Consider the following 141894-nt stretch of genomic DNA (forward strand, 5'->3'; position numbering starts at 1 on the left):
ATAGTTGCTTGCAGCTGATGAACACTTTTATTTTCATTTTCGAAAAAGGAAATTGCGTTTTTTAACCTTTCTTCCAATTTACCTCTCAAAGCAAAAGAGCATTTGCAGAGCCGAAATGAAGCATGCTGCCTTTTCTATATGTTCCAGGTTCTTCTCCTTGTTAGAAAAGTACAGGTTTCACCACATTCCCTTTTCTCCCCCTCAGACTAATCCCTCTGTAAATAATGGTCCTGGAAGACAGCACAGCCACCACTCAAAGCTCTAGGTCAGAGCAGCCTACTTGTGTCATTTGGGGTAAGAAGTTTTGCTTCTCCGTGCGCACTAAGAAGCCTTTGCTCAACGGCTGGTGAGGGCTTTCTGACATCTCCTTTATTTCGCACAGGATGTCGGCTAGATGGTAAGAACCCGAGCTACACATTTGATATTCCAGAAGAGGAGGCATATGAGCAGCAGCTGTCCCTGAGGACAGTAAGTAACTTGCTAGCCTTGTCGGGGAAGGATATTTAACAGTTGGCTGGCCATGGTATGTAGCATTTGGTTCACATCTGGTGTATGAGAAGGTTGGACTTTGGGTGTATATAGAGCAGGTAAGCGGGGGGAGCCTCTTCAGCCTGAAGGTCACATCCCTTTGAGCGCAGCCTTTCATGGGTCACAGGCTAGAGGCAAAGGTGAGTGGAGCTATGAACACAACTCTTCCATTTGTTCAACACACTACATTCCAGAAGTTAGAGGTTTCTACCCACACACCTGTCTTCATTTAGGCAAGCAAGAAGCACTGCATTCCCCCTACTCTTCGGTCCTCCCCAATATCAAGAATAAGAGACATGACAACCAATATTTGGGTGAAATCATGCCACAGCTTCAATGACAACAGATGTAAGAGGTTTGGCATAGGTATTAGGTAGATTCCCATGCCTTCCGGCCCACCAGAAATGAGGGAGTCCCTGACTTACATCAAGGGGTAACTCTGCCACTGGGATTGTACCTGGGGAGTGCTGTGGCCCCTTGCCCCCACCTGGGTATCCAGACAGAAGCATCTCCCCTGGATCCTTTTTAATGGGGTGCTACATTCCAGAAAAGTCAGAGGTGTCTACCCACACCCATGTCTCCATCTAAGCAAGCAAGAGGCATTATCATTATTCAAGGATACATTCTACATAAGGAAGGCACAGAGCAGGGCCAGTAAATGTGTGGCCTGCAGAGAGCCTTGAGGGCCAAAGACACCTTTGGCCCCTGAGGTTGCCTGTTCTTGGTACAGAGTACCTGTCCCAATTTGGTTTCCTCCAGGAGTTATTGGACCACAATCCGTATCATCCCTGATCACTTATGGCTCATAACTAGAGGAACACAGGTTCCTCACCCATGACCAAGCCAAAAGACCCTGGTCCCTCCACCCAGTTTATTCAGCAAAGTACAGTTTCTGCAGCCAAGTCAAACCAAAATGAACTGTAATGTTACATGACCTCTGTTCACATGTGCCTCATATCTCACGTGCCAGGGCATGGTTGAGTTCAGTGTCTGGAGGGCCACAGGTTCCCTATATTTGGCCTAGGCCTTGAAGTGGTGTGGAACTTCACATTGCAGTGGGAAAGAGATAATCCAGTTCAGTATCTCACTTTGCTTGTTTCTTATTTGCAGTCCATTTGATGGCAAGAATCTGATTGCAGTCTACATTATAGCTAAAATAAAAACACTGTACTTGGGGTTGACTCATGGGAGAACTATCATGGTGTTATGCCAAAGATACAAGACTACTTTCAGGAATAGTGGTCTTACTACAATTTCTTTGAGGTCTTGATGGCTTTGATTTCTGCCAAAAGGTCTGCCTAGGGGAAAATGCAAGGGATGAACTCAATATGGTGGAGATCTTGCCCCCCAAAGATAGCAAGCCATCTACTGCAGTGCATATAGCAACCTTGAAACTTTCTGTGCTTCCAATGGTGAGTACTTCCTTTGCCATTTGTTTATTCATTTGTTTAGAAGTGTTGATTACCTCTGCCAAAATAATTTCCAGACAGCTCAAATGTATTGCCTGAACCTCCCAAAGATCTGACTGGGGAGGCCATCAACTAGAGGACTGATCTAGCATAGATCACAATAGGTTTTTTGTTGCCAATCTATCAAAATGGAATAGCTGATGATGTCAATGTTATGATATGTGTAGTGGTGAGTTTCTCAAAATATGAACTTGTGTACCCTCCAGGCTTCCTTAATGGGACTTGACCTGGCTCTTCCTGTCACATTCAGGCTAAAATCAGGCTCTGGGCCAGTCTACCTTGCTGGACAATATTTATCAGGTAACGTCTACTGGGGCGGGAAATCCTTCTCAGCTCAAGGACTGAATTCCTTTCCAGGGCCCCCATGTCAAGGGTGGGCGAGGCCAGAGAGAAAAGTAAACATGACTCATGGGCTGGAGTTTGGTAAATGTATCGCAGGGGAGTGCCGAAATACGTAGTCTGGTAAGACAGCTGGTTGAAATAATAAATAAACTTAAGTTTATTAGTCGTGGCAAAGAAAGCCATTCTGAGTATAGGTTTTACACGTGGCCAAGATAGAGCCAAAAAACTAATGGTAGCCCATGCTAACTCATACTGACTAAACAGGAGAAGAATCCGGAAAGGAATAAAGCCAGAAAGGAAGTGAACTAGCTTACCAACGAGTATTTACTAAGAGAGAAGAAATTGGTGAGGAGGAAGAACAGGTTGGCCCTCTGTCTGTCCCTCCTGACTGGTTCAGATAACTCATTGCAAGCATTGTTGCTTTAATCCTAACCTCTTGTCATAGAGACTGCATTCCAGCTATGCAAAAAATTGGAGGTTTCTACTCATGAATACATGCCCTTCTCATTTTATCTAGGCAAACAAGAGGCATTATCTTGCTTCAGAGATGCAATTCCAGCCAGGCACCCTTTAGACCCCCTCCTGTGGTCTAAAGCATGTGATTGTGAAGGGAAGATGCAAAGTTGATTTTGAGATGCACCAAGTACGCTGTCTGACAAAGGCTCTCCTGAAATCTATTTTTCATGTAACTTGGGGTGGATACATGCCTTGATATTTCCTTATCCTGTATCCTGTTTCCCCATAGGCATCTGAATTTGAGTTTATGTATGTCATCCATGAGCCCAGGTGGGCTAAATCCTGTTGACAGGCTAGTGTTTCTCCCCTTGCAATCGCACCCCCCCCCCGTACATCTTTATTGCTGCCTCATTCATGCATGCATGTGTTTGGGCATATCAAAATACTGCTATAGCTTAAGTGCTGCCTGAAACCTGGTGCTTTCGAAAACGCTGCTGCTTGCATTACCAGAATAATCATCACGAGTAACCCTTTCTCCCATATAATCCTGGGGATCATAGCTTCAGGGTATCAAGTGCTCCATTTGCGCCAGTCATCGTCCAGGATTTCCTGTGGCCATCATTTTAGATAAGGAAAACAGACATAAATTACATCTACAAAATTTAACGCGGCATCTAGTTTTGCCCAGCCACTCTGGGTGGCTTCCAACAAAATATTAAAATACAATAGTCTGTTAAACATTAAAATCTTCCCTAAACAGGGCTGCCTTCACATTTCTTCTAAAAGTCTGGTAGTTGTTTTTCTCTTTGACATCTGGTGGGAGGGCGTTCCACAGGGTGGGTGCCACTACCAAGAAGGCCCTCTGCCTGGTTCCCTGTAACTTCGCTTCTTGCAGTGAGGAAACCACCAGAAGGCCCTCGGTGCTAGACCTCAGTGTCCGGGTGGATAGATGGGGGTGGAGACGCTCCTTCAAGTGTACTGGACCGAGGCCGTTTAGGGCTTTAATGGTCAGCACCAACACTTTGAATTGTGCTTGGAAACGTACTGGGTGTGAGCAGTAAACCTGGCCGTTTACCTGTGGCTTGATTAATCATGGTAACTTTTCATACACCACCTCCTACATGATCATGAGCCAGCTCTCCTCTTGCAGTTGGACCCCCTTTGGACGAGGATGAAGATCAGGAAGAGTCCTCTAATGAAGAAGAGGAGATGGAGGCTTCTTCCAAGGAAAACCTGTCAACGAAGACAGATGAGATGGAGGCTTCTCCTGTAAAACCTGTCAAAGCCCAATCTAGCAAGCAGGCAGGCACATCCAAGGAAGAGGCACCACAACCTGTTCAGGAGGACTCTCAGGTAACCCTACACTCATGTATTTAGAGAATCTTCACCTGATGTTATTTTCCGTACGCTCTGGCTTTCGTCATGGTGTTCCATTGTGCTAGAAGCAATTTAGTCATGGTGGCCACATGACCCGGAAAGCTGTCTATGGACAAACACTAAACTTATCCACCCTGGGGTCCTTTATCTTTTCCCTTTTTACCTATCCATGTAAATAATTTGTTTACCCCTTAATCCCAGTCATCTCTAAGCAGTGTACAAGAAATCTAAAGGTAAAAATCTGTTAAATCCAACTTCAGTTAAGATGTCTGCTGAAATTTGTTTTTAAAATTCCTTCAGTGGGCACTGGAAAAATAAAACACGACTGGTATAGAGAAGTTATTTCCCCACTTGGGTTTAGAGATTTTTCCCTTCCTAAAAATTGGTCATAGAAAGCTAGCCTCTATGACTATACTGAAGTATTTTAGAATTTATTTTTTCATGTAGAGTAATGACGCTCCCTTGTTGCATTTCAGACTTGCAACACCCTTGGTCTAAACCAGGCTAGATGATCAGGCTAGATGAACAGAAAACCTATACAGTGGTACCTCGGGTTAAGAACTTAATTCGTTCCAGAAGTCCGTTCTTAACCTGAAACTGTTCTTAACCTGAAGACCACTTTAGCTAATGGGGCCTCTTGCTGCCACTGCGCTGCAGGAGTACGATTTCTGTTCTCACTCTGAAGCAAAGTTCTTAAACCAAGGTACTATTTCTGGGTTAGCGGAGTCTGTAACCTGAAGCGTATGTAACCTGAAACATTTGTAACCCGAGATACCACTTTAAAAAGTTTGGGTGGGTTTGGCAGTGGCTAGAGCAGATCCAAGACTGTTGCCCCAAAGGTACTTCAGTATACAAAAGCATCACTCTAAGACTTCCTTCAGTGTTCGAAGTGACCCTCTCGCTTTATTGGTGCTCCTAAAAATATTGCCCTCCTTCTTTGCATCTTGATCTTCATGAAAGTGCTGTTTAAACTTTCTTCTACAGGGGAGAAGAGGAAGCAGAGGAGGGAAGGCTGCAAACAAGGGACAACTGCGATTATAAGTTCTGATGGAAGGTAAGGTAGAAATGACATAAGAACATATACCGAGGTCAGAGCATTGGGCTATCTAGCCTAGCACTGACTGGCAGGAACTCTCCATGGTGCTGAACAGGAATCTTTCTTAGCCCAACCTGGAAATACTGGAGATGGAAGTTGGGACCTTATGCACGGTTCAGCAAAAGCTCCACCAGTGAGCTACAGCCCTCCCTCAATGTTGTTGACCTTCTTGATGATGGTTGAGAGAAGAAATAAATTCATGATATAATGCACAAACCCAGGTCTTCCTTTCCTACACAAGACAAACTAGAATGTGGCTACAGGACTTCCCTAAGGTGGATAGCAACATTTGTTAATACACAAGTGACCCATTTCTCCTGGCCTTGTGGAAATAGGTTCCTGCCCCTATCTGGTCTTCGATGGCTGTATACATAAGAAGATCCTTTTGGATCAGGCCAGTTGCCCATCTAGTCCAGCAACCTGATCTTGAGTCCAGCAACCATCTGTGACCAACCTGCAAGCAGGACCTAAGCAGAAGAGCACTCTCTCCTTGTGGATTGCCAGCAATTGGTATTCTGGAGCATTACTGATCCTAGCCATGGAGCAGAACCATAATGGAGGGCAGAGCTATCAATCGCTACTTGCCATGATAGCTGTGCTCTGTCTCTATGGTTGGGGGCAGAAAGGCCCCTGAGTACCACTTGCTGGAAACCACAGGAGGGGGACTGCTTTTGAGCTCAGCTTCCGCTTGCAGGTTTCCTGTAGCCACCTGGTGTTGGCCACTGTGAGAACTAGATTCTGAATTAGATGAGCCATTAGGCTGGCTGATCAGGCTGTTCTTAGGTTCAGCTATAGGACTCCAGATTCTTTTTGCTCTGTTGCACGTGAGTGAAAGCAAAAGGGTTTCAAGGAATGGTTATTGTTATTGTTTAATTATTAAATGTCTATACTGCTCTTCATCCAAGGATTGTAGAGTGGTTTGCAATATAAAAACATTAAAATGCGTAACACAGTAACAACAACAACAACAACAAAAAAATACCACCATAGTTTGCTGAATTGACCAAAGGCTCAGAAGAAGAGAAATGGTGGGGCTTTTTTGGTATCTTCTCAGGCAATTATGCAGCATTTACAATCAATCAATGAATGAATCTGAATTGTGGTCAAAGATCAGACAGCAGCAGCAGTCACAAATATAGGCACTTTTCCCTTGAAGGAGGAGCTGATTCTGGAAGACCCTCTGGTGTTTGGAACCTTGACGGATGCTTTAGGGACTCCCTCCCAGGCACAAGGACCAGTGTTTAGCCCAATGTAGATCACAAGGTTCTGTAGAGTATCCTCTATCCATAAATACATGTGACCATGTTCTAGAAAATCCTAACACTTCCTTTTTCCTTTTTCCAGGAACCGAAAGAAGAGTTGGGTCTATTTAGCGCAGCTCAGAAGAAATAAAATGTGCATAATGTATTATTCCTGAGTCTGAATCCATCCTTTTTTCTTAATCCGACTGGAATTTAGGCAAGACTGACCCTCAACAATGGCAATTCCTGTGGCAACTGAAAAGAACAGGTCCTACTAGGATGCTGGCTTTTAGCAAGCATTATTTATTTTTTCCTAACAGTGTTGAAGTTTGGAAAAGGAGGACTGATGGTTCAGTCCCCTTTTAAGTAACAGAATAGCCAAAACATGAATAAGCTTTGTGACTTGCCTTTTTAGAGAAATATGGAAACACTTGCAGGAATACCAGGGGTGGCCTGTGACGTTTTGGTGCCTGAGGCAAAATGCCCCACAGCTGCAATGTAGGGGAGCATGGGGATGTACAAGGGCTTCTGTTTCAGGAATAAGCCCTTGCAGAGCCCCACCAGTGGGGTGGGGGGTAGGGAGAGATTTGACAAGGGCATCTCTTTGAGGAAAAGCCCTTTCGAAGTCTTGCTGCCAGGTGGGGGGGCAGGAGACTTGAGACTTTGCAGGTCTTGCACTGGAGCTCTTGCTGTGAGTAATGAGGAAGAGGCTGGAGGTGATCTGAGTTCACCAACTGGTTTCAGAATGGGAGTACAACAATAAAACAAGTGGATAAACTAAAAACCATAAATACTTTTTTAAAATAATAATTTTATTTATACCCCGTCCATCTGGCTGGGTTTCTCCAGCCATTCTGAGCAGCTTCCAATGTAAAAAAAAAAGTCAAACATTAAAAACTTCCTGCTAGAGGGCTGCCTTCAGATGTCTTCTAAAAGTTATATAGTTGTTTATCTCATTGACATCTGATGGGAGGACGTTCCACAGGGCGGGCGCTACTGCCCAGAAGATCCTCTAGTTTCCTGTAACTTCACTTCTTGCAGTGAGGGAACTGCCAGAAGGCCCTTGGAGCTGGACCTCAGTGTCGGGGCTGAATGATGGGGGTGGAGATGCTCCTTCAGGTATAATGGGCCGTTTAGGTATAAAGGCTGTTTAGGGCTTTAAAGGTCAGCACCAACATTTTGAATTGTGCTTTGGAACTTACTGGGAACCAGTGTAGATTTATTTAGCACCGGTGTTATATGAACCCGGCTGCCACTCCCAGTCACCAGACCTCCTTAAAATGCATGAAATTAGGTAAAGGTAAAGGGACCCCTGACCACTAGGTCCAGTCGTGGCCAACTCTGGGGTTGCGGTGCTCATCTTTCTTTATTGGCCGAGGGAGCTGGCGTACAGCTTCCGGGTCATGTGGCCAGCATGACTAAGCTGCTTCTGGTGAACCAGAGCAGTGCACGGAAGCACTGATTACCTTCCCACCAGAGCGGTACCTATTTATCTACTTGCACTTTGACGTGCTTTTCAACTGCTAGGTTGGCAGGAGCAGGGACCGAGCAATGGGAGCTCACCCCGTCACGGGGATTCAAACCGCTGACCAGCAAGTTTCTGATCAGCAAGTCCTAGGGTCTGTGGTTTAACCCACAGCGCCACCCGCATCCCAAAACGCATGAAATTGGCTAATGATAAAAACAGGTTCAAACTGTGTGGCTTTCTCCAGTTTTCACCCTCTCTTGCCAAGGTCTGGGCCAAGAGGTGCATCTTCACAAACAGATGAAAAGTGCCATGTTGGGGGTAGATGCACCTCTGGAGCGAAGTTATTCTAGAGATGAGATACTGTGGCAAAGGCCTTACATGGGGAGCCCCACTCCCCAATCTCTACCTAGTGATGGAACCACAGGTTGGGGGACTCTATGGCAGATCTTAACACATGAGCAAGGTGATATGGGAGAAAATATTTTAACTATTCTGCTGGAATTGGCCTTTTCACTGCTTGAAAAACAAAACACCACACCCACATTTTGATACCGCTGTCATTTTCAGGCATGACCTTCTGACAGGCCTACTTTTTTGTTGAGAGCCTGGCTATTGAAGACAGCACACCCTGTTATAGCTTTACCACCCAATAGTGGTTATGTTACATATAAAAAGTCTGTTGGGAAAATAGCAAAGCACCCTAAAAATCAACTATGGCAGAACCCAAAAATATTTGTCCTTATAGGTGGAAAAGTGGATTTAAAATAATTTCTCGTGGAATCTATTTTCTCAAATGATTGCTTTCCTGGCAACTTATAATCTAAACCAGGTAAGGTGAACCTTTGGCCCTCCAGATGCTCCTGGACTAAAATTCCCATCAACCCCAGCAAGCATGGCCAGTGGGCAGGGATGATGGGAGTTGTGATATAGCAACCTTTGAAGGACAAAATGTTCCCCACAACTGACTAATTTTTTTCATAAAGTGGGTGGAAATTGTCAGCTTTAAAAACAAAAATGTACTGTGGTTTGGAATTGTTATGGTTTAGCATTTTTCATACCAGAAGTGGAAAACAAGCAGGGTGGATATCTTTAACGTTTGCTGTTTATTTGATGCACTGGCAAACTTAAATTTTATATTCTCCATAAACTGCTTATAGGCTTTCTTTGCAGTTGAGCAGTAAACAAATTCTGCTCAATAAATCAAATGATTGTGTATGTCAAAGTTTTTGGTAATGAGGCAGCTGAAGGCGGAAGCCGGATCTTGATTGTCCTTTGGAAAATAGGGTTCAGGAGAAGTGTTAAATCCCTTTGCCATTCCTTACAACAGACCTGAATCTCCATCTCCTTTTCTTCCTTGGTTTAGCTAGTATTTGCCAAATTTTTAAAAGATGAGAGAACTTATCAGGGATCATGGCCTCTAGTTTGGTCTTGCGATTGGGAGGTATTGATGGAAAAGAGGCCTGTAGAAGCTTCCAACCCTCAAAACTTCATTCAGAAAGCAGATGCTTTGGTGCTACTCAACACCACTTAGAGATTGCAGAAACTTCTATTAGAGCAGCATTTGAAAGTCTGGGTGATGGTATTCTCTGCTGGCTTTTCTTGAACATTAACACATTGGGTGCTGCAACCCTTCTTGGAAAAGAGAAGAGTATTTCCTGTAGAAGAAGATTGATTAGTGGGACCATGACATCTATGGATAATAATAAACCAAGCTAGTGCCTCTCTCATTTTTGTACCATTGTTTCAGGCTTGGAGAGTTGGTAAGGTTGCCACTTTTATCAGCCTGTGCTCCTGAACAACATGGGATGCAAGCATTAGCAGGTGACCATTCTCATCTTCATGTGCAAGACAGAGTGGGTGATTAACCAACGTGAATAGAGGAGGCTGCTATTTTTACTTCTGAGCAGACAGCAGCCCTGATTAGGAGAGAGGACATCCTGTCTTCAGAGGACTGCACCACATCACCCCTTAATCCCTGCATTTAAGTTACTGAACATGCTTGATGCATGCTACCTATAAATTGTAACTTCTTGGACTGAGAAGCCCAGTCCATTATGTCCTTGACTGCAACTGCCCATGATTGCAAGAGCGCACAGCAATGCCCCAAAGCACACTTCCACCACATATTGTACACAAGTGAACCACTGTGACATGTCTGACCATTCATTCAAAGTGACTGTATTGACCTGGGGAAAGGCTGCAGCTCAGTGGTAGAGCTGCCATGTTGCATGCATAAATCACATGTTCAATTCCTGGCATCTCTGAGTAGGATGGAATGAGACTTTTGGCTGAAAGGTTGGAAAGCTACTGCCAGTCAGTGCAGGTGATAATAATAATAATAATAATAATAATAATAATAATAATAATAATAATAAAATTTTATTTATATCCCGCCCTCCCCAGCCAAACCTGGGCTCAGAGTGGCTAACAACAGTAAAAATAACACGGTTTACATAAAATCACAATCAATTAATTGAAATACATTCTAAAATCAATTCAGAGTCAAATTAATGGCAACCATTGGGCTACAGTTCTATGAGGATTACAGAAGGAGGGGGTCAGACTGTGCCTTGGCCAAAGGCTTGGTGGAACAGCTCTGTCTTGAAGGCCCTGCGGAAAGATGTCAAGTTCCGCAGGGCCCTAGTCTCTTGTGACAGAGCGTTCCACCAGATCAGGGCCACGGCCGAAAAAGCCCTGGCTCTGGTTGAGGCCAGCCTAACCTCCCTGTGGCCCAGGATCTCCAAGATCTTTTTATTTGAAGACCGTAAGGTCCTCCATGGGACATACCAGGAGACTGAGCCAGCTGGACCAATAGTTTGATTCAGCATAAAGCAGTTTCCAATTTGGTAACTATTTGAAGATCTAAATGGCTGCTCCAGAGGGTAGGACCCAAACCAAATGGATTCAAATGTCAAGTAAGAAGATTCTGACTTAACAATAGGAAGAACTTTCTGATGCTAAGGACTGTCTGACAGTGGAATGAACTCCCTTGGATGGTGGTGTACCCTCAATCACTGGAGGTTTTTAAACTGACATTGGGGTGGCCATCTGGGATTCTTCAGCTGTGATGCCTGCATTGCAGGGGTTGGGCTAGATGTCTCTTGGGGTCCCACCTCTACAATGTGGGTCTATGATTCTGTGGTCTATGATTCAGAGTCTATGATTCTGTGGTCCTGCCATTACATACCAAAGTAGACGGTCTGTTTGTAGCAAGACTTCCCCACGTGCAATCTGCAAGGACGTTTCCGCTCAAGGCAGATACCTTTCGGATGCTGAAAATAACAGTGAGCACATCTGATGCTGACAACTAGAGAAAAGCAAAGACGATGAGATCAACAGGTGAAAGGTGCAAAATTCACCCAGCCTGTTAACAATCCATCAGAGCCAATTCACTCCTTGCTTTTCAAAATGTTTGCTTGCAGTGTCAGCTCATTCTTGGTAAGCCACAAAGAAAGAAAGATGGAAGAGTTAATGTGCAAAGGGAACTCACTAACCTCCAAACGCTTATCAAAGTACCTTGGGGAGAGAACTGGCAGAGGAGTACAGAATCTCTGTCTAGGACACCTTTCCTCCTTTCTCTGCAGCTGTGTTCTCTACCTCCTGCTCTATATGGGGGGAATTGACTACACTCCCTATAGACACAGGGTGCAGGAGAGGGGAAACTTCCTGTCTTGATGCTAAACCTGCAGGGCCCTTTGATAATTTTCTCCAGATCATAGAAGCATAAAAGGTGGTCCTGACTGGGTGGCTGTTTAAGCAGTTTACTTCATTATTTCATTCTCCTCTACAGGACAGTTGTACATTTAGCAGGTGAACACACAACAGCCTTGCTGGTTAAAAGGAGACTACCTACCTACCTACCTACCTACCTACCTACTTAACCAGTCAGCTATATTGATCTTTGCACACACACTCAGATTCAATTGGCCCTAGACTTTGGGGAATGTATGTACATTAGCGACAATATCATGCAAAAGTTTGTATGCGTACATTGAGATACATGCAGGCTAACATTCTGTAAACTTTCACAATGGCTTTTTGACAACAGCAGCAACCATCACAGACTGATGCAGAAATATAGAGAACTGAATTTAAGACTAGAAAAAAAATCAGAAACTTACCCACCAGAGACTTACCTATCTCAACAGACAGCAGCAGCCAGAACCCAAGATACAGAAGGCTATTCATGTTCTGTTTTCTACCTTCGTCAACACTATGTGCAAGGAGGGTGCAGCTGGAATCTGAATTTATCTCCACCTCTGATGATCAGATGTGAGGTGAGCCTGTGATTCGTTTCTGGAGGACACACCTTTTAGTTTTGCTTGAATGAAAAACCCCAGATGCATCCTTGTGATCAGAACGTTTTATCCTTTTGAGTCATTAGGTGCAGGCATGAAGGGGGAAGGGGTTGGAGTTGCTCTGCCCAGTCCCAGTCTCTGCATATTCGACTGATTGAATGTACAGAGATTATGTGGCACCTACAAGTGGTATTAGGTATTAGGGACGTGGGTGGCGCTGTGGGTTAAACCACAGAGCCTAGGACTTGCCGATCAGAAGGTCGGTGGTTCGAATCCCTGTGATGGGGTGAGCTCCCGTTGCTCGGTCCCTGCTCCTGCCAACCTAGCAGTTCAAAAGCACGTCAAAGTTCAAGTAGATAAATAGGTACCACTCCGGCGGGAAGGTAAACGGCGTTTCTGTGCGCTGCTCTGGTTCGCCAGAAGCGGCTTAGTCATGCTGGCCACACGACCCGGAAGCTGCATGCCAGCTCCCTCAGCCAATAAAGCGAGATGAGTGCCGCAACCCCAGAGTCGGCCACGACTGGACCTAACGGTCAGGGGTCCCTTTACCTTTACAAGTGGTATTACACGTGATCTTAGCTAAAACCCCAAGAAGCAATACAAGAGTGTAGGTTCCCTCGAAGTCTTTGTATGATGTATGAGTCATGGTGCCCATGCAATTTATACTGAGCACAGACCATCAGATGGGTAGGTGAGCAACAGGAGAAGGGACATGGATTGTGATTTTCATTCTATCCTATCTAGGCTTAGTGGAGGATTTTGGCGCAAACCTTTCTTGTTCATATCCTGGATATTAAAAGAATGTTTCATCAATTCATTGCTCCCCCCCATTTTTTTTACTGCTTCCATCCACCACCCAGATTTTGATTGTGCAGAGAACTCAGGTGTATGTTGTGATATCCCAATGCTGAATGTTTATGAACCCGTCTGGGTGTATTTTTTATTGTGCTTCAATGATGGTATCAGGTTGGTTATACATCTCACTTTCAATACTCTTTGTGGCTGTAGTTTTGGGGTGGCCCCACTGTTTCATTTCCAATCAGTTCCTATCTTATAAGCTTGTGCTGAAATTCCATAACTTTTTATACCACAAAAGTTCTGGTTTATTTCCCCCACACAGAACCACACACTTTTGTTGTACTATAAGCCCTCTGAGCAGCAGTAATGTGGCAAGATCAGGGAAGCATCACAGGACAAAGCAGAATAAATCTACCACTGTTGTACTATTATTGTGTCAATAACACGTTGCAGAATACATCCTCAATAAAACACCTGCCTGGAGGGACCCCATGTCTGTCTGGAAAAACTGGACCTGTAGAAACTCCCAACTTAATGAACATTAAAGCTCCTAACACCTTATTTTCCTATTGCATTTGATAGCCACCAGGACCACAAATGTTTCATTCTTTCTCTCATTTGTTGGTTGCCCCTGGAAACCCTCAAGGACAAAGCATGGGACGGGGTGGCACTGTGGATGGGATGGGGTGGCACTGTGGGTTAAACCACAGAGCCTAGGACTTGCCAATCAGAAGGTCGGCGGTTTGAATCCCCGTGACGGGGTGAGCTCCCATTGCTCGATCCCTGCTCCTGCCAACCTAGCAGTTTGAAAGCATGTCAAAGTGCAAGTAGATAAATAGGTACCGCTTCGGTGGGAAGGTAAATGGTGTTTCCGTGTGCTGCTCTGGTTCGCCAGAAGCGGCTTAGTCATGCTGGCCACATGACCCGGAAGCTGTACACCGGCTCCCTCGGCCAATAAAGCAAGATGAGCGCCGTAACCCCAGAGTCGGTCACGACTGGGCATTATGGTCAGGGGTCCCTTTACCTTTACAGTGCAAAGCAACTGAAATCATAACCCATTGTGGTTGATAACTCGCTGGTTTACATGGCTTTGACTGGAGACTAGACAAATTCATGGTGCTTAGATCTATCATTTGCTATTAATGGTTTGTTGTTGTTTTTTAGTTGTTTAGCGTGTCCAACTCTTCGTGACCCCATGGACCAGAGCACGCCAGGCACTCCTGTCTTCCACTGCCTCCCGCAGTCTGGTCAAACTCCTGTTGGTAGCTTCGAGAACACTGTCCAACCATCTCGTCCTCTGTCGTCCCCTTCTCCTTGTGCCCTCCATCTTTCCCAACATCAGGGTCTTTTCCAGAGAGTCTTCTCTTCTCATGAGGTGGCCAAAGTATTGGAGCCTCAGCTTCAGGATCTGTCCTTCCAGTTAGCACTCAGGGCTGATTTCCTTCAGAATGGAGAGGTTTGATCTTCTTGCAGTCCATGGGACTCTCAAGAGTCTCCTCCAGCACCATTAATTAATGGTTTAGGGATTATCAATGGCTTTAATCTATTCACAATGAAATGGATCAGGTTCTGGAGCTCCTCTCATAGACTATAGGAGTGTTAAAGGTAATCCATATCTATTGCAAGTCCCTTGGTTTATTAACCAACTTGGACACAGTAGGCGGATTGAGATGGATTTGTTCCAAGCATTGATGTTCTTTTTTGATGTACCATCTGTTGGTACAGCTGGAAACTCAGAATGGTTTTTTTCACCCTGAGATGATCTAACAGGTATCCCTACATTCCTTTCTGCTGCAGTATGAAGATGTGCTTCTTGCTGGGTGGGAGAATCAATGGGGGAAATGTGATGCAGTGCCTACCCAATGCTCACACATAAGTATCAAACCACCTTAGCTGTAGGCATTCATTAAAATGTCAGATTGACATCTCTCAGGGTTGAATGATAACTCAGTAACTCATTAACTTAGATGGCTTTATACAGCTTCAAAGGGGGATCAGAGAAATTTATGGAGGAGTGGCCTATCCATGGTTGTTAGTCGTGGCAGCTAAAGAAGACCTCCAGGTTCAGAGACAGTATGGAGCCCAGAGATGACCCAAGACATTTTGCTACCTGAGGAAAAGAACAAGGTGATACCCCATTCCAGGGATGGGGAACCACTGTCAACCCAGAGGCCACATTCCCTTCTTCCAAACACTGAAAATTCACCAGCATTTCAGTTTGGATTTATTCTGCCCCCTCACCATCTGCCAGCTAAGGCAGCCTTCTCAGAGTGCCCAACGGTAGGGTCAGCCTTGATGGTGACCATGGAAAGTTATTGCCAGGCAATGTATGCAATACAAAGCTAGATGCAGGGATGAGTAATCAGACTGTTTCTGGTCCATGCTACTTATAAATTATTTCAGCACCATTTCCACATTAATCTGCAATTGAAATAAACTGACAAAAATTTGCTTTGGAAGCTAGACATAGGAGAGAAATTAAAGGACCGCCCAGACCCTACAACCATCATCTGAGGCCCTTTCTCATGTGCTGCCTCCAAGAGAGGTCCAGAGGGTAGTGACATGAGAGAAGGCCTTTTCCGCAGCAGCTCCCTGTTTGTGGCCATCTAAGTTGGTGACCATTTTTGCATTATGTGAGAGAGACTTTCATACATTGAACTATGCACTGTGTGAAGAAGGACCTTTTCCCTGCCCCAAATCTTCCAAAATTCAGCATCATTGGATTGCCCCGGTTTTAGAATTATGAGATAGGGAAAAATTGTTTCCCCAGCATCATGTAATTTAAATATTTCCTTAAAGTGGGTGGAAATAGGCACTTTTGATAGCCTGAGCATTTATTTTTAAAACATGAACTATGGTTGGAAATAGTTACAATTTTGTATTTTTGGATACTAAGGGCATGAAAAAAACAAACATTCGATCTCATCTAGCCTGGCCTTAAGAAGAAGAGGTATCTGTAGAAAGGAGACCTGCAGTAGCTTCCAGCCCTTGAAATTTCACCCAGAAAACAGAATCTATGATGCTCTCCACTGACACTGAAACACCACTACCGTGCCTTAGTGGTTACAGAAATTTCGATCAGAGCAGCAAGTATAGACTTCACTCACTGTCTTAGGCTTCTTTGGTGTCAATACATTTATGCAAGCTGAAGAACAGCCCTTGATGGTATGGAGAGGAGTCCGTCCTGTAAAGGAAGAAATATAAGGGTGTATCCAGGTACTGGCAAACTCCTTCCCCTTCCTTCTGATCAAATGCTTTGATGTCAATCACACATCTACAAGTGAATTCTTCTACATAACATAGGATTATACCATAGATATTGCCATCATTGTACCATTGTTTCAGAGGCAAAAACCTGGTAGTAGGGTTGCCAACGTTGAGTATCCTCTGTTTCTCTGCCTTTAAGAATCTCATGGTCTGCAGGCATTCAGCTGATCATATACCTATTTTTATTTAATTTTATATATCACCTTGAGATATGTGTGGAAAGTGATTGGTTAATTAATTAACCAATCATCATTCTCATATCTGCGCAGTGAAACATTTCGTCTATAAATTTCTGCAGAGCAGAGTGCTGCTAAGACAACATGAGCAGATAAGACTCGTTGTTTTTTTAATGAGTGGTTGGCAACCCTGATTGGTAGGATTGGCCTACTGTTATCAGGAACTGCATCACAGCAGCCCACCTTGTTACCACTCTTCTTTGCCCTATAAACTCCCCACCCTCTAGTCACTTGTCTTGGAAAACATGGACAACAGGTTGCATTTAATGAGAGAGTGAACAAGAACAGTGTACACTGTGAAGTTGATCATTTTCACCACTCCCTAAGGTCCCACTCCTTTACTTATTGCTCCACTCAGCAGTCTAGGCGCCACCCCCAGGTGCTTGGCTCTGCATGGATTCTTGAATATGGATTTCTATTGCAGGTTGGAGTTCCAAGAGAATCTCAGCTCTGAGTCTCCCTCATTTCCTCAACATGCCCCAGAACAGAGCCAGAAACTCTGCTAGCCTGAGAGCTTGAGTTAATTCTATTAAAAGTCATGGAAGAGAACCAAAGATAAAAATGAAAAACAATCACCCCCCAACCCAACACACATTTCTTCTCACCTGACTTAAGAAATAGTGGTAGCTCCACCATGACTCTCCACCTCCCTCCCACACCCTGTAGGATTGCTTTGTAGAATGCACTGGATTACTCAATGGCACTCCATAAAATCCATTTCCACTTACCTGTGTCCAAATGTGATCATTCTTGGAGCTTTGTCCATTAATTGCTGTAGAAGTTGGTTGTGATTGCCTTGTGATGATGTGGAGAAAACCCATTTATATGCTCCGAGAAAGGCTTCTTTCTTGGTTATTTATTTACAATAGCATTGGGTATACCACCAATTAACGCAATAGGGTATGGTGGCGTACATGCAATAAAATAAAACACCATAAAAACCATAGAAAATAATTATTTAAAAGACTGGTTGAAAAAAAGAAAAAGTTAAACAGTCGCATTGGCCTGTCTGCATAAAAAGGTCTTCAAGAGACACTGGAAAATCAAGAGCTAGGGCAAGGGACCAGTGACACTAAATGCCTGGCTTCTAGTGGAGGCCAGCTGGGCCTCTGTAACATGGGGACAAATACCAGTGCTCCTTCCGATGATCTGAGTAATCAAGCTGCAAGGGCTTACGTGGTCCTGGGCTATATTACAGGATCTGAGTCGTGAGTAACCATAATCACTTACCAAAATAAACTATCTGCTTGTAGCATGACTCCCCTGAGTGCAGTCTGCACGGACGTCTCCATTTCTCGCACCCTTTACCTGGGAGCTGATATGCACACTGGGAGCACTTGATGCCAGCAACTAGGGGAAGAGGAACCAGGAAGTGAACGATGAACTTTGAAAGAGAATCGGCTGCTAAACTGATCTGGTCCCAGAGGACAAGAGGGCACTGTTCCTTTTCTACCTGCTTGCCTGTGGTGGGTGCTACTCTGTTACGTGTGGGTTGTAAAACAGGCTTAACATACAAAAAGAATCCGCTTGAAGGGATGGGGTAGAGATGCAGTTCAGTTCGCATTTAAAGGCCCCAAAATGGCAGTGGTGTGAGGCAGGCAGCATGAGCAGGGGTTGGAGGGAGGTCTAGGGGGAAGGGATGTGGTTTGGCCAAGACGTAAGGGGAATTTGGCAAGGATCATGGGAAGGGTGGGGGGTTGGTGAGTGGTGAGGTTGCAGAAGTGGGAGTGGAAAGAGGGGTGGCCAAGCAAAGAGGTTGGGTGAGATGCAAAGGGAAGGTGGTTGACAAGGGTGTATGGCAGAGTGTGGAGTTAAGCAGGGTCAGTGAATGAAGCAAAGAAGGTGCAGAGCCCCTAACATACCTGAAATTTCACTTTTTCATTGGTGAAAATCCAGTCTACACCTCTCCCTATTTACTTCCAAATTTGCATCCAATAAAATCAACTGGTTTTGCCTCTATTTTTGCCTCCATGAAAAAGTCAAATTAAATAATTGACTATACCAGGCCTTGGAATCAGAAACGAACCCCGTGCTCACTTGATCACACATCCACAAGAGAAGCTTCACAGTTGTGGCACGGAAATTTAATATACATTAGTCATCTTTAATGCTATAACCATTTGAAGGTAATTCAGCAGTAACCCAGAACTATGGTAGCAACAAAATGATTACATGAGCAGAGGATGACCCATTTTCTTGATATGCCATTTTGAACATGCTCCCTCAGCTGCAACTGGTGCAAAGCTTATTCGAGCTCCTGTAACAACGTTGGAATCAGGTATACGCTGATGGAGAAATGGGTGACAGAGAACTGAATTTAATACTGGGGTGGGGAAGAAATGGAGAGAAACCGAAATTGACATGTTGGCCCGTCAGAGACTTACCCAACTCAATGGATAGCAACACCCAGAACACGATATTCAGAAGCCTATTCATGTTGCCCCTTCTGCCTTCACGTCAGCACTGCGTGTGAGGAGAGTACAACTTGAATTTATCTCCACCTCTGAGGATCAGGTGTGAGGTGAGCCTGTGATTGGTCTACAGAGGACATACCTTTTAGTTTTGCTTGGATGAAAAGCTATGAGCATATCATTGTGATCAGCTGATGCAGAACATCTAATCCCTTTGAGTCATTTGGCGCATGCATGAAGGGGGAAGGAATTGAGGTTGCTCCTGTTCTGCTCAGTCCCAGCCTCTGCACATTCAACTGATTGTCTGTACAGAGATTATGTGCCACCTACAAGTGATATTGCACGTGATCTTAGGCAAAACACGGCAGAATTCTTTGTATGCTGTACGAGTCTTGTTGCCCATGCAATTTCTGCTGTGCACAGAGCACTTAGCTATATTTGTGGGATATTCTTTCTGTGTGAGAGAGAATCGTTTGTCCCAGAAACAGAGAAGAACAGAAAAGAAGTTTCAAGAGGCAGCAGAAGGCTGAGATTGTTTTGTCTATGCAAGGACATTTTCTGTGGGAACTGTTCTTTGGACATGTGTAGTGTGACAGGAAGTAATGATAGCAATGGTTCCATGTAACTTGTGAGTCTCTTGCTTGCACCTTGTGGTGAGAGAAGCAGAGACAGAGAGTCTTGGACTCTTGTTGGACTCTAAGCATGCCTTGACCACGGCAGTGGTCAATGTCTGTATATAGTTGCTACCAATATGCATTTATACCTGTCAAGTAAACCTCTATACTTGACTGAATCTTTATGGTGTCCATGAGTGTTTATTGCCTACTGTGTGTACCTTCAACCCCAAAGATGCTTCCAAGGAAGGAGAGCCAGTGTGGTGTAGTGGTTAAGAGCGGTAGTCTCGTAATATGGGGAACCGGGTTCACATCTCCGCTCCTCCACATGCAGCTGCTGGGTGACTTTGGGCCAGTCACACTTCTCTGAAGTCTCTCAGCCTCACTCACCTCACAGAGTGTTTGTTGTGGGGGAGGAAGGGAAAGGAGAATGTTAGCCGCTTTGAGACTCCTTTGAGTCTCCTTCGGGTAGTGATAAAGCGGGATATCAAATCCAAACTCTTCAAGGAAGGAGCTGCGTTGAGATGTAACTCCGCTGAGTATAGATACTGCCACACATGGGCAGCGAAAGTGATGCTGGACCCAATCCTTCTAAATCATTCATCAGAGGTTGATGGATTGATCCAACAATATTGGCATTATTTCCTTTTCCTTTTTTAAAATATTTTTTATTAGTTTTCAGTTACAATAATCCAGTAAAAGCCTCGTTATAACAATGGCAAATTATAATACCATTAATAATGCCAATCATTCAAAAGCCAAATTATACAATTTAGGTGGCCCCTCTGTGTGCTAGAATGGATGGTTTGATGATTTACTTTATTTCTGCAATCTTATAAATTTCCATTTCACTTCAGTCAGAATAACAAGCCCTTATATCCAACTGCAATTTTAACGACTTCCATTCGCATTAACACATTAATTTATTTATTGTCCTACAGGTGAAGCATTCAAACTCTCTCTTTGTTCTTCTTATGTGTGGCAATTATTCTGTCCATGATGTTTCTTCCTGTCCTTGTAATATATTATGTCTATCTTTTGCTGTTCTCCCTAATAGACATTATTTTCAGCTCTCCTACCCCACTTTCTCCTTTCCCCTTGATGATCAGGCCAGGTGAAGGCAGACACACACACACACACACACACACACACACACACACACAGTTATGCCTCTCCCTGCCATTTTCTTTCTCCCATGCACACAGACAGCATGTACACTCTTCCATCTTTCCCTCTCTTTCATGTGCAAGCATTGATATTATATGGAGTGCATTCTGCTAGCCCCTTATTTGGGTGGGCGGCATTGCAACCTGGTTCTGTTCCCCCATCACAATCTCCTCCACTACACCTCAACAATCAGGACAGCCAAGTAAACACACAGACCAAAAATACATACAGTGGTACCTCGGGTTAAGTACTTAATTCGTTCTGGAGGTCCGTTCTTAACCTGAAACTGTTCTTAACCTGAAGCACCACTTTAGCTAACGGGGCCTCCTGCTGCCGCCGCACCACCGGAGCACGATTTCTGTTCTCATCCTGAAGCAAAGTTCTTAACCCGAGGTACTATTTCTGGGTTAGCAGAGTCTATAACCTGAAGCGTATGTAACCCGAGGTACCACTGTACTTCTCTCTCTCTCTCTCTCTCTCTCTCTCGCACACACACACACACACCCTCCATTTCTCTCTCTTGCACACATTCAAGCGACACCATACTGTCCTTCCGGTTCAACATTTTTGACGCCCTCCTTTTCCTTATCCTCCTTTTGTTTTGGTCAAGATAAAAGTTAGCCTGCAAAACATAAAGCTGTGGGCTCTTACCTGGTGTGTAGGTAAACAGAGTGTTTTGGTCTTAGATGGGACTCTGATCAGAATTAATAAGCCACTGTCTGTGTTTGTGTGTTCTTGAACACAAGCTCAGATCCTCCCAGGCCTGTCCTTTTAGTGACTCCCACAGAACAAAAGCAATGAAGATTATACAAAAACTCACACTCTTTCAACCTCATCCTCGGTGTTACACAGTGGCGTAGCGTGGGTTGTCAGCACCCGGGGCAAGGCAAGTAATTTGCGCCCCCTAACCCGTGGATTTGCGCCCCCTAACCCATGGATTTGCCCTAACCCCAGATGTTGCGCCCGGTGCGGCCCGCCCCCTCTGCACCCCCCACGCTACGCCACTGGTGTTACACCACAGATGAAACTCACATCCTCTTACTATTTATGTATATGAAAACAGCAGCTAGGATATCACATGCACAGAAATGGAAAGAAGAGAAGGTTCCAATGAAGGAGGAGTGGCTTCAATGGACTATGCAGAAATGGCATAGATGGAGAGATGTGATGAAAATGAGAAACGAAAATTGACAGATCCATGAAAAGCAGACCACTGCCTCCACCAAGCACAATTCATTGCCTGCTAGTTCCAAAACACTGGCAGGTTTTGTGCCAAAAAAATTAGTTGCAGAAACCATTCCTTTCATTCTACATCCTGAATACAGTTGTCGCTTCAGCTCCTTTCCACAATGATTTGTTTTAGAAAGAGAAAATGCCTCTGTGCGAAACCACATCACACAACAACTGCACAAAGGAGTGAGAAGTTTTCAAGGGCCCATGGGTGTGTGTGTGTGTGTGTGTGTGTGTGTGTAATGTCCAATGCACTCATGTGTTTCAAACAATGTTCTTCAAGGAAATAAGAATTCTATATGTTGTATACAACTCACTTCTACTCAGAGTAGACCCACTGAAATTAACAGACCTAAGTTTGTCATGTTTCTTACTTTCAGTGGCTCTGAGTAGGACTAGCATTGGACACATCCCGTAATATTTTAATAATGTTAAAAACAAAGTCAGTGGACGGGAAATTTATGGAAGCTCATCTCCGTCATGGTTGTTCTGGAAAGAGAGAGGCATGATAGGCAAGGAAGGTCTGCACACCAGGTATTTTCTAATTAGGATGTTTCAACCTTGGTACCTGAAATGATGCCCTCCAGATGTTGCTGGAGTTCAGTCCCCATCAGCTCCAGTCAGTATAGTCAATGGTTGGGGATGATGAGAACTTGAACATTTGAAGGGCACTGTAGTGACTACTGTTTTTAGCTGCTAATTTCAAAAGCTAGTGATGGGCGGCCTGCCCCTTGGGTGCCAAGTTGTAAGTAAGCCCATCAAAGTTACTAGCCTGAATCAATCAACCACTAGGGGTCTAGAGGAGTGAAGAGTTGCGTCCCTCCTGGAGCAGCCCACTCATTCACTTGCATGGAACCCCATGCACTCCCCTAAAAGCCAACCCTTCTCACCTACATCTACTTAAATATACCAATCCCAGATCATTACACTGTGCTGTTAACTGCACAGTTGCAGGGGTCAGTTGAAAAGTTGGCAGCCCTTCCAAAAAACAAGAGCCATTTGTTTCAGAGACTAACCATTCCTGTTGCCCCTCCTTTGATCTTTAGAAAGGGATTGTTGTACCTGTGTTAATGTTTAATGGATCTTTGTACACTGCTCCAGGTCAGCCCTTCATAAGCATCCTGGCTAAATATCCGGAACAAACCTGGTGCGAGAGTTGCAATTCACAGCATGAACAAGCTTTTGTCACTCGGTTTGTGGATCCTGCTTGCCTTTGCAATGGGTAGGTTTCTAAACAGGCACCACTAGCAACTTCAGAGTCCTTAGCTGACCATATTCTTTATGCTTGTACTTGTGTGGAAGGTATGATTCCTGTTTTTAACTGATGGGGTTGTTTTGGGTTGAGCTGCTGAACATACAACTTGCTGGAGATTGGAAAACAGAGGTGAGTAGTTCTAATGCATGCAAGGAACTGAGCTCATCCTGGACCCACAAGCCAGCTTTAGTTTTTGCTGATCACCCCATAGCAAGGAACTATCTGCTTTGCGAAAGCACACCAAAAGCATAGCAGTTTCCAGAGGGCGTGCTATGTTAGCCTGTTGCAACAAAAACAGGCTTGTGGCACCTTCATGACATATTGACTTATTTTGGCACCAGGTTCTGCAGAACTGTGTCCACTCAATCAGATGGATGGAAAATTATTATCTGCACGGGAGGAAAATAATGTTAGCAATAAGGTCAGAGGGAAATTTTAAAAAATGCAGTTCAGTATAATTGTATTAAAGTCTCAGTTTAATCAAAGGTGGGTTGCAGCAGCACTTCCACCATAAAATATATATTGGATAGAATATTGGTCTTCAAATGCATGTTTGCATTCAAGGTTGGTCCTGGGAGGTGCTATTTTTCTAGAAAAAGAGGTGCTGGAGCTCACCAGTAACTTCTCCCTTATTTTCTGAGAAGTGCTGGAGCTGAGCTCTGACTGGAAAAATAATAATCTTGTCCTGGGCAAGAAAAGGTCAAAAACTGCTTAGAAAGGTGATACTATGCTTGATCAGCCAATGGACCTATTTCCTATAAGGCAGCTTACTAGACTCCTATCAAACTAAATGAGGAATTGTTGGGCTTTGCTGGATTAGGGGACCCCAGAGTTGGGCACCCTGTGACCCTCCACATGACTCCCATCAGCCTCAGCCAGCAGGGCCAGTGATCATGCATGATGGGAGTTTGAGATCAGCAGTATCTTAAGGGCCGCAAGGTCTCAATTCCTGGGGTAGAAAGCTTCTGTTGGACAAGGCACTGATCCTAACTTTCTTTTATACCAAAGACTAAAATCAAAGTGTCGGGGACAGTAGACCTGCTTCAGGAGAGTTAACTGTCCAAGCTGCCCTTCAGGCTACAGAGCCTTTGGCCCACTGGCCCACCAAGTTTTCCAGTTTGTCATGTGAGACCATTTTTGTGAAAACCACACCCATCTGTCTGTCAGGTGGTGTCATTCCATTGGGTGAGGTTTGATGGGGGTAGTCAATTCTTGCAGAAAGCAGGACTCAAAGTAGGAGATTTAGGTGTAGTAAGTTCCACAGTGCCACTGCTGTCTAACTTTGAGGTTGTCCATCTACTGCACTCTCTGACCACTCACCTGTAAATCTCCTGGTGTCATGATGACATGGGTGGTCCCACCACCTGTAAAAGTTGGTCCATGGAGGTGGTGTTGGAGATAAAGAACTGACCCACCGAGCCAAAAAGCCTCCCCTCCCTTTGCTTTAAGAGCTGCAGGCAATGAAGAAATCAGCAACTGTTCAAAGCATGTCTGCACATTTTCAAATGATGCCCACACATCATGACCGCTGTTGATTACAGTTTCATTTGTAAACTGATGGGTCATCAGGCAAACTTATGCCATGCTGTTTCCCAACTCTGTATTTATCTACCCTCCTCTCCAGTCAACAGCCTCAAATGCTACACCTGTTTGTTTGAACTTAAGAATGGGACCTGTCCTTCACCAAAGCCTCCCTGTATAGCGCAATCTAGGGAGTCCTGCTTCCGGCAGAAGCTCTTTACAGGTAAGGTGTGTGATTCTTGGTCCTAATGGGGCTTGCTTTGGGTCTGTGTATCTATTTATTTCTACTGCCCAGAAAGGAATTCTTAAAAGGATAGTGAATAAATGTGCCCCTTGGCATGCACACCCTCAATACCAAGGATGGGGAATCTGTTGTCCTCCAGACATTGTTGGACTCCAACTCCCATCACCCCCAGCCAGCATGGCCAGTGCTCAGGCATGATGGAAGATGTAGTCCAGAAGCATCTGGGCAGCAACAGGTTCCCATTCCTGCTGCAGAGACTAGAGTGGGCCAGTATTTTTTAGTCATGTCCACAACAGGTCTTCTACTTTCAACAACCACTGCTGCCCATGGTTGCCATGAGAACGTAAGAAGATCCTGCTGGATCAGGCCGTTGGCTCATCTTGCTTGGCCAAGCAGATGCCTGTAGGAAACCCACAAGCAGGACCTCAGCAGAAGAGCACTCTGCCCTACATGGTTCCCAAGAATCGACATTCAGAAGAGAAGCATGGTTGTCTCCAACCTTGGCAAAGCCATCAGGGATAGTAGCCACTGATAGCCTTCCCTTCCATGAATTTGTCCAGTTCTCTGTTAAAGCCATCCAAGTTGGTGACCATCACTGCCTCCTGTGGGACATTGTTCCACAGTTCACCTATGCGCTGTGTGGAGAAGTGCATTATTTTATCTGTCCTGTATCTTCCGGCTTCATTAGATGTCCATGAATTCTAATGTAATGAGAGAGGGAGACAAGAGGCTGCCATGGTGAGACAGGTGGGATGGTAGGTGAGGCCTGGAGCCTGGGCAAGGGCACAAAGCTCTCTGAGGCGGACTGACCAACGGAGGGATGGAGGCCGGTGGGCAGGCAGGTGAGTGAGTAGGTGCCAATCTGGCACCCGTCAGCCAGGCAGCCAAGCCACTTGCTTGTGTGTCTGGCTAGGCAGTGCTGTGCTCCTGTGGGTGCACATGCAGCCACCCCACCTCTCCCAGCCAACTTTGCTCTCTGAGCCTGGAGAGCCAAAGGGAAAGAAATTGACCCCCCCCCCAGGTTCAGGGGCAGTCTACCTCTGATTTTTGAGGGTGTTGAATTTTGTCATTTACCTTGGGTGGCAAAATGTATTAGGCTGGTCCTGTCCCAGATGTTCAGTTGGACATATAAGCAGGCAACTAATAGGAACTAGATAGGAAGTCTGCCTTCTTACAGGGGGCTCACTGATTTTTCTCTTCCTTTCCAGAATCTGTTCTCCTTTACACTACAGCAGGCTGTGCCTATGACTGCAGGGATGTAAATGGAGGAAGGCACATTCATCACGTCAACAAATGCTGCACTACAGAAATGTGCAACACTCCCTAGGCTTGGGATGTGTATGAATGGGCTCCATGCATCTTCTGCCTGATTTGAAGCAAAAGATTCTTTATTGATTTCATGCTATTGCCACCTGTTTTTCCTGGAAACCTCTCTTATTTCAAATATATTGAAAAAAAACCCCAACATTTAATTACCGAAAGTGAAGAAATTTTTGCTCTAAAATTTAAACGAACTAGGGCAGTGATGGTGGAAATTCCTGGACAGAATTCTCTCCATTCAAAGCCAATAGCAACATTTTCATTTAGGGTTGAAAAACACTGGAGTTTAACTGATGGATCTATTGAAACCTTACTCAATTGGCTGAAAAAGAATATCTGAATAATTTGGAATTCTTTTCTTTGTAAAAAAGTTAATTAGTTTTAATGGATTGTATTCAACTATTAAGGAACAGAATTCATGCTCAGTCAATGAAGCTTTCCTTCCCACATTACAACCCCAAAACTATTTTAAATAAAAACTCTTATTAAACCAAACAAAATGTTACAAAAAAGTTGTGAATTTGCCCAATTTCCCCACCAGGTTAGAAAGTAAAAATGCAAGAGTGGGGGCTGAGGGGGAAGGGAAGTCTAGGATTATGCAAGCCACCTTTGTCTGCTTCTGCTAAAATGGAGTGTGGGATCAGGCAACAATGTAGACAGAATGACCCTAGATGGACCAATGGTCTGACTCTGTATGAGGCAGCTTCCTCTCACAGTGGCTTTAATGAGATGAATCGTGGTATTTATAATGGCTGCATATTTCGCATAGACAGAGCCAGTCCTTTAATTTGGTCCTTTGCATCGACCACTAATAAAATGTTCAATAACAACAATGGGTGTCTGGCTGATTCCTTCAGTGGGTTTTAAGGTTTTCATGTAAGCTGGTCATGTATTTCAATGGAAAAGTGGAAAGCTTTAAAAACAGACAAATAAATATCAAATCAGCAGCTACTGTGAAATTAGAAGTGTGTATCTTCTTCAGTTGGTAGAGCATGAGACTCTTAATCTCACAGTCAAGGGTTCGAGTCCTGTGTTGGGCAAAAAGATTCCTGCATTGCAAGGGGTTGGACCAGATGACTTTCACAGTGACTTCCAACTCTATGATTCTGTGATTCTTTTTTTTAAATTATTTTTTAGGTAGGCTGCACAGCCAGCCCAAGAAATCTTGATGTCTGGTGCAAAGTACAAGGTGGTGCTGTTTGTTTGTTTGTTTGTTTGTTTGTTTGTTTGTTTGTTGCATTTAGAATCATAGAGTTGGGAGGGACCACAAGGATCATCTAGCCAAACACCTTGTGTTGCAGGAATCTTTTTGTCCAAAGTGGGGCATTTGTATCCCACCTTGCCCCCCCAAGGAGCTCAATGTAATGTACACCATTCTTCCCATCCTCAATTATTCCCCACAACACTGTGAGGTTTGTTAGACAGAGAGGTAGTGACTGGTCCAAGGTCATCTAGGGAGCTTCATGGTCTAGTGAGGATTTGAAGCCTGGTCTCCAAAGTTCTAGCTCAATGTTCTAACCACTACACTGCACGGGCTCTCATTCCATGTAAAATGTTCGAACTGTCTGAAATTTGCATCAGCTCCAGGGACTCAAATGTATACCAGAACTTTCAGCATGCACAGTAAAATTGGATTCCAAGGCTTTGTCTCCCTAGTGCAACAAGGCTTTTTTAAAAAATAAAAAACCCAGAATTTCTGCAGTTGGGAAAGCTACAGGGAAGCACATTAAAAAATCTGGGATGAATGAATAGTTAGGGAAGACATATCAACACCACACAAGCAAATCTGGATGAAGAGAGGGCGAATTAACTGAGGTAATTCCCCAAACACTTGATGATAGCACCAGGGGGAAAGCATCCCATTTTGCCATTTGAGACAAAATAGAAAGTGCTGCCAAGGTTTGCAAATCAGTCCATGAGCCTAAAAAGGTTGGCACCCCTTGATGTATTGTAACCCAGCAGTTTCTTGTTCCAACCTAATTGCAGACTGTAGCCCTGTGGTGTAGATGGTAGCTTATCATACCTGCAAGTCAAGTTTATGTTTACCCCTTGTGCTGGTCCTGCCTAGATGGCTCATAACACAAACTGGGAAGAACCTGAAGTTAATTTGGACATCCATTGTGTCTGGTTCCTGCCTGGCCATTTACACAGCACACAGACTTATTTCTTGGGATAATTATGGTCTTCAGCTCTAATTCCAGCTCTAAAAACAGACTATGCAAGAACATTAAGACCACAAGGGTGTGCATATGTCAGGGCTGGGTAACCTTCCAAAGACCGCATGTTAGTGGTGGGCAAGGCCAGAGACAAAAGTTGATGAAGCAACAAATGTCAATGTTACTTTTGCATGGTAGGCAAGTTTCTGCAAAGAATCACACACCCTTCACTTTCCTCATCCAGGACATGCAAGAGGCACTATTAGAGTTGAAGGACACATTCTACCCAGACAGAAACTGTCATGGAGCTCTACTCAAATTGATCCAGAGAAGTACTCCAATGTATAGTTAGCAGAGTAAAAACTTAAACATGTTTCAGGATTCCCCCCAAATAGGTAATGAAATACAATTGTATTTCATCCAGCAACTGAAGGCAAATGAGCATAATAGTCACAAATCCAATACATTCAGGATTGGCCCTGTCCATAAGAAATCCAGTTGCAGCAGACTTAAACTTACAATAACTTGTAAGAAGACTAAAACTTAACACTAAGCATACTATATACAGAATACCACACCAGAAGGAAAGAGAGATAGAAAGAGAGTGAAACTCAGGCTCCTTCTGGCCTTACTATTATAGTCAGTGTGACCTTGACAGAAAGAGATAACTGAACCAGTTTAAGCCAGCTGTACTCAGCTTCTCTGAAGGAATAACCCAAACATCATGAACCTTCTGCTAGAAGCTTCCAGAACCCTCTTGAATTAATTAGAATAGGAAAGATCTCTACACATCACATCAATACTATCTGCACCAAGAAATGCAAACTGACGAAAACACCTGGGTCCAGGGAGGAGGGTTGAGTGGGTGTGTAGCCCAGGGTTTCCCACCTCTGAGATAAGCACTGAAGGTACTCTCACACTGAATTCACAATCTTCACATCTTGACCCATCACCTGCCTGGGTCATTTGGGAATCAATCTATGCCTCCCACTGGCTACCCTGAGACCACAGTTTCTTCTATATTTAGACTAATTGATGGAAATGGCACCTAATGGTCCAGCATTTGGCAACAGAACACTCAAATGGGCAAAGGACATCCAGTTCCTAGGCTGTACTTTGCTGCTAAGACTGTAATCAACCACCGTAGCAGGTGGGAAATGTAACACAAGGTTCCTCCAGAAGCAGCCTATCGTCTCCATGAGAGTTTAAATCCATTATCCTGAGTGACGTTTTGTTGTTCCTTTACCAGCTCCACTGAGGAGACCTTGTTGTTCTGCTGGGTTGTCAAGAATGGCAAGAAAGCCCAAGATGATTAACTTGGTTGTGCTTCTCTGCATTTTAGCTCTGCTCTTTTGTGAGTAAAACAGATGGGGTGTTGTCAGTCTCGGGTGTGGAGATAATTCCATTGCTTTATGTTACACCATTTGCAACCATTAAGTCTCTTCCATTCTATCTTGGTATGAATTTTGTGCATTTCCCATACACATGTGCTTTATGTCCTATAAGTGTTTGTTGTTGTTATTAGCAAAGCGGGACCATAAATGTTAACATTTTTTGAAATGGCATGAGCCTCTGTAAACAAGGCTTCAAGTGATTTTGATGAAGTCAGTTTATGCACATTATTGATAAGGGGTGTTTGGGACAACTTTCAGCAAACACTACTGGGACACCTTTAACAACATGAAAGGTTACACCAGCACAATGCTATGAAAACAGGATGCTGGACTAGATAGGCCTACAGAGCTCTTCCTATGTTCTTATGTCATGTTCTCTGCATAATTCTTGTTCAAAATGAATTCTAGTTTATTTTCCATATAAATGTTTTCTTAAACTATTCCTGCGATTGCACACTGTAGATCAGTAATGATGACCAACAGCTGCAACAACAAAATGGTCTTGTATATATTAGCAGTAAATGCTTACTGGACCTCAGATCATTCTGTAACTTTATCTTGTATTAGTTTTGATGCACGTGAAGCTATTTAGAATTAGGGTGGGTTGTGATGCAATTTCATGCTAAATTACTTCCCCTTTTCAAGCAGCTGAAGCTATCAAATGCAAGGTGTGCAAATTCCAATATCCTGGTTTTATCTGTTTCAAAGGAAGTGATGTATGCACAGCCTTAAGTTGCAAAACAACCTATATCAAAGAAGGTATGTTTGCCTTGAAATTAACTCTTATGTGTTAATTTAAGTGGGATGGAGTGGCCATATTAGTTTCATGGCATCTGGGTCATTGAGCCTGTTGCTTACTGGAAAGGAGAGGGGTGAGGAGGTGGTTGTGCTGCAAAAGCACTGGGAGAGCAGTTCCAGAACTCCTGGTGGTGCCTTTGCACCAAGCCAATCTCCTTGCCCTTCTCCCTTCTGGTAAACAACAGCGATCCAACTGCTGGGAAGCAAATGTAGCAGTTCCCTTGAGCTACTTCTCTACATGTCTCATCTCACTGGCTTATTTTCTGTCTTTTAGTGCTTTATGCTAGACTAGGGCTCATCCAGGGACGCAGGTGGCGCTGTGGTCTAAACCACTGAGCTTTGGGCTTGCCGATCAAAAGGTTGGTGGTTCGAATCCCTGCGACGGGGTGAGCTCCCATTGCTCAGTCCCAGCTCCTGCCAACCTAGCAGTTCGAAAGCACGCCAAAAAGTGCAAGTAGATGAATAGGTACCGCTCCGGAGGGAAGGTAAACGGCGTCTCCGTGCACTGCTCTGGTGTCAGTGTTTTGTTGTTCCAGAAGTGGCTCAGTCATGCTGGCCACATGACCCGGAAAAACTGCGGAGCAGACAAACACTGGCTCCCTCGGCCTGTAAAGCGAGATGAGCAACCCCAGAGTTGTTCGTGACTGGCCTTAACTGTCAGGGGTCCCTTTACCTTTAGGGCTCATCCAGACTTCCTTTGGTGGGGCATTTCTAGGCACAAGTTCAAGCTTTAAAGCTCCGCATCTGAGTAGGTTTTTTGTTTTGGTCCCGGTGCTTTGCCCAGGAAAACCCACGTTTTACCACTGAATCAGAGCAAACAGTGATCAGGTTTTCCACGGATAGCTTCATTAACTACGAACTCCCAAATCTGGAATCCCCTTGGAACTGGTGCCAAAGTTTTGCAAGCATTTTGCAGTGAAGGCCCCACATTTGCAGCACCCCACAAATGGAGTAATTGATACATCAAAGCGGGGCTCATAATTAATGCCCCAAACCCAACGTTGTCCGAATCACTCCAAACAGATGCCAAACTTTGGCAAAAAGTTTTGCAGCATTGGTCAGCGAAAACCCTGTGTTTTGCAGCGCCCCAAAAATGGAGCAGTAGGCATTCAAACCCAGGGGTCACGGGGTCACCAAAATCCCAGCATTGTCCAATTCACTTCAAAGTGGCGCCAAACTTTGGCAAAAAGTTTTGCAGCGTTTTGCAGTGAAAACCCTGCATTTTGCAGTGCTGCACAAAGACCAAGGGAGGGAGCAGAGCAGGAGTCCCTGCCATGATGCTGATGCCCATGTTGCCACTGACCTCTGGCCCTTCCCTGCCTTGGAAGGAGTTGGGCACAGTGAGGGGGGTGGGGTGAATGTGGGGCCCAATGTTTTGTTCAAGTTGGCACTACTGGCTAGAAGGAAATTGGATTCCCTCTGCATGTTTGTGTGTGTGTGGGAGGGTAGCTGCCGTGACTTCTCTTTGAATGTGGTTTCACCAATTATGCCAGCCTTTCTCAAGCTTGGGTCCCCAGATGTTGTTGAACTACAACTCCCATCATCCCTAGCTAGCAAGGCCAGAGCTCAGGGATGATGGGAGTTGTAGTCCAACGACATCTGGGGACCCAAGGTTGAGAAACACTGACTTATGCATTTGTTTTTATTCCTCTGCAGTTGAACGGATGCTTTACGTGGAAAAAGGATGCACCACTATACCACCTGACAGGTGTCATTATACCACCGGGAATCTTACCCACAGCCTCATGACAGTCTGCTGTAAAGGAAAAGATTATTGCAATGCCTGAGCATTTCCTAGAGGAGCATGACCCTCTAGGCTGAGCTTCTTTATGGCAGCCATACTTCTGAGACCATTTCAGCTGTGCTTTAAAAGGCTTTGCCATGTAAAATTGTCTTCCGAAATATCACCCTTTTCCTGAAAGAGGGATAATGTGGTTTGTCACCCATGGATCCTTCTCCTTAGTGTTTCTTTTCCTTTTCCTTTTCCTTCCTTTTTGGCGGGAGTGAGGTATCAGAATTCAAATCTTGATAAAAGTGCTCAGAGTGCCAGCACAAAAGGGCTACCATGGCGGGGGGCAAAAAAAGAGGTCACGGTATTCCATATAATTGAGTACTATCACGCCAAAACAAAACAAAATCCTGCCTCTTCCAGTTGCCCAGAGAGCCACGTTTTAGACATTTTCCAAAAAAAAGAAAAGAAAAAGATTGCCCAGGATTTTAACTGATTTTATATTTACTGCTTTTTAAATTTTTACTGTTGCTACAACAACTGTTTTTGTTTTTCACGCTTTTGATCTGTTTTATATTTGTTTTATAGTTCTCTTTCTTGAAAATCTCTATTTTCAAATTCTACATTAATAAAATTATATGTTTTTTTGTTTTTTAAATGAATCAAAACGCATGATGGTTCAACTGCTGGTCATGGGCAGATTACCACTACCATTGTGATAAACCACAAAGACAAAATAAAATAAAATAAAATAAAATCTTTGTGCTCAGCTTTGCTAATCTAGAGCTAGACTTTTTTAGATTATAGTTCCCTTGGAACTTAAGAACTTGAGCTGGAGCTTGATTTTCCTTCCTTCCTTTGTGTACTGTGCCTTTTCAGAGACCATCTTAAAACTGATTTTTATAAGCTTCTCTGAGAAACTTTTTGACTGAAGGGTGGGGTATAAATAAATGCAGAAATCCAATGAACATCTCCACTTAAAGATGTATTGGAAGATCTAGGTCTTCAATAAGCACTGAAAAACAACATTTCCTTTAAAAAATTACATTAATATACAGTGGTACCTCAGGTTACATACGCTTCAGGTTACAGACTCCGCTAACCCAGAAATAGTGCTTCAGGTTAAGAACTTTGCTTCAGGATGAGAACAGAAATCGTGCTCTGGCGGCGCGGCGGCAGCAGGAGGCCCCATTAGCTAAAGTGGTGTTTCAGGTTAAAAACAGTTTCAGGTTAAGAAGGACCTCCGGAACGAATTAAGTACTTAACCCGAGGTACCACTGTACTACTTTTTTCTTCCAAGGAACTCAAGGTGGTGTACATGGTTCTCCTCCTCCCCATTTCACCCTCAGAACAACCCTGAGAGGTAGGTTAGGCTAAGAGTTGGTTACTAGCCCAAAGTCATCCCAGTGAGCTTCATGACTGAGTGAGAATTGGCAGCATGGTCTCCCAATGTCATAGCCCAACACTCTAACCATTACACCACATTGGCTGAAACAAAATAGGAGGGGGGGGTAATCTGCTACTTGATTTGTAGTATCTCCGGCAGTCCTTTTCTGAAGCTCAGTGGACAAAGAGTAGCAAACAGACATAGGCAACAATATACTTCAAGACTGGTAAGCAGGAGCTGGAAGTAATTCCTTATTACAATGAACTTTCCAAGCGCTGGTTTCTGCATCTTTCTCCAAGGTCACAATAAAGTATGGAAGCTATTCACAGATCTGTAGAATTCAAAGGGTCATCTTGTCCAACCGCCTGCCATGCTGGAATCACAAAGAAGGATCCCTGACAGATGACCCTCCAACCTCTGTTTAAAAACTTCCAGTGAAGAAGACTCCATGACCTTCTGAGGTAGTCTGTTCCACAGCGAAACAGTTCTTCACCTCTGAAAGCTCTTCTTAATGTTCAGTCAAATTTTATTTCTGAAAATTTGAATTATTGGTTCAGGTCCTACCTTCCGGAGCAGCAGAAAACATATTCCATTGTTCCAGCTTCCATGTGACAGTCCTTTAGATATTTGGCAATGGCTATCACCTCACCTCGGGACACGGGTGGCACTGTGGGTTAAACCACAGAGCCTAGGGTTTGCTGATCAGAAGGTCGGCGGTTCGAATCCCCATGACAGGATGAGCTCCCATTGTTCTGTCCCTGCTCCTGCCAACCTAGCAGTTCGAAAGCACGTCAAAGTGCAAGTAGATAAATAGGTATATAGGTACCGCTCTGGCGGAAAGGTAAATGGCATTTCCGTGCACTGCTCTGGTTTGCCAGAAGTGGCTTAGTCATGCTGGCCAAATGACCCGGAAGCTGTACGCCGGCTCCCTTGGCCACTAAAGTGAGATGAGCGCCACAACCCCAAAGTTGGCCATGACTGGACCTAATGGTCAGGGGTCCCTTTACCTTTATCACCTCACAGTCTTCTATTCTCCAGGCTAAACATACTCAACACCCACAAGTGTTCCTAATCAGGTTTAGTTTCCAGACCTTTTGTCATCTTGGTCACCCACCTCTGCATGCATTCTTTATGAAGATATGAAACCTGTGTCTGATTTGGGTCGGGGGGAGGTCCAGTGTCTGAGATGACCCAACACATGTTTTGAGTCAATATTGCTTGCTTTGATTGTGTAGGGAAATCTGCCATACAAGAAACCATGCATGGAAAATGTGAAAGCTGTGATACCATAAAGCACATTTGAAATGGATTGTTTATTTCTTACCTTGATGATATTTTGAGATAAGTAGCTCAATGATCCTCCTTACCTGAACAAATCGTCCCATGTTATGAAACTATTATGAAACCTGATTAATGAGCTTTGAAATTATCAGCTCCATTTACTTCTTATTTCTTTGATTTCAGAGAGCTTCCATTTCAGATCTTCACAGGATAATAGAAATGGTCAAAACCCATCACTTCAGCAAAGAACAACAGACATTCTAGAATTCCAAGGACAGACTGAACTTCATGGATATGAATATAGTTAAATGATGGCATAGGTAAATCCCGTATCTGATATAGCCTATTTTTTAGAAAACACTACATCTCTCATCATAACCTATTACATATCATGAGCTACCTGGGGACACACACAAAAATAATTAAGAACATATGCATGCACCAAGTGGTCTCTTGGGAGGGGGCAAGATTGAAATGCATACCCCTCAGAATCCCAGATTTTGGTGTCTTTACCCATTTTCCCACCTTGGCTCAATCTGCTCCTAGATTGCCACTTTCTGATAAAGTTTTATTTAACTTTAAGGGCACCTATGGGCTAAAGTGTCATTATCTGTGCTGAGTCTTCTTCCTCCTTACAAGAATGATAATTGCAGTTTGCTGGTAGCACAAGATTAGTGTGCTGATCTTTACAGTAAGCATTACGAGGCCAGGATATTTGGTTGTAACTTCCACGTCATGTTTAAGATAAGAGTTGGTACCAGAGTCAAGGATAGTTCTTTGAGTATTATAAGTAATATAATACTTATATTAAAGCAATGCCAAGTGCACTGATGTAATGATTCACTTGATAAACCATGTAAGAAGTCCAGATGAGCACACACTATTGCACACACTCCAACACAAATAAGGAACTTCTCATTTTGTATAGTTATCTTCATTCTTGCATGTCGTCTTGTATGTCCCCTGACTTTTGGTGTATTTCCCCATTCTTCCACCTTGGTTCAATCTAATCTCTGTGTTTTCATGGGGCCATCCATGTGAAGGTCCATTAATCTGACCATCACTGAAGCCTCCAAATGAGCATAGCACAACCTGCTCCTTGGCTGTCAATTGCTGATACAGTTGGATTTAGCATATGGTCTCCAGCATATGTAATCCACCAAATTACAGGGTGGTGAAATCCATCTCTGATTGGCTGATAGTGCAACTGTATGATAATTGCAACACAGAATCTAGCTGTTCTCTCCTGTGGATTGAGTTCTGCTGACAAGACCTTGATCCTATATTGAATTGTCACTCACCAGGAGAAAAGAAACTATGCATAAGATTCTGTTTCTTGGCCTCTCCATCCTCCTCTGCTGTGCTCTGGGTGAGTAGCAAAAAATATAGTTTGGCACTGTGCAGCTGCAGCAAATCTGCTACTCCTGCTAATTCAAGCTAAAAATGTGCATTTGTAAGGAACACGGGAAGAAACACAGGATGTACATGAGATGCTATCCTTCAATGACTTTAAAACTTGTTTGACATCCACAATTGTGCTTTATGCAAGCCACAAAGAGTTTGGAAAAGGTAAGAACCAATGCTTTTATTTGTTAATTTGTTTTATAAAGCAGTTCTTCTTTCCAACAGTTGATGCTCTCACTTGCCATAAATGCAAAAAATATGATCCCACTGCTGGCTGTGTCACTGGAGAATCGATTTGTAAAGCTCGGAAAAAACAATACTGCGTGCTGATCTATGTTGAAGGTATATTTGGCTCCATTTGCAGTTGAGCTTGCATTAATTCTATATAGTGTCTCTGGTCCTTATTTTCTAGCTCCTGGATATTCACACTATATTACAAATAGTCTGGCATCATGTAATAATGGCTGCTTTTTATTTGCCATGACTGAATGAATGCCTACACCTCTTCTACTGGTATAGTCACACTTCATGTTTATACTAAGGTGATGCCTATCACCCAGACACCCTGGAACTCTTGTTCTTCCTGACACACACCTCCCAGAAGATGTAGATGTAGATGTAGATGTAGTGATGGCCACCAATTTGGGTGGCTTAAAAAAACAGATTAAACAAATTCACAGAGGAGAAGACTATCAACAGCTTCAAGGCACAGTGGCCATTTATTACCTCCAACATCAGAAGCACTGAGAGAGCTACAATTTCCAGAATCAATCCCTTTCCCTAGGGGACTTTTGGAATTGTAGCTCCATGAGTGGAATAGTGGTCTCCTAACAATACTCAGCAGGGACACGGGTGGCGCTGTGGGTTAAACCACTGTACCGCTTGGGCTTGCCAATCGAAAGGTCGGCGGTTCGAATCCTTGCGACAGGGTAAGCTCCCGTTGTTCGGTCCCAGCTTCTGCCAAACTAGCAGTTCGAAAGCACACAGTGCAAGTAGACAAATAGGTACCGCTCCGACAGGAAGGTAAATGGTGTTTCTGTGCACTGCTCTGGTTTCGCCAGAAGCGGCTTAGTCATGCTGACCACATGACCCGGAAAAACTGTATGTGGAAGTGGAAAAACGCCGGCTCCCTCGGCCTTTAAGTGCCACAATCCCAGAGTCATTCATGACTGGACTTAATTGTTGGGGGTCCCTTTACCTTCACCCTAACAATACTTAGCACTTTTTACAAACTACAGTTTGTGAGAAACCATGACTCTTAAAGTATCATACTGCTTGAAATGTATCATGAGCTCTTTACACTCTAGTATGTTTTTGCAGGTCCCAGTATTGCTGTTTAGGTGTTAGAAGACCACGTGAGAGTATAATAGGAGGTTTGAAGGTACATACTGCAGCCCCAGCCCCAATTTTCATGGCCCTGCCCACATGACCTCTGACATTCCCATGCTGAGAGGTCTGCTTCTCACAAGTTTGACACACCCTTACATGCTCTTTGAAGCTCTGAGCAGGGCTATTGCTTCTCTACATCTATTTTTGCATCTCTATGTAAAACATATCAGGGGTCCAAAGCATTAACAGTTTAATGATCTCTGCTCAGGGCAGGTAATAAGGAGTGCTGTGGATATACTAAATGAGTTCCCTTTCCTCCTTTTCCACAGAGGGGGAGACACCATTTTATGAGCAACTGTGCTCTACAAAGCATACTCCATGTGACGTTGTGGAATTGAGCACAGATGGTATAAAAACGGCAACATGTTGTAAATCCCATGACCTCTGCAATGCACCAAAGTAACATATCTGTGAAACCATTGGGTCTTTCTTCTCTGTTATATTCAAAGATTTATGGCCTTGTTCTGCTGTCATCCCAAGCATCTAGCATCTGCTCAAGACAAGTAGATCCTGGATCAGCTATCAATTTAGCCAAGTGTTAATGCCATCAGATACCAAAATGTACTGCATGCCAGGTAACAAATACTGTCAGCTACCAAAAAGAATATAGATTCACTTTCAGGTGCATGTCATCTAACAAATTCTGGCAGTCACAAAAACTCTCCAATTTCTCCTATATTGCTTAATGCCACTGAAAGTCTAATGCTATTGCATCAAATCCTTCTTATGTTTTAAAGAGAACAGCACTGCTTTATTTTCGCTATAGAAATATAGATGGAGAATAACCTTGGCTTGTGAATAGGAAAGTAATGGCACTGATGTTCAGGGAAGTTTCTAATGTGTGACATTTTGATGTATTTTTAATCTTTGTTGGAAGCCGCCCAGAGTGGCTGGGGAAACCCAGCCAGATGGGTGGGGTACAAATAATAAAGTTTTTATTATTATTATTATTATTATTATTATTATTATTATTATTATTATGCATCCCCAGCACATCAGACCACAGCATTGTCTGCCAATAAGTTCTAATCAGAGAATACCCATTGAAATTAATGAACCCAAGTTACTTGATCTCATTAATTTTAATTGGTCTACTTTGAGTACGACTAGCATTTGATACAACCCATGGACTTTAATGTGTGCCCCTGAGCTGCAAGGCCATCCTCATCTATCATCCCTGAAGTGCACACTTATTTAGTCAGCTTCTCTGTCAAAATGTTTTGCCAAATCATGTAACGACTCTGTTCCTGTACTGAATCTCCATTTTCATTTCCCAGTGGTTTGCAATCACCAGCCTTGTAGCAATAAAATAAAAAATAGCATTTCTTGAAATGGCATTGTCTCATTCTTTCAGCTTTCCGGGTCATGTGGCCAGCATGACTAAATTGCTTCTGCCGCAACAGAACACCGTGACAGAAACCAGAATGCATGGAAACACAGTTTACCTTCCTGCTGCAGTGGTACCTATTTATCTACTTGCACTTTGACGTGCTTTCTAACTGCTAGGTTGGCAGGAGCTGGGACAGGGCAAAGGGAGATCACCCCATTGCTGGAATTCAAACTGCCAACCTTCCGATCGGCAAGCCCAAGAGGCTCAGTGTTCAGACCACAGTACCACCCGCATCCTATGAGGTGTGTGACTCAACTCACATGCATGTCCAGCACTGATAGACATTCAATGCAGCAACTCAAAAAGGATTGGAATCTTTTATTGGAGACAGGACATGCACCCATTAGGAATATGTGTTTACTTTCTCGCTTATTCCCCATAAGTTGCACCCACCAGAGGAGTATTGAAAGATTGGTTTATTCCTTGAAATGAAAGAGAGATGGCATATATGGGTATGGTTTCAGACAGCCAAGTTACAGATACACAGGCAGCAAAACATATTGTATATATACACCTTAGATCTAAAAAGGAGATGATCCCTAACAAGTCCAAGTGAGAAAAGTGAGTGAAAGCAATGTTTCACAGACCCTAGGTGCTGGCTACACGGGGCCCTGGGTTCCTGAGCACCCACAAAATTCCCCATGAACGGGCCAGGCAACCCAAAATTTTGGTGCCAGGGCCACGTATGCTGTGTGGCACCCACAGCTCCAGGCACCCACAGTCGTGGGGCCAAGCCAGCACTCCTGCTGCAAACTCACAGTTGGAAAGGAAAGGAAAGAGGAAGAGGAAAAGGAAGGAATCCTACCAGAACACAGAGTCAAGGATCAGAGCTCTGTGCATCTGAAAGAGTGAAGCTATTTGCTTTTTATCTTATACCATCCAGACAGCAGAACTCTCACAGGTTCCTGTGGTCTGTGTGCAGAAAGGCATAGAGATGATCATAGAGATCATTAAGGAGAGACTCATTCCAGCTGTGAGCTACAAAATCATTGAAAGACTGGGGTTGAAGTACAATTGAGGGCCAAATATTCCCTATGGAGAGGGAAGAGGGCTTCCCAAGAGAGCAAACAATATAACACTGAAATCCTTAGCATTCTTGCAAATTCCTGTCAGTTTACCAAATGTTTATTGGGACAACGTGAAGCTGAAGGGACGTGACCCTAGCTGGAAATGACTAAGTAATTATCTGTATATTCCCTGAATCATGAACTTACTATTGAAAGTACCTTTCATTATCTGTGCTGAGTCTTGTTCCTCCTTACAAGAATGATAATTGCAGTTTGCTGGTAGCGCAAGATTAGTGTGCTGATTTTCACATTAAGCATTAAGGAGGCCAGGATATTTGTTTGTAACTTCCACGTCATGTTTAAGATAAGAGCTGGTACCAGAGTCAAGGATAGTTCTTTGAGGGGTATACTTATAGTAAAGCAATACCAAGTGCACTGATGTAATGATTCACTTGATAAACCATGTAAGAAGTCGGGATCAGCACACACTATTGCAAACTCTCCAACACGAATAAGGAACTTCTCATTTTGTATAGTTCTTTCCATTCTTGCATGCCATTTGACATGAACTGATGGTCACCTTGTAAATTCCCTCAGAATCCTGGTTTTTGGTGGTGTTCCCCATTCTTCCACTGAAGCTCAGTCATGTCTATGTGTTTTCACTGTGTCAGTCATGTGAAGGTCCATTATTTATTTATTTTTTATATAAATTTTTATTAAATTTTCTTTTACAAATTATTCAGCACATCCTAATCTCATGTTTCACATTTTTTTTGTACTTCCACCAGCTCCTCCACCAATCATCCATATTATCTATTCATTACACATTTTCCATTTCTCATACTGCCGGTTGGTGCTCACTTATCAGATTATTTTTTCTTTTACAGTACGTCTTTAACATTCACAAAGCTATGTGAAGGTCCATTAATCTGACCATCAAGCATTCATCTGAAGCCTCCAAATGGGCATAGCACAACCTGCTCCTTGGTTGTTAATTCCTGATACAATCGGATTTAGCATATGGACTTCAGCAATATAGATCTGCAACAAGATCTACCAACTTACATGGTGGTGAAATCCATCTCCGATTGGCTGAACTCGCAACTGTATAATAATTGCAGCATAGAGTCCAGCTGTCACTCCTGTGCTCTCCTGTGGATTGAGTTCTGCCGACAAGACGTTGATCCTCTATTGAATTGTCACTCACCAGGAGAAAAGAAACCATGCATAAGATTCTGTTTCTTGGCCTCTCCATCCTCCTCTGCTGTGCTCTGGGTGAGTAGCAAAAAATATAGCTTGGCACTGTGCAGCTGCAGCAAATCTGCTACTCCTGCTAATTCAAGCTATCTCCTCTTTTCACTAACCAGCAGAGGCATACAATGATGGGAAACCAGGTAAACAATGTGCTACGAGTCACTGCTAACATCGCACCCTTTCTCACTTTCTAGTAAGAATGCCTTCCTGCCAGCCTCTCCTTCTCTCCATCCCACCCCTCAACTATCAGACCTTTTCACAGCTCCAGATCAGTCCAGCTGGGCTGACTTGACTCAGGGTTATCCATCACTGTCTCAAGCCAATCTGGCTGAAGTCCAGATCATGTCCCTGCTTTATCTATGCCAGGGGTTGGCAAGGTTTACCTTGCCTGGGCTGGTTCACTCCAGTGGAGATCCCTCCTTGGGCTGGATTGCGTGCATGCCCGCGATTTCCGGCGTCTGCGCAGACATGATTTCTGGTGCCTGCATCTGTGCAGACGTGATTTCCAGCATCTGCGCATGCGCAGACAGAATTTCCGGCACCGCAGAAGCAAGTCCCCACACCGCTCTGTGCCAGCTTAGTGCAGAGTACGGGGACTTGCCGAGTGGGAGGCAGCTCGTGGGCCGGTTAAATGATCCCCGTGGGCAGCTTGTGGCCTATGGGCCTTAGGTTGCCAATCTATGCTATTAACAGGTTTGCATCCTATCCTGAAAATGTACAAAACTGTTAAACAGAGGTGTCCATGGACAATAGAGATGCATATTTACACAATGAAAGCCAGTGTGGTTTCAAGGGCTATTCCAAGGATAAAAATGTGTATTTTGAGGAACCGTGAATACTACCTTGGGAGACATGTGGGTTGCCTCCATTCAATAACTTTCAAACTTGCTCGACATCAACTATTGTTTCAATGTGCTTCATGCAAGTCACACAGAGTTTGTGAAAGGTAAGAATCAATGTTTTCATTTATTTATTAATTTTTAAAAGAGGTTTGACTCCTCTTTCCAACAGCTGATGCTCTCACCTGCTATTTCTGTGAAAAATACGAATTGGTTGATGGATGTGTTGAGAAAAACGCCACTTGTGAAGCTTTCCCGGGAGAAAAGTGCCTGCTGATCTACATGGAAAGTATGTTTGATTCCATATGAAATCATGCTTAAGTTAATATTATATAGCATGCCTGTTCTTTATCTTCTAGCTCCTGGATCTTCACACCACATTACTACCTGTAATATTCTGGAATATTATAGTACTCGGGGCTCATTCAGACTTCCTTTTGTGCCATGTTTCTAGACACAAATCTAGAATGGTTTGAAGCTTCCATGCTTTGAAGCATCATGTCTGAGCTCCCCCCCCCCCCAGTGTTTTCCCTCTGAAAACCTGTGATTTACTGCTGAATCAGAAACAAACGGCAATCCTTGGAAAACCTGAATTGCCATTTGTTCCAATTCAACATTACAGATCAGATTTTCGAGGTGACGGCTCCGGACATGGTGCTTGGAAGCATGGACTGGTGCGTAGAAAGGGCGTGGCAAAAGCTAAGTGTGGATGAGCCCCCAGAAAGCCACCGTTTAATAAGCAGTCCTTATAGCCAGGAAACGAGTGGAATTGCATCTCTGTGTGGGGAATAGGGGTCTCCTAACCACTCTCAGCACTCTGAACAAACTACAGTTCCCAGGATTCTTGGGGGAAGCCATGACTGCTAAACTGGTATCATACTGCTTGAAAAATATAATGCACACAAGAATAATGAAACCCATCTCATATCAGAAATGGATATATCCTGTATATATATACATATAGTGATACCTCGGGTTAAGTACTTAATTCATTCCAGAGGTCCGTTCTTAACCTGAAACTGTTCTTAACCTGAAGCACCACTTTAGCTAATGGGGCCTCCTGCTGCTGCCGCGCCGCTGGAAGACAATTTCTGTTCTCATCCTGAAGCAAAGTTCTTAACCCGAGGTACTATTTCTGGGTTAGCGGAGTCTGTAACCTGAAGCGTATGTAACCTGAAGCATATGTAACCCGAGGTACCACTGTATATATAAACACACAATGTGGGAGAACTTTCCAAACAGAAATCAAATGGAGTATTCTGGAGTGGGGCATGACTGACTAGTTGGAATCTTGAACAAGAGCTCTTCAGACTATAGTATGTTTTTGCAAGTCCCATTAGGCCCATTCCAGTGTGAGAAGCAAGGGTGGCCCAGCCTGTTTCACCTCATCAGGTAAAGTTGGAAGGTGCCCCCTGCAGCTGATCATGCTGCTATGTCTTCTGGGTTATGGGTGAGTAGCCCATAAGACCTGGCCAGAACCTGGAAGCCACAACTGCTTCTCCTTGCTTCTCTGATGGTGGTGGTGGGCAGGTGGGCAGGGCATTCTTTACCACGGGAGAAGTGAGGAGAAGCAGCAGCAGCGGCAATATCTTGTGAGAACCTGCACAGTGACAGGTGCAAGCGAGGAGCCCACGGGGTGCCACCTTTTGGGATTCCACAATCCGAGCTGGCGGCTTCAGTCAACCTTCCTGGCAGGCTGGCCCTGGTTAGAGGAACACATGAAGGTACATTCAGCAGCCCCGTCCCCAGTTACAGTGGCCCTGCCCACTTCATCTCTGACATCCCCATGCTGAGTGGTCTGCTCCTCACATACTTGGGGAGAGAACCACATGTTCTTTGACGACCTAAACAGGGCTACTGCCTCTCTACATTAAATCTAGCATCTCAATGTAAAGCTTGTCAGAGGTCCAACGCGTGGTCCATTTAATGATCTATGCTCAGGGCAGATCATAGGAAGAGCTGTGAATATTCTAAATGAGTTCCCTTTTCTCCTTTTTCATAGAGGGGAAGAAACCATATTATATGCAACAGTGCTCCTCGAAGAGATTTCCATGTGACCTTGTGGACGTGAGCATAGATCGTAAAAAAACATCAACATGCTGTGATTCCCATGACTTATGCAATGCACCATAGTAATATGTCTGTGAAACCATTGGGTCTTTTTTCCTCTACCATATTCCAAGACGCTTTGCCTCTTTCCTCTCTCCTCCCAAGTATCCACACTCCCTGCTTCAGATAAATTGGTCCTGGGTCAGCTATTAATTTAGGCAAGTATTAACAGCAGCAGACCCCAAACTGCATTGCATGGCTGACAGGACTTTTCTGCAGCTGAAACACTGGCACCACTGCCATTATAAGAGAACAAGGGAGGAATTCAAGGTGAGTTCTGGCACCTCCTTTCCTAGAAAAAAACAGCACTGATGGCAGGTAGCAAATACTATCAGAGGGTGTCCTGGCTTTTACTTTTTGAAATATGGCAACCCTATATTCTGACATTCAAGCTAGCACTCTGTTTTCTCCAGTAGTCCTAAATACCACTGAAAGTTTACTGCCGTTGCATTAAATTACTTTTACAATTTAAAAATAATTTTCATGAGGTGCAAGGCCATCCTCATCTATCATCCCAGAAGTGCACACTTATTTAGTCAGCTTCTCTGTCAAAATGGTTTGCCAAATCATGTAACGACTCTGTTCCTGTACTGAATCTCCATTTTCATTTCCCAGTGGTTTGCAATCACTTGTCTTGTAGCAATAAAATAAAAAATAGCATTTCTTGAAATGGCATTGTCTCATTCTTTCAATCAAAACTGGGTAGTAATGCCAACGAAAATATTTTGTCAATAGAAGAGCAAACTGTTCCACCACACTCCAATATTATTTTGCCCCAAAACTCTCAGCTTTTATCCCAACAACCCCCCCCCCCCACATGAAGATATGTGCCTAATTCTAAAAAAAAAACTTTCCTCCAGCATTTCCAATTGAATGCATCATAAATATAGTTAGACTTCCGGCATAGTATTTGCTGATACAGACTTACTCAGCAATCCCCCCCCCCCCCGAAGAAAGACAGTGTAACTTCTTCTGAGTTAACCCTGGGAAAGCTCTGGGCTCAGCAGAATGTAACTAAACATAGAACACAACTTGCTAAAAATGAATGGTTAAGTCCATTCAAAGGCGACTATGGGGTTGCGGCGCTCATCTCACTTTCAGGCCGAGGGAGCCGGCATTTGTCCACAGACAGCTTTCCGGGTCATGTGGCCAGCATGACTGAACTGCTTCTGGCACAACAGGACACCGTGACGGAAACCAGAATGCATGGAAACACCGTTTACCTTCCTACTGCAGTGGTACCTATTTATCTACTTGCACTTTGATGTGCTTTCGAACTGCTAGGTTGGCAGGAGCCAGGAAAGGGCAAAGGGAGCTCACCCCATTGCGGGGATTCAAACAGCCAACCTTCTGATCGGAAAGCCCAAGAGGCTCAGTGGTTCAGACCACAGTGACACCCACGTCCTATGAGGTGTGTGACTCAACTCACAGGCATCTGAAGCACTGATAGATATTCAATGCAGCAACTCAAAAATGATTGGAATCTTTTATTGGAGACAGTACATGCACCCATTAGGAATATGTGTTTACTTTCTCGCTTATTCCCCATAAGTTGCACCCACCAGAGGAGTATTGAAAGATTGGTTTATTCCTTGAAACGAAAGAGAGATGGCATATATGGGTATGGTTTCAGACAGCCAAGTTACAGATTCACAGGCAGCAAAACGTATTGTATATATTCACCTTAGATCTAAAAAGGAGATGATCCCTAACAAGTCCAAGTCAGAAAAGTGAGTGAAAGCAATGTTTCACAGACCCTAGGTGCTGGCTACCTGGGGCCCTGGGTTCCTGAGCACCCACAAAATTCCCCATGAAGGGGCCAGGCAACCCAAAATTTTGGTGCCAGGGCAACGTATGCTGTGTGGCATCCACAGCTCTGGGCACCCACAGTCGTGGGGCCAAGCTGGAACTCCTGCTGCAAACTCACAGTTAAGTTAAGTTAAGGAAGATGTACATGATCTGGAATCCTACCAGAACACAGAGTCAGGGATCAGAGCTCTGTGCATCTGAAAGTGTTAAGCTATTTGCTTTTTATCTTATACCATCCAGACAGCAGAACTCTCACAGGTTCCTGTGGTCTGTGTGCAGAAAGGCATAGAGATGATCATAGAGATCATTAAGGAGAGACTCATTCCAGCTGTGAGCTACAAAATCATTGAAAGTCTGGGGTTGAAGTACAATTGAGGGTCAGATATTCCCTATGGAGAGGGAAGAGGCCTTCCCAAGAGAGCAAACAATATAACACCGAAATCCTTAGCAGCATTCCTGCAAATGCCTGTCAGTTTACCAATTCTTTATTGGGACAACGTGAAGCTGAAGGGACGTGACCCTAGCTGGAAATGACTAAGTAATTATCTGGATATTCCCTGAATCATGAACTTACTATTGAAAGTACCTTTCATTATCTGTGCTGAGTCTTGTTCCCTCTTACAAGAATGATAATTGCAGTTTGCTGGTAGCACAAGATTAGTGTGCTGATTTTTACATTAAGTATTAGGAAGGCAGGATATTTACTTGTAACTTCCACGTCATGTTTAAGATAAGAGTTGGTACCAGAGTCTTTGAGGGGTATATTTATATTAAAGCAATGCCAAGTGCATTGATGCCATGATCCACTTGATAAACCACGTAAGAAGTCCAGATAAGCACACAAACTCTTTGCAAACTCTTCAGCATGAACAAGGAACTTCTCATTTTGTATAGTTCTTTCCATTCTTGCATGCCAATTGACATGAAATGATGGTCACCTTGTAAATTCCCTCAGAATCCTGGTTTTTGGTGGTGTTCCCCATTCTTCCACTGAAGCTCAGTCATGTCTATGTGTTTTCACTGAGTCAGTCATGTGAAGGTCCATTAATCTGACCATCAAGCATTCATCTGAAGCCTCCAAATGGGCATAGCACAACCTGCTCCTTGGTTGTTAATTCCTGATACAATCGGATTTAGCATATGGACTTCAGCAATATAGATCTCCAACAAGATCTACCAACTTACATGGTGGTGAAATCCATCTCCGATTGGCTGAACTCGCAACTGTATAATAATTGCAGCATAGAGTCCAGCTGTCACTCCTGTGCTCTCCTGTGGATTGAGTTCTGCTGACAAGACGTTGATCCTCTATTGAATTGTCACTCACCAGGAGAAAAGAAACCATGCATAAGATTCTGTTTCTTGGCCTCTCCATCCTCCTCTGCTGTGCTCTGGGTGAGTAGCAAAAAATATAGCTTGGCACTGTGCAGCTGCAGCAAATCTGCTACTCCTGCTAATTCAAGCTATCTCCTCTATTCACTAACCAGCAGAGGCATACAATGATGGGAAACCAGGTGAACAATGTGCTACGAGTCACTGCGAAAATCACACCCTTTCTCACTTTCTAGTAAGAATGCCTTCCTGCCAGCCTCTCCTTCTCTCCCATCCCACCCCTCAACTATCAGACCTTTTCACAGCTCCAGATCAGTCCAGCTGGGCTGACTTGACTCAGGGTTACCCATCACAGTCTCAAACCAATTGGCTGAAGTCCAGATCATGCCCCTGCTTTATCTATGCCAGGGGTTGGCAAGGTTTACCTTGCCTGGGCTGGTTCACTCCAGCGGAGATCCCTCCTTGGGCCGGATTGCGTGCATGCCCGCGATTTCCGGCGTCTGCGCAGACATGATTTCCGGTGCCTGCCTCTGTGCAGACGTGATTTCCAGCATCTGCGCATGCGCAGACAGAATTTCCGGCACCGCAGAAGCAAGTCCCCACACCGCTCTGTGCCAGCTTAGTGCAGAGTACGGGGACTTGCCGAGTGGGAGGCAGCTCGTGGGCCGGTTAAACGACCCCCGCGGGCAGCTTGTGGCCTATGGGCCTTAGGTTGCCAATCTATGCTATTAACAGGTTTGCATCCTATCCTGAAAATGTACAAAACTGTTAAACAGAGGTGTCCATGGACAGTAGAGATGCATATTTACACAATGAAAGCCAATGTGGTTTCAAGGGCTATTCCAAGGATAAAAATGTGTATTTTGAGGAACCGTGAATACTACCTTGGGAGACATGTGGGTTGCCTCCATTCAATAACTTTCAAACTTGCTCGACATCAACTATTGTTTCAATGTGCTTCATGCAAATCACGCAGAGTTTGTGAAAGGTAAGAATCAATGTTTTCATTTATTTATTAATTTTTAAAAGAGGTTTGACTCCTCTTTCCAACAGTTGATGCTCTCACCTGCTATGTCTGCGAAAAATACGAATTCGTTGGTGGATGTGTCGAGAAAAACTCCACTTGTGAAGCTTTACCGGGAGAAAAGTGCCTGCTGATCTACATGGAAAGTATGTTTGATTGCATATGAAATCATGCTTAAGTTAATATTATATAGCATGCCTGTTCTTTATCTTCTAGCTCCTGGATCTTCACACCACATTACTACCTGTAATATTCTGGAATATTATAATACTCGGGGCTCATTCAGACTTCCTTTTGTGCCATGTTTCTAGACACAAATCTAGAATGGTTTGAAGCTTCCATGCTTTGAAGCATCATGTCTGAGCTCCCCCCCCCCCAGTGTTTTCCCTCTGAAAACCTGTGATTTACTGCTGAATCAGAAACAAACGGCAATCCTTGGAAAACCTGAATTGCCCTTTGTTCCAATTCAACATTACAGATCAGATTTTCGAGGTGAAGGCTCCGGACATGGTGCTTGGAAGCATGGACTGGTGCGTAGAAAGGGCGTGGCAAAAGCTAAGTGTGGATGAGCCCCCAGAAAGCCACCGTTTAATAAGCAGTCCTTATAGCCAGGAAACGAGTGGAATTGCATCTCTGTGTGGGGAATAGGGGTCTCCTAACCACTCTCAGCACTCTGAACAAACTTCGGTTCCCAGGATTCTTTGGGGGAAGCCATGACTGCTCAACTGGTATCATACTGCTTGAAAAATATAATGCACACAAGAATAATGAAACCCATCTCATATCAGAAATGGATATATCCTGTATATATATACATATAGTGATACCTCGGGTTAAGTACTTAACTCATTCCAGAGGTCCGTTCTTAACCTGAAACTGTTCTTAACCTGAAGCACCACTTTAGCTAATGGGGCCTCCTGCTGCTGCCGCGCCGCTGGAAGACAATTTCTGTTCTCATCCTGAAGCAAAGTTCTTAACCCGAGGTACTATTTCTGGGTTAGCGGAGTCTGTAACCTGAAGCATATGTAACCCGAGGTACCACTGTATATATAAACACACAATGTGGGAGAACTTTCCAAACAGAAATCAAATGGAGTATTCTGGAGTGGGGCATGACTGACTAGTTGGAATCTTGAACAAGAGCTCTTCAGACTATAGTATGTTTTTGCAAGTCCCATTAGGCCCATTCCAGTGTGAGAAGCAAGGGTGGCCCAGCCTGTTTCACCTCATCAGGTAAAGTTGGAAGGTGCCCCCTGCAGCTGATCATGCTGCTATGTCTTCTGGGTTATGGGTGAGTAGACCTTGCCAGAACCTGGAAGCCACAACTGCTTCTCCTTGCTTCTCTGATGGTGGTGGTGGGCAGGTGGGCAGGGCGTTCTTTACCACGGGAGAAGTGAGGAGAAGCAGCAGCAGCGGCAATATCTTGTGAGAACCTGCACAGTGACAGGTGCAAGCGAGGAGCCCACGGGGTGCCACCTTTTGGGATTCCACAATCCGAGGTGGCGACCTCAGTCAACTTTCTGGACAGGCTGGCCCTGGTTAGAGGAACACATGAAGGTACATTCAGCAGCCCCGTCCCCAGTTTCAGTGGCCCTGCCCACTTCATCTCTGAGTGGTCTGCTCCCCACATACTTGGGGAGAGAACCACATGTTCTTTGACGACCTAAACAGGGCTACTGCCTCTCTACATTAAATCTAGCATCTCAATGTAAAGCTTGTCAGAGGTCCAACGCGTGGTCCATTTAATGATCTATGCTCAGGGCAGATCATAGGAAGAGCTGTGAATATACTAAATGAGTTCCCTTTTCTCCTTTTCCATAGAGGGGAAGATACCATATTATAGGCAACAGTGCTCCTCGAAGAGATCTCCATGTGACCTTGTGGACGTGAGCATAGATCGTAAAAAAACATCAACATGCTGTGATTCCCATGACTTATGCAATGCACCATAGTAATATGTCTGTGAAACCATTGGGTCTTTTTCCTCTACCATATTCCAAGACGCTTTGCCTCTTTTCTCTCTCCTCCCAAGTATCCACACTCCCTGCTTCAGATAAATTGGTCCTGGGTCAGCTATTAATTTAGCCAAGTATTAACAGCAGCAGACCCCAAACTGCATTGCATGGCTGACAGGACTTTTCTGCAGCTGAAACACTGGCACCACTGCCATTATAAGAGAACAAGGGAGGAATTCAAGGTGAGTTCTGGCACCTCCTTTCCTAGAAAAAAACAGCACTGATGGCAGGTAGCAAATACTATCAGCTGCTGAAAAGAATTACAGATGCAAGTCAGATCAGGATTGCCATACACCTCCCAAAAAAGCTCAACAATTAATTTTGGGGTTTTCCTTAAGAAAGCTCAACAACTTTCAGGGTGTCCTGGCTTTTACTTTTTGAAATATGGCAACCTTATATTCTGACATTCAAGCTAGCACTCTGTTTTCTCCAGTAGTCCTAAATACCACTGAAAGTTTACTGCCGTTGCATTAAATTACTTTTACAATTTAAAAATAATTTTCATAGTAGACATATAGATTGATAATTATTTTAGCTTGATTTCGTGAAAGTAATGGGAATGATGCCTCTAAGTACATCAGACCACTAGGTTGTCTCCCAAGAAGTTCTACTCAAAGTACACACATTGAAATTAATGGCCCCAAACAAATCAATCCCATTAGCATTAATGTGTCTACTTTGAATATGGCTAGTGATTGATAGGACCCATGGACTTCAATGCATGCCCTTGAGCTGCAAAATCATTTCAGTAAACTCTGAAACTCACATGTATTTAGTCAGCTTCTCTGCAAAAGTGTTTTGCCAAATGCAACAACTCTGTTCTTGTATTGAACCTCCAATTTTATTCCCCACTATTTTACAATTACCTGTCTTACAGCAATAAAATAAAACAATAGCATTTCTTGAAATGGCATTGTCTCGTTCTTTCAATCAAAACTGGATAGTAATGCCAATGAAAATCTTTTGTCAATGGAAGAGCAAAGTGTTTCACCACATTCCAAGATTATTTTATCCCCGAACTCTTAAGTTTTCTTCCATCGCCACCACAGACAGAGATAAGTGCCTAATTCTGAACATTCTTTCTTCCAACCTTTTCAGTTGAGCTGAATGAGAGGCCCAATGAGGCAGCTGTGAGGACTGAAGGTCCCTGCCTTCCCACCGCTCTCTAAGGCAGGTTTAAGCAAACTTACCGTGCCTCGGGCCGGTGTCTCCAGTGCTGATCGTGCGGCGGGCCAGAGGGCGGGGGAGCACGTGCCCATACGCATGCACACACACTATTTCCGGTGCACTTCCGGGTTGGAGGAGCACCGGAAATAGCTTGTCCTCATGTACATGGGCCTCCTCCAACCTGGATGTGCACCGGAAATAATGCTTGCGCATGTGCACAAGCTATTTCCGGTGCTCCTCCGACCTGGAAGTTGGCAGCCGCGCAGCACAGCGCTGGTAAGAGTGGGCGGCGGCAGCAGGCAGCGGGGTTTGGTGCTGGCCGGATAAACGAGTCCCTCAGGCCTTATCCAGCCCGCGGGCCTTAGTTTGGGGACCCCTGCTCTAAGGCTCCTCTCCCAGCAGTCGAAGGCTCCTTTGCCTGGTCTCTTTGCTCTACCCACTTCATTTCTCTCTGTGCTCTCTGGATATGAGTAATTAAATCATGGGTTGTGGAAGAAGAAGAAGAGTTTGATTTTGATATCCCGTTTTATCACTACCCGAAGGAGTTTCAAAGCGGCTAACATTCTCCTTTCCTTTCCTCCCCCACAACAAACACTCTGTGAAGTGAGTGGGGCTGAGAGACTTCAAAGAAGTGTGACTAGCCCAAGGTCACCCAGCAGCTGCATGTGGAGGAGCGGAGACGCGAACCCGGTTCCCCAGATTACAAGTCTACTGCTCTTAACCACTACACCACACTGGCTCTGATTGAAAACCTCCCCGGAACAACATCAAGCAATTATTTTATTGTTGCACTCATTGCATGGTCCTTTGAATCCATAAAAAACAAAACAATCAGTGCTGTCAGGGAGAAGGAAAGTTGCGTCAGTGTAGATGTCAGACTGGATGTGGCCTCCAGGACCAGGGTCATAGGAGTTTCCCACTGGAGGGGGAGGGCATTCAGCCCCCGAGTTGAGATTCCCCATCCCTCCCGAAACACGAGATCAGTCTGGAAAATGGTTCTGTATTGTCCTTTCCTTTCTGTTCCTGCTGATAAGATTTTGTGGATCATTGCAGTTGGGTGCAGAACATTCTCTACCTATAACTGCAGTGGAACTTTGGAGCTGGGAGCCCATTTTAGTGAATGAACAAGAGAGACAGGCCTGCCAAGATTCCAACAAAGAGCTTCCTGATTTGTTCAGTGGTTTCCCTTGTGGTAGCACAGTGAAAAGAGAAGGGGTGGAATTGCTGCCCAGGGTCCCAGCACGGCATCACCAACCCAGCCAACCTACTGGTTTCTCTTGATCTGGTCTGCTGCAAATACTTCTAGGCCAGCAAGCCAACACTCTTTTTGAGTTTGTGACTCCTACTCTTTATCTGGGATTCCCTGCCTGTTACGGCACCTTGTGTCTCTTTCCCCTGCCTCCCACAAGCTGTGCTCCTAGTTTGCAGACTTTCCCATCCCTTTGTCGATTCTTCTGCTTATTGGATTCTTGCAGCCTCATTCTGGCTTCCCTTTGGAGTGACTTTCAGTCACTGGCCTGCAATGAACTCCCCCTGGCCGGCTTACCTGTGGATCTGCTCATTCCTCCATCCAACTCCAGCCAGAGGGAAGGTTCATTGCTCTGTGATAGAACCGGGGCTATTTCACTTTGAACATCTTTGGACTGATCCGCACCATACTTAAGGATAACTGTAACTGCTGCTGAATAATCAAAAGATTTGTATGTAATTTACTACAGCAGCATTCTATGTATTTGTTGTTACCATTTTGCGGCAAAAGCGTGAAAGAGACTTGTGACTCCTGCCACCGCCAGAGAAGTGAGGGGCAGTGGTGGCAGCTGCGAGATCTGATGAGATCTCACGCAGATCTCACAACATCTTGTGGAATTCTCACAAGATCTTGCCACTGTTGTCACTTCTCTTCCCTTCTACCACCTGCTGCCCACCAGCATCAGAGAAGCAAGGAGAAGCAGTTGCGCCTTCCAGGTTCTGGCAAGATCTTGCGGACTATTCACAAGATCTGGGCATGGCTTGGCGAAAGTGAGTTTGCTTGGCTGGCTAGGAATGGTGCAGAGCACACAAGAGTTGTCCTATTTCTCTCTGAACAACTTTGGGCTGATCCACACCCATCCATACATACAGAGTTGGTGCCATCATGCCTTCTCCTTGCCCAAATAACTGTTGCTGAATAATCTAAGAACTTTGAGCCACAACTATGAATATTAGAACCAGAGACTACATGAGAGTGAACAGCCTATAAAATGTCTCAGTTTAGCACAAAATCTGCTAGAGTAGTCAGTTTATTAACAGTCTGCTTCAGAAGCCAGCATGGGACATTTTATTGTCAATAAAAGAAAACATCAAGCAACACTTGAAGAAGCTATTTCAGCAGCGTGGCACAGTGAGGATATGAGGATTAGGTGATGGCAAGCGCTCTGCAGTAGCTCTATGCTACTTATTTCGCTTCGAAGGATCATGTAAACAAAAGTTAGATTGCTTACAGCAAACAGTTTCCAGAATTTCTATATCTGCTGTGACTTCTCGGATATTGCACTTATCACCTGGCCTAGTGCATCTTCTTGTGGAAGAAAACGCATTCCCTAGAGAGGTTAAAAACAAGCACATTGGTATATGGAAATCATAAGATCCTGCCCAGATTTTCATTAACACTGAATTAAAGGAAAAGTCTGGATTAGATACACAACTTGATGGATGTTCTTGTCATCTTCTTCTAGTCATTTACCTCATAACAGTGACTCAAAGTGACTTTCAAAGACAATATAGGCACAAACACCAATTGCAACAAAGACAGCCAGTAAAAATATGAAAAACACATCTATACAAATAAAAACAGCTCTTATAGATCCTGGTCCACTAAAAGATGCTACAGATGTGCAATACCTTCAAATTAAATGCCAGAAGCTGATCAACACCAGGCACGGCTGGAAGATGCAGGCCATTTGGATCCCTTCCAATCGGGATTCAGGCCGCATCATGGGACTGAAACTGCCTTTGTTGTACTGGTCGATGATCTCCAGCAGATTAGGGACAAAGGTGAAAGCTGTTTCTTGGTCTCAGTGGCTTTTGACACCATTGATCATGACATACTTCTGGACTGTCTAGAGGAGTTGGGAGCTGGGGGTACTGTTATATAGTGGTTCCACTCCTTCCTCCTGAGCCGTGTCCAGAAAGTGGTGTTGGGGTATGAGCGTTCAGACCTCTCGGCTCTCACTTGTGGGGTGCCTCAGGGTTCCGTTCTCTCCCCCATGCTTTTTAACATCTACATGAAGCCACTGGGAGAGATCATCAGGGGGTTTGGGCTGGGTGTTCATCAATATGCTGATGATACCCAGCTCTACCTCTCTTTTAAATCAGAACCAGTGAAGGCAATGAATGTCCTGTGTGAGTGTCCAGAGGCAGTTGGAAGATGGATGGTGGCTAACTGATTGAGGCTGAATCCTAACAAGATGGAAGTACTGTTTTGGGGAGACATGGGGTGGGCAGGTATAGGGGATTCCCTGGTCCTGAATGGAGTAACTGTGCTCCTGAAGGACCAGGTGTGCAGCCTGGGAGTCATTTTGGACTCACAGCTGTCCATGGAGGTGCAGGTCAATACTGTGTCCAGGGCAGCTGTCTACCAGCTCCATCTGGTACGCAGGCTGAGACCCTACCTACCTGTGGACTGTCTTGCCAGAGTGGTGCATGCTCTGGTTATCTCCCACTTGGACATCTGCAATGCGCTCTACATAGGGCTACCTTTGAAGGTGACCTGGAAACTACAATTAATCCAGAATGCGGCAGCTAGACTGGTGGCTGGGAGTTGCTGCCAAGACCATGTAACTCCTGAAAGATGTACATTAGCTCCTAATACGTTTCCCAGGCCTTTGGCTAATTAAACCGTCTATGGCCTTTTAAGAGACATCACCTTGCCAACAAAGGTCCGTATAGTTAAAGCTATGGTTTTCCCAGTAGTGATGTAAGGAAGTGAGATCTGGACCATAAAGAAGGCTGATTGCCGAAGAATTGATGCTTTTGAATTATGGTGCTGGAGGAGACTCTTGAGAGTCCCATGGGCTGCAAGAAGATCAAACCGATCCATTCTTAAGGAAATCAGCCCTGAGTGCTCACTGGAAGGACAGATCCTGAAGCTGAGACTCCAATACTTTGGCCCCCTCATGAGACTCCCTGGTAAAGACCCTAATGTTGGGAAAGATGGAGGGCGCAAGGAGAAGGGACGACAGAGGATGAGATGGTTGGACAGTGTTCTTGAAGCTACCAGCATGAGTTTGATCAAACTGCGGAAGGCAGTGGAAGACAGGAGGGCCTGGCGTGCTCTGGTCCATGTTTAGTCGGACACGACTAAACAACTAAACAACAACGACAACATGGCCTTTTAAACTGTGGGATGTGGGTAATGTTTTTGTTTGTTACTGTGGTATGTATTTTGTGTTTTTATATTGTAAACCGACCTGTGATTGGATGAAGGGAGGTAAAGAAATGTAATAAACCATCATTTTCTTCTTCTCCTCTCCTGAGAGGAGGAGGGTTTCAACCCTGCTGGCTGCTGCTTGGCAAGCACTTATGAAGGAGCACCCTGAAGTTCATAGGACTGGATCCTCTACTCACTAGCTGATGAATGGAGGGTTCAATCCTGCAGACTGCAGCTGCACAAGTGCTTTCATAGTTTAGATATGTGCTTGGTCACAGAATATAAACAGGCAGATGCAAAACTTCATGCTTTGAAGTTGTTGGGTTGTTGTTGTTTTTTACTATCAAACAGTATACAAGATGGCTGAAATAAAATAAACAAGCAAAGAAGCATACTTACTAGAAATTTTTCTGATATATATACATTGCCCTCCAGGGGGAGCCACGCAGGTGCTCCATTGAACGGCACAGCCTTGGGCAGTTCTATAATCGTTGCAGACCTGACAGCGGAGAGCTTCAGCTGCAGGCAAAGGATCAGAAACAATCCCCTATATGAATGTGACCACCTTCATATTACAACACACACACACACACACACACACACACACACACACGTATGTCCTTGCCCAAGGGATGAGAAAAGGGGCGTACAAGAAGATCAACACTGCGTGCTATGATTTAGAATTACAGTATGCAATTCTGCAGTAGACCTTGTTTCCACTCCAAAAGAGAGAATACAAAGCAGCCTGGGAAGCCGCCAGCATCTCTAGCGACAATGTTTGAGATCGTTCGCCGACAACCATCCAGGGTTCACTGCTGAACACCACTGCACTGGGCAGGGAGGCCAAGAGGGTCTTATGTTTTAAAATGTTTTGAACGGTTTTAACTTTGGTTCCTCTGTTTTGTTTTGTCGGGTTGATGTTGGTTAAATGTTTAGTTGGGGTTGGCAGTTATTTTAATTTGGGTGTAACTGTAAAATGTTTATTGTTGTTGTTGTTTTCTATTGATTTATTGGTTTGTTTGTTGCTCGTATAGGATATTTTGTTTTTTAATGCTTGATGCTTTGTTGTGTTTCTATATACAGTCATACCTTGGATCCCAAACGCCCTGGAACTTGGATGTTTTGGCTCCCAAACGCCGCAAACCTGGAAGTGAGTGTTCAGGTTTGTGAACATTCTTTGGAACCTGAACGTCCGACAGGGCTTCTGCAGCTTCTGATTGGCTGCAGGAGCTTCCTGCAGCCAATCAGAAGCTGTGCTTTGGTTTCTGAACGTTTTGGAAGTCGAACAGACTTCTGGAACGGATTACATTCGACTTCCAAGTGACTGGGGAAACCCAGCAAGGTGGGTGAGATATTTTTTCAAAAAAATATTATTGTTGTTGTTGGCAGGGCATTTTTCCAGCTGGAATTCAGTTCTGGCACCTCTCAGGTAGGTGCCATTGCTATTATAAGAGAACAAGGGAGGCATTCATGCTGAGTTTCTGCACCTCTTTTTCTAGAAAAATAGCACAGCTTATGGGAGAGCCACAAGTTCACATGTGAATAGTCAACTAAGCTCTGTGCTTATATGACTTCAGCACTGATTAGCAGCTTGCAGCATTGAGCCCTGATGTCACAGCCTGAGCCATACTATAGTAAGTCAGACACTATTATTATTATTATTATTATTATTATTATTATTATTAACAACAAACAACAACAGCAACCTGATCCTTTTCACTGGATATACCAGGGACGGAGCTTGAGATCTTCTAATCTGAATGCAAAGTAGATGCTACACTACTGAGCTCCTCTTTCTCTTCATGTGGCACTAAAATGTAGTAACATTAGATTCAAGTACATATATTTCCATTTCCATGCCACGTTTCCACCAAAGAGGTCTTCAAAAGATTTCCAATCAGAATTAATGCTGCATGCACAGCAACAACAATGAATAAGCGATACATTCCAGTTCCGTTGTTTTTTTAAAAAATACAGTTACAAAGAACAACAGCAAACTAAAATACATTCTTAAATGGAAGCAAAAGAATGGCAAACATAAACAGAAGGAACAGAAGGCTGAAACAGATTGGTATGCAGAGCACTCTGCACAAAATCCAGATATATATAAAGAAAAAGCACAACAGATCATTCCTAAAACATCATTTTAATTTCAGAAACAAGATTAGGCTATTGGACACCTTTAGCTTAGAGAAGGTTTTAGACAAAATCCACTGAAAATTGGGATAAGATTTGTTTCAGTACATGAGATATCACAGCAGTTTTCAAACGAGGGCCCTGAATAAGTTGGGTTTTCGTCATAGCTGAGACTTTCTCATACTCACCCAAGCCAAAGCAGCAGATAATGAATAAAAAGCTTACAAGCTGCATTCTGTATATGTTTTGTTTTCTCCCTTGAGCTGATGACTCAGGAGAAGGAATCAAGTGTCCTGTGCTATGTTCCTCATATAATGGCTTGGAAATGTGGGCAGATATGCATTTAAAGTGGACTTTTGGCCTCTTCCTGAAGAGACTCATTTTTCAGGCCAGAACTGAAATTATGACCCATTACAATCTTATCAGGAAAGCACAATCTGAGCCTGTGACATTCTTTGATCTTAGAACACCATAGCATTATGCATAATCTGTTACAGATATTTGACTATAGTGCCACCATAAGCAGATGTGGCAGAGTTGCTGCCAGCAGCCACAACACCAGTTGCCAGACTGCTTTTTCTACACCAATCAGGCCTGTGTGTCCTTCTGCTCGTGGTGGTGAGAGCATGCCTGGTGGTCCAACTGCCAGGAGATTATTTAAGGATTCAGGAGCTTGTCCTACACTTGAGTAGGACCCTGGCAGAGACACATGCCCAACTGGCATGTTCTCTCCCTCCTGGTCGATCGTACGGGAGCTTCAAAAGCTTTCTTCTGCCCGAACATCACAGTGACCGATGGCAACAGACATCGGTATACTTAGGGATCCACAGAGTTTGCGCAGCTTGCATAACAGACCTCAGCAACTCAGCATTTTGGCTAATCTACTTTATATACATATAAACACACATGGAGCACTGCAACATGGGTCCTTCTCTCTCTAGCATGAGACAGCAAAGAGAAACAAAACAAAGGACAATAGTTCCACTTCATGGAAATACAGTAACACAAACATCCTGTCTCCATCACTTCCCACTCTGTGGAGTTAAAACATACACCGTCATGTGATAGACAAAAATTCCATGACTGCAATCATGGAGCAGGAATTCTAACAGATATTAGCTGCGGCAGGAAGGCAGGGCCACCTCGTTTGGTGGAACCTGGGAGGGAGCCTGAGCCTGGACTGCTCATGGAAGCCAGGGATGTAGTTGCCAGAGTCATAGCGGCTCAAAGGCCAGTTACTTTTTTTTCAACAGAGTCCCTGATGGGTCCCTTCTCCAGTGTCCTAGAGCTGTCCAATCAGCATGAAATCGAAACTTTATAGTCACTGTGTGCACCAAACGTAAGCATTTAGGGGCACTGAAAACATTAGAGGGCCTTCTTGGTAGTGGCACCCACCCTGTGGAATGCCCTCCCACCTGATGTCAAAGAGAACAACAACTACCAGACTTTCAGAAGACATCTGAAGGCAGCCCTGTTTAGGGAAGCTTTTAATGTTTGATGTATTACTGTATTTTAATATTTTCTTGGAAGCCGCCCAGAGTGGCTGGGGAGGCCCGGCCAGATGGGCAGGGTATAAATATATTATTATTATTATTATTATTATTATTATTATTATTATTATTATTTCAGTATAATAATTATTTTCAGCATTATTATTATTATTATGAATATGAATAGTAATAGTAATAATATTTTTGTACCCTGCCTTTCCCTTGATGGGACTCATGGCGGCTTACTGATAAAAACACAAACTGCTAAAAAGGCAGAAAAACCAATCATTAAAATACAATTAAACATTGATAGAATTAACTATATACAGGTATGAAATCTGTTTAAAACATACCAATAATTACAATAAAATCTGCTCTGCACCAGCCCTTTATTAAAAGCTGTCAATTCTCAAAAGCCTGTTACCGTTGGGATATGAGTACTACGCAGCTGCGAACAAGCAACTGGATGTTTACATCACATGATGGAGCTGACTGTGGGACAGGAAGTTCCAGGGAATTCACAGGGATTTGTTCTTTGTGTAACATGAGACCTTCCAGTTGCTTGTGTGAAGGAAGTCTCAGTGAGTTGCTCGGAGGAGACTGAGCGAGCAGACATGTTTTTGTACAGTTGTACAGTCTAGTTGTACTAGAGATGAAATAGACTTTCTGACTGTCTTCTTTCTCCTGCTGGTATGCAAGGAAGAAGGGGGTGTGCACCTTTCACCCAGGGAGGTGTTGCCTATCAATATCTGCCTGAACTGCCAGGATGCCAGCCAGGGTAGATCACCGGCAGACAGGCCCCTGGAGCCTGGGAGAGGGGCCAGCCTCTCCCAAGGGGGCTAGTTTTCCAACAAGTGGTAGCACGCGGATGGTTGAGGTAACAAGGCACAGCTAAGGACGGCTAGAGCACCCGGTGGAGGCGTTTTTTTGCTGATTGCAACGTTCCACGGACCCCCGACAGTTCCTGATTGATGGCTGCATGGTGAACGCGGACTGAACGGTTCTCCGGTTCACTGAAGAGCTGCTGTTTTTCTTGGATTAAAAGAGAGCGAGAAAGCCACATTCCAAGCATTCTGGGGGAGTCTGATAACGACTGCTGTCGACTGCCAAGGAATCGTGAGTACTTTTGGGCTGATTTATGGGCTCGTTAAGCTTCAAAGGCAAGAGGGAAGCAAGCCGGGAAGCTCACAGGCTGTTGGAATTTGCTGCGTAGCTCACAGCTCGTAGTAGACAGCTGTAAACAGCTCACAGGCTGTTGGATTTTTCAACTCGTAGCTGAAAGCTGTAACTTGGAATCAGGATGGATGCCAAGCAAGGGGCGGGTTTGCCTTATCCATCCCCCCTAACAAATGACAATTATTCCTCGTGGTCTTTGAAAATGAAAGCCCTACTAGACAGACAGAGAATATTTGGGGTGATTCAAAATCCCATTCCGGCAGCACCTTCAAGGGTTTGGAATGACTCTAACATGCAGGCCAGGTCAGCTATCGTCTTGTGTGTGGCCGACGATCAGCTCGTGCATATAGTGCATTTGGAATTCGCGAGAGAGATTTGGCCCTACTGTTGTTGCTGCAGAGGAGCAGGCTGTAGCTCTGAACGTTGTTCGTTGTTTTAATTGTGGCCAGCCTGGGCATGTTCAGAAGAACTGTAAAAAGCCCCGTCAGCAAAAAGGAGAAAAGGGGGGCTCCACAAAGCCAGAGGCAACTGGCAAGGGTCGTGCCAAAACTCAGGCAAGACCAGCAAAGGCTCTGATGTCGCCAAAGGCCTCATCATTGGTTGAGAATGCTTTTATTATTGACACTGGAGCCACCGAGCACCTGACCTCACGCAAAGAGTTGTTTTCTACGTTTGAGAAGCAACGCTTCACTGTGAAACAGGCCAACAGCCAGGAGATGGAAACGACCGGAATTGGGACTGTTTATCTGGAGAGTCTGAACTTGACTATAAGTAATGTTTACTATGTTCCTGACTTAAAATTCAATTTGTTGAGTGTTTCTCAGATGACAAAGAAAGGACTGGTGTTATCCTATGATAAGGAGAAATGCAAAATCTTTAAAGACGGAGAGCTGTATCTTTCTGCCAAAGAGAAAGATGGACTGTATTTGTTGACTTTTGATGAGTCTGATTACAAAGTGTGCAGTGCATGTGATTCTAAAATGTCTTCTCTTGCAGGTGTATCCAAAGGAGCCACGGAGAGAAAGGCAACAAAGATTAGCAGTGTTTTTCAGCAAGTGTATGCTGATGTAATTGGTCCTCTAGCACCATCTAGAGGCAATGCAAAATACTATCTTGTATTTGTTGATCACTATTCTCAATATGTATGGATTTACGTATTGCAATCACCAAAGGAAACCTTAGCAAGGTTTAAAGAGTTTTGTGACAAGGTTAAAACTGTTCATGATGCTAATATTCAATATCTTTTCACAGATGAAAAGCCAATTTTTCTTTCACAGGATTTTCAAGATTTCCTTGAGAAACGAGAGATAGAGCATAAGATTGCTGTCTCTGAAGCTTCATGGAACAAGAGTGTGTGTGTAAAGGTGAACAAAGAGTTGCAGAAAGGCATGGAAGCACAATTGCTTAGTTCACATTTGCCACATGGGTTCTGGGCTGAATCTTTAAACTCTTTCTGTTACACATGGGTGAGAAAGGTTTCAAAAGGTATGGAAAGTTCTCCTTTTGAGAAGCTATTCCAGAGAAAACCTTCGGTAAATCATTTTAAGGTTTTTGGATCTCATGTCAATGTGGAAACTCCACAAGGGGTTAGAAATGCCAAAGGCATTTTTGTGGGTTATGAAAAGGGTTTCTACAGAGTAATTTTGTCTGAATCTGGTCAGGTGATTCTCACAAAGTTTCTAGAGAGCGCTCCAAGACAGGAGAGAGAGGTTCTCCACACATTTCCCACTGATGTCAATACAGATGAGTATTCTGATACTGAGTGTGACACAGAGAGCTCAGAGAGTTTTGCTGACACAGTCTTTGACAGGGGTTCATACACAATGTCTAGTCCTTCACAGGTTAAGGCTGAACTAGAATTGACTGAACCATTGTTTACTGTTGGGCGTGGTTCACCCAAAAGTCCAGAGGATGAACCAGTCAGCAAGGAGGATCTGCACCTCATTCGCAGGTCTGAGAGAGTCACAAAGGGCATACCACCCAAAAGGTACTCTCAAGAGTTTGCTAACTCAGCTGTTGCATGTGTTACTATAGTTGACAACTCAAGCCAAGTTCATGGTATGTCTAAGTCAGAGACAAAGACACACCGGGGAGTTGCAAAGCGTACCACTACATTCCCTAGCCAAGGAAATGCAGAAGCTCTCATTCCTTGGAAAACAGACAACCAGAGAGTTACACTGGTGGAACCAGTGGCAGGTAGTTCCAAAGGTGGAACTGAGACAACAGGGGATTGTGACGTGTATAACAACTGTTTGTTTTCTTCTCTGGATGAAGCTTTGTTCACAGCTAACGTCGAATCATATGGGGGAGGATGTTGGGATATGAGTACTACGCAGCTGCGAACAAGCAGCTGGATGTTTACATCACATGATGGAGCTGACCGTGGGACAGGAAGTTCCAGGGAATTCACAGGGATTTGTTCTTTGTATAACATGAGACCTTCCTGTTGCTTGTGTGATGGAAGTCTCAGTGAGTTGCTTGGAGGAGACTGAGCGAGCAGACATGTTTTTGTACAGTTGTACAGTCAGAAATAAACTAGAGATGAAATAGACTTTCTGACTATCTTCTTTCTCCTGCTGGTATGCAAGGAAGAAGGGGGTGTGCACCTTTCACCCAGGGAGGTGTCACCTATCAAGATCTACCTGGACTGCTGGGATGCCAGCCAGGGTAGATCACCGGCAAACAGGCCCCTGGAGCCTGGGAGAGGGGCCAGTCTCTCCCGAGGGGGCTAGTTTTCCAACATTTACAGCAAGAAATTCTTCCCCTGCCGGCAGGAGGACAGCAAGGAGACAGCCAGTCGACCTTCTCTAGGGAGGGAGATCCATATGTTGTATTTGTTTTCTTTTGGGTGGACAACATGCATTTATGATAAATACATTTAGAAAATGCACTTGCAGTTTCTTTTAGCTCAATGATTCCATGAACACATCAGGATATATTTGAAGAGCCTCAAATTCTCAGTATCCCCCCCCCCCCAAAGATCAGAGCTGACAGTGGGACATGTTTGGGTGCATATTATAGGTGGCTACATCACTTTAAAACTATTGTTTGTCTCAATCTTGCCTGATGCTTCTCCATATAATTCCAGCAGTTATTTTGCTCTCTACAAGTGGCCGATTATTTCATGTAAGAGGCTGTGAGTTTGGGAAAGGTGGAATAAAATGTTGCAAATAACAAATTAATATTAATCAATGGAAGGGGGTACTTGGAAGGAACTTGAGACAGAAACACAATAAATAAAGTGGAGTTGACAAAAACTGGGTCGCACACACTTCTCTTCATCCAGGCAAGCAAGAGGCATTATTAGATGGTGAGGACACATTCCAGCCTAGCTAAAGCTCCAATTGAGAGTATGGAAGAGGAACAGAGGAGGGTGGGACCTCAGAAGAAGGGGTGTGGTCTGGGAAGGGGTCCATTGTCTGGAAGAATCCCAAGGGCTGGATAAAGAGTCTTGAAGGGCTGTATTTGCTTCCTGGACCTGAGTTTCCCCACCCCTGCATGAGCAAGAGAATGACATCAACAGAGAGGTTCTTTCCAACACTTGAGGAGTGCTCATATGAAAATACCCTTATTAACAGGATCAGGTAAGGCAAACATTCCTCTGATCTCACAAATTCATCCTTAATATCTAAAGGTCCACAAATTGTGATGGTTACAAAGGTCTTTCTTACAACACCATATATCTTCCCTGGATAACTTGTCCTCAAACTTCACCCTACGGCATACATTGGTGCAGCCCCGGTCCATTCGCATCACAGCACCATCTGGAAAGGGATAGTAAGAAAGAGAAAAATATATCCAAGCTCCATGATAAGCATATGGTTTCCATCACCACGACCACCACCATTTTATTATTATAAAGGAAACTTGTATGGCAAGTTTCATGCTATTAGCCTGATGGATTTCACTTTTATAAGCTGTAAGGTAAAAGGAGCCCTGGACAGTTAAGTCCAGTCAAAGGTGACTACGGGGTTGCGGCACTCATCTAGCTTTCAGGCCAAGAGAGCCAGCGTTTATCTGCAGACAGCTTTCTAGGTCATGTGGCCAGCATGACTAAACCACTTTTTCTGCAACGGAACACCGTGATGGAAGCCAGAGCACACAGAAATGCTGTTTACCTACCCGCCACAGCAGGACCTATTTATCTACTTGCACTGGTGTGCTTTCAAACTGCTAGGTTGGCCGGAGCTGGGACAGACCAACGGGAGCGCATCCTGTCACGAGGATTCGAACCGCCGATTTTCCGATCAGCAAGCCCAAGAGGCTCAGTGGTGCCATAAGCTGTAGAATGTTGTGCTTTATATAGATGGTTTTACTACTTGCCTGAACTATAATAACATAAATTAGCTTCCACTAACAGCAGAATTTAGCCTCCAGCTGTATATATAAGGCTAGCATGCTGTTGCTTCTCTTACTGGGGAACAAAGCAAGACACCATTCTTTATATGCCATGGATTTTGGAAAAGATGAGCCTGGTACTTACAAATGTGACATTTTCTTACGGTGAAAATGTTTTTTAGCAAGGTTCATTTTAACATTTCTATAACAGAAGTACATTGCCGCCCAAACTCTTACTCTTTCATCCTGTGTATATCTAGAGCAGTGAACCTATAATCATAGAATTCTAGAGAATCGTAGAGTTGGAATGGACCGTAAAGGATAATCTAGTCCAACCCCCTGTTATGCAGGAATCTTAGCTAACCAATTCCTGAAAAGCTGGAGTATAGTTGCGGTACAACCGTCTCTGCTGCTGCCGCCATGTTGCCTCTTGTCTCTGCACTCTTCTTACCGAGGATGCACTACAGCTCAGCCACTGGCATCTAGCGCATCTGCTTAGAGCATCTGATCCATACTCTACGCAGCCCCAAGTGCATAGTCTATGTCCAGCAGAATCAGAGGTAGACTCACTGGTAAAAAGTAAAGGTAAAGGGACCCCTGACCATTAGGTCCAGTCGTGGCCGACTCTGGGGTTGCAGAGCTCATCTCGCTTTATTGGCCGAGGGAGCCGGCATACAGCTTCCGGGTCATGTGGCCAGCATGACTAAGCTGCTTCTGGTGAACCAGAGCAGAGCACGGAAACGCCATTTACCTTCCCTCTGGAGCGGTACCTATTTATCTACTTGCACTTTGACATGCTTTCGGACTCACTGGTACAGGGCAGGGAAGAGTGGCTATCAGATGTCCAAAGGCTGAAGCATTGGAGCACTTTAGCAGCAAGTGTAAGAGTACTCATGCTTATAGCCAGACTCACTTGTAACAGTCATCCGGCTGTAGCAGAATCTCTGAGGTCCTGCCTTGCAAGTTTTTTCTCTATGCTCACAGGTGTTATCATGCCGAACTTCTCCACAGTGAAGGCACCTGATAACTCCAGCTGGACAAAACGAGCAAAAAAGGGGGAATAGAAAACAAATAAACAAATAATAATAATAATACATAATAATTTCATTCTTTGTACCCTGCCCATTTGACTGGGTTGCCCCAACCACTCGGGGGCGATGTCTGGTTAGAGGAAGATTGCTGGCAATACACCTGCTTGAAAAGAAATGCATTAATATGGAACACACCAAATGCCACCACCAACTGCAAGTTAGGTACCGTATTTTTCGCCCTATAGGACGCACTTTTTCCCCTCCAAAATTTTTTTTCCTTTATTTCCCCCCCAAAAAACTAGGTGCGTCCTATGGGCCGGAGCATCCTATGGGACGAAAAATATGGTATGTGTTCAGAGGTCCTCTATGCTGGGGTGGGGGTGTGACAATGATTCTGATTGGCTCAGAATCCCTGCTCATGTAGCAGAGTTCTACATGGATATGTTGACATGCACATGGATCAACATACCCACTCCTGTCCCTGACACGAAACCTGTGCACTTCTTTAAAGACATCACTTCAAAATATTGGTTTGGGAGAACATTTTAAATGATGAATCTACTATTCTATTTTCTCTCTGCCCCCTCCCCTTTTCTCTCCCTTGGTAAAGGTAAAGGTAAAGGGACCCCTGACCATTAGGTCCAATCATGGCCGACTCTGGGGTTGTGGTGCTCATCTCGCTTTACTGGCCAAGGGAGCCAGCGTACAGCTTCCGGGTCATGTGGCCAGCATGACTAAGCCACTTCTGGCGAACCAGAGCAGTGCATGGAAATGCTGTTTACGTTCCCACCGGAGCAGTACCTATTTATCTACTTGCACTTTGACGTGCTTTCGAACTGCTAGGTTGGCAGGAGCAGGGACCGAGCAACGGGAGCTCACCCCGTCGTGGGGATTTGAACCGCCGACCTTCTGATCAGCAAGTCCTAGGCTCTGTGGTTTAATCCTCAGCGCCACCTGCATCCCCTCTCCCTTGGTAGTTTATTTTCATTATTATATTATGATTCTCTCTCATTGTATTTTGGTAAGAACTGTACACAGATGAAGGGGAAGGGCAATTTGAAGACTCGGTGTGAGATGCGAGTAAGGGAAGTTCTCACAGGGCGAGAGGGTGTGAGAAGAGGGGGATGAGCCCAGGTGAGAGCTGAGAGGGTGCAACTTCCATCTGGATCTGTCAAGAAGCCACCTAAAGTATCTCAGTGAGGTTCCAACACCAAGGGTGGGTGGGCAGCTATATATATATATATATATATATATATATATATATATATATATATATATATAATACAGCTATATGTTTTACACCCAGAACTACTACACAGCACAATTCATTTCATATTTTTTTAAAAAAATATTTTGTTTTTTCAAATTACAGTTTTACAATCACATATCCAACATACAACATAAAGACAAGATTCCATAGAATCTCCTGGACTTCCCTCCTCCCCTTTGTGGGTCCTATTGTTAATCGTTTCCTCCTGCATCTTTTATAATAACCCAAATCTTTTACACCTCCATTATATCCAAAATTCACCATTAAACTACAAGTGTTATTCCAATCCTGTGAACAATTTTAACTGTTTACAATGGTTTTTAAGATAAATTATAATTTTCCCCCTATCTTTATTAAAGTTTTGGTTTTCCTGATTTCTGATTCTTCCGGTCATTTTTGCCATTTCGGCATAATCCATCAACTTAATCTGCCATTCTTCTCTGGTCAGGACTTTATCTTCTTGCCATCTCTGGAAAGCATTGTTCATTTCAGATACTTGTACTGAGACTTTTCCCTTTTGCAACTGACATCTCAGAATTCCCAGAATTGGATGAACTACATAAATTAAGCAATTCCCAATAGCTCTCTCCTAGTAATTCCCCTCTAGAGTGCTTTGCTATTTTGCCTTGGACTTACCTGCCTCAAGGTACAGAAGGATGAAGAAATGTATTGCCAGAAGGATGTTTAGCTTTACTTCCATTTTTTACCGAGACTGAGGGCAAAAACAAGAAAAAGCAATCAAACTTACCGTAAATAAAGGCAGATGAGGGGGGGAGGGGAGGGGTTTGAGGGGTGCAAGCTCCCCACACTGGACTATGGGAAGAACAGAGTGGCTAGATTTAATTAGCATCCTTGAGGGCTAGTGGGTGGGCCGCTAGAAACTTATGGTTAGTGAAGATGCAGAACACCTAGTGACTCATGATGGACATTTGTAAGTCTTCCATGAACTTGTGGAAGAATGGCGTAGGTGAATGTCATGGCCAGGTTCTTTCCATGCTGGTACAGGGGCCACAGGTGCTGCCTTGACTGTAGCATGCATACTTGTGTACACATTATGACAGACACAACTGCTTTATTTTTTTTTTAAATAATTTTTATTAATTTACATCAAAAACAATAAACAAATTAGTTCACATCAGATATTTCACAGCTTATTCTTTTTCAAGACTTCCTTCAGTTTTTCCGTAAATTATTCGTAGCTATCATTTAAGTTACGCATTTCTTAGTTTTGTATTGACATTCTTTATATCTTTCTTTTTATTCCCTTTAGACAATATTTCTTAATTTTTCACAGTGCTTCTTTAAATCCCCTTAGCGTTATCTGACCATTACTTATACATTCCAGATATTCCACGAATTTCCCCCAGTCCTCGATGAATTTTTGGTCTCTTAAGTATCTGATCTTTCCTGTCAATTTATCTAACTTTGCGCAGTGGCAGTATCGTAGCCAATGAGGTTAATCCGAGGCGCGATTATTGCTAATTGGAGACACAACTGCTTTATAACCATGATTGAACCCCAGCTTGTGTTTGCCAGTTCTCTGGAAAAGGGCAGGACAGCGTATGAATATGTGATGAAGCCTCTTCTTAGAGAGTTGCTAGCAGTGTAATGAGTCATCCATCAAAGCTTCAGGGGTTGTTACTAAGTGTACATTTACACTTAGGTGTTGAGGAGACAGAAGAGAACTGTGACTGTGGCCAAGCTTCAAAGAAACAAGCTCTCCATTATTATTTGGCATCTCCTTTCCTGGGCTGCTTCAACTCCTGAGACTCTACAGCAGCCTTTGTCAACCTGTTGCCCCAGATGACGGAGACTACAACATGCAGCAGCAGCAACAGATAGCATGAGAACTGAGGCATGATTTGATGACGTGAACATGCCTGCACTAATGCAAAGGGTAAAACTGAGATCTTCTGGACTGCAGCTGAGGGATCCCCGCCCCCTCCTGCTTGCACACAAGTAAGCGGAAAGGGGGTGGCTGAGGTCAAGGCAGGGCCAGATTTAGATGAAGAGAGGCCCTAGGCTACTCCACTTGTGAGGCCTCTCCCCACCCCCCACCCTCACAACTAGAAGAAAATGGAAGAGTGTTATAAATAAATATTGAGTGAAGCCAAGGATGATGACGAGTATTTAAAATTCTGCAATTCACAATTTCTCCTCTAAAGGACATAATATATTATTGTTAAATACCATGGTGACATAAAATTAACATTGAAAAACTTTTGCAACAACTGAACTTTGTAAACATTTTGTGGTGGGCAGACCCTTGTTTCATATCTAACTTGTTTCATAGTATGTTTACTATGAAGTTGGTCCCATGTGTTTAATGAGGCTTCCTTCCCTGTAAGTGTGCTTTAGGATTATAGCAACAGTCCAAGATTTACCTATCAATCAACTTCCGTGCAATGCATTTTGATCTATGGAGCAAAGCCTCAGTTCTCCCCAATGGCTTCTGCTCATTGGTTCCACTCTATAACATTTTGTTCTTCTTGCCTCTGGGATTTACCTGAATCAAGGTAGAGAAGGGCTAGGAAACCCATGACCAGAACCTTGTTCATCCTTAGTTTACTTCTTTCAGGCCAAAGAAGAAAGAAAATCAAAGTTAAATGAAAGGAAACAAGGAGAAAAATTGCAAGCTACCTACACTGGGTGATGGTAGAACAGAGTGGGTGACTCTAACATTGCACCTGGGTCCTGAAGAGTTGATTATGGGAGGCAAGTTGGCAGTGAGGGGATAGAACGTCTAGTAAGTTATGGACATTTGCTAAGTCTCTCATGTGCCGGAGGAAGAATCGGTAAGTATCTCCTCCTCCTTTGAACCTCCACTGATTATGCAACCAAGAAACACAGGTACACATCGCCCTCATCCTCCTTTCACACCCACCACTTTTATCCAAAATGACAGCAAGTAAAAGTAAGCCCTCGCAGACGGTACATTTTGTATCCACGTCCCTCAACTCTCATCTTAAAACACGGTAAATGCATGTTCTGAAATGTGTAACTCATGACGGCAGATTGTCAAGGGTGCTCCCCAGCCAAGAAATGAACATGGCAGAGAAATTATCTCCTTATTTTCACAGAAAACACATGACAGTTGCTTCTACAGTTGCTTCACACCAATCTGGTATCTAGGCAGCTATTCCCATGTCTGCGCTCTATGGAGCAGTTGCAGCAAAAATGGGGACCACTCCCCCTCCTCATGTTTGAGTACCTTCCCCCAACAGGGTGTGGGCATGGAAGCTGCTTCTGCTATAATAATAATAATAATAATAATAATAATAATAATAATAATACCCTGGCCATCTGGCTGGGTTTCCTCGGCCACTCTGGGTGGCTTACAGCACATAAATAATTGTAAAACATTAGACATTGAAAATTTCCTGATACAGGGCTAGCTTCCTGCTTCAATCCTTTCCTGGTTTTGGGAGAAAGTGATATAGGAGAGGGTGGTCTGTCTATTCCTCCTCTTCCCCCATCTCTGAAGTTTCCCCTGCCTCTGATTCTTGCCTCCTGGCTGGTACAGGTCTCCACAGAGGACAGACCTTACCTGTGTCAGACACCAGACACCGTTCCCCTGATGCACACTTATCGGCGTCTCATCATTCCCGACACAGATGTACCAAGGCACCTAAGAGTAGTAGTGGCACTTAGACTATAACTCCAACATGGGGCTGTGCAAAAGCAGGATGCACATCTTCCAGGGCTGCACTCCCCCAGAAGCCACATGCCTTAGCGAGAGCATGGCTCCTCCAAACCGGGATGTCCTGATTTAATTGGGACATTTGACCGGTATGCTAGCCATGTGTAGTCTTTGTGGGGTAAGAATCATTTCCTGCCACGTGATTGTGATCCCTCGAGTGTCAGAGACATGATACCTCTGAATATCAGTTGCTGGAAACCACAGGCAAGGAGGGTACTAATGTGTTTGGGTCCTACTTGCCATCTTCCCACAGGCATCTGGTCAGCCACTGTGAGAGCAGAACATTGGCCTGATCCAGTGAGCTCATCTTATGTTCTTGCATTCTTATGAATCAACCTCTGACTCTGCAAACACCCAGAATGGGAACACATCATTGGGATAAATTAGGGTCACAACTAGGGATCTTCAGAAATCTTCTGTATCATTCCATTTTGCTTCAGCTGTTTCAGATGTCATTGTTTTGTTGTGCTGTGTATGTGATAAAGAGGAACCACCCTAGTGTGAAGTTGCCCTCCTTTGTTTGTCTCCGTGGTAGTTTGAGTTTGCTGGTTAACTTCTCTAATAGAAGTTTTCCCCTGTTTATCTGTTTGTTTCAAAACAGAAAAGCTTTAATAAGAGCTAATTAAAAATGTTGTTGTTGTTCCTATTTATCTGAGTACCCAGATTATTATTATTATTTGCATTAGTATTAGTAATTTTACTAGTATTTCCCCAAAAAAATGAGGCAGTGTGACTTACAAAAATAGTAATACTCTGCATAGTAATATTCTGTATGAAAGTTACCTTTTCTCTTGCAGATTTTTTTTTTACTATAATGCAATTTATGAAGGCACACAAAAAGTATCAGAACTAAAAAAATAAACATCACAGTTTGTAACAATAGGCAGTAAACCTTTCATTGCCAACCCTCCTAATGGCCATATTTCATTCTTTTGTAATTTCCAAGTTTGGGCCCTGGAATCTCAGACCTGCAGCCCTAACCAGAAGGGATGTTCCTTTAGTTTAGATTTTTGACCAAGCCAGAGAAAAATGGGCTTGAAAAGGTTGCTTGTTCTTTGAGATGGACGTCTCAAGAGCCTAACCTGTGCACACTTCTCCACCATTGTAATTTATGACACAGTGTCATATCGACATAATTACTAGCACTGCATACCCTCCAAGTGTCCCGATTTTCCAGGGACAGTCCCAGAATTGCAAAAGCCACCTTTGCTTCTGATTTGATCATGGAATGTCCCTATTTCCCCCAACAGTGCTGCTGCTGAGCTCGAGGAGGAGAATGAGCCAGTGATTGTCCTGAGCGATGGCCGTAGTGGCAACTTTGGCTGCGAGGGAGCGTACCATTGGGTCTGCATGGCTGCCGCTGCCAACCTCCTCCCTTGGGCAGCCCATAGTACCTGCTGGAGAGTGGGCATGGGTGAGGAGAGGATGTGGTCACTGAAGTCCAGCCTCATGTGATACACTGGCTCTGAGGGGCTGGCAGAAGGCAGGGCCGCCCTGGGTGGGACAAAAGAGGGAGCAGAGTGGAGCGCAAGGAGTATTTCTTTTCTTTTTTAAATGCCTTGTGCTTCCACATCTAATCTTGTCCCATTCTAAAATTTATTTATTGGTGTGAGTGGTCCCCCCCACCTTTGGAAATCTAATAAAGAATAAAATAAAATAAAATTGAGATTAAGGGATTTTCTCAGGACAGTGGAGGGCATGTGTGCTTTGTGCCCTTCTTATGATAATAAATGCTCAGCGGGGGTGGAGGGCAAAAAATGTGGGGGGGGGTCAAGGAGGGTCTGTTGTGGGGGAGTGAGAAATGTCCCTGTTTTCCTCCGATGAATGTTGGAGAATATGGAACTGCAGCAAAAATAGGTTTGTTGCTTGCAGCAAGTTGGCAACAGAGCGGTTTTGTTTATTTAAAAAAGGGAAGGAAAGCCAGAATCTGTGGACATTAGGGCTCTGCACTGAATCTGGCAGAGGCACAAGCCAAATCAGGCATATTCTGAGGGCTTTGGGCCTACAGATGAAACAGAATGGACTGGCCACAAATGAGATGTGGCAGGTGGAGGACATCAGGTATGAAGGAGAAGCAGGAAGAATGCAAAGCCTGGACATAAAGGAAGTAGGATATTCCTGCCCGTGGCTCCTTTGCAATTTGTTTGTCTTGCATGCATGTTCATGAAGAAGCATTGGCCAGAAGCACGTAGGATCAGGTCCTCCAGGATCTGATTCTGCACAATGCTGTGCACTCGCCAAGTTTTTAAAGCCCTTAGTTCTGCTTGTTTTGGAGATGGCTCTGGGGCAAGGAGGATGGACTCTGGGGCAGCACAGGGCAACTTGCCCTAATCTGGGGGCCACAGGTTGAGGCCACGGGGTGGGTATGAGGATCCCTGCTTGACAGTAGTAGACATCCAGTTGACCTGACTAATCCATCTTCAACAAAGTTTTATTATTCCTTTATTCCTTTATTATTCCTTGACCCAGATGTTGTGGTGGTTGCAACGGTCTGTGTTACAGCACAGCATATATTTTTCCAGTCCGGTTTTCCTATACCTAATGGTTTCACACTTCATAGTACAGCCCCGATCCACATTGACAACAGAAAGCCCTGGGAAAGAAAGAGAAAAAGGCATCATGGTTACCTACTATAGCTGCAGCATGGTCACTAACAAGAGCGAAACATTTACTGTATTGTCTTCAGTGCCTGTTATGGACCATTTTTTAAAGGCAAAACAAACCCAGACATCTAATCCTATTGTGCATATTTGATTTAAACCAGGCATAGGCAAACTCGGCCCTCCGGATGTTTTGGGACTACAATTCCCATCATCTCTGACCACTGGTCCTATTAGCTAGGGATCATGGGAGTTGTAGTCCCAAAACATCTGGAGGGCTGAGTTTGCCTATGCCTGATTTAAAGCAATGTTTTATTTATGTTGGGTTATATCTACAAGTCCCTTATTTTCCAAGGGCAGTCTTGAATTTACAGAAGCCATCCCAGTTTCTGATTTTTTCTGGGAATGTCCCACTTTCCTTTGAAGGTAAAGGGACCCCTGACCATTAGGTCCAGTCGTGGCCGACTCTGGGGTAACGGCGCTCATCTCGCTTTATTGGCCAAGGGAGCCAGCATACAGCTTCCGGGTCATGTGGCCAGCATGACTAAGCTGCTTCTGGCGAACCAGAGCAGCGCACAGAAACGCCGTTTACCTTCCCGCCAGAGCGCTACCTATTTATCTACTTGAACTTTGACGTGCTTTCGAACTGCTAGGTTGGCAGGAGCAGGGATTGAGCAACGGGAGCTCACCCCGTTGCGGGGATTCGAACCACCAACCTTCTGATCGGCAAGTCCTAGGCTCTGTGGTTTAACCCACAGCGCCACCCGTGTTCCATTTTTATTTAGGATGTCTCTATTTTCATTGGATAAATGTTGGAGGGTATGGAGTTATGTGACCTCTGAGCCAAGGAGATAAGTAACTATATAACCTTTAGAAGACATCTGAAGGAAGCCCTGTATAGGGAAGTTTTTTTAAATGCTTAATGTTTCATTATGTTAAGATTGGAAAACCTGAAAACCTGAGAGAATCAAAAGGTACAGATTCCTCCATCTCTACAAAGGCAAAGACAGCATCTCTAATCATTCAGACCCCTGGGCTCTCACTTGTGGGGTGCCTCAGGGTTCTGTCCTCTCCCCCATGCTTTTCAACATTTACATGCAGCCGCTGGGAGAGATCATCAGGAGGTTTGGGCTGGGTGTTCATCAGTATGCAGATGATACCCAAGCTCTACCTCTCTTTTAAATCAGAACCAGTGAAGGCAGTGAAGGTCCTGTGTGAGTGTCTGGAGGCGGTTGGAGGATGGATGGCGGCTAACAGATTGAGGTTGAATCCTGACAAGACAGAAGTACTGTTTTTGGGGGACAGGAGGCGGGCAGGTGTGGAGGATTCCCTGGTCCTGAATGGGGTAACTGTGCCCCTGAAGGACCAGGTGCGCAGCCTGGGAGTCATTTTGGACTCACAGCTGTCCATGGAGGCACAGGTCAAATCCGTGTCCAGGGCAGCTGTTTACCAGCTCCATCTGGTATGTAGGCTGAGACCCTATCTGCCTGCGGACTGTCTCGCCAGAGTGGTGCATGCTCTGGTTATCTCCCGCTTGGACTACTGCAATGCACTCTACGTGGGGCGACCTTTGTAGGTGACTCGGAAACTACAACTAATCCAGAATGCGGCAGCTAGACTGGTGACTGGGGGCGGCCGCCAAGACCATATAACACCGGTCTTGAAAGACCTACATTGGCTCCCAGTACGTTTCCGAGCACAATTCAAAGTGTTGGTGCTGACCTTTAAAGCCCTAAACGGCCTCGGTCCAGTATACCTGAAGGAGCGTCTCCACCCCCATCGTTCTGCCCGGACACTGAGGTCCAGCGCCGAGGGCCTTCTGGCGGTTCCCTCATTGCAAGAAGCAAAGCTACAGGGAACCAGGCAGAGGGCCTTCTCGGTAGTGGCACCCACCCTGTGGAACGCCCTTCCAGCAGATGTCAAAGCGATAAACAACTACCTGACATTCAGAAGACATCTTAAGGCAGCCCTGTTCAGGGTAGTTTTTAATGTGTGATATTTTACTGTATTTTTGGTTTCTATGGAAGCCGGCCAGAGTGGCTGGGGAGGCCCAGCCAGATGGGCGGGGTATAAATAAATTATTATTATTATTATTATTATTATTATTATTATTATTATTATTATTATTCCTACTAGGGTGCTCACCTTTAGCAATCAGCTGAGTATAGCAGAATTTATATTGCCCAGCCCTGCAAGTTTTTGCAGCATGGACACATGTGTTGTCGGTTTTAACCTTCCGACAGTAATGACACACGAAACTTCCAACAGCTAAGAAGAAGAGAAAGGAAGAATATTAAGCAATGGATAAATTGAGACTGGTCCCAAGACAAACAGGCACCACCATTTTTTGGGGGGGAGGGGGTTGGATACAAAGGATGGAGGTGTGAATGACCTATGTAATGAGTATAACAATCATGTTCATTAGAGATTTGTGGTATGAATGGAGGAATGAGTGTAGGCCTGTTTTTAGGATGAAGAACACCGCTGTAAAATGGAGTCTTGCTAAGTCTTGCTAAGAAGTGGGAAGCATTTGGGAACAAGCTGTCCCTTCCAACTTTCTTGGCAATGAAAATTGGTGGACTCATCCAAAACCAGGATTAGGAAGGGAAGCCAGTGTCGATATCTCTCCATTTACAGAGTCACTGTGCATTTTGACCAGCTTCTGTGGGGAAGTTTGACATTAGCAGCCTTTTAGAAATATTGTTTTATACAGCTAATTTCATCCATTCACTCAAACTTCACATTTCAAGCAATCCTTTTGCTGTATAGTTGGTGTCAGGAGCAAGCTCAATCGTATCTATTTCATATACTTGATAGTGAATGACACCAAATGTAAATCCCATTTCAATAACAATCCTTCCTCATTAATTTAACAACACTGCTAATTTCATTCATTCCTACTGACACCTTTCTTTTCTGAGACTGCCCTTTGGACTGGTTGGTCAAAAATTTAAATAAGCATTTCCAGTGTCTTTCATACTAACAATGCCCACCATATGTTCTAGGACTTACCCATGTCAATGTAGACCAGGGCTAAAAAACCTACTGCAAGAACCTTGTTCATCTTTAGTCCGTCTTTCCAAGAAATGGGGGGTGAGATGCAAAGGGTGACTCAAAGTCAAATAGAAGCACAGGTGTTATGAAGTCGCAACCTTCCTACCTTGCATGATCAGAAGAAGAACACTTTGGGTGGATTTAATTTACTGCCTGAGGGCCAATGAGTTTATTCTTTGAACCTTATTGGCAGTGAGGACATAGAACAGCTTGGAATTCATTTGTGTGCCTTAGATCTTAGATCAAGTAGGGATGGGCATATATATGGATTTTGGATTCTCTGCATTTCTTATTCTTCCAATTATTAATTCAGTTGTACACATTTCTTCAGAAATTTGTGGACTCTTATTATTTTTAAAAAAATCCTCATGGAAAACCTTCTCTATTTTATCACAAATTTATACTGATAGATACTAAGGCTGTGCATGGAGTCCATGATCTGATTTGAGGGCCTGATCCAGTGTTTTTGGAGTCCCTGATCTGACCCAGGACAATCCAAGGACAATTTAAAGCATGCCATTAAAAAGGGTATGTCTTCCAACCTAAAATTGGAGTGTCGGGAAGGGCATGATGCTTTGGCTATCATCGACAGGATCACCCCAGAGTGCTGGAAAAATAGGTGCCATTTTGCACTGAATATTGCGGCTGCCCACAACGAGGGGCTTCAACTGCTCATTGGGAGAGCCAGTGTGGTGTAGTGGTTAAGAGCGGTAGTCACGTAATCTGGGGAACCGGGTTCACGTCTCCGCTCCTCCACATGCAGCTGCTGGGTGACCTTGGGCCAGTCACACTTCTTCGAAGTCTCTCAGCCTCACTCACCTCACAGAGTGTTTGTTGTGGGGGAGGAAGGGAAAGGAGAATGTTAGCCGCTTTGAGACTCCTTAAAGGGAGTGAAAGGCGGGATATCAAATCCAAACTCTTCTTCTTCTTCTCATTGACTTTGTGGGGGCCCAGCCCCATAAATATATTATTGTGGGTGCCTAAGCACCCACGGCCCCCTGGAGTTGGCTCCAGTGGCTGGAAGGTAGGCATTCTGGCACGATAATGCTGACAATCGCCAGAGCACTAGACCAGAAGGTGTTTTGGCACAATCCTCCTGATTTGCTTCAAAGTGAGTGTCTTTCAGTCTGTCTCTCTGGCACGATGACTCACACCAGATTGCCAGACAAAAAAATAGGACATTCCAGGATCCAAACAGAAGTGGGGATTGGCTTCTGTGATCCGGGATGTCTCGCTTAAAATGGGACACTTGCCGGTTATGAAAGTGCGGGATGCAACAGGAGATCTGGGGCCTAGTGCAAAATATCTAGGGGCCTGCCTGCTGCCATCCAAGCCTGCTGCTGCCTTCTCCAAGTCTCCAGCTTTCATATTTTCAAGACAGAGGAATGTGTGTTGTAGGGTTTAGTGCACAGGGATGTGGCTTGCAAGGGAGCACCTAGCAGAATTTTACCACCTGTTTTCACGTCTCCTTCCTCTGTCCCTCCCATCCATAAGTATAGTTAGGGTGTTTAAAAAAACCACAAACCCAAATTAAATATTTGCCCCATCCCCCAAATTGATCCAGGACCAGACCTGGGGTGTGGCGGGTAGTCCCTGGTATGTTCAAAAGGATTTGAAAGCAAAGAGACAGGTCTATCGATTTATGTTCATCTAACAATTCAGTAAAAGGTGCTTGAAAATGCATATCATACCCAATGACATTTACTAGGGTAGGAGTTGTCAGTGAAGTGCCCACTGTGGTACGCACAGAGACCTGCCGAATCCTTCTCTGCCATTTGCTAGACCTGAAGTTAGGCTTGATGAAAGCATTCTGTTAAAGCCAGCGGAATGGCTTGTGCTGTGTGGTTGGTGGTGGTGGACAGGTCAGAAATATCCACTCATGGTAGGCCTTTTATTAGCCCACCTGATTCTAAGGGGCTGTGACAGAGTCCAAGAAAAAATCTCTAGATGACTACATGATGTCAATGTAGGAGGGCATGTAGAGAGATGGGGGGCATTCCAGTGCAGTATGTAAATATTCTTCCAGGAAAGTCTCCCTATATTTGTCTTTTATCTTTCCACATGAGTTGAGATGGGTCCTGAGATGATGGGCTCATATGCACATCTACTCGTCCCATGACTTTATGGCTTTACTAGAATAGACAAGAACATTGTTGGTTCACTACTCACAGCAACGTATTTCGTGCAAGTAGTCAAAAGCCAGAAACTTTAGAAACCTCTCGATTTCACAGACTCACCCTCAATAGCTAGGAATGCGCACATTTATTTATTTATTTGTCCAGAGGTTATGAAAATTGCAAAAGTCTTCCACACATCACAACAGCTCTTCTTCATCATACGTTCCAGAGATCCAGATCGTTGCACAATTCGTATCCACAGCACAACATATGTTCTTCATAGCTGTTTTTCATGATCTTGAAGGTATGACAGTCGCTGTTGCAGCCTCGGTCCACACTTGTAACTTTGCCATCTGTGGAGTGATGTGACAGAGAAAAATGCATCATGGACCCTGGGCAGATCTACACTCATGGTTTTTAACGCCAAGAATGAGTTAAGGAATGGTTCTGACAACCATATAGCCATATGACATTCTGCTCTTTAACGGTGTCTGCAGAGCAACTAGGAACCAGGAACCAGAGACAGCAGGGAGGAAGAACAAGAGAACATTTCCTGTTTTGACATTTTAGAATGATATTTCTAATATCGTTCTAATAACGTTTAAAAGGTGAGTGTAGATCCAGCCCCCCTCTCCCCATCCCTACTAGCAATTTAGAAGCTGATGTGCCATGTATGTCTGCTCCATCCCTGAAGTAATATTGAGAAAACGCACCAGATATTGCCAAGCATGTTATCCACACACCCAGCTCACATTAAGAGGGTTGAACACCACCATTTCATCCTGTAGTTCCCACACAGCTGATTTTCCTACTTCAATAAGTTCTCCTGCCTCCCAGAAAGCATCTGTTTGTCACCCATCAGATATTTCAGTGGCCTTGTAGTCTCCAATACAGAGGTGGGTAATCTCAGGCTCAGGGGCCAAATGTAGCCCTCCTAAACTTCCTCTCTCTCTGGCCCTTGGGACCCTGCACAGGCCACAATCCCTTTGTAGCCACACCCTCTTTCTTCAGGCTACACCTCCCTCTGCCCTTGCTTTGCATTCTCCTTGAGTGAATGTTTTCACCTCGCTGCAAATGTATCATTGAAGCCTGATAATAATTCCTTCTTGCCTGAATGGAGAATAGAGAGAGAAAAACGTTTGATCATAGATGTAGAAAGAAGTCTGATGTGCAAAGGGAAATGTATGTGCGTTGCTCCACCCACCACTGGCGCATGGCCCCCAGAAGTTTTCCCAAATAGGCTGAGAAAGATTCCCCAAGTCTGCTCTAATAGGTGGCCCAGTTTCAAAAATAATAATTTAAAATGGCTCTGGTGGTGGCTGGAATATGGTTGCTTGCCTAGTATTTATTTCACCTGCGTGTCAAGTGTGTGACAGCACCTACTGTAGCTTCCACCAAGAGAGATGGACGAACAGGAGAAGACAGTATGGCAAGGCACCATCACACACTTGACCTTTGATGGTTCTGGCACTGTTGCTTACTGGAAGTTAGAAGGGAGAGGGAGGTGGCAGGGAGATGGGTGCAGGAATGCCTGATCACCTTCACCTCACCAGTGGGGAAGTCAGAAGAAGGCTGCATGGTGTGTGAGCCATGTTAAGTGCAGCTTGCAGGAAAGAAAAAAGGAGGGAGATGCACTCCTCTGAGTTACACTTAAATGGCGAGGAGTGGCCAGGCAAGGCAAGAAGGGAAGTACAGCTGTACCTTGGTTGATGAACATCTTGCGAGTCGAACGTTTTGGCTCCTGAACACCGCAAACCCGGAAGTGAGTGTTCCGGTTTGCGAACGTTCTTTGGAACCTGAATGCCCAATGCCGCTTCCATGGCTTCCGATTGGCTGCAGGAAGCGCCTGCAGCCACTCAGAAGCTCCACATTGGTTCCAGAGGTGGAGCTAGCCGCTCCGGCACCTGGAGCGGTGCACATGCTGTGCACTCGAGGACGGGGCCATGGGGGCAGGGTGAGCATGCCCATGGGAGGCCGCTTCCTGGGGGGCTGGAGGAGCCGCACCACTTTGCCAGCAGCCTTCCTCCCTTCCCTCTTCCTTTTGACAGCTCTGGGGAGGCTCTCCGCTCCCCAGAAGCAGCCTGGGAGCAGGGGGCAAGGGGCGCCACCTGCCCATGACTCCCAAGCCTCCTCCAAGCTGTCAGAACAAAGAGGGAAGGGGGGAAGGCCTCTGGCAAGGCGGCGCAGCTCCGTCCCTTCCCCCAGTGGCTCGGGGTAGGCTTGGGAGTCGCGGGCAGGCAGCACGCCAAATGTCACCCCCCTCAGTGATGACACCCGGGGCAGACTGCCCCCAACACCCCCTTCCTCCACCCCTGTTTGGTTCCCGAACGTTTTGGAAGTCAAACAGACTTCCAGAATGGATTCTGCTCTACTTTTGAGGTACCATAATTGGAGGTTGGGGGCCTTCTACATACGAAGCAATCAGGGAGAAAGAATTTGAGTCAGCACCACCATTTACTGCGCAAGAAAGGAGTTTGTGGGGCAAGGGCCCTCACCTTTTAGCTGCTCCACTAAGCTCTGGATGCTGTGTCTGTGATTTCTTGTTTTTCAGATCCTGCTCTTTGGCCAGCTGCTCTTGCTCTCACTCTCCCACTTCTGCCAGCACAAACTCTTGCTCTCCTCCTGCCCTCCAAGACCCACCATTTGCCCGCGCAAGTTCTGCCTGCCCATGGCTCCACAGCTGGGACAAAAAGGTGGTGGTGGTGGTGGTGGGGAATGAAGTACTTAAAGGACCAGTGAAGGAAGAGGGAGATGGAAGGGAGGGGATGATAACTTCCAATGCAGGGAAAAAATTGCATCTCGTATTAAATCAATATGGGACACAGCAATTTGCTTTGAAAAAAGGGACGATTCCATATTTTAAGGGATGGGTGGCAACCTTATATACTGGACAATTTACACATCATACTGTTTCATTAATTGTTCTGTGTGACTTCCCCAGGGCTACCACATTACTGCAGTTTGGAGGGGCTACATTGCAGCAAAAGTGAGACATAAAAGCCCGCAGAACATTTGCAGCATAAAACATTAAGAGCAGGAAGTTATAAGAGCTTCATAAGCATAAATCACCAAGAAAGCACTGTGAAAAGGATGTCAGGAGGGGCTCTTAGCCTCTTCGATAGCCTCTTGGTACTGGACAGTGGGATTTAGTCTAAACAAGCAAAGGAACAAATCATCCCTCTGCCACTCTCAAACATTAAACTGTTCCTACTGGACTCACGTTGAATAGTCATTCGTGTGAAGCAGTATCTGTCATTTCCTGCATCGCAAATTTCTTGGATGGTCGAACAACTATTATCATACTCAACATTCGGACAGTAGAGGCACCAGAGGGCTTCAGCTTGGCAGGGAGAATGAAAAGAGGAGAAGAAAATGTTAAGCAAATGACTGGTTAGAGAGTGGCTTCCAGGAAGTGAATGGTATATAGCTAAACCCTCTTTGAATAGCAAGACATGCAATGGTGGATGAAACCATGAAAAGGTAACCTCAGTGGTTGGGACAGGGATGAAGGACACATTTGAGAAGTGGAGTGGTGCCCATCTGAAGGCAGCCCTGTTTAGGGAAGCTTTTGATGTTTGATGCATTACTGTATTTTAATATTTTAATATTTTGTTGGAAGACACCCAGAGTGGCTGGGGAAGCCGAGCCAGATGGGTGGGGTATAAATAAATTACTACTACTACTACTACTACTATTAGAACCTCTTGCTCCATTCATATTGTTACCTAAGGTCTCATGTTTTTCTTTATTATTTACTGCTCATATGGTTGCCCCATTATAAGACTTCCTTTGGCAGTTCACAAAGCCGATAGAGCAAGCAAGTGCTGAACAAGTGCTAGAACAAACTCTTTACAATTCAGTATATAACAATAGGGAACTTTAAGAAACTTATTTTTAAAATCAAAACACAGTGTAAAAAAAACTTAATTAAAACTGTGAGACCCAGACTGTAAAGCATGGTATTTTAAAAGCCCGGGGAGCCACAAAGATGGTATCCCAAAGATGGTGCTTGAAGGCTAGTGCCACTACCAAGAAGGCCCTCTTCCTTTTGAAGGAAAGGCTGTAGCCAAGTGGTAGAGAATCTGCTTTGTAGTCCCGCTCTATAATGTTTTGTTCTTCTTGACTCTGGAACTTACCCAGTGCTATTTTTCTAGAAACATAGGTGCCCAAACTCACCATGAACACCTCCCTCATTCTCTTAAAATGACAATGGCGCCCACCTGAGAGGTGCTGAAAGTGAGTTCTGGTGAGTTCCAGTTGAAAAAAAAGAGCCCCAGACTTACCTAAATCAAGGTAGAGAAGGGCTAGGACGCCTATTATCAGAACTTTGTTCATCCTTAGTTTCCTTCTTTCAAGCCAAAGGAGGAAGAGAAGCCAAGTTAAATAAAAGGAGACGAGGAGAAAAATTACAAGCTTCCTACACTGGGTGATGGTAAGAACAGAGTGGGTGATTCTAACATTGCACCTGGGTCCTGAAGAGTTTATTAGAAGCAAGTTGGCAATGAGGGTGTAGAACATCTAGAGGCCCACGGACATTTGCGAAGTTTTTTGCTGATAAAATTGCTCAAATTCGTAAGGAGTAGCAGGGTAGCAGGGTCAGAGTAGGAGGGGGTTGGCTCTGCATACTTCCTCTGGGGTGCAGGGGCCTTTCCTTTGCCCTCAGGGCCCTACTTACCTGGAGCCATGCTAAGAAAATGCACCCTCCTCCCCATAATAATCATCAGGTTGGAGAAGACCGTGCAAATATAAAAATCTCAACATGAGCTTTGTGCTTGAATTTCATGGATGGTGGCTCCTCTCCGCTTTCCCCCTTTCTGCCGTTTATCTTAATTGCAAGAGATGTACCTGATTAAATGAGTGCATCAGTACAGGACATGCTCAAAAGGAATCACAAGTGCAATCATGTCAATATTGCTTTTGCAATGCTTTGTTAATGTTATTTATATGCACTTGTTAAGCTGTGTGTGTAGGGGAAGCAGTCAGAGATGCCATTTGTGTTAGGGAACGTGGAAGGGCAGCAAATCATAGATCCTCTAAACCAGGTACCCTCCAGATGCGTTGGCCTACAACTCCCATCAAATCTACTCATTGCTTGTGGTAGCTGGGGTAATGTAGCATCTTTGAGTTTTGAGTTTCATTCTCCCTCCCACAAAAAAAGCTCAACAACTTTTGTGAATCTTACTTCTAGAAATATGGCAACCCTAACTAATGGGAATATGTTTTTGCAAATTACTTTGAGGGTTTTTCTTTCTTTCTTTCAATCAATCAAGCAGTATATAAATAAACTCTCTCTCCTCCCTCTCTCTGTATCACAATGCGGTTTTAGTGATAGTTACTGCAATTTCATGGAAGGGACCCTGATAATAATCTAATCCAACTCCCTGCGATGCAGGAATGTACAGCTATCCCATATGGAGATAAATAAAAAAAGATCTCCAGCTCTACTGGAACTTCTGGGTATCTGTGGTATTTGGTTATCTTTTTTCCCCGTTAGTATTTTACTGTGTTGGTCTTATCTTGTAAGTCATCTTGTTATTTTGTACGAAAGCTGCTCTATAAATGTTTAAAAGCATCAGTCCAATCAATCTCACCACAGTGGTGAAAACTGACCAGGTGGTCTTTGTGTCTGCTTGGTTTTCTTTCTAGGTGCTAACTGTTGATGGTCAGCTTCAAGTCCCAGTTTCTCCCTTCTTATGCTCCACAATCCTTAAACTGGATATAGTCTGGACAGCTCTGGATGTAGAGACTGCTCTTCAGATAAAGAACCCCCTTCTGTAAAGTGGGACACATGAACCTCCCCACTGAAACACTACAATGGGGTGCAGCTGGTGAAATATTGTGCCCAGTATAATTATAATAATATAATATTTGGCTTCCAGCAGAATATTAAAATACAATGATTTATCAAATATTAAAAGCTTCCCTAATTCTCAAGGTAGAAGGCATTCCCTTCTAAAGAAATGGTTCCAACCCACCCACCCAACACAGAAAAAGTGGGGACAGCGTAATTTCTGTAGGATTTCAGCATACAGATGGGGGGGGGGCGAATCAACAGAATGTAGCTCTTTTCAAAATCTGACAGCTAGGCAAGAAGGGGTTGCCATACATCCAAAATGTCCCTGACAGAGCCAACAACTTTTGTGTCCGGATTTTTGAAACATGGCAACCCTACATTTCCCCAACAGATTGAGATTTATTTATTTTTTAGTCATTACAAGGCAGAAGTGTTTTAGTGTGAATTCCTTCTAATATACACACTTGCCCTCAATTTTCTCCAATATAATGCATTTTTGACATTAAGTCTCTACCCAGGCCTATGGCTATCAAATAATCTATGGCCTGTGAAAGTGTCGGGGAGGGAACTGTTATTATGATAACTATTTTATTACTGGACTGTCTGTCAGTATGTTTTGTATTATGTTTTTTTATCATTGATGTTCTGTAATGTGTTTTTAATGTTGTACATTGACCTGGAATCTTCTGATAGAGGGAAGTATATAAATGGAATGAACAACAACAACAACAGATGCGTTTATAGCCACACTTTCCACTAATGTATGCATTTTTGTACAGATTATTTGGTTGGAGGGCTGTGTTAAAAAATCCACATGTGTGAGGGCAAGTAATAGTGACCATTTCTCAAAAGAAATCACTCCATATCTAATAAAGCTATTAATTTTTCACCTTTAATTTAACGATGCATCTCATCACACTTGTTCCTATTCACAGCTTTCTCTTCTGCTCTTTTCCAGTCTGGATGATGGAGTGATCAAAGTTAACTAAGTGAATTCCAACCTAATAATCCCTTCTAAAATGTTTTGCTATTACAGTGGTACCTCAGGTTACAGATGCTTCAGGTTACAGGCGCTTCAGGTTACAGACTCCGCTAACCCAGAAATAGTACCTCAGGTTAAGAACTTTGCTTCAGGATGAGAACAGAAATCGTGCTCCGGCGGTCCGGCGGCAGCAGGAGGCCCTATTAGCTAAAGTGGTACCTCAGGTTAAGAACAGTTTCAGGTTAAGAACAGACCTCCAGAACGAATTAAGTTCTTAACCCGAGGTACCACTGTATTGTATATGAAAACACATACACACCTGCACTGTAACAAGTCTAACTAGCTCAGTACTGCCAATACTGATTGACAGCAGTTTTCGAGAAATTCAGGGTAGGGTGTCTCTCAGCCATACCTGGAAATGCCAGGAATTGACCCTGAGACCTTCTGCATGCCAAGCAGATGCTCTACCACAGAACTATCGGCCCTTCCTCCCTCTTGCCCCAGGGATTTGTACCTGTATCAAAGTACAGCACAGCTATGAAACCTATTGCCAGAACTCTGCTCATCTTCCATTACTTCTTCCAAGATACCACGAGGAGAGAAGCAGAGGGCCTCAAAGTCAAATATGAGCAGGTAAGGGGAAATAAAGAGCTTCCTATAAAGGATTCTGTAAAACAACAACAACCCAAAAAAAACCCAGTCTGGACAGATTTCATTTTGCATGCACAGTCGATGAAGGGAACGAAGAACAGGTAGGCACTCATGTGCTTTTGGCAGGTGTGTTGTGTGGTTGGGGAAGAATGATGTAGGCGAGGCCATTTGCCCTGCATTGGCCTTCAACCCATAATGTAAAAGAGTGGGAATTTCAGCTATCAATAGCCTCTTTTGACACCCACCACTGCTATGCGAAGTGATAAAAATAGGTATTAAAAAAAGTGTTCGTCCACATGGCAAGCACACATTTGGAAACCCAATGCCCTTATACCTGCAGAGGTATTAGATTAGCTATAGGTACACACTGCGGCAATCAAACATTTGCTGTCACTGAATCAGGCTAAGGACTCATGTGCACCCTTTTATCAGTCAAGACTTTCCTAGAAGAACAATTGGGACTGTCGTTTCTTAAAGGCACTTAAGAATTGGTATTGCCCTCACAGGGCTTCACTTCCCAGAGTGGTTTAACAATCCACCCCTCTCCAAGGAAACTCTGGGAATTTTAGCTGAGCAAGGGGAATATGTATGCTTGATGTTTTATTATAGGGATGCAGGTGGCGCTGTGGTCCAAACCACTGAGCCTCCTGGGCTTGCTGATAGGAAGGTCGGTGGTTCAAATCCCCTTAACGGAATTAGCTCCCGTTGCTCTGTCCCAGCTTCTGCCAACCTAGCAGTTCAAAAACATGCCAGTGCAAGTAGATAAATAGGTACCACTGCGGCGGGAAGGTAAACAGCATTTCCGTGCGCTCTGGTTTCCGTCACGGTGTCCCATTGCGCCAGAAGCGGTTTAGTCATGCTGGCCACATGACCCGGAAAGCTGTCTGTGGACAAACGCTGGCTACCTCAGCCTACAAGCAAGATGAGCGCAGCAACCCTATAGCTGCCTTTGACTGGCCTTAACCATCCAGGGGTCCTTTACCTTTACCTTTTATCCTTTTTATTATGTTTCTGTATATGCTGGAAGCCACCCAGAGAGGCTGGGAAAACCCAGTCAGAAGGGCTGGGGAAGAAATAATAAAAGTCTTATTAATAATAATATTGGTCTCTTAACTGCTCCCAGCACTCACATCAGCTTGAGTAGCACAGTGCTTATAATGTTGGACCAAGCCACCAAATATTAGGTTCTTAATACCCATTCAGCAATGACAGACTCTCCAAGTGTCTCTATTTTCCAGGGATGTCCTCGATTTAGAGAAGCCTTCACAGTTTCGGATTTGATCCCGAAATGTCCCACTTTTCCTTAGGATGTCCCTTTTTTAATGGAGAAATGTTGGAGGGTATGAAGTTATCTGACCCCAGAGCCGTCTGAAGGTAACCCTGTATAGGGAAGGTTTTTTCAAAAATGTTCCATGTTTTATTGTGTTTTTTTATATATGTTGGAAGCTGCCCAGAGTGGCCGGGGCAACCCAGTAAGATGTGTGGTGTATAAATCATAAAATTATCGTTATGGAACAGAACATCCCTATTTTCAGTGAAGAAATGTTGGAGGGTATGCATTGATACTCTCTAGGTTAATACAGGCCATTTACTACCTCTCAGTCTAACCTTCCTCACAGAAGAAAATGAGAACCATGTTCGCCTCCCAGAGCTCCTTTGACAAAGGGCAAGATATAAAGAAATAATAAATATTGGTTCCGTAGTGAGACAGTCAACAAAGTTTCAGTGGCTGCCATTATATGGCCCAATTAGTCATAAGAGCCGTCCTCAACCTGGTGCCCACCAAATGTTTTTGACAACAACTCCCATCAACACATGCCAAAGAATAGCAAGAAGACTATCTGTTGTGTGGCACGATTTATTAACAGAACTGTTCAAAAGCCAGAGGGGGTGAAAGTCCACCTGCTTCCACGAACCGATTCTCAAGAAATAGTCATTCATTATTGATTAGTCCAGAAGTTGTGATTGTTGCAAAGATCGCTCACACAACACAGCGAAGTCTGCGACATCTTTTTTCCCTTATGTGCAAAGCTGATGCACTTGTTAGTGCAACCCCGGTCCACATGTACAAAACCTGCTGTAAAGGGGGGAAAACCACAATTTTTACATTTAGGAAAATTCAGCCATTTGCAGAGGATACATTCCTTCCCACTTCTTAGGGGGTGGGAGCAGAAAGGGAAACAAAGGTTATTTCAGGTTTATTGGAATGTAGCCTTAAAAATCTTTTTCAAATTCGTTGACCATTTCTGTTCATCAGCAGAGGTTTAGCTGAGTGAGGTGGCATGGCAGTTTCAGCCAGCATGCTTTTCAATGACTTCGGTCTATAACTTTCTGTCTTCCACCTGGTAGCTGTCATTTTACCACCAACTCACAAAAGTCTTGACCTATGGCATGCACAGGGTGTGTGATTGCAGCCCAAACTATAATTCCGCATATTCTGCATGATTATGCAAAGCCTATTCTTAATGAAAGTCAAGGAAAGGAACTCTATCTGACAAATGTTGGGAAGTATGTAGGATTGCCGGAATTGCCTTTGCAGATTTCCTATAAAATATAAGAATGCATTTCACAATCTCATATCAGTTGTGTTTTATCATGGCACATGGATGCAGTAATGTGCACACATTACCTGGCAATTTTTAAAAATCTGATACAGCTGTCAAACACCCAGGAGCCCTGTCACCAGATGTCTGACAATCCTAGAGATATGGGCTTCCTGCCTTGACAGCAGTCATAAAGGTTATGTTGTGCTCTGGAAGAGTAACACTTGCCCCCTGAACTTACGTCCATTAAGTTGACGAGCAAAGCAAAATTCCCAAGGTCCAGTGGTGCATTGCTTTTCAGGAACCATACATCCGTTGTTACTTGAAACATTTGGACATTCAAGGCATCTAAAATTTCGAGCTGGACCAGATAGAGAGGAGAGGAGAACAGTCAGAATAGGCCATGGCCATATAAAGTTTGAAAAGCAAACCATCCAACTAGATCAATGGCAACAGATCACTCTTTAATACAACTATGCTTTTTGCACCTTTAATTCTGATAGTTTCACTTATTTCTCAAGAATGAATGGTCTAATAAATAAAATCCTTCTCTCAGAGACTTTTGTCCTGACAGCTCCCATAGAAAGGGGTTTTGTTCTTGCCTTGTTCTTGCCTCGGTGTCCCTTCCAACTGTACAATTCTATGAATACTCTGAGGCTTACCTGTAACACAGCAGAACAGGACTAAGAATCCTATTGCTTGGCTATTTCTCATCTTGACCCAACCTTTACTGTAGAAGATGTTCTTCTTCCATCCCAATGCAGGAGGCAGCTTTTCAAGAATTCCTGCCAGGAGGGAGGGACGGACTCCTGTCACATGGTCTTTATTAGCCAATAGGCTCAGGGGAGGGGTTTCCTGTAAAAGGTGCCCCTTCTTCAAACTCTTCCTTCTTCCTCACTCCTCTTATCAGAGGAGTTTCTCTGAGCTGGTTAGGTTTGGATTAGGTCAAAGCTCAGGCCTCTTTTCCAACTTGGCCCCTGGCACACAACTTTGAGGGGACGCATCTAGGCACCTCATGGCAGGCTCCTGCATAGAGGCCAGATCTGCAGGACACAAGCCGCACCCAGGCCAGGCCCTTAGAGGTGGGTGGCGCCACCATCTCCTTCTCCTCATGGCCAGTGAAGGGACACCTGCATGTGCCCCACCCTCTGGGGATGGGGAGCGAGGGGGAGGGTGCCACACCATCCGAGGGCACCAGCATCACCACGTCTTTCCTCCACTGGGCACCAGCACATGAGGAAGCTGCAGAGGCAATTTCCTTGGCGCCAGCCCAGTGCCGCCAAACTGACCAGTCCACTAAAGGGGAACAACATTTGCCCTGTCCCGGCCGCCAACAATCTACGATATACCACTGCCTTTGGTGGTGACTATGTTTGTGTGTGAGTGCCTTGTCACCATGCCTTGTCACCATGATCTTTAGTACTGAATCGGAGCAAATGTCAATCAGGTTTTCTCCAGATGAAGCTGTGCTCTGATTTATTGCTAAAGAGCAGGGAAGTTTTTAATGTTTGATTTTTTACTGTGCTTTATGTTTTTAATTTGTTGGAAGCCGCCCAGAGTGCATGGGGAACCATATGGGAGGCATATAAATAATAAATTATCATCACCATCGTCATCATCATCACCACCATCACCATCATCTGTAAAGATCCCTGGTGACTAGCCAGCTTCCCAGCAACAAGCAGACTCCCGTCAGTTCAATATAGTTTTTATTTCAAAACAAACATTCTGAGCTGAGCTTCATACTCCTCTAAGCAACAATAGATACCCTAATCATAATCCGAGTTCTGCTTCCACTAGGATCTACGCCAGAACCTTGTGTGTCTGCCCCTCCCCTTTCGCTCCTCCTTAAAAGTAAAGGGACCCCTGACCGTTAGGTCCAGTCATGGACAACTCTGGGGTTGCAGCGCTCATCTCGCTTTATTGGCCAAGGGAGCCGGCGTACAGCTTCCGAGTCATGTGGCCAGCATGACTAAGCCGATTCTGGTGAACCAGAGCAGTGCACGGAAACGCCGTTTACCTTCCCGCCGGACTGCTACCTATTTATCTACTTGCACTTTGAAGTGCTTTCGAACTGCTAGGTTGGCAGAAGCAGGGACTGAGCAATGGGAGTTTATCCTGTCATGGGGATTTGAACTGCAGACCTACTGATCAGCAAGCTCTAGGCTCTGTGGTTTAGACCACAGTGCCAACTGCATCCCTTTCACTCCTCCTTAAGCCATTGCAAAAGCCGAGTCAGAGAACTGAGAGTTTTCATCGGCTCTCCTTCACTGTCATTGGATTGAGCCCCTCTCTTATCTGTTGTCAGCCTGGCTTCTCCTTGGCCATCTTCCAACCATCCCTCTTCATCTGAGCTAGGAGTGAGAAGGGAGGGCTGTGGGGTGTTAGCTTTGATAAACAGTCCATCTCCCCCAACTGAATTGTCAGCCTGTGAACTGCTAGCTTGGAAGTTTGGCCATTCTGTCTCCTCAGTAGATTCAGCCTCTTGTTCACTCTCTAAGGATAACTCTAGTGCTGGGTCCTGGGGGGCCACCTTCCTGACATCATCATTCTTATTTCCCAGGGAAAGTAAGGGGCAAGGGCAAAACCACTCAGACCCATACCTAGAAAGTGTGGAACAAGCAGAAAACCACTCGGACACATGCTTTCTAGGCATGGGGCAAACGAAATTGTGGGTGAGCCCTCAGCCTCAGCCTTGGATTTTCCCAACTTCCATAAATGAAGGAACTGCATGGAAGAATGTCTAAAAATAGGTATGGGTGAATCTGTCAGTTTTGGTTTTTCTTGTTTTTCAGGCTGAAGTAAAGTTATCCACATTAGTTTGTCTGTATGCAATTTTGCCCAATGCAGTCGTACCTTGGATCCTGAACGCCTTGCGAGTTGAACATTTTGGATCCCGAACGCCGCAAACCCAGAATTGAGTGTTCTGGTTTGTGAACGTTCTTCGAAACCCAAACGTCTGGCGCAGCTTCCAATTGGCTCCAGGAGCTTCCTGCAGCCAATCGGAAGCTACGTCTTGGTTTCCGAATGTTTTAGAAGTCGAATGGACTTCCGGAACGGATTCTGTTCAACTTCCAAGGTACCACTGTATATACATTTTTTGCAAAGTATTGCTCCCTAATCAAATGCATTTTGTGTGCTTTTTTCACTATCACATGCATTTTAATGCACATTTTACTTTATTATATGCATGTTTGTACAAATTACTTAGCTGGATAACTGCTTTACCAAATTCAGAGAAGTGTGAGTTTTTATGGAGGAAGGCTGTGTTACAGTTCATGTGTTGTTTTAGAAAGTGTGAATTACATTGTTTCTCCATTAAATGCAATGTGAATCAAATTTCTCCCCTATCCTTTTCAGCACATAGCAAATAATTTAATCTGTGGGGGAGCCTTCCATGATTTGCACTGTAGCAAGGCACTGAAAAACGTTTCCATGGTTTTCATGACACAGCTGGCTGAGGGGAAAAAACCCTGTAAGAATATTCTGTTTCTCAATTGCTGCATTTTATTAACAGACCAGTTCAAAAGCCAGAAGTTCTGAGAATCCACCTGATTTAACAAATCTGTCCCTGGTCAGTATTCTTTTTCCTTTTTATACTGTATTAATGGTTGGTCCAGTAGCTGTGGGTGTTGCAAAGATCTCTCATACAGCACCGCATAGTTTCTTGATAGTTCTCTCTCGGTCTCTTTATACTATGGCACAGATGAGTGCAACCCCGGTCCACAATTGGTGAGACACCATCTGGAAAGGGATAGCATGTTTAGCATTTAAGAAACTTCACCCATTTGCAGAACACCACTTTACAATTATTTTTAGTTTTATTTATTTGAAGGAGGGAGCAAGAGTTGTACAAATTCTGGTGTTGTGTTTAGTACACCATAACAACGAAATTCTTTTAAAATCCATTGGCTCTCCTTGTGTGTCAGTAGAAGCTGGTCCTGAAGATACAGTTAGCTGACCTGGGTGTAGAAGCATGTTTCGAACTGGCTCCTGTTTAATAGTACCTATCCTGACACCAAGATGGGTGTCATTTCATCACTACGTTTGAAAGAATGCAGTTCTGGGATTCATACGAATGCATCCCATTGGAGGTGCAAAGGGTGCAGGAGTTGGGGCCAAACAACCATTTCAGTGTGTTACTCATTTGGTATACTCCAAGTCATTATAGAGCTGTTGTTTAATGAGCATGCAAACCAAACCATTGTAATGAGATTGAGGGTTGAGCTGGATGACCACCAAGTCCTTTCCAGTCTCTTGACTGTAGGAATTAAGTATGCTACTCTGGCCAAAACACTAGGACTGCTTGTGATTGTTTTGATGGCCTGTCAAAGAGTCCAGTTTTGTGGGGTGATTTGCACTGATCCCCCAAGAGCAGCAGTTCTCAACCTGTGGGTCCCCAGATGTTGTTGGACTACAACTCCCATCATCCCTGACCACTGGTCATGCTGGCTAGGAATGATGGGAGTTGTAGTCCACCAACATCTGGAGACCGACAGGTTGAGAAACACTGCCCTAGAGTGACTGGCCTCTACGTGACTAAGGAAATGGCCATGGAGTTTCTAGGAGTGGGCTTGGCCCACCCACCCTGGAATGTGCTCATTCAGAGTGAGTTTTGGAAGAAAACAGCTTGGTTAGTTGCAACCTGGAAATTAGGGACCTAAGAGGAACTTTGGCAGATCTGGGGCATGGGTGCTTACAGCTGTGAACCTCCATCTGTGCCCAACTTGTATAATGCAGTATGATCACATCGTACATGGGGCTCGGTTCCAAGGTTTCTGAGTAGTCACAAAAACCATGTTTACTCAGACCCTTGGAACTGCACAACAACTTGTTGAATGGCTTCTTTAAATGTAAAGGTTCATCATTGTTCCACCCGATGTGTATGTCTTTAAGGGGCCAGAGCAAGATAACGAGACCCAGCTTTACAGCTGTGAAACATAGCAGGTGCTGCTGAGTTGTATTTGATTAATGTGTGTCAGCATTTGGGTGTAGTATATAAGGAGCAGCACCTAGCTCTCCCATTACCCTGGGGGATGGGTTGGTGGTTGGGTCTGGTTTGGTTGTTAATGTATTTAGTGTAAAAGGAGTTTTTGTTTTTCTTATTAAAACCTTGTTTAAGTTATTTTTGAGTCCTTCTTTTTTAATGCATGGTCTCCCCAGCAAGCTATCTGCTGCGCTACCATACTGCAAACAGCCAACACAACTAGCAGGTGGAGGGGACAGAGAAAGCATTCCCAACATGCTCAGAGCCTGTGCACCAAGCAATCCTTGTACCCCAAGTAAGGTGGAGAACTTAAAAACTCTTTTTGCATTCAGCAATTCAAGTGGAGCCAGGACAAAGAGAGCTTTTAACATCTTTGCCTTGCTTGAAAGGAAGGTCTGCTCAGCACACTGGGTCTGGAACGCTTAGGATGCTTGTGAGAGATCTCTCAGGAACCTCGATGGCCCTATGAGATCTCGCAAAGGCACCCCCGAGCCTGTGTGCTTAGCAGACCTTGTCCAAGCAAAGTGGATAGCTCAAAATCTTGCTCGATGCTGGAAAACCGCAAGTGGACTCAGCACAAAAGGAGCTTTGAAGCTCTCCCGCTCACTTGCATTTAACTGGCACAATTTCAGCCAGACAGCCTTCAACAGGGGTAAGGTTGAAATCGCACAGGTTAAATGTGTGATTGTATGGTATTGTGCTGCACAAAGCCAGTTGCCTGCAGGAAGTCCTTGGGGGGGGGAAAACCCCAAACCTCTTTTGGTTCAGAGAATTGGGGTAAGTACAAGAGAATCTGTTATCCTCTAGGAAATATTGGAAAGTATTGCAGGACTGGCAGCAGGGCCCATAAGTTGGAGTGAAGCAGCCAACCTTGGGGGAGGGGGAACCCTACAGGGTGACCCCCCATCCCTGCTGCCACTGTGTAACCCTGGTAAGTGAGGCTTTGGCAGGGTGACTACGGGGTGGCAGTGGGGGTAACGGGGGGCAGTACTTTCCCATTATGCCTCAGACAGGATGGGCTGCCCCTGGTTGGCAAGCTTGACCTGACAGCTCTCCTGTGAATTTGACAACAGGTGTTGATTATCTGGGGAATTTTAGCTTCTTGTGGAGCTGTGTAAAGCATAGGAGCCCCATCAACTGGCAAACATATAGGAAAGGGCTATCTGTCTGCATAGCAGAGTGTCATAGAGAATGAATACAGGCATCGCATATGCGTAGGATGAAAGCAGAAGCAATGACAACATAAGAAGTATTTTTAAAATCTATGTGAACATGGCAAAGATGACAGGAAAGAAGTGTTCAAGGGATGACATGGACTTGGAAGAATAAACTCCCTATTTGGTCATCTTGAAATATCATATGTTAAATGGCATTGTGGTCAGGATTTAATTTTGAGCAGCAGATGGAAACTAAAATACAATAGTAATGAAATTACTGTGGAATAGCTAATGTAATACAGCATAGAAGGGTGGGCTTAACACCACCATGGAAAAAGGCTGGGGACAACTTTTTAAAGTATGTATTAAATTTAATGTTAATTTGTTTTTTTTAAATGAAAATCAATAAAATTCATTGGCAGAGAAGAAAAAGAGAATGAGTATTTTATGCTCTCTAAGAATAACAGCCTTCTCTGGATTCACCTTGGGTAGTGAGACGAGTGAAGCAGATGTTCTGCGATGGGGAACTGCACTGAGTTTCAGGCACCATGCAAGAGTTATCTTCAGCAACACGTTTACATTCAATGCATGTGATAGCTCCAGCTGGGCAAGATGAAGACACAGGGGAAACAGTAAGCAATTGGCTGCTCAGAGAATTTGCCCGATGGCCCAAAGGAAATCCCCTGTGTTGCAAAAACAGACAAACTTAAGCAATAACAGGCAACACGTGGCTAACAAAATCAATATTGTATGAACAAAATTAGAGAAGGTAGTCAATCAATATCACAGAAGCAAACAAGCCTTTCAATAGTCCCAATCCTGTAATCATGCGATAATAGAAGCTCCAAGCATAGCATTTCTTAGAGAATATGTAATAGAAACACAGCACTGTTGCATGAACAAAATTAGACAATATAGTTCATCGGTATTGAAAGAGGCAAACAAGCCTTTCAACAGTCTCAATCCTGTAACCGTGCGATAATGGATGATCCAAAAACGTAGACAGTTTTCCCAGATGACAAACTGTTTCGATGGTAATTCTTCATCAGCTAGCGATGATGTAAAATAAAATCCATTATATTCGCATACAATATAAATATAAGAATGACAATCCTGTAAACATAGCCAATCATGAATAATAAATACATACCATGTGAATGGTCCTAACAGGTACATCAAGTAGCATAAGATCAGCACTCAGTAAGGAGTGTAGAAAACTGATACTAGGGGCCGAATCCTAGAGGCATTATATAGGCCATCCTAAGAGTGCTGAGTCATGTACAAATTCAGAAAATTTAAAGATACATAGGAAATGGACATGCCTGTCTCAAAAGCAACACATCAAGCTAGGGATCAGTGTGCATTAGGGCTGCAGTGATTAATCCAGTAAAGCATTGAATTAACAACAACAAAAAGTTCCCTTGAAGAAACGAGCAGGAGAGTTTTATGGTTTTGTTTTTTAAAATTAGTAGGACTGCTTCTAAAAACATCAGATGGTCAACACCATCATAAAAGAGGCTCATTCCCTTTTCTCACAGGAAGAATGTTGAAACCAACACAAAGCCTACTAGGATACATAGATGCGGTGGGTTTTTCCCTGGGGGTACTCAAGGATATTCAGTGCCGGCACCTCCCACCCCCCCAAAAGATGTTGAAAGTGTGGCACTTACTGTAACAACTTCATGGTGAGTTCCAGAGCCATTTCACCCTTTTTTAAAGCACTGCACAGATGCATCATTTAAGAGCAAACAAACTATGCTTCTTGCTTGAGAACTGTGTTTACCAAGCTAGGCGTCAACTCTAAGAGATGAATTGGGGTAATTTATGGATCTCTCCCCCTGCCAGTCAGGATGCATTGTCAGTAAGACCCCCTCCCAAACATCATATCAGAGCCCCCACAAACCTTTGGTCACCCTGCGCCCTGTTGTTTCTGCAGTTCTGCATCACTTATACCTCTGTATTGTCATATATTTCTATTTTTCTCTATGTTCGTGGGCTTTGCAAAAAGTCAAGATACCCAGAATGTCATCTGAAGAACACTGAAGAACTCTGCTACATTAGTTTATGTTAGAGCACAGCAGTGGAGAAGTATCCCCCCCCTTTTAAAATCTACTTTGTTCCATGTGAGGAGGCAATAGTGACTGGTTCATACCTCTGTCAATGTTTGCAGGAAGCTTCCCTGATAATAATCAGTGTCAAGTTAGAGGGGACACCTCCTCCTCCGAGTGTGCAGAAATAAAACAGAAACATTGAGAGGATGTTGTGGGCTTCAAAAAGAAAGAAAGGGGTGGAATGGAAAACAAGACAACTCCAGGAAAAACCCAACTGCAGCTGATGCTTACTTCAGGAATGTAGTAAGGCATGGAGAGAAGCTCTTTGGATGCCTCATAAAGTGGTAGTAGAAATAAATGATAACACAGCATAAACAACAACAACAAAAGGTAAGAATTTCATTAAATACCCGGGAAGCAATGCAAGCAAGATTTAAATCTCAATTTAAAATTGAGAGGCAACCTTTTCAGACCCAGTACCCACTTTTAACCCAAACAAGACCCATTTATTAACTTCGTATAATGTATTTGCAAAGTGGCACTGCTCCTGTTGCAACCCAAATTGGGTCAGGCCATGACCCATAGTGGAAGACCTGTGCTCTAGGACAGCCTTTGCTTATCAAGTGACCAGCACAGGTGCTTTCAGCTGTAGTCCAAAGTATCTAGAATGCACTGGGTTGGCAAAGGCTACTCTCTAATGTTTTGTTTGTATTGCATTTGGGACATACCTGTGTTAAAGCACAGCCAGGCTAAGATGCCCATTTCCAAGCCCTTGTTCATCCTGAGTTCCTTCCTCCAAGCAACAATGGAAGAAAAGCCAAGGACCTCAAATATAAGGGGACAGTGCGAAGTGGCAATCTTTCTATACTGGATGATGGGAAGAACAAAGTGGGTGGATTTCACTGGCCATCCTCCTTATTATTAGAGCCTTATTATTGTGGGCACTGAGCATGAAGGACAGCAAGGTACTCATGTATTATCTGAAGGTCTGTCATGTTCCTGAGGAAGAATGGTGTGGGTGGGTGTTCCTCACGGTGTCTGAGGCCTTCACTCTTCATGAGGCTGAGCCAGAGTTGAGGCCAAGGATGGACCTCAGAGATGAAGTCAAATGAGCCCAACAGTCCTGGAGTCTCTCAAATGACCACCCTGAAAATATGGTCTCTTCCCCAACCACAAAGTTCTTTGATACTATGATCATCTTGCTCTGAGGGGAAGGGAGAAGAAACTGTAACAGCTTTTTCTAAGCAAGCAAGTTGCCTATTCTATTCTATTCTCTTCTATTCTACCTTCTACCTCAGTGAATCATCCTGCATCAAATTTCACCGGTTCTCATTGTGCATGTGCTGTTAAGAGCCATGTGTGAACATAGTGTTGGGGGAACTTCAGACCTGATGAAGCGCTGTGCTTGACCCTCAAAACTTTCTCCAAGCCACACACTTCAACAGTTTCCATGAGTATTTTTGCCTGACTGGAGTGTTCCTTGAAACTCTGATAATGGCCTCTTGCTTGTCTGAAAGGAGGATGGAGTGTGTGTGTGTGTGTGTGTGTGTGTGTGTGTGTGTGTGCATGGAGTTTAGTCTACTGCACAAAGGTAAAATTTACAGTAATTGTTTTCTCAGGACCTGCCCACCACGATTCTGTGGCTCCTGGAATAATGCCCGGAAGGGAATGTGGTCTTGAGGCTGAGAAAGGTTCCCAACCTTTGCATTCATAAGTCTGCTACTGTGGAAATTCGGTCAAAAACATAAATTCATTCCCAATAAAGATTTATTCTTCATCCATCCACTCAGAATGGTTTATTTATTGTGCCACAAGTTGTGAGTGTTGCAAAGGTTTCTCACGCAGCACATCATTTTCTCATCGCGTTGACTTTTAACATTCTTTATGCTGCGGCAAACCATAGAGCATCCCCGATCCACACTTGAGGTGGCGCCTGGATAAAAGAGAAAGAAAGACAAAAATGTACCATGGGACACCCCAACTTGATAAGCGTATTTCCTCCCAAAGAACCTTTCCTCTCTTACCATGTAACCACCAGTAGGATTAGGAAGGGGGTGGTGCTGTGGGTTAAACCACAGAGCCTAGGACTTGCCAATCAGAAGGTTGGCGGTTCGAATCCCCATGACGGGGTGAGCTCCTATTGCTTGGTCCCTGCTCCTGCCAACCTAGCAGTTCGAAAGCACGTCAAAGTGCAAGTAGATAAATAGGTACCACTCCGGCGGGAAGGTAAACGGCGTTTCCGTGTGCTGCTCTGGTTCACCAGAAGCGGCTTAGTCATGCTGGCCACATGACCAGGAAGTTGTACGCCGGCTCCCTTGGCCAATAAAGTGAGATGAGCGCCGCAACCCCAGAGTCGGCCACGACTGGACCTAATGGTCAGGGGTCCCTTTACCTTTTAACACATTCATTGCCATTGTGAGCCACACCCTTGGGATATTCCAGGGAGCTGGTCCCTGCCCATGGGTGCTTTGGGTTGATATTGGAGCTGAGTTGCCCTTGCCTCTTCCCTAACTGAGAACTGCATGCATTCCAGATGTCTCCTGGTACACAATGGCCCAACAGACTTGCAAGATTAAAGCAAAAAACCAAAAAACCCAGTCATGTGGAGTTTCTTTCTTTTTAATAGTAAGCAACAACAAGCTAAATAAATTGCATTAATGATAACTATAACAGGATTAGCAGAAATGCCTCAGTTAGTACAGTGGGGAGGTTAGCTCTGAAAGGTCCTCCTGAGGTTCCTTTGGGTACATTCAATAGACATGTGATATGACATTTCTAGACTTGTGTCTCTCTCCCCTGTAACAAACTTCAGCCATTTACAGAGGACGAACTCTTACCAATTACAGTCATACCTCGGGTTGAAGTAGCTTCGGGATAAGTATTTTCGGGTTGCGCACTGTGGCGACCCGGAAGTAATGGAGCACGTAACTTCCAGGTTTCACCACTCGCGCATGCGCAGACGGTCAAAATGAGGTCACATGCATTCACGGAAGCGGGTTGCGTTCGCTTCTGGATGCGAAGGGGCTCCGGAACGGATCCTGTTCGCATCCAGAGGTACCACTGTACAGGGCAAGAGTATGAAAATGATGGTTTCATCTTTAGTGGAATGCAACCTTAACACACATCCCCCCCATTTCCTATTTCTATTTTTTCAATTGTTTTCATGGCAGATCACCTATTTATTTAACAGTACAGTTGACAAGCAAATATCTACCTATCTTGGGACGCGGGTGGCACTGTGGTCTAAACCACTGAGCCTCTTGAGCTTGTCGATCGGAAGGTTGGTGGTTCGAATCCGCATGATAGGGTGAGCTCCCATTGCTCTGTCCCAGCTTCTGCCAGCCTAGCAGTTCGAAAGCATGCCAGTGCGAGTAGATAAATAGGTACCAATATGGCAGGAAAGTAAACATCGTTTCTGTGCACTCTGGCTTCCATCTCAGTGTTCCATTGTGCCAAAGGCAAAATAATCATGCTGGCCACATGATCCAAAAAGCTGTCTGTGGACAAATGCCAGCTCCCTTGGCCTGAAAGCAGGATGAGCGCCGCAACCCCATAGTCGCCTTTGACTGGACCTAACCATCCAGGGGTTCTTTACATTACCTTACCTACCTATCTTGTAGTCTTTTGAAAGAGAGAGGCTGGAAACTGGTATGCTTATATAGTGATATACAAAGTGTATATATCGGTATACAGAGGCAGCTATTCAATTGATAGACAAATTAAACATGCCAAGGATGACCAGCGGGACCAGAAATTCTTGAAAGATTGGAGTAAATATACAAGTTATCTGAAAGACAATTGTAACCAACTGACTACGCTTGTAGGACTACAAGAAGTTTTGTAAGGAGAACTATATGAAATATTGCAGAAACGATTCATGAGAATGGATTTTAAGCTATGGATTATTAAAAGTAATAGTTAGGATCAAATGTAAGATTAAGAGATGAGGTTTGAAAATCATTAGACGTGGTTGATGGAAGTCTCAGGCTAAAATAGCCAAAATGTTGTATAAGATGAGATGAGATGATATGTTCTGTTTGGAAAATATATGTAAAAACTAATAAAAATGTATATTAATAAAAAATAAATAACATGTCAAGGGTGAGTGGCACAGCCCCCCAACATCAGTAGGTCTTCACCAATAGGAGGCAACTGTTGATATCAAGCCATATATCAGAGGAATTTGGCCACCCTCCAGGTGCCCGGCTTGAATCCTTGTGACCTCCTGTCTGCGACTCCCGGCAGTATCAAGGGAGGTCTCCAATCGGCGATTCTTCCCAACGTGAAAGAAGAACACACCATTCCTCCCCCTCCTCTCCCAGGGAGGGGAATGAGACAGACAGAAATATATTTACATGTCTTTATTCCTGTCTTTCACCAGTACAGAGAAAACATGTCTGTACCCTCTGATACCCAGCTGCAGAGTGAGAATAAACTCCACCCATGTACTTCCAGTACAGGGTCATGTGACACTCTGAGCTAACATCCGGTGCTCAGTGCACATAATAGACTGTCCTTTGTTGCCACGGTACAGTCCCATAACATCAACATCCTGTTTGGCTTTCCAGCCACCTGGAGCACTCAGCAGCATTGCTCCTTTTTCGTAACAACCTCCCCCAAAAGAATCAATGCATGTTGCGGCAAGCAAAGCGTGATCCAGAGAAGAAAACAAACAGTTGTTATACACATAACACTCCCCTGTTGTTTCAGTTCCACCCTTGGAACTACCCGCCACTGGTTTCCCCAGTGTACCTCTCTGGTTGTCTGGCTTCCAAGGAACGAGTGCATCTGCACTCCCTTGGCTAGCAACTCTCTGTTGTGTCTTTGTCTCTGACTTAGACACAGCTCCAACCTGTCCTCGGTTGTGTACAACAGCAACACATGCAACAGCTAAATTAGCATACCCTTCTGAGTACCTTTTGGGTGGTTCACCCTTTGTGACTCTCTCAGACCTGCGCAAGAGGTGCTGATCCTCTCTGCTCACTGGTTCTGTCTCAGGACTCTTAGGAGAACCAGTTCCAACAGTAAACAGTGGTTCAACCTTCACCTGTGAAGGTCTATCCATTGTGTGAGATTTCCTCTCAATGACTGTGACAACTGAGCTCTCTGAGCTATCACTGTCACTCTCAGTACCACTGTAATCTGTGAAATCATCATCATCATCTGAATCGTCCTCTGTGGGAAATGTGTGCACTATCACTCTCTCCTTTTCAGGAGCACTCTCTAGAAATTTTGTGAGAATCACCTGACCAGATTCAGACAAAATTACTCTGTAGAGACCCTTTTCATATCCCACAAAAATGCCTCTGGCATTCTTTACTCCACCTGGAGCTTCTGTCCTCACATGAGACCCAAAAACCCTGAAATGGGCAACAGAAGGTTTTCTCCGGAACAGTTTCTCAAAAGGAGAACTTCCCAACTCTTTCGAAACCTTTCTCACCCACGCATGACAAAACGACATGAGTGACTCCGCCCAGAACTCATGTGGCAGATGTGAACTAAGCAATTGTGCATTCATTCCCTTTTGCAATTCTTTGTTCACTTTTACACAGACACCCCTGTTCCATGCTTCCGCTGAAACAGCAATCTTGTGTCTGATCCCCTTCTTCTGCAGGAACCTCTGGAAATCCTGTAAAAGAAAAAACTGCTTCTTATCTGTCAAAAGACAATCAATGTTAGCATCATGCATATCTTTAACTTTGTCACAAAACTCCTGAAACCTTTCCAAGGCTTCCTGTGGTTTCTTTAACACATAAACCCAGACAAAGTTAGAGAAATGATCCACACACACAAGATAATATCTTGCATTGCCTCTAGATGGTTCTAGAGGACCAATCACATCAGCATACACCCGCTGAAACGCTCTGTCGACCCTGGCCACCTTCTTGGCGCTCGTTTTGGTCACACCTGCAAGAGAAATCAAGTTAGACTCAGAATTACATTCCATGTAATCACTTTGCTCAAAGTCCAACAAATACAGTCCACCTTTCTGTCTGGCAGAAAGATATAACTCTCCATCTTTGTAAATCTCGCAGCTCTCAGCATCGTAGGACAATCTCAGTCCTTTCTTTGCAATCTGCGAAACACTCAGCAGATTGAACTTCAGTTCAGGAACCAAGTAAACATTGTTTATTGTCAAGTTCAGACTCTTAAGATAGACAGTCCCTTTTCCGGTCGCTTCCAGCTCCTGACCGTTGGCCTGTGTCACAGCGAAGCTTTGCTTCTTAAACGATGAAAAGAGTCCTCTGTGTGGGGACATATGAACCGTCGCTGCAGTGTCGATAATAAACGCGTTCCCAACATCTGGCGTGGTTCCTTTCGCCATCAAAGCCCTTGCAGGTTCCACCATAGGCTTGGTATGACCTTTGCCTGACGCCTCAGGCTTTGCTGAGCGGCCCTTCGCTCCTTTTGGCTGGCGTGGCTTCTTGCAGCTCCGCTGAAGATGCCCAGCCTGTCCGCAATTATAACATCGAACAGCGTTCAAAGCTACAGCATCCTCTCCAGTAGCTTCATCAGTGGGGGAATTAGAACTCCGTTCTTCCCTCCCCCTGTCCTTGGCATCCATTTTGAATCCAAGCCTCAGCTCTCCACTCTCGAGCCAGTTAAAATCCCAAAAGCTCCTTTTGAGCTGTCTTTCTGCCTCTCTCTCAGGCAGGCAATCTCCAAGCTGTCTCAAAGTCAAAACAACTTTCGCTTTCCCGGCTCTGACTGAGCCAGCCCCAGGTGTCAGTAGTTTTCCACTGGCCTGACTGTCGTTGCTTAGCAACTGTGCATACCTCCTCGTTATCTCACCACAAAAATCTGTGGTATGCAAGCCTTTACTCTCAGAGCTGTTTTTTTTTTCCAAACGCAGCTCTCTCGTGAACCAGAGAATAAATCAATCTGCATTCACACTTTTAGCCCGATATTCAGCATACCTTTTTGGGGCTCCGTTGCTTGGAAAACACCCCCTCTTGGGGTCCAGCCGTCTGTTCAGCTTCTGGCTGCAATGCAGACGTTATCTTCTTTCCTTGGTGCAGAGGATGGCACACGATCCATCAACCTCTCACCTCTCATGCTGATTCCCATGGATCAGATAACCAGCAGCGTCTGCTACCATATGTTGATATCAAGCCATATATCAGAGGAATTTGGCCACCCTCCAGGTGCCCGGCTTGAATCCTTGTGACCTCCTGTCTGCGACTCCCGGCAGGATCAAGGGAGGTCTCCAATCGGCGATTCTTCCCAACGTGAAAGAAGAACACACCATTCCTCCCCCTCCTCTCCCAGGGAGGGGAATGAGACAGACAGAAATATATTTACATGTCTTTATTCCTGTCTTTCACCAGTACAGAGAAAACATGTCTGTACCCTCTGATACCCAGCTGCAGAGTGAGAATAAACTCCACCCATGTACTTCCAGTACAGGGTCATGTGACACTCTGAGCTAACATCCGGTGCTCAGTGCACATAATAGACTGTCCTTTGTTGCCACGGTACAGTCCCATAACATCAACATCCTGTTTGGCTTTCCAGCCACCTGGAGCACTCAGCAGCATTGCTCCTTTTTCGTAACAGCAACATCAGAAAGTGCTTTCTGTATGTCTGCAGCAAGATCTTGCAAAATGTATTTTAAGAACAAGATGGATTATAACTATTCCAGCAGAATTCTCTTTCCATTGTGTGCGCAGGATCCCAAAAGTAATCATTGCCTGCTGGACTCACCTTCAACCTTCAGCCGGGAATAGCAGAATCTCCACAATCTCGCTGAGCATGTTTTTTCTTTATGCGTACAGGTGTTATCTTGTGCAACTTTTTTACATTCCAAGCACTTTGGAGCTCCAGCTGAGCCAGATGAAAAGAAAGGGAAAACATTAAGTGAGTGGCTACTAAGAATGGGAAAATGTGTCATCATCTCTTAGAGTAATCAAATGAAACTTTAACACATGGCGTGATAAAAAGTCTGTAATTTTATCAGGACAAGTTACTTGTGGTTTACTGTTGTAGCAATTGTTTTCTAAAAAAAATTATTTTCTGTACCATGAAAATGAATGAAAACAGGAAAGAAAGAAAGAAAGAAAGAAAGAAAGAAAGAAAGAAAGAAAGAAAGAAAGAAAATGGCTCCCCAGGCTAGAACAGGCGACAGCCATAGCTGCATGAAAAGCAGCACTCAACAAGGGATCAGGGGAAGTTCTCTTATGCGCAAAGTGGGGTGGAGCTATCCAAGATTCTGACCCCCCCACAAAAAACCCCTTCAAAGCCATGGTTCAGTCTTTCTCCTGTCACAGGAGGGAATCAATAGCATCAATATATTTCCAATTGCGTGGACAGGCGGAGTCCCCCAAACCCTGAGCGGGGCCCCCATGTGGAATAACGACTCAAGACAATGTGCTATGGGATTAAATTGGCCACAACTTTATTATATTTCAGGTGTGGGTAGACCTTGGCTCAGGCATTGGGCGTTATCCCTCCCCAGTCCCCAGCCGGGGATCTAGGGAACATCAGGGTTATCCAGTGTGTGGGGGGGGGATGGGCCGGCTCTGGAGAACATATGTTCAAGCAGAGATAGCCGCCCCGTTAAGCCGCCGTCGCAGGGGAGAGCAATGACAACCTCTCGATGTACGGTCAAAGCCTCCCCTCAGAAACCCCTTTAACGGGCAACCCTGGTATCACCGCTGCAAAGAGGAAGGGGGTGTGGGTCACCGCTGCACGCCCCTCCCATTCAGGAAGATAGACTAAAGGATTCCGCCCAAGGCCTGATACCGCCAAAGTTGTGACGTTTTGCTATGGGAAAGGCAAAACCTGCCAACACACTCAACAAGGGATCAGGGGAAGTTCTCTTATGCGCAAAGTGGGGTGGAGCTATCCAAGATTCTGGACCCCCCCACACACAAAAAACCCCCCTTCAAAGCCAAGGTTCAGTCTTTCTCCTGTCACAGGAGGGAATCAATAGCATCAATATATTTCCAATTACTGAGAGCCTTCTGTCCACCTTCTCTGCTTAGCCAGTCTAAAATCACTAGCAATGGATCCCACCTTTGGAGAGGAAACAGTTTTTAAAAAAAGCAAAACTAAGCAACTCTTTTGACTAGAAAAAGCTAGGGAGAAAATGTCCGTGCCCATTTGTCCCTGCTTTTCTCACTTTTAGAAACCATGCCTCAAGGCAGATAGTCTAAGCTCAGGCAGCAGGAGCCACACGAGCAGCAGATCCCCGTGTAGATCTTTCTCTGCCCTGCCCCCTGTTCCTGATGTAGATCTTCAACCACCCCGTCTTCTCTGACGGAGAGGGGGAACCATTTTGTGGTTCACCTCCGGTGCCAACATGTCTTGGGCCAGACCTGGGTACTTGATTTCAGAGGGAATCTATTTTCCCCCAATGGGGGATGAAGGAAAGAGAGAATTCTGGAAGCTTCAGTTGAAATTACAAGCTGTCCCATATACCGTATTTTTTGCTCTATAAGACTCAGTTTTTCCCTCCTAAAAAGTAAGGGGAAATGTGTGTGCGTCTTATGGAGCGAATGCAGGCTGCGCAGCTATCCCAGAAGCCAGAACAGCAAGAGGGATTGCTGCTTTCACTGTGCAGCGATCCCTTTTGCTGTTCTGGCTTCTGAGATTCAGAGTATTTTTTTTCTTGTTTTCCTCCTCCAAAAACTAGCTGCGTCTTGTGGTCTGGTGCGTCTTATAGAGCGAAAAATACAGTAATTTTCTTTACATTTAAGTGTAGAACTGCTGGTTTAAAATGCTCTACCTGGGCTTTTTGTGGTGAGGGGGGAGGCAAACATTTAAGTTTCGCGCGACACATTTTAACATGGTCTGATAAAAATAAAATTAAACTTTATTACTGAGCATTTGCTCAAGCAAACTTGGGCCTTGGGATAAAAATGGTTCCTCACTCCTGCTATAATTAATCTTAGCTTTTAGATATAGTTTGATATATTATAGGCCAGTGGTGTCCAAACTTCTTTCAAAGAGGGCCAGATTTGATGAAGTGAAGGGCCTTGGGGGCCGACCAAAGGGCCAACCAAAGTTCTTTTTATGATTGAAGTTGTTGAGCTGCTTTTTTGGAGTTGGAGTTGTGAGGGATTTTACCCAAGGAAATAAACTGCCACAGGGGCTGGTGGGCCGGATTAGGGCCCCGAAACGGATGGAATATAGCCCATCCAAATGTCCAGTTAGGTATCCAAATGAAGGTGGCACTTATGAAAAGTGTGTTCAAATGCAGCCAGGGCGTTAATGTTTTCAGACCCCTGTGTAATAGAGAGTGGGTGTTTATCTTTGATGGTCAACATACCATCTTAAAAGAAGCATGCCCCCCTTTCCCCCATGCAAGCCCCCAACTTGCAAGAGTGCCTTCACTCTTAGAAAGGCTGAGCATATGGCAAAGGGTAAGAAATTGTGCAGGGAGTTTCCACTGCTAAAGAAGATTCTCCACTATTATTTGAGATGCATTTGTTACTATTATTCTCCACTACAGCAGTAAGCTATAGCAGCTTCAACAAACACTGGGGTTCTCAAGACTGGGTGGTCTGAGTTAACTCAGCTCTCCCCAATGGCTTTTGTCCAAGCAGGTCCCTTTTACAGCACTTTGTTCTTCTTGCCTCTGTGACTTACCAGCATGAAGGTAGAGCAGGGCTAAGAAGCCTATTGCCAGAACGTTGCTCATCTTTTCATTTCTTTCTTCCAAGGAAGGAACAGAAGCCGAGGACCTCAAAATCAAATAAAAGCAACCGGTTAGACATTGCAGCCTCTTTGCTCTGGGTGATGGGAAGCAAATTCTGGAGGACTTCATTTTACAACCTTGACCCTGGTGAGTTTTCTTTTCTTTTTTTAAAAGAGCTTTATGAGGGCGAAGTTAGAGACTCGTGTAGATTTGGCAGGCTTGCCGTGTACTTGAAGAAAAATGGTGTGGGTGTCATGCCTGAAAAAATCTTACTGTCTTCATGTGGTTGAGGTTAGGACTGTGTGTTTTTATCACCGACCATTAGGGAATGGGACGCAGGCGGCGCTGTGGGTAAAACCTCAGTGCCTAGGACTTGCCGATCGTATGGTCAGCGGTTTGAATCCCTGCGGCGGGGTGAGCTCCCGTCTTTCAGTCCCAGCTCCTGTCCACCTAGCAGTTCGAAAGCACCCCTAAGTGCAAGTAGATAAATAGGTACCGCTTTATAGCGGGAAGGTGAACAGCGTTTCCGTGTGCTGCGCTGGTGCTGGCTTGCCAGAGCAGCTTCGTCACGCTGGCCACGTGACCCGGAAGTGTCTCCGGACAGCACTGGCCCCTGGCCTCTTAAGTGAGATGGGCGCACAACCCTAGAGTCAGACACAACTGGCCCGTACGGGCAGGGGTATCTTTACCTTTATTAGGGAATGGGAAAGAAATTCCATTCAGTTCACATTCAAAGCCCAAACCAGCAAATTTGGAGCAATAAGAGAACCAAGATGTAGCCATTCTCTGAAATTTGTCCTTGTCCAAAGTTTGCAATGCAGCTCTCCCACCAGTGTTTATAAAATGTACATTTAAGGGAAATGAGTGCATAAAAATGAATATATTAGTAAAAATACCAAAATATTAGAAGATGAGACGGGATGTGTAGATCAAGGTGTGATCTCAGGATACAAAGGGATCCTGAGATACCCGACAAGCTGGAGTGCATAAGAAAGATCAAATCTGATATAGGTCTTTAGCTTTAGGAACTGTGGCTAGATAGGGAAAACTGGATTATGTTTACATCTATGTTTGTTTGGCTGTACTTTTGCTCCATTAGGAGAAATTGCTTGTATGCATTGTAAACTGTCTTATGTTTAAACCTTTTTGTTTCTAAGAACAACTTTTTTATCCCATTAGTAAAGTGTTGATTTTGTTTCATCAATGACTTGTGATCTCCATTAATATTTCACTCCATGCTCAAGAGTCAAAGTCTAGGCCATCTTCAGGGTTCTGGAGGAGAAATAAGGAGGAGAAGAAAGGAGGTTTTAAGCAGTGCTATTTTTCTACAGGGATGTGGGTGGCGCTGTGGGTTAAACCACAGAGCCTAGGTCTTGCTGATCAGAGGGTCAGGGGTTTGAATCCCTGCGACGGGGTGAGCTCCCGTTGCTCAGTCCCAGCTCCTACCAACCTAGCAGTTCAAAAGCACGACAAAGTGCAAGTAGATAAATAGGTACCGCTCTGGCGGGAAGGTAAACAGCATTTCCGTGCGCTGCTCTGGTTTGCCAGAAACGGCTTAGTCATGCTGGCCACATGACCCGGAAGCCGTACTCCAGCTCCCTTGACCAATAAAGCGAGATGAGCACCGCAACCCCAGAGTCGGCCACGACTGGACCTAATGGTCAGGGGTCCCTTTACCTTTACTATTTTTCTAGAACAAGAGGTGCCGGAACTCACCATGAACACCTCCCTTGTTCTCTCATAATGGCAATGGCACCCATCTGGGGGGGGGGAGCTCTGGTTTTATGGGTGATTGGTAAAAGGCATCCTGTAGGAAATAAACTTTTTCACCTGGTGGCAGAAAGAGACTAATGGGAAGGGTGGGCAAGCAGAGAGAGAACACCCTGTTTTAGCTAGATCTCCCTTCCCCTCAGATTCCCGCACCCAGGGAAGCTGTGGTGCCATGACTGGTATGTTTTCATGTACATTTAAAAACAGGTTGAAAAATCTGTAGCACCTGGAAGTAACCAACTCAGAGAAGTATGAAATCTAAAGGATAACTATGTCTTCATCTGTGCATTAGTGTGGAAGGTATAAGGTAAAAAAGTAAAGGTAAAGGACCCCTGGACGGTTAAGTCCAGTCCAAGGCATCTATGGGGTGCGGTGTTCATCTTGCTTCAGGCTGAGGGAGAAACCTTTCCGGGTCATGTGGCAGCATGACTAAACTGCTTCTGGCACAATGGGACACTGTGACGGAAGCCAGAGCACACGGAAACGCTGTTTACCTTCCCGCCACAGCGTACCTATTTATCTACTCACACTGGTGTGCTTTTGAACTGCTAGGTTTGCAGGAGCTGGAAAAGAGCAACGGGAGCTCACCCCATCGCATGGATTCGAACCACCGACCTTCTGATCAGCAATCCCAAGAATCTTCGTGGTTTAGACTGCAGCACCACCTGCTGTGGAAGGTATAATGTAGGCTAGTTTGCTTTAAAATGTGAACCAAACAAAATGATCTTCCCTCTGTATCTTGCAGTATTTTCAGTGGAGAATCTGAGTGTGAGGAAAAGGTTAAACCTGCCTGCCAGTTCTCTCCCACATAGACACGTCCCCATTCCCAGTCTCCATGTTAAGGTGACAAGAGGAATGTATGGTTGGAAACCCCATTTCCCCTCTCCCATGACATCTTATTTTGTCCTGAGATGTATGGTAAAGAGACTGATGACCTGAAAACACAAACAGGCGTGACCTATAAACATAGCTTTTGTACCTACAAACAAGGGAATTTCTGAAGTGATAAATGAGTGGATTGTTCCAGTCTTTCAAAGTAGCTACCATGTGTCAGGTACATGATGAGTTACTTCCACCTGGCTGCTGTATAGACAGCAAGCAATAGCAGTGAGCTCTGACCAAACACAAAGAAAACAATAAGGTTTAGGTCCCATGCTGGGAGGAACATCCTAAGAATCAGGCTGATGAAATGCTATGTCAGGTTGCCCCATGATGCTCTCCCATCACTCAAGGTCTGTAACAGGAAGTTGGCCAAACATTTGATTTTGGTGTGGGACTCTATCTATGATACAAAAAAGATGAAGTGAGTACTCTCTTTAAAACAATATCTAGGCACACCAAAGAAGTGTTTCAGTTAAACGCATTGTAAACCTCATACGCGGTGTGGGTTAAACCACAGAGCCTACGGCTTGCTGATCAGAAGGTTGGCGGTTCGAATCCCCGCGACAGGGTGAGCTCCCGTTGCTCAGTCCCTGCTCCTGCCAACCTAGCAGTCCGAAAGCACATCAAAGTGCAAGTAGATAAATAGGTACCACTCCAGCGGGAAGGTAAACGGCGTTTCTGTGCGCTGCTCTGGTTCGCCAGAAGTGGCTTAGTCATACTAGCCACATGACCCGGAAGCTCCCTCGGCCAATAAAGCGAGATGAGAGCCGCAACCCCAGAGTCAGTCATGACTAGACCTAATGGTCAGGGGTCCCTTTACCTTTACAAACCTCATACAGGAAAATCCGGTAGGGAAAGACGGGAGTCCACAGCGCCATCTGGTGTCACAGTGTTATATCACATATATATCACATATAAAACAATTTTTCTTTACTGATCTAGCTGAGTTCCTAGTTCAATATCTTTTTGTGACTGTCATTGCCAATGAGGGGCATCTCCAGGTTTTAGGAGGCCCTTGGCCTTGTGGGCCTCTCCTCATAGCTGTCAACTTTTCCCTTTTCTTGCGAGGAATCCTATTCGGAATAATGGAATTTCCCTTTAAAAAAGGGAAACATTGACAACTATGCCTCTCCTACTCTAGTGGGTTTATCTAACAATGATGTTGGTGATCTAATATGTCTTGCAAATTGCACTTTAGAAACCCGGTGAGTCAGGGGGTATAGCATAACTATTGATCAAGACCAACTGCTTTGATATTTTATTTCAATCAAGTGGTATATAAATCTTGTGAAATTATATGCATTAATCAGGCTGCAGTAGAAATGAATTCATTGGCTTATTGATACACACTGCTTCATCCAGAAAATGGATGAAGGAGAAAATATTATGAACATTGAAGAATGATGTAGTGACATAAAGGGAAACATTATATAGTATTTACAAAGTAACATGGATTAAAAATGGCATAAATGTAACATGTAATTGACAAAGCAATGCAAGAAAGAAAGCCACAAGATGGGTTGTGATTGGGAGTAGGGGAGACAATGGGCACATTGCTACACAAGCTCCCAGAATCCCTGTCTCAAACCATTGTTATGCTGTTATGTTATTATTAGCTCTGATGGGACATCATGGGGCCAGATATTTTCCGTATTGCAGAAATTAGTTTGACAGCACCAGGTAAGATTCCTATAGTGCGCATCTCGCCGTAGATGAATACAATTACCAACGCAGCCTCGGTCCACGAACAGTGTTAAATCATCTGTGCCCATGAAAAGAGACAAAAATAGAGAAGAGTCAGCCTTGGGTGGCAACGAATTTGTGGTGGAAATATTTCAAACATTCCCGAATGTGAGAAAACTCTATTTGGACAGGCATGCAAAAATGTAGTTATGCTTTCCTAAGTACAACTGCTACCACAAATATTTGAGGAGGTTCAAAAACAAACACTTCTTCAATTGCATTAATTCACTTTGCATCCCCCTTTATAGGAATTCAGGAGTCGCCTGATTAGGACACCCAGGTTTGCTGCTGTCACACATCTAATTTGGCCTCAAAGTTGCAGTGCGGGCATTCCACACAGGATTAGGTCGGCACATATGGCGGCACAAGGGTGAATCCACAGCAAAGTGCTCCACAAGTCAGCACTTTGAAAGGTGCTTCTGAAGTTCCAACAATGCTTTCAAAGAGGCTTGGTGAGATTCGGCTGCCAGCTGATTGTTGGGTCTTTAGGTGCCCCATGCAAAGCACTATCTTTGTAAGACCCATGTGGGCAAAAAAAGGTCAACTGGTGTCATTGTGGCATCAGCATTTGTGGCTAGTGCCCATCGAAAGCAGACAGGCCAACAGTAGGTGAACACAGAGCCAATGTTGGCAGACCAAGCTTTAGTTTCTGCAATGGGGGATGACTACAGATCCCAGTTTGTTGATATCAAATAAAGACATGGCTCTAGTTCTGGGGCACAACAACCTTTTTCAGCTGTGGGCCGGTCCACTGTCCCTCAGACCATGTGGTGGGCCAGACTATATTTTTTTTTGGGGGGGGGGATGAACAAATTCCTATGCCCCACAAATAACCCAGAGATGCATTTTAAATAAAAGCACACATTCTACTCATGTAAAAACACCAGGCAGGCCCCACAAATAACCCAGACATGTATTTTAAATAAAAGGACACATTCGGGACTTCCGGGTTAGCGCCATCGGCAATGGCGGAGTTCCTCTGACCAAGAGGAACCCGCTCCGCGGAAATTGGGTCTTGCCGCCGCGGCGAAGGCGGAGACCCTTCAAAAATCCCAGGCGGAGGAAGCCTGGGAACGTGGGATTTGGCTGACACCAGGAGCGCCCCCCCTACTCGCAGGGAAACCCTTTTTCGGGGATCTGAAGCAACGTGGGGTGAGCGGTGCGGTGTTTTGAATAGACCGCTATTTTTACGGAGTGAAGCCGCATAGCTGTTGCCGGAGAGCGCTGACTTTTTCTTGTGGACAATTGGACTCTAAACAAGTACCCGTGAGTAGAACGGAAAATTGGGTTTTGAAATACTTGAAATTCTTTAATTTGGCACCAAAGCGGGAAGGTTCTAAACAGGAAGTCCGCCTTCCGCTTTTTGTAAATAGACTGAAGCAAAGACGCCATAAGCTAAAGTCGTTGAAAGCTTTTGACAAAGGATTAAATTTCCATCGGACAAAATCATATAACCCCCCTTGGAAGCAGGAGAAGAGGGGGGTAGTCTCGGATTTAGTGTGCCTGCAGGAGAGAGTCAAAATTAAATTGCCACTGCTCCGAGCCTGGAAAAGGTCTGCCAGTTGACGTCCGGGGAAAGTTTATTGACAGAACGGATTTGACAGTTAGCACAAGAAAGATACTGTTTCCATTTGCCCTCATTTGCGTTCAAAAAAAAGGAGGAAAAAGTAACCGAAAATTGAAGCTATTGTTATTCGTTTGAGTCGTGTTCAAAAAATTGTTACAAGTGAAACTGTTCCCCTCTAGAGGGAGCATGTGAAACTGTTGCAGGAAAGTAACAAGGAGTACCCCAGCTGCAAGATAAAGTCTCTGAGAACCAGAGACTGACCTTGGACTTTTTCAAAATGTTGATAGGAGAAGCTATTGTGACTGCTTTATATAAGATAAATTATACGCTGGAACAGCTCCACAAAAAGACAGAGGACACGATATTTAAAATTGACAACTTGGAGCAGAAAGTGACTAACTTGAGCCAAAAAGTGAGCATCAATACAGAAACAATTCAGGAGTTGGCACAGGAACATATCTTGGTAGGACAAATGGTGGAGGAAAAGGAGAAAGGTGATGTTGTGGAACTTAAAGTTGTACAAGCGGGTCCCTTAACTTCTCAGAAGCAAGTTGTGGATTACAAATCGAGGTCATTCAGGATTGAATTTAGCAAAAGCCAATTTTGGAGGTTTGGATCCCGACTTGGATTGAAGAAGGAAAGTTGGAAAGATTCCTCTATCCAGGGATTGATTGACTTTTGGGACATGGGTTTGGGTTTGGAGGTGCCTGAAGTTTTGGGGACATCTAGAAGTGGAAGAAGTCTGAAATATGTCCAGAAATTCTTTATTGACTTTACTTTTAACTATGGAAATTTGGTTGAATTGTTCAGAAGGAATAAAAGCATTGCTAGGTTGGAGTTTTCTCGAGATTTGCTCCTGAGTATCAAAGAATATGAAGAAGATCCGCAGAAGGGGCTTGGAAAAGATTTAAGAGCCTCAGACATAAGATCTCCAGGTTGATGGACTATATGGAACTGACGGAAAGGACTGGCAGAATCCGAAGCCAGGGAGAGGAAATAGTGGAAGATTATTGGATAATTTAAAATGTTTATTTAGAAATATTGTTAAAGTAATGACTGTTAGAAAAATGATGGAATGACACTTTATGGATTTAGCAGAAATGATATAAGGAGTTAAGTACATATAGGTAATTTACCCGTAATGGGAAATAAGGTTAAAGAATATGTTATTGATAAGATGACCGAAAATAGAGAAAGAGGGAAAGGATTTGCTGAAACAAATATTAGAAGTGGGATACAAAAAGGGAGGTGTGAGGAAGTCGAGGAAACAAGGCCAATGAAAGATAAGTAATGGGAAGATTGATCTGTTTTTAATTGTTTTTATTTTTCTGTATTTTGTATTTTTTTGTTTTATTATTATTATTCTTATTTTTGTAACTTTTTGAAACTTTAATAAATATTACTTTTTAAAATAAATAAATAAATAAATAAATAAATAAATAAAAGGACACATTCTACTCATGTAAAAACACGCTGATTCCCGGGCCTTAGAAGGCGATTGGGCTGCATCCAGCCCCCGGGCCTTAGGTTGTCTACTTCTGCTCTAGTTTATCTAGCTATCTGTGCCTTTCCCTTTTCTTCTGGTCTGTGGTGGTTGGTGCTCTTTGCGGCTGGTGGGGCAGCAAGCAGGGAGCTCTGACAGTAAGTGAAACCAGAGTTCATGGAAGAGAGCCAATTCAAGTGTCCTCCCCCCTCAATCCTCCTCCTCATTGAGATTCAGGAGGAGGAAGCTGACCCCCCAGTTTCACCCTCTGGACTGGTTGTAATTAAGAAGGCAGGTGTTATGTACTGAGTTGAATAGGATCCAAAAAAGCAGCAGTCTGATTGGTCCTAGAACAATAGGATTCAGAATGCAGCAATCTGATTGGTCCTAAACAATAGGGTCCAGAATGCAGCAGTCTGATTGGTCCTAGAACAATGCAGCAGTATGATTGGTCGCAGGAGCCACCCAATCCAGCTCCAGGTGGAAGTGAATCCGCAAGCTGATTGGCCTACAGGAGAATCCCCAGAATTAGCCAATCACATGCGACCCATTGTGTAAATAATGTATATAAAGCAGATACTTTGGGGGAACTTTCATTCCTCACTACTATGAGCTGAATAAAGAGCATGAAATCCACACTCGACTCCGAGTATATTTCAGCAGGGCAAGTGAGGGCTGGCTGAGGGCAGACTGAGTTTGGTGGGGCAGTGTCTCCTTGGCCCTAATAGGCCAGCCTTCACTGGGCATCAGGTGACTGAAAGTAGGCTAACTCTATTCACCTGTCAAAACCTGGTCTGCAATGGCTGAGGGAGATAATAATCTGGCTTGCCAGTCAAATCCAACTCCCCATCCCATTTTCCCTTTAAGACTCACCGTAGCTCACCATTCTGTTGTAACAATACCCAGTGCTTTCAGTAATACAGGTGAATTTGTGTTTTGCGCATTGATTGTTCGGTTGTACATCATCACAGCCATGACACCTGAGATCTCTGCTATTCGCTTTTACCTCTGAGGGGGGGAGGGAATTCAATACACTGATTAACTATGCAGTCCCACCAACCACCTGTTCAGGCAGCATGTGATGTGATGTCATCAGTGCCATTTTTCTAGAAAAAGAGGTGCCGGAACTCACCATGAAACACCTCCCTCATTCTCTTAGAATGGCAATGGCACCCACCTGAAAGTTCTGACTGGAAAAAAATAATCTCTGGGTGTGACCAATACATGTCCACACAACTAGAGTTCTCCTACAAGAGAGGGGAACCTGAATAGACCCAAGTCTTCCTTCACACACTGAAGCTCTTAACACAGAGTCCCTTCATCCACTGCTGTGGGACATGTTCACTGAACACCACAGTGAGGGGGCAAACCTAGCCCAATTAGGCCTAGCCTCTTGCTCATTTAGTACTAAGACAGGGGTGGGGAACAGGACCCGGCTGGCAAGACAGATCCTGGGTTTCCCTACCCTTGGGGGCCCATATCAAGAGGTGAACAGAGACTGCCTAGCCAAACAGGGCTTGAAGTGACTGCTAATGTTCAGCTCTGCTTTTCTGCTTAGATCAGTATTGCAGCTGATCCTTTTATGCTGAAAGCAAGTGCCAATCAGCTGATTGCCAGTGCACGACCAGGAGCATGCTTCAAGCCCCCCTGCATTGCACATTGGCAGCCACATTGCTACCTGACCAGCACCTGATTTCACATATCACATCAAGCGTGGGGCAGGGGGGGTGTAAAAAGGTAAAGGTAAAGGAACCCTGACAGTTAAGTCCAGTCGCAGATGACTCTGGGGTTGTGGTGCTCATCTCGCTTTACAAGCCAAGGGAGCCGGTGTTTGTCCGCAGACAGTTTTTCCGGGTCGTGTGGCCAACATGACTAAGCTGCTTCTGGTGCAACGGAACACCGTGACGGAAACCAGAGTGCACGGAAACACTGTTTACCTTCCTGCCGGAGCAGTACCTATTTATCTACTTGCACTTTTTGGCATGCGTTCGAACTGCTAGGTTGGCAGGAGCTGGGACCAAGCAATGGGAGCTCACCCCGTTGTGGGGATTCAAACCGCCGACCTTCTGATCACCAACCCCAAGAGGCTCAGTAGTTTAGACCACAGTAGTTTGGGGTAAATGGTCCCAGGGGAGAAATTAGGACTCATGGCATGTCCAGTTAGGCCGGGGGGCAGACATCCCCACCCCCACTAAGAGAATATAAGCTTGTTCCTCTTGTTGGGTCTCCTAAAAGGGGGTGGCTATATAACCCCATTCACTTCCTCTTCTGTTAGTGGGGCAGTGAAGCGATTGTACCAGCTGTTCTATTTCAGTCCCAGTGTAGGATCTCCTTTCTGGGGCTTCTGGCAGGAACCTGTGGAAGAATGGCTAGTGGCCAACAGACCTGCCTGGGAATTGGCTTTGAAAGTGGCTGCTCTAAACTTGGCTTGTTGGGAACTGCAAAAAGGCAGGAGAAGCTGTGCAGAACTGCCTGCATTTCAATGCCAGGTGCAAGAGAAAGCATAGATTGTGCTCCTTGCTGTTACAAAACAGCCACCACAAACGTAGCTTTTCCTATCAAGGGTGGAAAAGATGCCTTTACATTGGAATTCTAAAACAAGGGGCTATGACCTTTAGAACTGGCACAGCAGAATACCTTTGGGAACAAGAATCTGTTTGTTATTGATACAATGTGGCATATATTGGATTTTTGTAATTGAAAATTAATAAAAAAATTTTTCAAAAAGGAACAATAATCTGTTTATAGTGAATCTCTCCCTCTCTCTCTCTCTCTCTCTTGTGTGTGTGTGTGTTGCAAGTTGCAAGTGACCTTTTGTTTTCCAATCATTTTCCCCCTTGATTTTTGAGTGTATGGTGAATTGGACTTTGCATTCCTGCCTATCTGCTTGCCTGCATATGTGCATATGGCAAGTTGCAAAGCTGGGTTCACACCACCACTGAAGAAACAACTATGATCACTCTGAAAAATGTTCCCATAGCTTATGACTTCGACTTTCACTGAAAGATCTTTGTGAAAGATTCACAGCTTAATCCTACGGATGCTTCCTCAGAACTAAGTCCTACTAAACTCACTGAGACTTTTTCTCAAAAAGGTTTGCACAGCCTTGCGGCTTTAGTGGCAATGACACCTCATTTAAGCAGACAAAGACTTACCAATGGTCTCCAAGCAGAGAGCAACTAAGAAACTGACAGCTGGCATCTTGTACAACATCTTCATTCCACTGGTTCAAAATGTGGGACGAAGTTGCAGCAGTAACAGAGAATCCAAAAGCCAAAGATTGAAGTGCTATTTATGGTCAAGGTTATAAACTGGATTGTAGGATGAATGGAGGTGGGTTTATATAGTGGATCTTAAGCAGTAATCTATTAAAAATATCAGTGTGCAAATTCATTACTGAAACACAAGGCCCCTCATATCTCATGCCCTTGGTAGGAATAATCTGTAACTCAAAATGGTGGTAAAACATTCACTTACAAGTAGCATGCTGTGATTTCTAAAACCAGAAGAATTCCAGATCATTAGGACCTACCCCCCCTTAGAATTGTAGAGTTGGAAGTGACCCCAAGGGTCTTCTACAACCCCCTACAACGCAGGAGTAAAAACAGCTGTAATCCAGATAAATTCTAAAACAGCTGTAATACAGATAAATGCAGAAGTGGTCTGGTAGGATTTTGCTAAGATCAAGCATTATTGAGTCTACGAAACCATGAACTTATTGGATAAGGAAAGAATACTTATAGCAAAGCACTGGAAGACTCAGGATCTACCCACTCTGGAAGAATGGCAGATGAAGTTGATCGACTGTATGGGACTGGCAGAAATGACCGGCAGAATCCGCGACCAGGGAGAAAAGTCAGCAGAAGAAGATTGGAAGAAATTTAAGGATTATCTACAGAAATATTATAAAATTAATGAATTTTGAAAAGATGTTGGTTTGAACTTTGGTGGGGACTATCTGTTATGATAAAGATAATGGGGATTATAATGGTTTATGTTATTAAATTTAAAAAAAAGCTGAATGGAAAATAAGGTTTCATTTTAAAAGGAATGTTAAGAGATTAGGATTTGCTGAATTAATAAGGTGAACTAGAGAACAAGAAGGGGAGGTATGAGGAAGTCAAAGAAATATGTGATTGAAAAACTTATTGAAACTGAATTGTTTTTAATATTTTTCTTTTTCTCTTTTTTTGTGTGTTTATATAAAATTGGAAAATCTAATAAATATTCATTTTTTTAAAAAAAGGAAAGAACATTGCCAAGAAATACAAAAGGCAAGTTGCAGAAAACAGCCATTTCATCAAGGGAGAAAGGGGTGGTGGGGGGGATGCTAAATCTTAGACTTATCCTGCCTGAGTCTCAAAATTCATGTGACGGCTCAGTTCTTCTCCCCTTGACAACGGCGCTGTAGTGGCAAATTCAGAAGTGCTGAAGTGGGGTAGTCACAGCTGTGCCCTGTTACAACCATGCACCTCATTCATCCTTCTAATATTATACCTTTTTTACAATTATACAGTAATAATAATTTGGGGTGCAGCAATCAATGCATGTTTTGCCTTTGAAGTAGATCTATTCATCTGTTATAAGACCCAAGATCTTATGACGAAGGGGGGTATATAAATAACATAATAAACAAATCTGTTATGAGAAGGGCAAAATGGACATAGGAAAAACCTGAATTCCTTGAAGCATGGGCAGAATAAAAAAATATAATGAATAAAATGTCTCTGCGAAGTTTAGTTAGTGGGTTGTAACAATAATAAGCATTCCTCTGTCCAGTGTACCTATCACCTGGGATTTGGAGAGGCGTCTGTTTGTGTTATAAAGTTTTAAGCATATATGACTCACAGCTTGATTCTGTCAGTGTTCATTCAAAATTAAATCCCACAGAGCTCATCTCAAGGTGCTGCACTGTACTGCAACCAACTGTCGTATGGATGCCTGAGAATTCCAGTGAAAACAACAACAAACAGAAGTGCAAATTGCCATTTGTTCATATTTTCTCTCTCAAGTCCAGAACAGAAATCAATCCAGTGAATGCCAGTTAACTGTTGTTGTTGTTTTCAGTCCAAAAATGTTGCATAACTGGTGGTCTTTCTCCCTTCATTGCATGGGATCTTTTTGCTTCTGGTACTTTGTATATTATTATTATTATTATTATTATTATTATTATTATTATTATTTCTTTACCGCCCTATACCTGGAGGTCTCAGGGAGGTTCACAGAACAAAATCAAAATATAAAACCACAATATATATAATCAGAATAAAAACAACAACCTAATAACATCCCCCTGAAAAAAACCACCCACATTTTAAAAGGGCATAGGATGTCAATCAAATCAACCAAAGGCCTGGTTAAAAAGGAACGTTTTTGCCTGGTGCCTAAAGGTGTATAATGAAGGCACCAAGCGAACTTCCCTGGGGAAAGCATCCCACAGACGGGGAACCATTGCAGAGAAGGCCCGTTCTCGTGTTGCCACCCTCCAGACCTCTCGAGGAGGAGGTACATGAAGGAGGGCCTCAGAAGATGATCTCAGAGTCCAGGTAGGTTCATATGGAAAGATGATAACATCACTTTTAATCCAAACTGGCAGAGGAAGAAACAGAAAATGTAATTCTTAGATGATGAATAAATGGATCACTTTGTTCTCCCTTCAAAAGGTTGAACATTCGCAGAAGGACCCACACATTTTATTTCTCCCGCAGGTGTTTGCTAGATCTGCCAAATGCATGAAGGTGCCTATCTCTTCTATCTTCAACAAGATTTCAATCAAACTCCCAACTGTGGCCTGGGAATAAATCCTGCCTGCCTGCCTGCCTTTCCCATCCTCTAGCATAGGAGGTGCTCAGCAATTCACTTGCTGCCTGTAGCCATCAGATTGCTTTCCTTCTCCAACCTAACTTTTCAGGATGAGCACAAAGGCATACAGGTCTATGACTCTGGGGCTCCTTTTTCTGCTTTGCTTTGAACTAGGTAAATTGCCAGCAGAAAACCCAAAGTCCTCCTCCTCCTGCTGCTGCTCAAGAAACTTTTCTGTTGATACAATGGCAGGCTGAGGATAGAAAGCATCTTGAAGAAGTGGTAGCTGTGGAATGCTTAGTTCCAGAAGACAAAGGAAGGACCCTCGAATCCCTCCCACAAAATAGTGGCAGTTTGCAGACACAGTAAGTGCGCATAGGACCTCAGTCAATATGAGGTTTCAGCTCAGTCCCGGAAACTGCTTCTGATGCACCTGCCGTACAGATCCCCTGACATGACATAGATGAGTCCTTAAGGAGATGCTTTCTATTTTCTGCAGAATCCTTGTTGCTTCTCCATTCTAAGTGACCATCTTTAATGATTCCCCTTCCCTCTGCTGCTTTACACAGATGAAGCTATCAAATGCCATGTCTGTGACAATGTGAAGGAAGACAACACCTGTTTCCATAAATCATACGTCTGTTCTGGGGGCATTACAGAAAGCTGCTTCACTCGGAGAGTTTCTCTAGGTGAGTCTTAAGAGTGAGGTTGGAGGTTCCATGAAAAACCCACCATGCAGGAGGGTCCATGAGAGACCCGCCATGCAGCTGGTTGCTCTAATGCTGGTCAGAACAGAGTTTTATCCTGATACTAAGGAGGGGTGAATCTCTCAATTGCAGTTTCTCATTTTCCCAGTTTTAGGGTTACATCCCATGCTAGTCCTGCTCAGAGCAGACCCTCTGAAGTTAAGAGACATGGCCACCTTGGGCCCATTCATTTCAATGGGTCTACTCTGAATAGGTTAGTGGAATATTTTTCTGTATTTGACTTCTTAACATTTCCCCATCAATTTCTGAATTCTTTTAAATCCCCATCAAAAAAATTTCCCACAATATACACATTTTTGCATACAGTTCTGGTGAATATACACTCTTTTTGCAAAGCAATTTCCCCTAATAGAATGTATTTTATTTTCACCAATATATGCACACTTTGCACTAGCAGATGCATGTTTGCACAGATATGCAGCACCCTTCCAGGTTAGAGGGGTGGGGAGAGGGAGTTGCAGTTCTCCATAAAAATTCCATCTTTCTGATCAAGGGATCAATCTACTCATGTCTGGCTTCAGGAGATTGTTTGTGGTGCTGGGCTAGAGAGACAGAATAAGGATTCTGTTAGTGCACGACCTGCCCTGCTCCTCTGTAACCTACCTGACCAAGTTGGCAGAGGTGGTCTCAAAAATGGTGTTGGAGAACCCTCACACGTGTTGTTGGGGGACTTCAAAATCCAAGCCGAGGCTGCCTCAGATGAACTGGCTCAGGACTTCGTAGCCCCCATGACAACCATAGGGCTGTCTCAGTACCTCAATTATCCAGCACATGTGGTGGGGCATACCCTCAACCTGGTCTTTGACACAAAGCAGACTGGTAATACTCTTTTGATTGGGAGGCTCGTTGTGAGTCCATTATCAGGGATGGATGGAGTGAATGTAGCTACAGCAGTCGGCAAGAATGGGGGACCCATTGAGTTGGTCCACCCTCAGAGACTGATGGAATCTGATGGATTCTTGAATGGATTCCTCTGAGGGATTTCCTGGCTGGCATGGCTGGCACTCCTGCTGAGGCTCTTGACTCATTGTGGGATGGTGAGATGCCAAGAGCCCCTGACTCGATCACCCCTGAGCAGCTTTGCTGTTACTGTGGAACATGTAGATCACCTTGGTATTCTAGTGACCTGCATGCAACGAAGCAAGGGGATTGGAGGTTAGAGGGTAGATGGTGCAAGACTAGGTCCAAACCTAACCGAGGTGGCACCACTGTGCCTACCACATGGTGGTGGAGGTGGCAAAGGAGAAGAAAGCTTACTTCTCTGCTACCATTGCGTCTGCAAGCAGATGTTCAACAGAGCTTTTCTGAGTGGTGAATGGGCTTTTCTCAGCTGGCCAAGAGAAGGTTCCTCTGACACTCTAGGAGGCCTGATGTAACCACTTTGCCAGACTCTTTGGGGACAAAATCACTCAGATTTGGACACTGTTAGATGCCATAGTTAGAGCAAGTAGGTGTCTAGAGCAAAGTCTGATCCATCTATGCTGGGTCAGTTTATATTGTTGTGGACGAGCTGTTGGAAGAAGTGTGGCTGATCACCTTGACCCTTGCCCATTTGAGCTTCTTGGAGGTAGCCATAGCAGGTTGACTCGGTGGGTCCAGTGAGTGATTAATGCTTCCATGGAGGTGGGAAGTACCATTTGTCTTGAGGGAGGCATAAAATAAAACAGAATTATATACAGAGATTTCATTCCTTTCTGCTCCCTGCAGCCATCTGGCCAGAGAGATAAGCTCACAGACTCCCACAGACACTGGCGGACACTGAATCTTTCCTCCCCCAGACGTGCCCAGATAAAGAAATCTGGGGAGAATTCTCATTGCTAAGCAGAATTGGCTCAAGTACACATCTCCCCGAAGGATCATTTCAAGTTTATTTTGGAATCCACCAAAAATAAATACACTGTCATCCCATTGAGACTTCTGCTCAGGGTGACATAAAACTCTTTCTTACTGAAGGTGGCTGGTGAGGAAGCACACATGTCCCAAGCCTCATAATTTGGGGGAAGTAACAGTGACCATTAACCAAATGTTGCAGCTCCATCCCCAGCGTGAAACACCAGGCGCCTTCACAGCAGTGCATCTCTTGGAAGTGTGCACTGCCAGCTTCTTCCACTTGAGGGCTTAGTGACTTTGCATGCCTCACAACTGCTTCTCTCTCTGCCTCCTTCCTTAGGACCGGTGGTCGTGAAGATTCAGCGAGGCTGCGGTTCCACCTGCTATACAGTTGTTAACAACCTCCGCTTCCGTAAAATAGAGTTCTTGTGCTGCAAGAAAAGCTTCTGCAATACCCATAACATCTGGCCTGAGACCCCAGACAAGAATATTCCATGGACTTTCTGAATATGAAAGAACACAAGAAGAGCCCTGCTGGATAAAATCAAAGACCTCTAGACCAATGTCCCATTTCCCACAGTGAGCAACCAGTTGTCTCTGGGAGACCAGTCAGCACAATGTGAGGACTCTTAATCTCAGGGTTGTGAGTTTGAGCTCCATTTGGGCAAAATATTCCTGCATTGCAAGGGGTTGGACTGGATGACCCTTGTGGTCCTTTCTTCCCCAGTTCAGATGTTAATCTGAGCTGGAGAAGAATTTAATGGCTTGCAGAGCTCCCCTGTCACTTGAAGCAGGTTTTGCAAATCCCATAGCTGGAGAACTTCAGCAACATCTCACATCATAACATGACACAGGGAGGGGTTGTAACATTTGTCATTAATGGCAGCGTCACCAACCAAGAGTTGTTTGTTGTACTCACACAACCCAATTCCAAACAGCATATACAAAAGGCCACAGGATTGCCATGATTTTAAAAAGTCGACATCCACATGGGACCTAGGATATGGTTACCAGACATCCCCATTTCCCGGAGACAGTCCCCGGATTTACAAATCTGTCCCCGGACAAAACCCATCCCCGGAATGTCCCCGGATTTCATTTAATGTCCCTGGATTTATATTTTAAGTGTTGTAGATTTATTAGTAGGGAATGAATGTTGTGTGATTGGTTCAACGGCACAAGACACATCATATGGGGACTTCCGGTGAGAGCAAAATGGCGCCATGACAGTGAGCAGCTCCTGAAGCCAGCCAGAGCCGACTGCGCTACCAGGCTGGCTCTGGGCTGCTGAGACTGCCACTGCTGAGAGGGAACTGGGGACGCCTGGCGTGTCAACTGGGGAAACTGCTGACCACCAACCCCCGTGACCCAAATTGAGCCTGGAGTGAGAGCACTTGGCCACCCGGCTGATGGCCCAGCAGTGCTCCAGGGCCAGTAAAACCCCTGAAGCTGATGCAGAGAGAAGGAGGAGAGGAGAAGGAGAAGGAAGAGAGAAAAAGAGGATGGAGAAAAAAGAGGGGAGCCCTGACCTTGCTGCGCCGCCGCTGCCGCTGAGGAGGAGAGGTAGGAGAGCACTGGGAGGGCAAGAACACGTGCCAAGCCCAGACCCAACCCGAGCCTACTCCACGGTGGCTAGCGCCCCAAGAGGGCATGCCAGGGCCCAGAGGAAGGCCGCACAACAGAGGAGACCACAGAAGAGAAGATATTACTTATTTTATTTTATTTAAAAAAAATAATAACTTTTTTTCTCTTTTCAAAAAAAAAAGTGTCCCCGAATTCTTTGAAAAAAATCTGGTAACCTTAACCTAGGATAACATGACCCCTATTGATGAATGGCCTTCATCTTCATCTTGAGTGAAGCTAGCCTAATACTAGCAGCTGCTAGTCATGATGGCTACATTCCACCTCCACTGTCAGAGGCAGTATAGGTTGTGGGAAGTCACAAATGGGGAAAGCACCCTTGCATTCTGGTCCTCCTTTGGCGTGCCTCATGGTCATCTGGTTGGTCACTGCGAGAACAGGATGCTGGTCTAGACTGGACTCTGGCCTCATCCACCACTCCTAGTCCTCTATTAGGTTGAATCTGAAATTCCAACTTTGCATTTTCACAGATTTCACAGACTCCAAATACGATTTAAGAAGACTAAGAACCTAGAGAATTAGCAAAGCAGTTGCACTGTCTCACCAAGTCAGAAAATTACCTCTGCAGCCAAGAAAACCTGATGAGATTCTAATGCTAGCTGGGATAGGGTTACTGCCTACATCCAGACATTTCTCTTAAAATATCTCCAAGTCCTTGCTACAGAGCATGCTATTGTCCTTGGGTAGAATGGGGCATTCTGACCTCTGTGCAATTGAATTCAAGGACAGCTTTTTGGCAACTCAGGGTGTTGTGAAACTACAAAGACAAATGCCTTGGGTTTCTGTGGTCCACCCAGGATGAGAAATCTTTCTTTTTTCCCTTTAATGTGATTACTCTGGTGCTAATAAGCCAACTCTAATATCAGTGAAGGTTTGCCCCTCAGCCCACCCTGTGCAGAGGTTTAGCCTCCTAGTCTGGTCCCCATCTCTGACCTGGTCAATAGTTTGGATATGATGCTTTATTATTTCTTTCCCATCTCCAGGTATTATTACACAGAAGCTGATTTTTTAAATAGATCATTACCTCAAGCCGTTGCATTTTGTTAGTTCCTATTGCAAACCAGCACATATATTTTTTTACAAAATCTGGGCCCTTTAATTTCCATCAGACTCAGAGCAGATCTATACTATGTACCTGTCAGGGAACTGCCATCGGAACTAGCGGAGGAGGCGAGGCTCCACAGCGATGCTGGAGAGGGGCCAAGCAGGGATAGAGGCAGGTCTCCAGCTGGGGAAGAAAATCAGCGCAACACCAGGGATAGAGGGGGGCCGATGGGGAGAGCAGAGAGGGGGCTCCAGGACTCTTCGCAGGAGACCAGCGAGGAGAGCACAGGTCCTCCGCTGCCCACACCCACCCTGCGCAGAAGACTTCCGCGCAGGGAAAGTAGGCGGTGACTTGGCGTCAAAGAACTTCTTTGCTGGAAGAGGTTTAAGAAACGCCCACTGACGGATTCTGCCAGCGACTGAACAGCCACGGAGTGGATGGCTGTCCAGCGAGAAATGGTTTAACCAGCCAACCTAGCCCAGAGCGGCGGCAACTTACGCACAAGCAACCCCTAAAGCCATTACAGTACCTTTTCTCCTTTTTTTGGAAAATCAGGTTAACAATCCTGGCTCCCCCCCCCCAATAATCCTGTGAATTACAATTTATTGAATAAATGAGACTCTTTAAAGATTTCTGCACACCAGGATTCCCTGAGGAATTACAAATAAACTGGTGCAAGGCTGCAATTGAGATATGCCATCATTAATACAATATAAAATATGAGCTAACTTTCAACAAAATAATTTGACTTTACCCTCATTTTTCATCAATAATATTATTATTATTATTATTATTATTATTATTATTATTATTATTATTATTATTTGCATGTACATCTTGGAGGCAAGCACATCAGTGAAAAAATAGTTAAATGTGTTTTTAAAAACACTAAAAACAATTAAAAGCATTTTAAAGCAATCAAAAAACTATAAAACATTAAAAACAAAAATTATTAGTTGCTTTATACCAAAAGAAAGTCTCAAAGCAACTTAACATTACAAGTAACTAAATCATGTATTGGATATGCCTGCTGCAACAGATCAGTTTTCTTTTCTTTTTTAATTCAATCTTTCTTGGTTTATAAACAGCACAGACACACAAAGAAGAAAAAAGCAGCACATAACTCACAAAAGAAAAAAAGAAAACAGTACAATGAGAAAACACAAAAATACTTCAGCCATCGACTTTTGACCTCCTTGGTGTGGGTTCTTGGTTTCCTTGTAACTTGCCTCTATTTTTCAATAAACTTAGCCTGTATTATATCTTATTTGTGTTCTTTATACCTTATGCAATTCCAAGAGTTATTCAAAGCATTCTAAAGTTTTAATATGGGGACAATGTTCTTTTAAATATTGCCTATAAATCTCCCATTCCTTTTTAAACTTTTGGGTCGGTCGATCCCTGATCTTTTCCATCACATTCGCTAGTTCCATATATTCAAGCAGTTTAACTTGCCTCTCCTCCTTTGATGGAACATACCGTATTTTTCGCCCTATAGGACGAACTTTTCCCCCTCCAAAAATGAAGGGGAAATGTGTGTGCGTCCTATGGGGCAAATGCAGGCTTTCGCTGAAGCCTGGGGAGCGAGAGGGATCGGTGCACACCGACCCCTCTTGCTCTCCAGGCTTCGCGCAGCTCTCCGCAAGCCGTGGGAGCCCGGGGCTGGGCTCCCACGGCTTGTGGAGAGTTGCCTGCATGCCGAAGCCTGGGCGCGCTGAGCTCAGCACGCCCAGGCTTTGAGCTTCCCGCAGCTCTCCTCAAGCGGTGGGAGCCCGGCGCTGGGCTCCCACAGGTTGCGAAGAGCTGCCTGTTCTGGGGGCTGGGGTTGCGGGAAGCTCGGGCTTCCCCCGCCCCAGCCCCGCGCCTGGGGAAATTCCCCCCCCCTTATTTCCCCCCCAAAAAAAAACTAGGTGCGCCTTATGGGCCGGTGCGTCCTATGGGGCGAAAAATACGGTATTTTCAACAGATATCTACTGAAGATTCTTCCCTAATGTCAACAGGCAGAAAATTCCAGCCACACTAAAGGAACTATTCCTTCCAGCGGTGTTAACTTGAATAAAATATGGGGTGAGGGGTAGGTAGGCCCCAACCCACATAATCACATGCACACTACCTGAATGACAATGCCCATCAACTTGGGGGGTGGACCCCCTCAAATATTTTATAGGGTGCATGTGAAGGGACCTCAGCCCCATGAGTTGGCTTCTATGATTTCTTATTAATGCAGAATAAACCCAGTGAAACTTGCATGAAGATGGGTGAGAAATTTGGTTAAGTCTGCCCTTTCATAGGAACCCATCTAATTCACATGTCCTGAAAACAATGCATGAATCAAAAGGAAACTATCGTTCAGAATCCATGCTTCTCAGGATTTTGTAATACAGTTACCCAATTAAGAAAGCATATAAAAAATTGTATATTAAAGGAAAATGTGCACAGAAGAACAAACATAAGTGAAAATACACTGTATAAGGGGAAAGTCCTTGATGAGTGTATTATGCAAAATTATATTAAAAGGTGGCAAATATTAGGAGAAATGCTATAACTTCTTTTTGCGAGGACTTTTAAAGAAAACCATAAAGTTGTACTGAAATATGGTCAAGATTTGGAAATACAGTCACAGCTGGGAAATGAGGAGGGACCAAAATTGACAGACTCTCACAGCACTATTTGCAGATAAACATGTTTAGGGAGATCAAACACTCTTGAGTCTGCTCAAAGATGAGTTTATTGGACAAAGAGTTCACATTCTCCATATACAAAGAAGTGCTGAATTAGGGATGGGCAGGTTACTGCTCCAGCTTCTATTAGCTGTACTTGGAATCATCCCAGATGTTGACATTGTTGCACTTAGGGGTGCTGCCGCAGCAGAAGGTAAAGTTCCTATAGTTTGAGTTTTCTTGTAGTCGTCTACATTTGGAAGTGCAGCCCCTGTCCACGAACAGAACTTCATAATCTGTGATGATGAGTTGAGAAAGAATGAGCAAAGAATGAGCTTCAAGGGCCAGTAACGTTCTGCAGGAAATATCTCAAACACTCTCTGACCTGAACACACACCCTCCAACATTTCTCTAATGAAAATAGGGATGTACTGTTCAACAACAACAACATCATTTTTTTAAAAAAATTATACCCTGTGCATCTGACTAAGTTACCCCAGCCATTCTGGGTGGCTTCCAATAGCATAATAAAACTATTCAGGGCTGCCTTCAGATGTCTTCTAAAGGTTGTATAGTTACTTATCTCCTTGATTCAGGGATCGCATAACTCTACACCCTCCAAGATTTCGCCAATGAAAATAGGGATGTCCTAAGGAAAAGTGGGACATTCCAGGATCAAATCAGAAACAGGGATGGCTTTTGTAAATCCGGGACTGTCCCTGGAAAATAGGGACACTTGGAGGGTCTGTGAACATCAAAGGAAATAACAAACACAATGTAATTTTTATTTTTTTCTAAAATGAAATGACATTTTTTTTTAAAAAAAACAAACCATTCCTCTGGGCTAAAGCCCTCCAGGACATTGGCCTGGCAGTTCAACTACCTCCAGTCCATCTGTCCACCTGCCAGTCTTAGGATTGCAGCCATAGGATTGCATCCAATGCTAGCCATACTCAGAGTAAATCTATTGAAAGGAAGGGGCTTTTAAATTTCAGTGAGTTTATTCTTGAGTAGAAGTTAGTTGGCTATAGCCCTAAGTATCCCAAGTATGAATGATGTTGGATTTAGATCAGAGGTCGCCAGTCTGGTGCCTGTAGGCTCAGGGGCACCCTTGAGCTCGCCCTCTGGTGCCCACAAAAACCTCAGAGCAACCCCAAACACTGCCCCTTGGGTTACCCCTTTCTCCCAAGAAAATACGGTACATAGTTTCCCACCACCCCTTCCCTTTTAATACTTACTCCAGCTGACCATCCGGTTGTAGCAGAGCTCGTTCTTTTTGGTGATACAACTGCCTGATTTATTTGCACATTTACCATCTGGCTGTACGTCGGCACAGGTAAGACATATGAGAGGCCTATAACCACGAGGTACTTCTGTGGAGGGGGAAAAATCATTTGCTGAATGGCTGCAATGTATTGAGTTGGATAAACTGGCTCCAATGCACTAGAAAAATTTTCTTGGGTTACCGTAAACAAAACAAAAAAAACCCCCAACCAAAAACCCTGGGACATTTTGCCAAATTTAAAAAATCCGCCCAGATGGAAATGTTAATCCTGAAAAAGAGGACGTGTGTGGGAAAGGAGGACATATGGTAACCGTAACGTGATGATATTCAAGAAACAATCCCAGCTCTGTCGCCTGGGTGTTTACAAAGTCTCCCTGAACTCTTTGGGATTCACTCTGAAATAAGTCCACATAGGATTGCAGCCCTGGTTGAACTATGCCTCATTTGGACTACTGTATTTTTCAGTGTATAAGATGAGGGTTTTATACTATAAAATAAGGTTTAAAACCCGGGGGTGTCTTATACACGGGTAGTGGGTAGGGGTGACAGGTGATTGGTTGCAGTGGTTGTCATTGGCGATTTTGTGTGTGATTGGTGGCTGTGGCAAGGCTTGCTTTGTATTGGCTGGTGGTGTGTTAAGTGGGTGTGTGATTGGTTGCTTCTTCAAGGGCTGCTGTGGATTGGCTGCTGCTGCGGCAATTGTGCTTCCTATTTCCTGCTGCTGTTTGCGCTTGTTGCAGACTACAGTGGTACCTTGGGTTACATACGCTTCAGGTTACATATGCTTCAGGTTACAGACTCCATTAACCCAGAAATAGTACCTCGGGTTAAGAACTTTGCTTCAGGATGAGAACAGAAATCGCACAGCAGTGGTGCGCCGGCAGTGGAAGGCCCCATTAGCTAAAGTGGTGCTTCAGGTTAAGAACAGTTTCAGGTTAAGAACGGACCTCTGGAATGAATTAAGTACTTAACCCAAGGTACCACTGTATCGGGTTAGTGGTTTACTGCATCCCCTCCCCCCAAAAAGCTCCACAACTCTGGGCTACCCCCCCCCAAAGCTCCACAACTCTGGGTCATTTTCTTAAATTGGAGTCTCCCAAAATACAGTGGTACCTTGGGTTACATACGCTTCAGGTTACAGACTCCGCTAACCCAGAAATAAGAACTTTGCTTCAGGATGAGAACAGAAATCGTGCTCCGGGGAATTAAGTTCTTAACCTGAGGTACCACTGTAGAGGGCATCTTATACACAGGGGCGTGTTATACATGGAAAAGTATGGTAATAATAATAACTTACGACTGCTTGCTAGGTAGACTGCGACTATGTAGCTCAGTGCCAGAGTTTTGTACATCTTCTTTCCCTTTCCTTCAGGGCACACGAGGAAGCTGCAGAGACAAATATCAGAGGAACAGAGAATCCCAAAGCCAGCCAGAGGCGGGGAAATGTGAACTAGATGAGCCCTGCTGGCTGAGCCCAAAAAACCATGATAGGCCAGCATCTTGTTCTCACAGTGACTGACTAGATGCCTATGGGAAGCCCAAAAGGAGGAGCTGAACGTAAAAGCTCTCTCCTGCTGCCTCTGGTTGTAGAAATGGAACACAGCCACCATAGCTAGTTGCCACCCTCTATAAATGTGTAAAACCCTAAGCTGAAAGTCATCCATCAATACAACTTGTGAGGGGATTCCATAAGTGTGGTGTGAAGGTGATTTTTATTTTATTTTGGGGGTTTCTCTTGGAACTTCCAATATTTGACTTCATTGAATGGCCCCAAGTTTGAGTACAGTGGTACCTCAGGTTTAGAACTTAATTCGTTCTGGAGGTCCGTTCTTAACCTGAAACTGTTCTTAACCTGAAGCAGTACTTTAGCTAATGGGGCCTCCCACTGCCGCTGCGCTGCCGGAGCATGATTTCTGTTCTCATCCTGAAGCAAAGTTCTTAACCTGAGGTAATATTTCTGGGTTAGCAGAGTCTGTAACCTGAAACGTATGTAACCTGAAGCGTATGTAACCCGAGGTACCACTGTATTATGAGAGAGGGATGTAAACTTCTCTCTATTCACTTTTCGCACTTGTATACATCACTATCATGTGCCACTCTGCCCACATTCCCCCCCCCCAAACTAAAAAGACCCAAATGTTGCAACCCTTCCTCTCTCCTTTCAACCCACCGTCCTTTTCTCCTCCTGGAGTGGAGTTGGGTCTTTTTATGCAGTGGGACATTTGTTTGTTTCTTGCTCTTCTACTGCCCCAAATTTATTTTACAGCATAAAATAAACTCTTTGTATTGTCATCTATTTCAGACATCTTAGGGCTGTCTCATTGTTGCTCTTTTTCGAGAGGGGGGTGCCTGCCCAAACAATGAAAGTCTGAAAGCAAACGAGAAGAAGAATGGCACACTCAACCACCCTACCCCATCCATTAGAAACGACACTAGCATAATTCAATCCAACACACACACACACACACACACAGAGGAAAGCAATAGAAAAAGGTGCAATGAAACGAAACTGATAAAATAGCCAAAATAGAGGACCCCACAGAAAGAAAGAGAGAGAGGTTGGGGGGGGGGGAACAGGGGAGAATGCAGAGGGAGGAATATGCAAAGGAAAGACAAAGGGGGGAACATATGTGTATATATGCATATATGATTTGTTACAAGAAAAACCTACTCCTTTTTTCCTTATGGGGTATCCAAGAGCCCGTATAGAGTCCTTATGTAGGTTCTCTATCGGAAGGAGAAAATAACAGAGGCCAACCAGAGAATATTGAGAAGCAAAGCAGCTAGCAAGCCTGATCTTTATTCAACTGTTGCAACAGGGTCCCCCACTCGCCCCAGGCAGGGAGGGAGGAGAGAAACCCAGAACTTTGGTGTGCAAGCACTTATATAGACTTTTGGAATTGCCTACCCTGTAAGCTCAAGACCACTCCCAAAAAAACACCATACATACATCACAGAAAGAGGTGGTCCCCAGCAGAAATTTGAGTATGTTGCTTCTCTCCTGTCTGCCAGGATACCTGATAATGCCTTATCTGATTGCCTTTTCTGGGTGGCCTGGCCATTCCTTTGAGATGGTAAATACTTAGTTCCTGAATCTCTTACGCATATTGACAGTGTGCTCAGCTTAACAGATACTTGCCAGACTGTATTTACAGGGAGGTGTGAGCCCCTACAGTCCAAAGATGATTGGAAAGCTTTTCCTATTTCCTTCCTCCTTGCAGAGAAATATTTGAGGTCCATTTGGGAGAGTCAAAACAGCTTCAGGATTGTTCTCCTGAACTATTTCAGACACATGGTTTATATACTTATGTATGTGTTTGCCTTGTACATTTATGAATACAGTTGTACCTCGGGTTACATATGCTTTGGGTTACAGATGCTTCAGGTTACAGACTCCACTAACCCAGAAATAGTACCTCAGGTTAAGAACTTTGCTTCAGGATGAGAACAGAAATCGTGCTCCGGCAGCGCGGCGGCAGCAGGAGGCCCCATTAGCTAAAGTGGTGCTTCAGGTTAAAAACAGTTTCAGGTTAAGAACAGACCTCCGGAACGAATTAAGTTCTTAACCCGAGGTACCACTATATATATAATGATCTTAGAATTCCTATAACAGTATAGTGCAGAAGAAAAGTATTCTGAATTAGATGGCTGAAAATAGGTTGTAGAGGGGGATGTTATCTCCAACTCTTTTATCCCAATAGCACTTTTTTCGAGGTTCGCTAAATGAAATGGGGTAGCGGGGTGACTGATTGTTCTCTTAAGCCCCCTTAACAAACTACAATTCCCAGAGAGGTCCTGGGACTCAGCTACAGTGGCAAAGAAAAAGCGCTTTATATGTGTTGTTTATGCATTCTACTACTGTGACACCAGATGGCGCTGTGGCGTCCCGTTTTCGCCAACCTTGGTTTCTCATACAAAGTTTACAGTGCACTTAACTGAAACACCTCTTTGATGTGTCTAGATCCAGCCCTAATTTCTGATCCGCCTCAGGTGCCAAAATGCCTGAGGATATGGCTGACCTCACAGGGCTCCAATAATCTCCCCATTTGCATTCCCCCCTTCCTCTAAGGAGCTTGATGCTATGTACCTTCTATGTACCCTGCTGTTTCTCAACTACAGTGGTACCTCCGGTTACATAACCCTCTGGTTACATAAACTTCACGTTATAAAAGTGGCAAACCCGGAGGTCTCAGACTGGGTTTCGCCATGCACGCAATGTGCAGAAGCGGTCCTCAGGTTATGGAAACCTCAGGATCTGACCGGACTTTCAGAACGGATCCTGTCTGCAACCGGAGGTACCACTGTATTGTTGCTGGGATACTTGCACCAGAAATTTCGCTCCTTAACATTCCTTATGGCAGAGTTAAGTAAAGCAATAGCTCCACCAGCTGGAAGCTAAAATCCATGCAAGGTATTGTGATACTTTCTGTTCAATGCTTTAAAACATGCCTCTCCATGTTTTAGGAAGGGGTTTGAGGGAGTGAGTGTGCAGAGTTTGAGACAGTTGTCACAATGGAGATGAGAAGCTTTGGGAGAGTTTGTTGGTGTGTTGGTGGCTGAAGAAGAAAAGATGAGATATGAAGCTATAGAGGAGAAAGAGGCCTTGTAAATTAATATAAGAACTTCGAACCTGGCCCGGTAACATATGGGCAGCCAATGCAAGCTTTTAAGTTATTTCATCTATCAAAATTTAGAAACCACTGATCCCCCGGTGTAGGATACTCGCCAGAATTCCCTTTTAACCCATTAAAGCCAAGTGATAGTTTCACTAGCTGGAAGTTAAAATCCATTAATAGCATTTCAGTGTTTTCAGTGCTTTAACAACCAAACAGAATAAAGCTGTGCCTACCTGGGAGATGCATCCGGATGGAGTGAAGGAAGGGAGAGGTCAAGACAGTGTGTAGAGCAAAGTGTTACTAAGGAGACTGGAATGTTGGGGAGGATAGAACTTGAAGCTTTGGGTACCCAGCTGGAGAGTCAGTGAGAGGAGCAAAAAAGGATGAGATGTGAAGATGGGGAAGTGGAAGGAGAGAGAGATTTTTTTTTAATGTCCTCTCAATGGTTCTAAAAATCATTACAACTTCAATGTGATATAGAAAAATAGGGGTGGTTGGCTTTTGCTGCCCAACTCCCCAAGGGACTGAGTCCCCGAAGTCCATGATCAGTCAAAGGTGATTGGATGGAGGCAGGATGCCATGAAAGCAACAGAGTTCCCTCCCTCCTAGCAATGAAGCAAGGAAGATCCAGAACCAAGGAGAAACATCTCTTTTAAGGGTTTGCATTTTCGCATGGAGAAGGAGGACATCCCCTCTACAAACAGTCAGAAATTATATCACACATAAGGTGGGGTTACTGTGGCTCAGGCAGGCCAAGGTGTGATATTCCTCAGGATTTAGCAAGTTTTACACTGTTGCTGACACAGTTTACACACAACATTAGCATTTGATAAGACAATCAGGATGCTTGTCAGACATCCCTCAATGCAGAGCATTTGGGCAAACAATTAATGACAATTAATACAAAGGAGGTTAATAGATATAGGGGAGGAATCCCTTCAGGAACGCCCCCTGATTGCTATCTGCCCACTTGTTCTCAGGCAAAGGGGGATTAAGGAGGCAGAGGAAATATTTAGAGTCTTTAGGAAAGCCAATATGACTTTTGGATTGTTCTCCTGTACTATTTTAGACATCTGGTTTATATACTTAAGTATGTGTGTTTACCCTGTGCAATTATCAACATTAATTCTATATTTGAGACCTCTGAATTCCTATAACAAATGAAACAGTGCTTATGGAAATCGCTTCAAACCTAGCTAGCTTTCTAGCTGGCTAATAACTTTTTAATAACACAAATAAATTAATAATTGCAACACTTTCTGGGATCATTCCTCCAGGAATAAGGGGGGACATCACACCATCCTACCCCTTAAACCTAACCCAGACGGATGCCCCAGAAGGACACTGTGGTCAATGGTACTGAAAGCCGCCAGGTCTAGGGGAACTAATGGAGTTATGCTGCATCATTTATTCGCTTTCACAAATCATCCACTCAGGTGACCAAGGATATTTCTACCTCAAACCTAGGCCTGAAGCATGTTCCTTATGCTCAGTATCTTCCAATGCCACCTGGATTTGAGAAGCCTCTTGAGTGTGATCTTGTGAATGAACCGGACTCATACTGCACACAACTAACACATAGCAATTTAACAAACCACAGCAACGTTTTGAAAACCTGCATGTATGTTTTTGATCAATGGGGTGGGGATGGCACCCAACTAACTTCTAGGGTGTGATTACTAACTTCTAGGGGCAAAACAGTGATGGAGAGCAGCATCTTTACCCTGCCCAGAATCTTACCACCCCTTTATTGTTTGCAATAAACTGAGTATCTCCTCTCTGCAGCTTTGAACATGAACCTTATATAGTGCTCAAAATTCCTATCACATGTTTTTCTGACTTAAAACCCATGCGATTTTTATGACCTCCTGTGCAAAAGGAGAAGCTTGTAAAAGCTCGACATTTATGGCATCAGACCACAACGGTAAATATTATTTGTATCGCTTTCATGTGGTTTTCTAGTCATTATCCAACTTCAGGCTTGACTAGAGGAAAGATGCAGGAGTCTGCATACTGTATAGGGAATTAAAACAGTTTGACACTGCGGCTTGCTGGACAGCAGGTGGCAGACTTTGGCTTTGGCATATGTAACTCTGGTTCAAAAAATAAATAAAACCTACAAGCAGCGTTCTTGTGGATTCACTCCCACTATAATAAACTCACAAGAGCCCATGCATTTTCAAGATGAGTGTTGTACCTCATTATGTGTACAGTTGCATATGCAAAGGAATTGTATGTAATAAGAGGCATAGCCTGAAAAGCAGGTCTTTTGGTCACTTTGAATTGCCAGCTCATAAAACTATAGGTGCGGCCATGAAAAATTGGTGAGATTCTAACGCTGCCTAAACCAAAACATTTTGCTTAAAAGATCTCCAAGTTCTTCAAACAAAGCATGCCATTATCTACAGGTGGAATGGGGCATTCTGACCTCTGAGCAGTTGAATTCAAGGACAGCTTTTTGGCAGCTCAGGATGTTGTGAAACTACAAAGACAAATGCCTTGGGTTTCTGTGGCCCACCCAGGATAGATGGGAGATCTTTTTTAAAAAGAATGTGATTGCTAGTGAGCCAACTATGATACCAGAAAGGCTATCTGCCCTCCCTACCCAGGGAAAGGCCGAGCCTTGTAGCATGTTCCCATATCTAAACTGTTAGGGAGTTTCGAAATGATGCTTTATTATTGCTTTCTCATCTCAAGTAATTGCGACATTGAAGTTGAATTTTTTTTGGGGGGGGGGGGGAGAAGATCATTAGTTAGAGCCTCTGCTTTTTAAAATTTCTTACTGCAACTTGCTTAATCCTGAAAGACAGAATTCAGAAACTTAGGCTGCATAATCGCTATCCGTTTAAAGCACATTCAAAGCATGCTCTCTCCCTCAAAGAATTCTTGGCACTGTAGCTTGTTAAAGGTTGCTGGGGATTATGGTGGCTCCCTGGGCAACTTTGGAAGTTTCTGAAAATACTTCTGATGAAAACCCACAGTGAGCCGTGGGTAGCTGGGTGGTGGTAGCTGGGTGGTGAGGAGACAACAGTGTCCTTTCCAATGTACTGAATAAACATGTATCATCAAATTTTTTTATTGTTTATAGCCAATGGCCATCACAATACAGTGTGAGCACAAATCACACAGCTACAAAACCAAAGACATTGCATGCACCAGACCAAGACTAATCTACAATGTCCAAAATTTAGGAAAGTTCCTTCTAGTCAGCATCCCTACAGTTTGGCACTTGCACTATTCAGAAATGTTGCCCTTATCTTTATTGCCAATAGTGCAAATAGTGCCACCCTATAGCTGATGCACTTATCAACATGTGCCAAGGATAAACATGTACCGAACAGTTTCAAAATTATCTTTGATCTTTGTGTTCCTTAATACTCTAAGATGCTGTGTTCCATAGCCCCTCCCACCATACGCCTAGAGTTAAGTTTGTAGCTGTGTTCCAATATTCCAATATTTCTAGCTGCAAACATGAAAAAGATTAGTAGGTCCTTAAACAGTAAATTCATGTAGCCATTGGATCAGGTTGTATCACCTGTCCCATCATTGAAAAACCTTTTCTGACTACCATTTTCCAAAAGGATAGTACTGATTTGCATGCCCGCCACATATGGAAATATGAACTTAGCTGTCAACATCCTCTCCAACATTAAGAACTTGAATGAGAGTTTAACCTGGGGAAAATATCCTTTCGATCATTTTTTAACTTGGCCTATCTTAAGGCAGGGTGAACCGTTGTAGTACCTTCCAGATGCTGTGGGATACAATGCTCATTGGCCCCACGTCAATATAGGCAACAGCGAAGAAAGATGGGAGTTGTTGTTCAGCAAAATCTGGAGGCAACACCTTTGGCTACCCCTGTGTCAATATCATCAGGAGTTGTCTTCATATTATTTTACTGTGCGCATCAATAATTTCCACATCCTCTTTCCCAAATCAGTCACGATTTTATGTGCTTAGATCATACTCCCCTTCACACACACCCATTTATAAACTGAAAGAAAGCAAAACCATAACAGTTTTGAGTCTCTTCTCAGGGGAAAGCTGCCTCACAGATTAGCAGTGCAAAATTAAAATATTCAGGGGAGAAGACAGCTGGATTTTTGAGACACTTACAAGCAATCTCAAAATCTTAGATTCCCATCCTCAAAATAGTTTAGCAAACAGAAACAGAAATTAATAAGCATGGCCAACTTAGATCCACTAATTCCAATGGGTCTCATTTGTGTACAAGTTAGTTGGATACAACTCTGTGTTTCTCCACTGGCCAGCAATATCCCTTTCTGCATGAAGGTATCTCTATTTCAATACCAGAGAAATGTAGCGGGAAGAGGAGATCCCTTAATGAAGGAGGGGGCAAGCTAGCAAGTAGGTAACTCAAAGCTTGGTTTGTGGCATTTATTGTGATAAATGGTATGCAGGTGTGTGCTCCTTGCTCCTTCTTATCTTGGTTGGCTCATTTATAATCTGCTTTTTGTCTTCAAATGAAGTCTTATTCAGCCATTACTGCAAACTGGAAAAATTCACATGTCAAGGAGAGGGCAGGAACATTCCTTCCACCCTCTGCAAGTTCAAGGGAGAGTGTCTCCAGTGGAGGGCCTGCTTCTTTCTTTGTAAGCTCCTTGGCAGAATGGAGAACCCTGATTTTTCCAGGGTTCTACATCAAGCTGAAGCATCCACAGCTACATGAGGGTTCTATGCTGCAGACAATCACTACTGAATTCATGGATTGCACTAGCAATGGAGGCATAGCTTAAAAACAAACAAACCCACAACCCTCATACCATGCCGCTCCTCACACTTAGAACTTCCATTCTGCAGTAACTCCCAAACAGGACTTGAGATGTTTCTTTTGCAATGGATGAAATTACATTTGGCAAAATCTGAGGTTGTTTGGGGGAAAGGGGGAACATTCTCAACACCTCCCTCTTTCTCCATCTTTTCCCACAGAGGCCTGTTACATGCCCTTCCAAAATGGCACACCTGCAATGGAGCCCATTGCAAGGAGGAACTGGAAAGAGAATTTTGAAGTGTGTGTGTGCGTGTACTGGGAGATCCTGTCCAGTTTTGGAGGACAAGCATGGAGCCCAGCTTCTTGACAGAGAGAAAGCACACCTGGCAGCCCTCTGCTCCCATAGCAACCAAATTTGTAAGCTTGTTTCTTGTCGAAGAAACATTTAGCTCAGGAGTAAAAGATTGGCTTGGGTACTGAAAAGATGACGGTTCCAGCCCTTTCTTGTTAACTCCTCTGCAGTGAACCAAATGTAGTGTGAATTTAGTCATCGTGGCTACTAGGGCTTGGGGAGAAATCAGGTGCAGTTCACATTTAAAGGCAAACTTATCTAATAGCAGTTTCTGGAACAATGTGCGAACCAAAATACAGCCATCCCACCTTAGGTATGCTCAGGCGGCAGAGCATGAGACTCTTAACCTCAGGGTCATGAGTATGAGCCCGACATTGAGCAAAAGATTCCTGCATTGCAGCGGGTTGAACTAGGTGGTCCTTGTGGCCCATTTCAACTCTACAATTCTATAATCCTTCAATAACTGCACTTCTCTGAATTTTGCAATGCAGTTCTCCAGTTAAATAATGTGTAAGAAAAATGCACATACAAGGGTTACAGCATGCATATAAATACATATTGTCATGGGATAGTGGGGGAACAGGAATCCTCCAGATCCCTGGGTGTCAGATTTCCCCCTCTAGATTCTGGCGGATCTTCCCATGCATGGTGGAGATTCGAGCGGGAGTGCTCAGTGAGTTCTGGTCTCTATAGATTGTTCTCCTGAGACAAAGGTGAGGCATAGCCAGTTTACAACCACCCCCAGAGCCATCTGCAATGAGGTGGCTCTCCTGTGGCAGGCAAGCCCATGAGGAAAAGCTTCGCCAACTGCAGCGGTCCTTAGTCAACAGCGAGACTCTTTCCTTTTGAGCATCTAGGAAAAGGAGAAAGCAAATCCAGGCCCTCTGTTATTTCATTCCAGCCTCTCCCTGGACTTCAGGGGAAATTCCTTCTCCAGACCCAATGCCTGTGTCATGTCTCATCGGTTTGGGGCTATTTACCTTTATTTAGCTTCATTTATCCATCAACAAGGCCCCTGAGAGCCCTGAGTGACTGTCCCAAAGATGGCTTGGATCTAAATCACTTTGATCTAAATTACAGAGGTCAGGAGACTAACTGAGGGTGAGGGGAGCTGGAGGATAATCAGAATGTCAAGCAGCCTTAGTTCTGTCTCTTTGAAACCAAAGAGAGAGTGTGTGTGTGTTCTCTGACATAATTATCTTTTCTTCTTTCCCCTCTTGTTTCAAGCAAAGCAGGCCTTTCTTCTAGGACTGGGATGGGGAACCTTTGGCGCTTTAGATGTCGGTGGACTCCATCTCCCATCATCCCCAGCCAGCATAACTCTTGGTCAGTGATGATGGAAGTTGTAGTACAACTATATCAGGAGGGCCTCAGGTTCCTCATCTCAGTTCTAGCATACCCTCCAATATTTATCTGATGAAAATAGGGACGTCCTATTTAACAACAACAACAACTTTATTATTTATACACTACTGTCAGAATTTGGGGAATCAGCTTCCTTCCCCATGGCCGTAAATAAGTAGATCAAATGAAAGGGAATTCTTACCAGTTTATTTCCTTGATAAACACAGCAAAGAACAAAAGAAAGCATCTAACCAGAATGGCAGTGCTCCTAATTAAGGTCACTCCCCCCTCCATCCCTATTAATCTACGTCACTTCTACGTTTTGTAATCTGAGTTTGTACCTTCTGTGCTTTCTGTTCCTACACTTTCTGAATTCTCCGTGACTTCGGGGAAGGGGGGGTGGATACCATCTAGAGACTGTGAATCTAT

General features: G+C 44.3%; 6 protein-coding genes and 6 long non-coding RNA genes across 14 annotated transcripts in view; 3 read left to right on the forward strand and 9 right to left on the reverse strand.

The window, feature by feature from the left end:
- The first annotated feature begins 367 nt into the window (after window positions 1-367).
- On the forward strand, window positions 368-6673 carry LOC310750686 (nucleoplasmin-3-like). 3 transcript variants are annotated; one of them, XM_083589194.1, is made up of 6 exons: window positions 368-397; window positions 1821-1940; window positions 2204-2297; window positions 3946-4148; window positions 5157-5226; window positions 6613-6673. In XM_083589194.1, the coding sequence occupies exons 1-5, from the start codon at window positions 395-397 to the stop codon at window positions 5211-5213; spliced, it is 477 nt and encodes a 158-aa protein (XP_083445320.1). In that variant the 5' UTR covers window positions 368-394; the 3' UTR covers window positions 5214-5226; window positions 6613-6673. The 3 variants fall into 3 exon arrangements, with proteins under 3 accessions (XP_083445320.1, XP_083445321.1, XP_083445319.1); XM_083589195.1 differs by lacking the exon at window positions 368-397 and adding an exon at window positions 729-883; XM_083589193.1 differs by lacking the exon at window positions 368-397 and adding an exon at window positions 729-876.
- Window positions 6674-9061: 2388 nt separating this feature from the next.
- Window positions 9062-12449, reverse strand: LOC310750776. The gene is made up of 3 exons (XR_014542262.1): window positions 12114-12449; window positions 11165-11284; window positions 9062-9632 (listed from the first exon to the last, which is right to left on the reverse strand). It is a non-coding gene; the product is annotated as an uncharacterized lncRNA (long non-coding RNA).
- On the forward strand, window positions 12124-27129 carry LOC310750782. The gene is made up of 4 exons (XR_014542268.1): window positions 12124-12254; window positions 23100-23220; window positions 24878-24997; window positions 26227-27129. It is a non-coding gene; the product is annotated as an uncharacterized lncRNA (long non-coding RNA).
- Window positions 27130-29722: 2593 nt separating this feature from the next.
- Window positions 29723-32889, forward strand: LOC310750803. Its single transcript, XR_014542290.1, has 3 exons — window positions 29723-29848; window positions 30537-30647; window positions 32343-32889. It is a non-coding gene; the product is annotated as an uncharacterized lncRNA (long non-coding RNA).
- Window positions 32890-64442: 31553 nt separating this feature from the next.
- On the reverse strand, window positions 64443-68387 carry LOC310750856 (uncharacterized protein). The gene is made up of 3 exons (XM_083589269.1): window positions 68308-68387; window positions 66284-66403; window positions 64443-64796 (listed from the first exon to the last, which is right to left on the reverse strand). Exons 1-3 carry the CDS (start codon window positions 68369-68371, stop codon window positions 64654-64656), a joined length of 327 nt encoding a protein of 108 aa, XP_083445395.1. The 5' UTR covers window positions 68372-68387; the 3' UTR covers window positions 64443-64653.
- A 5285-nt stretch (window positions 68388-73672) lies between these two features.
- On the reverse strand, window positions 73673-77077 carry LOC310750703 (short neurotoxin SNTX11-like). The gene is made up of 3 exons (XM_083589215.1): window positions 76984-77077; window positions 76117-76239; window positions 73673-73964 (listed from the first exon to the last, which is right to left on the reverse strand). The coding sequence occupies exons 1-3, from the start codon at window positions 77033-77035 to the stop codon at window positions 73825-73827; spliced, it is 315 nt and encodes a 104-aa protein (XP_083445341.1). The 5' UTR covers window positions 77036-77077; the 3' UTR covers window positions 73673-73824.
- Window positions 77078-79272: 2195 nt separating this feature from the next.
- LOC310749899 (prostate and testis expressed protein 14-like) lies at window positions 79273-83609 on the reverse strand. Its single transcript, XM_083587220.1, has 3 exons — window positions 83426-83609; window positions 82363-82482; window positions 79273-79495 (listed from the first exon to the last, which is right to left on the reverse strand). Exons 1-3 carry the CDS (start codon window positions 83475-83477, stop codon window positions 79359-79361), a joined length of 309 nt encoding a protein of 102 aa, XP_083443346.1. The 5' UTR covers window positions 83478-83609; the 3' UTR covers window positions 79273-79358.
- A 4815-nt stretch (window positions 83610-88424) lies between these two features.
- Window positions 88425-89871, reverse strand: LOC310749917. Its single transcript, XR_014541870.1, has 3 exons — window positions 89775-89871; window positions 89354-89473; window positions 88425-88646 (listed from the first exon to the last, which is right to left on the reverse strand). It is a non-coding gene; the product is annotated as an uncharacterized lncRNA (long non-coding RNA).
- A 2725-nt stretch (window positions 89872-92596) lies between these two features.
- LOC310750847 (secreted Ly-6/uPAR-related protein 1-like) lies at window positions 92597-98171 on the reverse strand. Its single transcript, XM_083589263.1, has 3 exons — window positions 98036-98171; window positions 95740-95859; window positions 92597-92856 (listed from the first exon to the last, which is right to left on the reverse strand). The coding sequence occupies exons 1-3, from the start codon at window positions 98085-98087 to the stop codon at window positions 92717-92719; spliced, it is 312 nt and encodes a 103-aa protein (XP_083445389.1). The 5' UTR covers window positions 98088-98171; the 3' UTR covers window positions 92597-92716.
- Window positions 98172-98819: 648 nt separating this feature from the next.
- On the reverse strand, window positions 98820-108234 carry LOC310750738. The gene is made up of 3 exons (XR_014542210.1): window positions 107898-108234; window positions 105012-105131; window positions 98820-99240 (listed from the first exon to the last, which is right to left on the reverse strand). It is a non-coding gene; the product is annotated as an uncharacterized lncRNA (long non-coding RNA).
- A 3599-nt stretch (window positions 108235-111833) lies between these two features.
- Window positions 111834-118667, reverse strand: LOC310750836. The gene is made up of 2 exons (XR_014542325.1): window positions 118547-118667; window positions 111834-112360 (listed from the first exon to the last, which is right to left on the reverse strand). It is a non-coding gene; the product is annotated as an uncharacterized lncRNA (long non-coding RNA).
- Window positions 118668-129186: 10519 nt separating this feature from the next.
- Window positions 129187-141894, reverse strand: part of ACRV1 (acrosomal vesicle protein 1) — a 19324-nt gene continuing 6616 nt past the window's right edge. Inside the window, exons 2-5 of the mRNA XM_083589210.1 lie at window positions 135271-135390; window positions 131719-131807; window positions 130375-130509; window positions 129187-129432 (exon numbers count right to left, since the gene is read on the reverse strand). Coding sequence (XP_083445336.1) covers window positions 129284-129432; window positions 130375-130509; window positions 131719-131773 — 339 coding nt within the window. The 5' untranslated portion in view covers window positions 131774-131807; window positions 135271-135390 and the 3' untranslated portion in view covers window positions 129187-129283. The remainder of the gene's footprint in view (window positions 129433-130374; window positions 130510-131718; window positions 131808-135270; window positions 135391-141894) is intronic.

This window comes from Podarcis filfolensis (genome assembly GCF_964270895.1).
Source record: "Podarcis filfolensis genome assembly, chromosome: 15".
Lineage (NCBI taxonomy): Eukaryota > Metazoa > Chordata > Lepidosauria > Squamata > Lacertidae > Podarcis > Podarcis filfolensis.

Excerpts from the sequence above, each read along its gene's own strand:
- LOC310750686 (XM_083589193.1), top strand. Across the intron at positions 2,298-3,945 it reads TGCTGGACAATATTTATCAG|TTGGACCCCCTTTGGACGAG; the intron begins GTAACGTCTACT and ends CTCCTCTTGCAG. Across the intron at positions 4,149-5,156 it reads CTGTTCAGGAGGACTCTCAG|GGGAGAAGAGGAAGCAGAGG; the intron begins GTAACCCTACAC and ends TTTCTTCTACAG.
- LOC310750856 (XM_083589269.1), bottom strand. The coding sequence starts at position 68,371 with ATGGAAGTAAAGCTAAACATCCTTCTGGCAATACATTTCTTCATCCTT. Across the intron at positions 66,404-68,307 it reads CCTTCTGTACCTTGAGGCAG|CTGGAGTTATCAGGTGCCTT; the intron begins GTAAGTCCAAGG and ends CGTTTTGTCCAG. Across the intron at positions 64,797-66,283 it reads CAGCCGGATGACTGTTACAA|ATGGTGCTGTGATGCGAATG; the intron begins GTGAGTCTGGCT and ends ATCCCTTTCCAG.
- LOC310750847 (XM_083589263.1), bottom strand. The coding sequence starts at position 98,087 with ATGAACAAGGGCTTGGAAATGGGCATCTTAGCCTGGCTGTGCTTTAAC. Across the intron at positions 95,860-98,035 it reads CTGGCTGTGCTTTAACACAG|CTGGAGCTATCACATGCATT; the intron begins GTATGTCCCAAA and ends CATCTTGCCCAG. Across the intron at positions 92,857-95,739 it reads CACTCGTCTCACTACCCAAG|ATGGTGTCTCACCAATTGTG; the intron begins GTGAATCCAGAG and ends ATCCCTTTCCAG.
- LOC310749899 (XM_083587220.1), bottom strand. The coding sequence starts at position 83,477 with ATGAACAAAGTTCTGATAATAGGCGTCCTAGCCCTTCTCTACCTTGAT. Across the intron at positions 82,483-83,425 it reads CCTTCTCTACCTTGATTTAG|CTGAAGCCCTCTGGTGCCTC; the intron begins GTAAGTCTGGGG and ends CTCCCTGCCAAG. Across the intron at positions 79,496-82,362 it reads CACACGAATGACTATTCAAC|ATGGCAAAGTTACAAGTGTG; the intron begins GTGAGTCCAGTA and ends ATCACTCCACAG.
- LOC310750703 (XM_083589215.1), bottom strand. The coding sequence starts at position 77,035 with ATGAACAAGGTTCTTGCAGTAGGTTTTTTAGCCCTGGTCTACATTGAC. Across the intron at positions 76,240-76,983 it reads CCTGGTCTACATTGACATGG|CTGTTGGAAGTTTCGTGTGT; the intron begins GTAAGTCCTAGA and ends TCTTCTTCTTAG. Across the intron at positions 73,965-76,116 it reads TACTCAGCTGATTGCTAAAG|GGCTTTCTGTTGTCAATGTG; the intron begins GTGAGCACCCTA and ends TTTCTTTCCCAG.